Below are 144,179 nucleotides of genomic sequence, written 5' to 3' on the forward strand. Positions count from 1 at the left end.
ATTCATCTTTATGTCGATAATTTAAAATGGATACAAATATTTTAGAGAGGTGTGTGAAGTGTGTTATTTATGTAATAACTTTTAAAATAACCATAAATTTATAAAAAAAAAAAAAAATCTCAAAATAATTGTACACTCCTCTTTATGAATATTTTAAAATGGAGACAAAAATAGTGAAAATCATTTTTCAGCGGTGTTTACCGCTTTATTTACCGACGCAGAAAATGAATGCAATATTGTGAAGAAAGAGACAGCATTGGGTGACGTGGATGATTAAGAAAGGTCCCTCACATCACGCATTGATTTTTCCTCCTCACTCTTCTTACAACAACAACAACAACAACAACTCTCTCTCTCATTCAACAAATTCTCTCTTCAAGATTCAATCAATCCATGGATTGTAATTGCTCACACTTCCAGCCCCCTCCATCCTCTTCTTCCAACCCCTACAACCTCCTCCTCCAATCCCTCTCCCTAATTCCAATCAACCATTACCTCCTCGCCACCGCCTTCGCTCTCACATACTTCCTCTACAATTTCCTCGAAATCCATTTCCTCCAAGATCTCCTCACCGGATTCTCCGGCTCCACCGTCCACTTCACCTACAACTCCTCATCCGTTATCTACGATGCCGTCGTTTCTAAGTGCCGGATTCTTCACGGCAGATACTCCGTCACGCCTTGGCTTTCTAGTCCTCATCTTCAAACTGTTTTTCTTAACTTCTTCGGAAATCCTCCTACTTTTAAATACAAAAGGTCACAACAAAATCCTTAATTCTTTCATTTATTATCATCTAATTATCTGCTTTCATTAATCTAACTTTTTGTTTATATTATTATTTAATTTCAGACAATTGTTTAATACTCCTGATGGTGGAACTATTGCTCTGGACTGGGTTATAAACTCTCATGGTATATACATATCCTTCACTTTTCGTACTCTAGTTTTACACTGTCGGCATATCATTTAACCAAAAGTCCACAGTTTTGTTTTTAATGATCTCAATATGAATTTAATTAGTATACTATGTCAATGTACAATTATTTTACTTACATATTCAATGATGTGTTGTTGCATTGATGTGACAACACATTATTGAATTATGTGTAAAATAATTGTATACCGATAGAGCATACTAATTAAACTCTTATCATAATTGACTGACAGTGTAAAATCTTTAGATTATCAATTTGTTTTTCACAAATGCTTAGTTATTTCTTGATGTGGCAATAGTTATTATTTTCAAATTATAAGATTTTGTGGTTGACCTTTGGGAATTTTGTGTTTTATCAAGATGCAGAGAGTGCCGTCGCTAAAGACGAATCTAATCCTGTTGTTGTAGTGATTCCTGGTTTAACAAGTGATTCCTTTTCTCCTGTAAGTTGTTGTTTATGAATCATGATTTTGTTTATGTTTGCGCTTAAATGTTAAGGAGTGAAATGATAACGAAGTCAGAGGTTAAATCCTCACTCCAAGCACAATATAATTCTAACAATATGAGCATTGACTGTTAAAAACAAATTTTAGTTTTATATCTGGCTATTTTTTCTGTTAATCAAGGCGAGGGGAAATGGGAAAATCATATACTTATATACTTGAGGTTTCATAATTGATTACTTGAGGGCAGGGGTTGTGATCTCTGGTCGTGGTATCTTTTTCTTTTATAGAATCAGTTGGAACTACCCTATCCTAGGCTTGTGCTATACTATTGATATTATTGTCTTTAACATAAAAGTAAGTTGAACAATACATTTGAGGTTAAAAAACAATTATGGAGGTGGACTGGGCTATTGGATCAGCCCATACCCCAATCGCCGTCTAGAACTAATGGGCGAGCAAAACAGCCCATGATCCGAACCGACTATCTCCTGCCTTGATGAGCAGTGAATAACCAACTCCACACGAGGTTTAAGGAGCGGGAAACTTAAACTTCAGGAGCAAGAAAGCTTGCGGAGTTTTAGGAAAGCACCTTAATTCATTCACTTCCTACCCCCCAAATATTTCACATAGGGCCTGGGAATTGGAACACTACCAACTAGGTCTGACCCCCAGTTCTTAGCAAGAACAGGAAGTAATAGCTCAAAATCCTAGCTTCAAGGTAGAATCAATTGAGGCAAGAACAATTCTGCTTGAGTACACTCAAACATATCAAAATAAATTTCAGACTTCTAAAATCACTTCATCACTCCCAAAAATTGAATCTGTACAGCAATCATACACCAAATCTACTGTAGGTGATTTTTATGCTATTTTGTACGATTCAATGGTAATTTCATCTAACCGTATATAATAATATTAATAATGTTTGCTTCTTTGCAATACATGTTAAAGGCACCTTAGTGGAGAAATCAGCCTCTTGTAAATGCAAACTAGCAAAGCTTCCTATTATAGAACTGCAGTTCATTTCTTCCATGAAACCCATCATAGTTTTCATTATATATTACATTATGCTTTGCATATTGAGAAAATGCATATTGAATATCACACGTCACACATTAAAGTCCTCCTTGAAACTCTGGCATGACAAATAAGCTTCCACTTGCCAGTGTTATGGCCTAAGGCTTGGAATTACAAAACATATATCCACTTGAAACTCACGCATTGTTGTTTTATTTATTCATTCTTTTTTAGCATCATATGTGCTAGATGTATGCTTATACCCTTATAAAATGTTAATTAATTTTAATTATTCATCTCCTTTTGCCATTTAGGATATTCATTTATATTTTAGCGGCGTCTTACAGTTTACTTTTTTTTTCCCTCTGTTTCTTCCTTCCCCTTGGTAGTATCTCAAACATCTTGCATATCATACAGCAAAGCGTGGATGGAAAGTTGTTGTCAGTAATCACCGAGGACTTGGAGGCGTTTCAATCACGGTTAGTTTATCTGCTACCTGAGATTTTATAGATTAACAAGTTTGACATGTTTCAAGACATAACTTGAATAGCGTTGTCCCATATAAAGAATCATCAGCATCTTTGTTGTACCTGCCAAAGTCATCCAAATCAATCTGAAATTTGGATGACTTTGAACCAATCAATCTTAAGATTGGTTTTATATCTTCCATAGATTAGGTGAAATTTTAAGATTGGTTTTATATCTTCCATAGATTTTAAGCTTGGTATCCTACCTATCAGTTCACAATCTTAAAATTTAGGTTACTTTAACTAGAACATCGAAATGGCAGCAGCAAAGTGCCCCCCCCTCTTTTTTTTTTTTTTTGCATTTTGTTAGAATGTTGGGATTAGTGTGCATATCAATACTGTAAATATTGCGTGGTGTAACATTTTTATTTTTTACCTATAGTAATGTTGTAATTTCTTATTAAAATTGTCAGTCAGATTGTTTCTACAATGCTGGGTGGACTGTGGATGCCCGCACAGTGGTTAATTATGTTCACAAAGCGAATCCCAGGGCGCCTTTGTTTCTCATTGGAACTAGTATTGGAGCTAATGTTCTGGTAAATTCATAGCTCAAGTCTTGTGCAGTGCTTACATCAAACGTCTTAACTTTCATGTAATTAATTAATAAACTAATTTAATTTCTAAATTCAAATTATCTAAACCTAAAAATTTCATTATAACCATGTACATCTTCAAGTTCTACGTGTACCTAGGACTTGGCTTTCTCACATTGACCTTTATTTTTTCCTGAGCTATGCTCTCTCCTGGCTGGAGCTTGATCAAAATTCCTTGCTTTTGCCGTTCTGGTTTTGGATAATGTTGTCAGAACTGTTCTTGCTCATGATATTGGTGTTTCCTACTTGTTCATGTATTTGTGTATTGTATTATCATATTATATTTAGTTGTTTGACATCTCTCCCTTCACCACATTGACCTGTATTTCTCCTTGCTTCAACTATTTTGTTTTATTCTTTATAATGCCTATCCAGAGAACCAAAAATTATACTGGTTTTTAAGATGGATCTCACATTGATTTAAACTTTATTTACAGATAATGATACTAAACGACCCCCCTGCCCTGATCCCCTTGAAAAAAAAAATGGATAAGATAGGGAAGATATCCCTGCTAGTTCCTAACCACATTTTTTCGATAAATTCTGACTAATATGTTGGTGCTTATTTTGATTGTTTTTAACTTATGTCATAACATTTGGTACATACACCATCTTCTTTTCAAACTACAGCAAAACTAGAAATTCGACGAATGTTAAACTTGTTATCTTATAAACAAAGAGCTTGTTTTTGGCACTGCACTGTTTCATTTGAAAGATCATTTGCAGATAAAATATCTTGGTGAGGATGGTGAGAATATTCCTGTAGCTGGAGCTGTAGCTGTCTGCAGTCCTTGGGACCTTTTGGTTAGTATTTTGATTTTAAAGTTCATTTTTTGCATTTCAGTTGGCATTGATCAATCATCAAATACCTATGAAAATCGTGACTATCCATCTTTCATCTGAATTTGGACTGTTCATTTGTTTGTGGAACCAGTTGATAAAAATTGTAAGGATTAATTCAAAATTATTTCATTCTTCAAAGAACAAATTAATTAAGCATGCATCCAATAAGCTATTCTATGTAGTTTAATTAAGCACTTATTCATAAATTTTTGAGGAGTTTATTGAAAAAAATGAAAAAGAGCTTATAGACATGTCGGACGTTATTTTTTCTAATTGTATCCGAAGACTTATATAAGTGTTTATGTAGTGATTTATAGGAGAAGTCTAAACAAGCTCTTCCAAGCATCCCATAAATCTTCAATTAAATAGTCCTCAATCCAACAATTCTATACATGACTTCTTTGTTACATGTTTTAAAAATAATCATAACTTATGCCATTTCCATTTTCCCATAGAGAAGTTTATCGGTTTTCTTTGTTTATAGCTCTAAGTTATACTCGATGTACAAGTTATGTATTTATCTATCAGTCTAAGATTTTCAACTTTAGCAATGGGGTGGATAAATTGCAAATTAGTTCTTAAGCAGGGAGAGTGGGTTAGGGAGTAAAGTCAGGTGTTTCTGGAAAAGTTGAAGACATGTTGGTTTGAATAGTATAAACATAATGGGAAGTATTTTGAAGATTAGAGTTTGGGATACAAGATATGTGTTTCTGGTTCAAAATTGTTTTATACAATATATTGATATGATTGATGCAGTTCAATTGAATTTCACTGCCATTAACCATAACTAAACGTTTGAATTGTTTTGCATTTTGGCTGTTATTGTACCTTAACCTGACGTTATGTTACCTTTATAACGTTTTAACGTTTGCAGATAGGGGACAGGTTTATAACCCGTAAGCGTGTGCAGAAATTTTATGATAAAGCACTAGCATTTGGACTTCAAGGTTATGCAAAATTGTATGTCTGTCTGTATCTTACCATTTGAGTTTAAATTTGTTTATGATAAGTTATCGGATTTTCTTCTATAAAATTCTTCATTTGCAGACAGACATGCAAAAACTAAGAAGTTTATGTGTAGTTCATAATCGCATTTGCTTTGACATATTTTTTCCAATATTCATTGCATGCAGACACCAGCCTCACTTTTCTCGCCTTGCTAATTGGGAAGGGATAGAAAAGGTGACCTTACTCTATAATTTCATATTTGTTATGAGAAATGCTAGGAGCACTCACTTTCTAGCACTCTCTCCAACACTCACTTTTTTATTGAGTGAAATTCATGTGGGTCTCACGATTTTATGTGGGATCCATTTCGAAAATCTGGTACCCACATGGATTCCACCCAATAAAAGAGTGTGTGTTAGAGTGTTAAAAAGAAAATGTCAATAGCACTCCTTATTTATTATTACCATGTTGTTAAAAGCGCGATCTAGATCGTGAGATCATAAGATCTCATGCGTTTCTCTCTCTCCACCGTCCGAGCTGTACGAAAATCATTGTAGAGGCTGGAGCAGTGAGCGCGCAGAGGAAGATCATTAATTCGTGGGAGCGGCACTATCTCTCGTTCTGGTTTCACACCTTTTCCCGGTTTCGTACTGTTGACCCGGCTGAACCGCTTACGACCATGAATAACTCACGTTACAACCTGGTTTCACACTGGTTTCACACGTTTTTGACTCAGAAGTTGATCCATTTTTTCAGCGCATAAAGAGATACACTAAACTTACACTGTTTTTTGGGACTCGGTGGTTTTTATTTTAATAAGGGGGTCGGTGGTTTTAATTGAGAAATTACTTCCACTCTTGTGAGCTTCTCGTTCCGTATTCCGTAGTGGGAATTAAAAAATTTATCCACTAAAAAAAGTTTTCTATACTTTGTTTAGGTCAATGTCAAACTTTCATCTTTATGATTAAATCAATAAAAAAAATTGTTATTTTTTGGATATTATGTTAAGGTTATTTTTCTGTTATTTCTACAATTTTGTTTTATTTTATGGGATCTTACGATCCGTGTTACGATCCTATGATTTACGCTCTTTCTATGCCCAAACGATCTTCGGTGGGATCCCGAGTTTGACAACCATATTATTACTATTGTCAGGGTAATGACGAAACCGATGATTATTGTACCATTGTATGACTCTGACCTGTCCCTTTTTATTCTGTTATCTACTGAACTTTTTTGTTGATTTACTTTCTAATCGAAAAACAAAGCTATGTTTTTATTGTGGTTTCAAGGGAATTTGTATTAGTGCTTGAATTGTTTGAATTGCTAGAGGGGAGCCCTCTCAGCAATCAATTCTATGAAGATACACTATTCAACATTCAAATACCTAAATCTCTTCAAATTAGGGATTGATATATATCTCCTAAGCCAGTCAAAAATCCGTTCCTTTTCACGGGATATTAATTCAGCAATAGTCAGAAATTATATCTACAATATGAACATTAGTAAATAAGGAAGATGCATGAAGGGTGTAATTGACCTAGGACTAGCTGAGGTTGTTTGTTTGAATTCCTTTTTCCTCTTGTCTCTGTTATTTTATAATGGTCATGATTTACTGTTACTAGTCAAGGACACCATGCAAGTGATTAAATTATGCACGTTGCTTTTAGAGGCCAATTAGTTGATGCTCATTTATTTGTATGGATATGACTTTTTCCTTAACCCAAAGAACTACATTGGTCTAATATGTACCACATTCTTAAATGGTATTTGCCCCATATTATTGATTGGCTTAAGTTTTTAGATTTTAGTCCATTCTGAGTGCATATATATTATTATGTTTTGCAGTCACTTTCAATTCGAGATTTTGATAACCATGCCACCCGCATTGTTGGGAAATATGAGGTACATATGCAGCACATAGAATTTATAATTTTCTATTTTCTTGCCCTTTCTCATTTTCTAGTTCCTTATGTTGATTATAAAAAGTAATCTTGTTTCTTTAGACTGTTGATACATACTATAGACGCAATAGCAGCTCTATTTATGTGCAATCTGTATCGATTCCTCTTCTCTGTATTAGTGCTCTGGATGATCCGGTATGTACCAGGGAAGCCATTCCCTGGGATGAATGCAGGTATGTTGCTTTATTTTATTTTATTTTATTTTTTCCATAATTCTGATTAATTTGTATTCTTTTGCATTACTTCACCAGCTTTTTATTTACTCTTCTTATAGGGCAAATAAAAATGTCGTGTTGGCCACTTTAAAGCATGGAGGACATCTGGCCTTCTTTGAAGGAATAACTGCTTCTAGCCTGTGGTAACTTGACTCATTTTGTACATCTGACTCTTCCATTTTGTCGCATCTTCCATCTCATGCTTTTATCTGTCTACAATTATTGCAATATTCTTTCATTATCCTTTCCGGGGGTGGGGGTTGGGGTTATTCATAAAAAGATCCTGATGTCTTTGATATCATTTCTTGATTGGTTCATGTTGAAATATGATTTCCGTGATATCACCGAAATTCCAATTAATAAGTAACTAATATATAAATATTGAGGAACAACTTTCTTCCCTCTTGCAGGTGGGTAAGAGCTGCTAATGAATTCCTTGATGTACTGCTCTCTAGCAATTGTATGCATGTTCAGAAGAAGGTAAGCTATGTGCTATTGTATTTACATTTTTTGCTTATTGACCATTGTATATTCATCTTCTGGTTTATGCTAATCTGTAATGTAAATACTATATACACTTGGGCATGGCATAAAATGTTATTGAAGATTTGCTGTAGGCTATCTTATCTTTATCTGAGTACCAAGCAGAACCATTTCTATTGGCTGAAACTGTTGTTTATCTGTTAATGGCACTGCAGATCTCTGCACCAAACAAACTCTTGGACTCGGCAATCGACCAGGGTCCTTACGTCAATGTTTCCGAGGATGGAATGGTGGCTGCATTGAACAATGGGCCAACAGTAGACAATGTGAACCAAATAGATGCAAGACAGGATAAACATCATGATGGTCATGACCGGGTCCCAGAAGGAAGTAAAAGAGATGAGCTTGTGACTAACACTAACAAAGAGAGTGTTGATTCCTCCTCTTGTATTGCACAAACGACTAGTGCCCATAATCCAGTGCCTCTTGATGTAGTAACACCTTTCAAAAGATACCTAGGACAGTTATCTCGACAAAATCGATGGTCCATCTGGTTGCTGGCTTATATTGCTATCACCACAAGTTGGCCATTGGTTGGTTCAGCCCTTCATCTTGTGTTTGGAAAAAGGCTTAGGAATATCTTACCCCGAGGTTTAGTTAGAAGATAATATTGTATTGCATTATATCATTGTTGGATTTTATCTGTAGATGTAGATGTATAACAATAATAATAACAATAATAAAAATGATGTCAAAAAAAAAATAATAATAATAAAAATGATAATATTATACGTGCTATTATTTCCTTAGCTTGCTTACATGATAATTCTTCATTTCTTAGCTTATGGTGAAATCAGTTAGGACTTTCAGTGGTCTACTGTTTTTCCTTAAACAGGTTTACCCTGTTCCCATCCTGGTTTTCAACAACAAAACGCCTGTGTATAATAATTTGATTATTCCATTAAGCTTTCTGTATATAAAATATGCATCAGACATGCCCTATACTATAGTGTAGATGTGGAAGATACGAAATGGCAGCTCTCCATACCAGAATATACTACAAGACTTAACAACCGATGTTGTGTATGATGTGATTGCATCGCATGTTATACTACAATTGATTAATTTTTCTTTATACCTGACATTGTTCATCCTTATTTAAAAAAATTCTTTAAAGACAAGATAATTTTCCTTCTATATGAAAATTAAGAGTATTTGTCACTGCAACACAAAAGGTTGAGCAAGCTACACAAACCAAGCCTACACACGTTTTACTTGTACTGAGATAATACTCCTAGGAGATGAGGTTGGTAAATATATATCAACCCCATGCAGCATGGAACTGAAATGAAAAAAGAGCTTTGGTGACAAGAACTTGTAAATATATCAACAACTTTGAACTGATAGCTAAGAGAAGCAATACTTTGTTCATTTTTTGTTGTACCCGAGTTTAAATCCAAAATTCTTCCTTTGTCTGTGTGAATATTTCGGTTGATATTTTCCACCCAGTCAACTTAACAAAATATCAATAGTTATGAAATAGACGTGATACATTTTGGTGTATAGTTAAATTAGGACAATGGGATGGGGTCCTCGTATTCTCCTATACTTTGAACAATCTAGTGATTGTTTCAACTTCCAACTAAACAGTTTGTACTATAGTTGCTATTGTTTTTCTCTTCCATGTGTGCTTGTAACTGTGTGTGTTGGAATCTTCTATAAATAAAACAATTATACTAGCTAGTAGCTAGGAATTAAGTAATAATTGTCACAAAAGTTTCATTGCATAATGAAAAAAAATTATGAGTTGGATTTGTATACTTTGAATTACATTCCGGGACAAAAGTTTTTGGTATAGGTAATGACGTATTTCTTAGAAGGAACATCAAAGACAAATAAAACATCCAAGTAATGATAATGAAATGTTATGAAGGAATAGAAGTTTCTAAAATCAGAAGAGGACGATCAAGATTAATATTAAAAAAACTTCATAAGCTAGATTAATATATGACATTGTTTTCTCAGTCTCTGTCGCTTGTCGATGGTTTATTCGTCCATACACCATGTCTTATATCGTTAGTTATTTAATAATTTCTTATTGCAATGGATGAAACTTAATTTGTCAATCCGTCTATATCTTTGACTGCAGATGTAAATCACATTTTTAAGTGGAATATACCTTTGTTAAATCTCGGACAAAATTATCTGAAGGGCATATTTTATATGCACATAAATCGGAATGGGATCTTCGGACGTATGTGTAAAATACCTTCTAAAGTTTTGCACTTATATAGTTAATTTGATGATTATTTAGAAAAATAAAAAACAAGAAAGTCTCTTGAGGTCAAATTTTATGTGTATCACTATATAGTAATTTGATGACTATTTAGAAAAATTAAAAAAGATAAATTAAAAAATAAACTCATTTAGTGTGTTTTTGCCTTTTTAGTATCATAGTAATAATGTAAGAATCACCATGACCCACCATAGTTTTGCAGAGGCTATAAAATGTAGCTTTTAAAAATCACAAGTGATTCTAACATACCTACATTGTGATAGTAAACATATATTTATATAGTGTTTGGTTCCACGTCAAACTTCGGTGATGGACGCGTATTTATAAGTGTTTGATGTGATTTACTCAATAAAATTTGTGTTTGGGTATTTGAGAAATCAATTTTGATGAGTAAAATTAATCTTACATGAAGCTACAAATCAATATTTTTAAGCATATTTAAATAAATATGAATCCTATTTTTTATGTTGAATAAGTGAAGTGTCTTAAAATAAATAAATATTGACATAAATATGAAACATATATTCATGATGAATAAAAAAATATGAATATATATGATCATTAACGCCAATTGAAAACATTTGAAAGGCCATTATATGACAATTTTTTTTAAAGAATTAAAAGCAAAATTGATGTATTTATATGGATTAAAATTTGTTGAAACAAAATAGATTTTGCACAATGTCTCTAAAGTTTTGATGATAACAAAAGAGTAAATAGGCAATTACCCTTCTGAAATTGTAAGTTTCGTCAATTATCTCCCTGAAATTAACAAAACATCAATTACCCTCTGAAATACACAACGTTAATCAATTTACCCCCTCCGTCAAATTTTTCTGTTAGTTAATATGACGTTTTGCAAATACCCCCCCTGAAGTTTTGCACTTATGTGTAAAATGCCCCCTGAAGTTTTGCACTTATGTGCAAATGGCCCCCGAACTTAAAAATTTATATATTTTTTTCTTATCCTTGACTCAAAAGATGTTAAAGACAAACAATTAATGATGACCCAGCTAGCAGAGGTACCTTTTAGATCTAAGTTGGCTTTCTTCTTTGATACCACATAATCCTTGAGATATTTGGATGATTTTACTATGTTCCTTTTGGCCTGTATTTTACAAGAGTTCATCATCTTCAGCTTGCAGTCCTTGGTCGTCTGTCTCAGGTCCTTGATCCATAAAAATAATGCAGAATTAATAACTTCATATTACTTTAGCAAAATGCATGTTTAGTTCAATTTTTAAGATAGAATAATTTTATTCAAACTTATCTTAAGAAACTGCAAGAATTAATTATTCATGAGGAATGAGTGTCTCTATTTAAATAAGTCATAAGTTATGGAGAATTGAACAAACAAATGGCATAACAAAAACAAAATAAAATAACAGGCCCCATTAAGAATGAAAGAGCCATGTAAAGTATATTAAAGTTAACCCTTAATTGTTTGTCTTTAATATCTTTTGAATCAAGGATAAGAAAAAATTATATAAATTTTTAAGTTCGAGAAGCATTTTGCACATAAGTGCAAAACTTCAGGGGGGTATTTGCAAAACTTCATGTTGATTAACATAAAATTTTGACGGAGGGGGTAAATTGATTAACATTGTGCAATTTCAAGGGGGTAATTGACGAAACTGACAATTTCGGGGGGGGGGTAATTGCATATTTAATCGATAACAAAATATTGAAGAACAATTGGGTATGATAATATATGTTTAAGTGTGCAGACCATGGATTAAAACTTATCAAGTTTTGAGCATATATAAGAGCATCTGAAGCACAAGAGAAGTTACAAACTTTATAGAAGATCTAAAGAAAGGTAGGCTAGAAGTCAACATTGTGATCAGAAGTGAAGAACTCATCCAAAAACTACTGGAGGTCGGACTCTGGATCATCAGACTCAGTCACCCATACTCTGAAGACTTAGGAGCCACAACAACTTTGTCTTCTTTTGAAAAAGGGTCACTTTCATGATCTGACCAAGTACATTTTGTCTTCTTATGAATCACGTGCTAAGTTAAATTCAAGGGCAAAAGGAATGAAAAAGATAATTCCATTTGCAGCAAAGGAATTTCAAATGTGCCTTCAACGACGTTAACCAAATCAAAGAACATTTCAACGTCTATGATCAAGCTTCTCAATAACTCAAACCTATGAGTTGACACCTCTCCAACGTCTCTCATTTCCTTTCCTATATAAGGAGCTGAAGACTTAAAGAATAAATAAGACTCTGCAGTTTTTACAAGTGCCCTTACTCTATCAAATTCAAAAGCGCATAAACACTTAATAATGAGCAGTGCTAAATAAAGCGAGAGCTTTTATCCCGAACTAACTGCGAATACTAAATTAGCCAATTATATATTGTATTTTAGCGGAAAACATGGCGCAAGTTGATATATAATTGTGGCACCTAATTCCTTGCTGCCTTCGGGATCAATTCACGAGCAATTTTTCGGGATACATATCATTTCCGCTTAATAATTTTTTACCATGTTTATATCTTAGAAATTCTAAAGTCTTAAAGAGTGTTACTATATTTTTATAATTGTTTATACATCTGATTGTATATAAAGTGTAAAACCAAACAATCTTTTATTTGATCAAGTTAGATTGTAAGAACTCTCTTTCAGTTGTGATTGAGCATTAGAAGTCTTTTACTTGCGTGTTTGAGCATTTGAAAGTGATCTATTGCATGTGTGCTTGAGCTGTTGTAATCAAAATAATTCTTATTGTTAATTTGTAATTGTTTAAATTATTATTAATTTTTTTTTTATTAGGGGCCATTTTTTATTGGAACGGCCCTGATCTTTAGTAATTATAGTTGAAATTCCTTGGAAGTACAAGAGGACTAGACTACTCTCAGTTTTTTGGAAATATTGATATAAACACTCTCTCTCTTTGTGTTTGAACTAATCTGTTGCATTCAAAACCTAGATTGGACTCTGAAACCATTAAAACTTTGATCAGCAAAACACTTGATGAAAGTTATAAAAAAAACTAATATAGTTCAACCCCTTCTTGTATTTTTCTCACCTTCAAAATTTTATTTAACTAAAACTAATATGTACCGCTAACTCCATTCTCCAAGATAATGAGTATTGAGAGTAACTTATCCTCCACTGAGAGCATCTTCTTCCTTAATGATAATACATACAAAGTCATGATTGCTACTTAGAGAGTGTGTCAAAGATGCCAAGAGTTGGAGTGCAAGAATCGTAATATCCGGAAGATCCCCTAAACTTGTTACATTACTGTTCATAATTACATCCACTATTATGCAAATTTATAATATTTTGAAAGAAGACAACAGCTGTAGAAGCAAATAGTTTGCATCTTAGGATGCAGACAACTAACATATGGATGCTGGTGTCTCAAATTAAATAAAGTTATTCCCAATACTCAATGAACTACAAAGCATGATTTCCCGGATCATGTCATATGAATGTGAGGGCCACACCATTACTGTTTTCTGTAAAATGCTACTCACTGCATTTTTTTAAGATAATTCTTACGTTGACATCAATATTAATGTGCAATATTGTATTTGTATACTGTTTTTTTTGTTAGGGTTTGAACCACAAACCTTACATATATTATACATTGTCTCTACTAACTGAGTTAAGCTCAAGTAATAATATCATGAAGACAACGCGTGATATGAATCCATTGATCTACACACAATTTGATACATATTCCCGAACTATCATGGTTTACTTAGGATTGCTAAACTAAACTATAGAAACATGATCTAATATTCTTTATGATATCTTATTATCTTAGGTATTTTAGTTTTTTAATGTGCTGAGTGTTTTTATTTTTTGGGAGGGTGAAATATAGAAAACAGTAGTTTTGATGAGTGATAACTTACTCCACTGCCCTTTCTTTCTTTTCTTTCTTTCCCCATCCATCAGTTTTCAGAACCGACCACACCACCTCTCTTCAATTCAACCCCCACCACTCCTTTCCATTCCCTTTTGTTCCTTTTCATCATCTTTACACGCAAACAAAGCTGTGGAGGAGAGTAAAAAAAAGTGTAAGAAAATATAAATAGAAAAGTTAAAATTAGTGCTCTTAAAAACATGTTTTGGAGACTAAAAAGTTGAATGATAATTGATAGAGAGATTATGAGTTGTACAGTCCTTCTAATGCTAATAATTGTTAATATTAGCCGTTCATTTTCTTTTTGGAACATAAGCATATAGTGAAATCAAAAAAGAAAAAAATATTACTGAATCATATAGTAGTTGGTACATCATGCAAAATACAAGGATTGGAGTGTGACAAAGATACTCTAACAAGATTATGAGCAACCATATTTATTTGTTTTTTAATATACGATAATACATAGTCATTTCTAGAAAGTAAAAAACTTTTACAATATGATACAAGATCACCAAATTCGTTAGTAAGAGTGGTGGAAGTGTTGAGTGCATTAGTTACAATTACTGACATTTTGCATTCCATGCATAATGGCCAACTTAATAGCTTCCAGTAAAATTAAATCTCAGTTGAATTAACAAATATCAAAATTGTTAGTTGGATTCCTTAGTGTTTCATATTCAAACTTAGAAACTCTCATTTATATCTATTAAGTCTTCCATTGTATTTACCATTTCATCAAGAAAGAAAAGGAAGAGTTTGTTTTAGAGAAAAGAGAACACTGAAAAACCCTCACGTGGGGTCGTCTGACACATCCAAAATTTTCCACCATAACCAGCCTGAATGAGAGATTGATGAAGTACTTGTCCTTGCTCGGTATATTTGTTTGTTGTTTCTAACACACACACACCCTATCTCGTCTCTTTAGTATACTTCATGTTTTATCTATATATAAATACACGTACTTGTCTTTTATTTTTATTTTTTATTTTTATTATAATTTATTTTGTCACGCCACAGTGAAACTGAAAAGAAAAGAAAATATAAGAAGGTTTTTGGGGTTTGTTTTTGTTTTGTTTTGTCTTTGACATGGGGGTGGCAGTGAGGCCTCACGTGGGTATATCTGACACCAAGGCATGTTTTTCTACCTTACCCTCTTTTCCTTCTTTCCTTCCTCGTTTTACCTTTCCATTCATCAAGTTCAGACAAACACATTTCTTGCATTTCGGTTTTGCTATTTTCTTTATTTTTATTTTCTTATGGATATGCACGAGGGGGTTTATATTTATCATCATTATATACTTTTTGCTTAAAAATGGTTTACTCTTTTTTTTTTTCTTCATAAATTTTCTCTACTAAAAATAATTTTGGTTAGGGCATGATGACATTAAATATTGGTATATCTTGTAATTAAGATACAAACTTTTGTTTACTAAATTGTATAGTCTAGTCTATTTTATTAGACCTAATCTAAAATGATTATTAAAGCTTATTTCCATTGGTTCTACACTAGATGCTCTTTCTTCTTTGGATATATAACATTTTTTTGGACAAATCGGATAACATATATCGAACAAAATGCCATATGTCAGTCTCAAATTGCATTTATGCTATATTTGGAGCATATTAATGGCAAGTTATGTGTCTTCCATTAACAAGACAATCAAGAATTAAGAACCTTTCCATGTTTGATGTGACCTTTAGAGGATCCAGCGCTGCTACCAATGACTATTTCAAACATCAATACCAACTCCTATGATGAACTCACTCACTCTTTAATACGGGAAATGATTTTCTTTCTTTTGCAAAATGATTGATAGGCACAAACTTAAATTATTACACGTAGATTCTTCACGTAACCATCGATTAGTTAACTGTTCTTTTTTCTTTTGCAGCAGAACGATCATATCATGGTTAAAAACAATGTAATCACATTTCTTTAACTAAGATTAAACCTATTTATGAGTTGGATTGGAGGGAGTATAATTTTTTCTATATCTGTAAATTTGTTAAAGAAATTTAAAATAATAAATTTATATTAAAACTTGTGTATTTTATCTTAAATATATAACTTTTTTTTAATAGGCCAAGAGTAAAATAACATCAAATATAACTTTTTATTACATAATTGTTGTTTTTTTAATAAAAATTGTTAGTTTTAGTTGTTCTAACATATAAAATTTTGCACACATTAAACAAATCCTTTATTTATATATATATATATATATATATATATATATATATATATATATATATATATATATATATATATCATCAATGTGCAAAAGTTTTATAAATACATCAAATAATATATTATCACATCATATGTTATTTGAACAATCATTTATGGAACAATTTATAAGACAATCAAAAATATACAAAAAAGTAGATATTAAAACAAGGAAAATGCTAACCGATGTCCCTGGGACACTGGTTAAGGATATGAAAAAGGAAATTATATAATAGTTAATGTTTTGAAATTATGTAATTAATTTATAATAAAGTCAAAAATAGTTTCCTTTTATAGTAATAATTCTCTTTTATGGTATGCTTAACCAGTGTGCTTCGGGGGCATCGGTTAGCAGGACCCTTAAAACAATAGAAAAAAAAAAGTAAAAACATGGGAGAAAATTGTCGTAAAAAAGTATACAAACATCATTTGTCCAATTTAATAAGTAAAACGTGCATGACTTGTTCTTAAGTATAAAACTTTTGTACACCAAACGTTGTATATAAACTTAACTAATTATATATTATTAGTGTGAAGATTGTTTATCTCTTTTTCTTGAATATGGATACTCATAACTAAACTTAAGTTTTTAAATTTGAAATATTGGACGACATTATATTATTTAGTTATTGTTGTTATTTTATTTTAATTATTATATTTTAATTTTAAATTTGAATTACGATTAGTTTAAATATGATCAATTAATTATAGTTGTAAATAGCTGCACAAAATTAATTGTAATTAAATTAATCCATTTAATTAAAATTTATGCACGATCAGGTAAAAAAAAGTATAAAAAATAATAATGTAAACAAAAGATTTTAAATAAATGGTAAAATTAGAAGAAAAAACTATACAAAAATTTAATAAACCTTTATGTAGTTTTTTTTTTTTGAGGGAACCTTTTATGTAGTTATAGATTGATAACCAACTTGAATCTCAAATAGTATAGTGGCCGAACTCACACACCTTAAGTCTAGATAAATGAAAAATTTGTGGTTCGAAATTCAGTTCCTGCATGTTTTATCCTTGCAATTAGCACCTAAGATGTATTTACAAGATAGTAAAAAATGAATTTTATGATAATAATATTAATAAAAAATGGAAAACAAAAATAAATATTTTATTAAATTTATTAAAAAAAGAAGGGTCTACCGTTAAAACGGGTCTGTATTAGACAACCTTTTTTATTTATAATAAAATTTATTTTCTTATGAAAAATAATATGAGCACACTCTTAGACTATTTTTCAGATGTCCATATTATACGCACTTATCAAATAAGGAGAAATGTTAAATATGCAATAAAAGTTTTTTTTTACAAAACATATGCAATAAAAGTTAATTTCATTTATTTATTTTTGTAAAGATTTATCACATCAAATCAACATTGGATGAAGTACTGTGCAAATTAATGATGAACATGAGACATCCTAGTGTTGTCAATGGATTCACTGTATGGTGCAAAATATAGGGATAGCCAAAGAAAGGTTAAATATATATTTCCTACTTTGATAGAAGTTCCTTTCCTTCACAATGGCATATGCTTTTAAATTTATTAATTGAAGTGAACCCGTTTCTTTCATTCAGTCATGGTTCATGTTTTTACTACCAAAATGAGAAAAATCAAAGTTAAAGAATCACTTATAGATTAGTGATGCTGCACTTTAATTTAATAAAATTAAAGAAAAAAGTATATATATCACATATATATACGGGTAAAGTTGGGTGGCTTTTTGTTAGCATCCATTTGTCTTGGTATATTATATGACGAGAAAGTGTCAAAAAGTTTCCTTTGCAGAGGATCCCTATGTACTTAAGGAATATATGATAAGAAAGCCAAAATCCTTGTAAATCTCTCTAAGTTGTGCCAATTAGAATCATGTTGACAAGAATAAAAGATCCGAATTTCTTTGTTGTTTCCATCAAAGGCAATATAAGCAAATATTAAAACCTAACAAGTATACTTTAAATGCATATGTCGTTGACTAGTGTGTTTTTATTCAAAAATATGATCCACATATGCAAAATGTATTGACATCATGAAGGTATATAGCCATAGCATATATATAGCTAGCATATACATAGAGATTATTTCTTCTCTTAATTATAATATATTGGTCACACATATGGAAATCTAGGTATAGAATAGATATAGCCAAATGATCAAAGGCAAGGAATGTGTATAGTGAAGAAAAGGAATAGTATATATTGATGAAGATATATACTAACTTGTTATTATTAATTAAAAGGGCAATGAAAAAAGTGTATATATAAAGAGAATTGTTGAAGGACGGTACGTTTGATTCCCTAATGACACCGCTGTCTCTTGTCCAATTCATATGGCATCTTCCAAGCCATCTCAACTACCAAAGGAGTAAAAACCTCTTTAATAAACATTTTTCATTTCAAAAAGCATTCTAATTCCAATACATATAATAATAATGAAAAGATCTATGTGTTTTCCTCACTCAAGACACTGATTGTAATAAAGAATATAAAGATGCCCTTCTTTCTTAATCTCTCCGTCTTATTGCAAAGTATATATAGTATATGCATATATTTATTTTTTTGGTCAAGGGTATAAGGTATAGTATGGACATATTACTATATGTGTTCCATAATAATTGTCATATTCGTAAATAAATTAATGTAGTTTTAATTGATTTTTCTACAATTATACTATTATTCACATAATATATATTATTTTTCACTTTGCAATTATATTAATAAAAATAAATTGGTTAATAAAATAATTTTAAAATAAAATCTTCATTCTCGTTATTTTATTTATCATTTTTTCTTAATGTAATAAAAATTAAAGGTTTTGTTAACACGGACACCCGATAACATTTTTCATAAATTAATATAATAGAAAAAACTAAAAAAACAATTGATCCTTCTTTCTTTGGTCTCTTCCTCCTATATATAGCCATGTTATGACATGAGGGAATTTTTGTGAACTTCTCCCTCATAAAAGTCCACAACCATATCACCTTTTTTCGTCATAGATTTTGTCTATCTCTTTCTCTATTTCACACACACACACACAAAAACAAAGATTATATTATATTTCTCTCCTTTTTTCAGATATGGAAGCTGATTCAGAAGAAGATGAGCTTCTGAATCTTAGCCTTTCAGTTAATAGAGAAAGAAAAAAGAAGGGAAAAATCATCATAAGTAGAGAAAATAACAACATGATGAGTACTAATAGAAACTCCTATGAAGGCTATGAAGGAAAAATCTTTCATCTTCTTCAAATGAGAGAACAAATGCTAAGAAAAAGTACTCTCAACATTGAAGATTCAAATGGTCTTCCATTAATTCACTTACTTCTCACAACAGCAACTTCTGTTGATGAAAACAACTTGGATTCATCTCTTGAAAACCTAACAGATCTTTACCAAACAGTTTCACTCACCGGTGATTCGGTTCAACGTGTCGTCGCGTATTTCACCGATGGTTTAACTGCAAAACTCCTCACAAAAAAATCACCATTCTATGAAATGTTGATGGAAGAACCAACAATCGACGAAGAGTTTCTCGCATTCACAGATCTCTACAGAGTTTCACCCTATTTCCAATTTGCTCATTTCACTGCAAATCAAGCTATCTTGGAAGCCTTTGAAAAAGAAGAAGAGAAAAATAACCGTTCTATTCATGTTATTGATTTTGATGCTTCATATGGTTTTCAATGGCCTTCACTGATTCAATCACTTTCAGAAAAAGCAACAAGTGGCAACAGAATCTCTTTCAGATTAACTGGTTTCGGTAAGAATTTAAAAGAGCTTCAAGAAACTGAATCTAGGTTAGTTAGTTTCTCAAAAGGTTTTGGTAACATTGTTTTTGAGTTTCAAGGTTTGTTAAGAGGATCAAGAGTAATTAATTTGAGGAAGAAAAAAAATGAAACTGTGGCTGTTAATTTAGTTTCCTATTTAAACAAAATGAGTTGTTTGTTGAAAATAACTGACACATTGGGATTTGTTCATTCTCTTAACCCTTCCATTGTTGTGATTGTTGAACAAGAAGGTAGTAAAAATCCTAGTAGAACCTTCTTATCAAGATTCACAGACACATTGCATTATTTTGCAGCTATGTTTGATTCACTTGATGATTGTTTACCACTTGAGAGTATTGAGAGGTTAAGAATTGAGAAGAAGGTTTTTGGTAAAGAGATTAAAAGCATGCTTAATAACTATGATGATGTGGAAGGTGGTGTTGATTGTGCAAAATATGAAAAGATGGAAACATGGAAAAGTAGAATGGAGAATAATGGATTTGTTGGTATGAAAATGAGTTCAAAATGTTTGATACAAGCAAAATTGTTGCTTAAGATGAGAACACATTATTGTCCACTTCAATTTGAAGAAGAAGGTGGTGGTGGTTTCAGGGTTTCAGAAAGAGATGATGGAAGGGCTATCTCTTTAGGATGGCAAAATAGGTTTTTGCTTACTGTGTCAGCATGGCAATCACTTTGATGATTTGATAGATCTTTAATAATCTTATGTCTCCTAACTATTTTCATCATTTTGGTAATAATCTACACTCAAAATGATGATTCATTACACTTTAGCTACCTAATATTTTTCTTCTTTATTTTCTTTCTCTAGCTATGATCTTTTTCTATATATAAGACATATTATGTCTTGAATTATTAAGAGTTTAATTTTCCGTAGTTTGTAGGTTGTTCAAGTAAATATATGAAGCATATATGTATGTATCTTTCTTAAGGAATTAAATGTCCTTTTTTCTTGTTCATTGTATTAGCATCATGAACCCTAATATCCCTTTTTCTGTTTTGGGTGCAAGTGGAAAAACCCTAGTTGAAGTGATGAACATATCTTTTATGAAACTCAGGTATAATTGAGTAAGATGCGGTTTCTTGTTATCCTAAAATGTCATTTTATGTATAGATAAAGTTATTTTAAAAGGTCCCTTTCAACGAATTATTATTTTTGAAAGATACCGATGACTTCATGAATCATCTTATAATCTATTAATATAATTAAAAATAGTTCTCTTTTTTATACATGGAAAAAATATCTTTCCTACTAGAACTGTTTTTATCCTTAACGAAGAATGTTATAGCAAAAATTGTTATTGTGATAAGCAGGCCAAGACAAAGATTTATGAATAAAAGAAACGATTTTTTTCTATCATTAAAGAAAACGAGAATTTGCTATTTTTTTTTAAAGGAAAAACGTTTAAAATAAAATATTCTTACTATGAAGATTCGAGCAATATTCACTTTTTTTAAAGAACATAATAAATATTGATGTGACAATTTATGATTAATTGACAAAAATGAAATTTTTATATTAACAATATATTTAAAAAAAATTGGTCAAATAGTCTATTCTTTAGACTCACACCAAAATTGTTAAGGAGTTGGAAATTCCAGGTTAGAACTTCAACATTTGGATGTCAATGTCCATTAAACTACTAGTTAATTTTTTTTTTTTTAAACAATGATAACTAGAAATTACATGTACACTGTTGCGATTATTTTAAAAAAATAGTAATTTTTTTTGAAAATTTAGTTTTAAATATAAAAGGAATTTTACACATTCTTCTTCTTATCATTATATTACATACGTTGTTATTGTTGTTTTATGCTGATACATATGCACCAACGTTTATATGTTGAGTTATGATCAAATGGAATATTGTCTAGTTATGAAGAGTAATTTCACACTGTCAATACATTATAATTAAATTTAAATTAGGTAAAGTTTAAATTACTAGAACAGAAGATAAATCACCGGCAATGTATGGAGTATATTCTAAGGATTTAAAATTATACACTGTTGATGTAATTTGACTCTAATAATCATACAATATATTTTTCTATATTGTTAAATGTATTCCTTAAGAAAAACTGTAATTTGTTAAATTCCTTAAAAAAACTGTATTTTTACTGATAAAAATATATTACCCTCATCAGATAATCAATGTAAATTTATTTTATACTAACTGATTTTCCAATCAAACTCATATTTTCCTTTTTCAAAAAAATAAAATAAATCAAACATATTTTAATGTTTTTCTTTTTTTGGGTGATATTTTAATGTTTTTGCTAATCAGCTGTAATTGGGTTTAACTACCCAATGGGAGTTTCAGAGTATCCTCATGGCTTAGTCCTTTTGAATCCACTATGAGATCAAGTGTCTATTTAGCTCGGCGTTTGTCAAACAGAGTTTGATGGAAATCACGGTAAAAAACCATGTTAACGTAAAAGTTAGTATTTGGAGCTTCTGAAAATCACGGTAAAAACATACCCGAAAACATGCAAACGTGCTTTTGTGTGGTGCAAACAGGAAACCAAACACATATTTGTTAATACTTGAGTCAACAATGGGACATGGGCATATGTTTATTTTATTGGCGTTGGGCTACCTTTGAAATGAATGGACTCCAAATATCGAAGTTGAGTTTGTTTATTGTGAGAAAGTCGTGATACCGATTCTCCCATCACCGCGTTGGTAACTCATATTTTAATGTAACATAATACATATACAGATATTAACTTTCTTCAATACTAGGGTTTTTTTCCTCTGAAAACCAAAGAGTTAAAAAAAAAAAAAAAAAAAAAAAAAAAAACTATTTCATAATATTTTGAAAGTAGTAATTAGAGGAATGGTCAACTAAGTTGGTTATCAATTGATTTATCTTGGATTTTACGAAGATTTGAGTTTGAATTCTACATATTTAATGTGAGATTGCTGGATAATATATAAGTCCATTTGTCTGCGCATTTCAATTTGAGTCTCCCCCATTCTAAAGAGCTCTTGAACCCAACTCGTTTCTTAATTTTTTTTATAAAATAAATAATTAGAGGAAGATAACCAATTGCCCTTCATTAAGAAATAAAAGGCTTTGCAAGAGTTCTCATTTATCAAGATTTTTTTTTGTTTTTGTGTGTTGATAATAGTTATTCCTTATGCTTGAGGCAAAATAGTTTGAAACTAACCCATTAACTCTAGAATTTTCATTCAGGTCAGATGATGATTATCACTTGTGAAATTGTTGCCAACTTGGCTTGCTCAAGTTTAGAAAGGAAATTAATGGATCAGATTTTATAATTTTTAGATCACACTCACATAGTTTTGATATAATTTCATATAAAATAAAATTGTTTTACCACCCAAACACACCATAGGGACACGAAATGCCTTCAGGAAGTTCCTATGCCTAGCTATGATTCTCTCTTATCCCTGTATATATATGTAGCCCGTATGCTATTTGGGTATATATAGTTATTTATTATATTATAGTTATAATAATTAATATATTACTACAATATATATGTATACTATATTCTGAATGTTATCATGGTTGTTATAAGTTGTAAGACATAATTGGTAATTGTCTAGTGTTAATTGGTGCAAAAGAGAATTAGAAATGCTCAGAATCTGTCATAGGTTTTAGCAGCAAAGACAATGTTGTCAACACTTGATTTTATATTATTGAAATTTGAGCTATAAGTATGTACAATGTAGTAGTAGCTAGCTAAGACAATATCAGAAAGTTGCATTTAATATAGCCTTGTAGATCACAATTTGCTATCTCTTTGGGGTATCGTGATCCTGATGAGAAACTGGTATCATGATCATCTAGCTTCTCTATGTTAATATTGCAGTGCAGGGGAATCTCTTTGTACAAGGGAAAAAGAAAAATAAAAAGAACAAACAAGACTTTAGCCATTTGAGGAAAATAAATACCTAATTATTGCGTTAAAATTAATTTTCATTCATGTGATGAAGGAAGGACAAAGTTGAATGATGAGTGATGGCCTCGTCGAATCGTCAAAAGAGTGAATGATATATCTGCTGCAACACGCATATATATTTAACTTGTGAAATACATTTCCAGTTCAGGGGATTGGAAATTTGTGTCATAATAACTGTGACATGTCAACTACCGAATCATCCTCTACTCTTTTGTCATTACTACCACTTTAGTTATATACGAATCATTCATACATATATCAAGGGTTGTCTTTGTTAATGTATGTATGTATGTATGGGATATAGGGCTAAGAAGGACACCGTATATAATTAATTAGAGCAATCATACATGTACAAAGTATATATATTCTCATGCATTAATATTTATTCTAACATCTTATGCCTAACATAACAAGTGTCAGATCATAACACAAAGTTTAACATACGGATACAATGCATAAACAAGTTCACTTAAGAAGAAGAAAAGCTACAAACTTTGGCTTAAATAGTGTAAAAGATTAATCCATCAAGTATGATACTCAAAAGCGAAATTAGTAGTTTTTGTCTTTTACCACAAAAAAGATAGGAGTTTAATTTTCTCTAACAACCATTGTAACTTTGCTTCCTTGTGATTGAAAATCCGATTATTGCTTTCTTTTCAAATCACTTAGACACACGAGAACCAAATTAAGAGAAACAAAGACCGGATAGATTTTGTCGATCCAGCCAATTGACCAAACTGAGTAAAATGATCAGATCAATATAAAGGTCCACAAAAGAAATACCCACTCAATTCCAAACAAGTTGTCAAATATTTTCAAAGAAAGTACAGCTCAAAAAAAAGATGATATGTCCTTTCGTCAAAACCACAACCGCTCATACAAGCCTGAACATCATGCTTAAGAGCTCCACGTCAAAATAAATCGACCTTAGTTAGGATCCGATTGCGGTGGAGACGCCAAACAAATAAAAGACTTTATTTTATGGATCACACTCAAATGTCAAATTCAAGGATTTGAAACATAAAAATGAACATGTATAATATCAAATCTAATGTTATATATTTTTTCTATGAGATTCGTATATGACATACAGGGAGCCAAACACATACTCATATGTATGCATGATTATGATGCCACCATATTATAAATTAAGAAATTTGTATGCATCAAATGGAAGAAAAAAACTACAAAATCATGCTTTGCTTCCTAAATTTTAATTAAGCTCAATAAATCTCTATTTATCCTAAGGTTATAGAATTTGAACGTATGCAAATCAAGGAAGCAATTTTTTACTTATTAAAAAAAAAAAAAAAACTATTATAGGATAACAAGTACCATAGGCAAAGACAAAATAGAGAAGAAGAGAAACAAAATACAATAATGGAAAAACAGCAAGAAAAAGAGCCAAAAACAACAATATATAAAAAGAACAAAAACCAGAAAACTAACAAACCTAGATTAAAATCCACCCCAACAAGATTAAGGAAACCACTCAGAAAACTATCTCAACAGGTAAATGTAGGGTTCAGAAACCCAGTCAAAAGAGAACTTTATTCGATTAACCAATTGCTTCCTCTAGATATTGTATTGAAAACCCGATACTTAAATTTGTTTTAGATGAGTTCTAGGAATATATTTTTTTCAACACTCATTATTTAATTAGATAAAATCAATATAGGTCTTACATTTTAGAAATAAGTCATACATAAAGTGATGAGACCTATATAAAAGAAATGATGTTAGAAAAAGAATATTCATCTAATACGAGACTAATGTTTCACCGATTTTAACATATAGTTTAACTAAATCATATTTCTATAAATTAATTTTATACTTACAATTACATCTAATACGAGTCTAATGTTTGATTAAGCCATTCCACTTTCATAAATTTATTTTGAATTTGATTTGATTGTTTCAAGTAGGCATCTTAGGTTGTAGCCACCATACTCTATGATGGCTGATAAATGGTGTGGCCTAACAACATTTTCTGAACTATATATATCAGCGGTTGTTCAACTTAGCCTTGGACATGGATATATGTTATGGTTTCTAGAATGGAGGGATCACATTGGACTTGGAATTGGAGGACAAACTTCTTTGTTTGGTAAATAACCTATTATACTTTTTAATATGGCTTATAGTTTTTTTTTAAACAATATATATGGCTTATAGTTGTGTGGTGCTTGTGGAATGCAAGAAATAAAATCATATTCAAAGGCAAACTCTCCCAGACCTTGAAAAAATTGTTTCACAGGTTTTAACTTAGGGTTGGTTTATAAATAGGATGGGGGAAATTTGGGTGTGCAATTTTATGATTAGTGGTATAATTCCATTGGTATAATTCCACTTTTATTTAATATATTGTGCGTACTAAGAAGAAGAAGAAAATACTATAGGTAGGAGTCAAAGTTATATATATAATTGAATACCTGAATGATTTAATTGTGGAAGTTAGTTAGGATGAAAATAATTGTTTGTCAACAATAGAGATTGATTCCTCTAAAACAAACAATAGAGATTGATACTAGTGGAATAAATAAATTTGTCTTTCAATTTTTGTGGTTGATAGTGACAAGGGAGGAATATACTCATGAAGGAACTTGTTGAAAACAAAAACTATATTATCAACTTTTAACAAAATCGTATTACAAAATTATTTGTTTTAAAAAAGTAAAATTGGGACCTTAGAACGTTAAACAAATTTAATTTTCAAGACATTAGTTTGTTTGTTATTATTGTGTATTTTTATTAAATAAATATTTGTTTTTTAATTTAAAATCTCAACCGTTAGATATTTTTTTGGCACATGTCTTGCATCCAAATCCTAAATGGAGCATATCCGAACTCGAGGGATCGTGTATTTGAATTTACTGGCTAAGTAAAAATCCAACTTTGATTTTTAATTAATTGTTAGGTGCAGGGAAGGTGCTCTTTTTCCATCGTATTATTTTCCAAGGGCTTTGGTTAAATTTCCCTCTCTTTGGTGGAATTTGTGTCAAGATGGACTTATTAGACATATGTACCATTTGGAAGATTTGAGAAGTTAGATATCAAAGTGACCCGTTCAAAAATAAAAAATAAAGTTTAAAATAAAAATAAAAACATTTATTTTTTAAGAGAATTCCATCACTTTCAACCATGATGTTTTTGGCAATATTTTCAAAAGAAAGAAACATGTTGAAAATAGACTCAAGAGCGTTCAAAACTATTTGGAAAGAGTTGATTCTTATCGACATACCCTCCTTGAAAAAGAATTGCAACAAGAATACAACCACATCCTCTTTCAAGATGAAATGCTTTGGTATCAAAAATCAAGGGAGCAATGGGTTAAATTTGGTGACAAAAATACCTCTTTCTTTCATGCCCAAACTATCATCAGAAGAAAGAGAAATAGAATCCATAGGCTTCAACTTCCAAATGGCATATGGACCTCTGATAGCTCTATCCTCCAAGAAGAAGCTCAAAAATACTTCAAAAATTTCTTTTGTGGTCATCAACATTCCCCCACCAACACTTTCCATAAAGGCGCACCAGCCACCATTGATGACATACAAAAACTTTCCCTCACCAAAAATGATGTGTTTACCGCCCTTAACTCCATGAAACCCTACAAAGCACCCGACCCTGATGGCTTCCATTGCATCTTCTTCAAACAATATTGGCACATAGTTGGAGATGATGTTTTTCACATGGTCCACTCAGCCTTCCAAATAGGTCATTTTGATCTGGAGATTTCAAGCACTCTCATTGCACTCATTCCTAAAATTGATTCACCCAACACTTACAAAGATTTTAGGCCCATCAGTCTCTGCAACATAATCTATAAGATTATTACAAAAGTTCTTGTGCACTGTCTCAGACCTATTCTCAATAATCTTATTGGCCCTTACCAAAGCAGTTTTCTGCCTAGTAGGGGAACTTCTGATAACTCAATTGTTTTGCAGGAAATAGTTCATTTTATGAGAAGATCTAAAAAGAAGAAGGGATATGTAGCCTTCAAACTTGACCTGAAGAAAGCTTTTAATAATGTCAAATGGGATTTTCTAAATTCTTGCCTCATTGATTTTGGATTCTCGAACATCACCATGAAGCTTATCATGCATTGTGTCACATCATCCTCCTTCTCTATTTTATGGATCGGTAATAAATTGCCCACTTTTAAGCCTTCTCATGGTCTTAGACAAGGTGATCCGCTCTCTCCTTACCTATTCATTTTATCATGGAAAATCTCTCTATTGCTATTAACAACGTCGTGATTCAAGGAAATTGGGATCCTATTCATATCACCAATGAAGGGCCTCAAATATCCCACCTTCTTCTTGCAGATGATGTTCTTCTTTTCACTAAGGCAAAAAAATCTCAATTTCGTTTCATCACTGACTTATTTGATAGATTCAGCATTACCTCGGGGTTGAAGATTAATATTTCAAAGTCTAGAGCTTTTTATTCTTCAGGTACACCTCAAGAAAAAATTACCAACCCACCTCTATTTCTGGCATCCGCAGCACAACTTCCCTTGGCAAGTATCTGGGATTTCCCATGCTTAAAGGTCTTCATCATTGAAAAAATGCAAACTAGGCTGGCAACTTGGAAGAACTGACTCCTCAACAGAACAGGTAGACTGGCTCTAGCTACATCTGTCTTGTCCTCCATCCCCTCCTACTACATGCAGATTAACTGGCTCCCGCAAAACATTTGTGATTCTATTGATCAAACAACCCGGAACTTTATTTGGCATGGTCCTAGTAACAAGGGTGTTCATTTGGTAAGTTGGAAGAAAATTACTAGCCCAAAACGTTTCGGTGGCTTGGGTATTAGAACAGCCCGAAATGTTAATACTTGCCTCCTTGGAAAGTTAGTTTGGGACATGGTTCAGTCTACAAATAAATTATGGGTGAACCTTCTCTCTACTAAATATACAGCAGGTTCTAACATCCTTCAAGCAAATGCCACCAACAGCAGCTCTCCCTCTTGGGCATCTATCATTCGTGCCAAAGAAATTCTCAAAAATGGGTATTCTTGGCGCGCCGGCTCGGGTTCCTCCTCCTTTTGGTTCAGCAATTGGTGCCCTCAAGGTTTTCTTGGTTCTTTGGTTCCTATTATTGATATCCATGACATTCACCTCACCGTCTAAGACGTGATAACTTTCAATGGCGAACACACTCAGGCTCTTTACACTACCCTCCCTTAACCTGTTGCTGACACCGTAAATAGTTTTCACACTAATTTCAATGTTAATGTTGATGATGTTTTTATCTGAAGTCACAACAAAAATGGTGTTTACTCCACTAGAAGTGGTTATTCTTGGCTTCTCTCCCTCATGTAACCAGCTAATAATATTATTTTGAATTACTATTGGTCTTAGATTTAGAAGTTACAGGTTCCGGAAAAATACAATTTCTTTATTTGGCTAGCCTGTCATGATGCGGTCCCAACTCTTTCCTTGCTCCATCATCGTCACATTGCCGTTTTTGCTACTTGTGGAAGATGCGGGGAAGAGGAGGAATCTTTCATGCATTGTGTACGTGACTGCAGAATTTTTGCTCCCATTTGGCAGAAGTTTGGATTTTCTGATACAGAGTTCTACACTTCCATCTTCCATTTGAACGCCAGAGGCTGTCGTGCTATCATCTTCCTTGCTTGTCTTTGGTGGATTTGGAGGCACCATAATCAAATGTGCTTTAGCAACGATTCTTGGTCCATCATTCAGTTATGTAACAGCATTCAAAATTCAGCTGTTATAATTCAAAAGAGCTATCAGCCTGGTGCCAGCTGTTCTAATTCTTACAGGTTGGTTCGATGGAACAGCAGCAACTGCAGCTGCTACATCCTCAACGTAGATGGAAGCTGATTAGGCACTCATATCCGAGTCAGGTTTGGCGGTTTAATCCGTAATAACGCAGGTTTCTTCCTCTCGGGTTTTTCCGGTTTCCTCCAAGACTCAACGTGCATTCTTCTCGCTGAGCTCACAGCCATTCCCAAAGGTTTACGTCTAGCTTTGGATATGGGTTTGGATGAATTAGTCTGTTATCCGGACTCTCTGCTGTCCGTTAATCTCATATCATAGGAGGTTTCGAAGTTCCACGCATTACGCGGTGTTAGTGCAAGATATAAAGGATATATTAGCCACACGTAACTACACTGTCCAACACACCCTCAGAGAAGGGAATCATTGCGCCGATTTTATGGCCAAGCTAGAAGCTACGTCCAACATTAAGTTCTATGCACATTCGTCTCCTCCTCATGATCTTATCGACATGTTACGGAACGATGCAATGGGAGTTTATTTCCCAAGAGCTTGAACCTTTCTGTTTTCCTCCTGTTTTCCTTTTTTTTTTTTGTTTTTTTAGCTTTGTAACAAAAAAATAATAATCATATTGTAACAAAAAAAAAAAACAATAATCACATTTCCTAACTTAAATAAAATTCAAAAACTTACCCATAAATTAAAAAAAACAATAATCACATTTCCTAAGTTAATAATGAATAACGAATACATAAATTGAAAAACGTTTATTAAAGAAATAGCCGTTACTCAACGTTGCATTTTCATTTTTCCAAACCTTAGAAAATACAAAATTCTCTTTTTCACTCTCTCACTCTTTTCTTCAGCTTCTTCTTCCTCCAATGGCTTCAATCGTCGTTTCAGACGATAACCCTAATCAACAACAACAATCCCTAATCCCAGTATTAACTGTTTTCAAGAACAATTCAATCCTCAAGAACATCATCATCCTCAACAATAACAACAACAATAACAAATACAACGATGATCAAATCCTCCTCGTTGGTCGACACCCAAATTGTAACATTGTCCTCTTTCACCCTAGCATCAGCCGTTTCCATCTTCAGATTCGATTCAATCCTTCTTCCCGCTCTATTTCTCTTCTCGATTTATCTTCTGGTATTTCTGAAAAACCCCTTTTCTCTTTTTTCTTTTTTGAATATTCTTTCTTTTTCATTTGTTATTCTTTTTTGGAATCTTGATGGTTTTTTATTGTATGTGGAACAGTGCATGGAACATGGGTGTGTGGTAGAAAGCTTGAACATGGTGTGAGCGTTGATTTGAAGGAAGGTGATACCTTTCAGCTTGGGAGTTCAAGTAGGGTTTATCTTCTTCAATTTGTATCTCAATTCGATGATGTGGATGCATTAAAGGTACCATTTTTATTTCAATTTTATATTGTTTTGTCACATTTTACACTGTTCTTGCTTTTAATTTCATCAATTCATTTTTTTTATTGTTCATATTTACTCTCTTATTTCAGTTGTTTCAATTGGAATTTGTTACTTGCTTAGGGTGATGATTATTTTCATTTGTGTTTCTTTTAATTGCTCAATTTTCCTCTTTTTTCAATTCTGGGTTTAATTGGAATTGTGATAGTTAGGGTGATAATTTTTTTCATTAGTGTTTCTTATAATTGTCCATTTTTATTCAATTATGGGTTTAACTAGAATTTTGTGAGTTACATAGAATGATGAAATTTTCAGAATTATAAATAGTTTAGTTTTTAAGGTATTGTTGTTTACAAGTTTGAGGAGGAAAGTGGTTTGGTTATTTATTCAGTGATTGTGTTTGTTTCATAAACAATGTTTGATGTTATCATTGGTTTTTGTTTTTCTCTCTTTTGGCTTTGGCCTACAGAACATTGGTTCTTTAGGTTGTGATGATAAAAGGAAGGACCAGTCTAATGATGAAACATTTGAAGATGAAAATGATTCTTTTGGAACTGAGACATCATGTTGTAATGGTGAAAATAAACTCTGTGGATGTCACTTCTGTTTGCTATCACCACCTTACACACAATCAGTTGACGAAACTGATAACATACAGATGGGTGAAGCTTGTCCCGAAGTGGAGATGCCGGGAGAGACTAACTTGTTTTGCACATTGAGGGAATGTTTTCAACAAAACATATGTATTCCAGTTGCGGAAGCAGTCCAAGGCTCCAAATTGCACCAACAATCTTCTGCGGAAAAGCAGTTGATTGATCCTGAATCATCTTTTGGGGAAAAAGGCGACGGTGCTGTGGATGAGGTGCCTAAAGAATCTGAATTTGAAGGCACATTCGAATATATTGTAACTACTGGAGGAAGAGTCTTTAATTCTGAGGACATGCCTTGTTCTGAATCTCATCAAACCAATACTAATGAGGAAGTATCTGTGGATTCACTCTCTGATGGAGAAAAACAAGGTAGTTGCGGTGAAGAGTATGAGTCAGAGTTGCAGAATCTGAATGCTAATTCTTGTCACAAGCAACAGTATTCACCGGATGAAATAGTTGAAGATATTGGAAAGCAATGCATTGAAAATATGGATCCTGCATCTTCTGAAGAAAATGGTGTAGCTGCATTAAGTGTAACACCAAAAGAACACAAATTAGAATTCTTCTCTGAAGAAAATGATATGATTGACGATGTTTTATCTAGTGTGGCAAGATTTTTCAATTCTGAAAACACATCTTCACTAGTTAAAGAAACAATTCATCATGTAACCAATTTTCAACAAATCAATACTGTTGAAGAAGTTGCTGCTGTTGATTCGTTATCGGATGAAGAAAAGGAAAATAAATGTGACGTGGAGTTCAAGGCATACCTCAATATCAAACCTTGTGATGAAGAAGGTAACTCACTGGTTGAAACAGTTGAAGAAACTGTGAAATCCTTTCAGACAGAGTCAGTTAATCCTTTATCCGTAAACACATATTCACTAGTTGAAGATTCAATTCCTGTAACCAATTTTCAACTAATCAATATTGTTGACGAAGTTGCTACTGTTGATTCGTTATCGGATGAAGAAAAGGAAAATGAATGTGATGAGGAGTTCAAGGCATACCTCTATGTCAAACCTTGTGATGAAGGTAGCTCACTGGATGAAACAGTTGAAGAAACTGTGAAATCCTTCCAGACAGAGTCACTTAATCCTTCATCCGGAAACACATCTTCACTAGTTGAAGAAGCGATTCCTGTAACCAATTTTCAACTAATCAATATTGTTGAAGAAGTTGCTACTGTCGATTCGTTATCAAATGAAGAAAAGGAAAATGAATGTGATGAGGAGTTCAAGGCATACCTCTATGTCAAACCTTGTGATGAAGAAGGTAACTCACTAGATGAAACAGTTGAAGAAACTGTGAAATCCTTTCAGACAGAGTCACTTAATCCTTCAGTGACTCAGGAAACTGATTTAGAGATTACAGAGAAGAAAGAGAATCAAACCCTGCAATCTCTCGTTGCTGTGGCTGGATGCTTTGATGTGAAATTCCATGAAAACTGTGTAGAAGAATCAGTAGAGGGAAGCTTAACCCTTGGTAGTGATATTTTGTCAAGAAGAGATAAGGCTGCGAGTGCACCTCAGGATCGAACTCGGAAGAGCAGATTATTGAACACACCTGATGTTGACACTAAATTTGTAATGAGTAATTTGAAGGATATCAATATCATAAATAAACCAATGCCACAGAATATTTTCTCTGACTTGGATGAAGAAGAAATGTTCACTCCAAATAAGGAAAACTCAAGCCCCACAAATACCTTTCACTCGCAGTTTATGAGAAAGAAAGGTGTGCTAGAAGAAAGTAAAAGTTCCAAGTCACAAAGGGCACATAATTTGAAGGCTAGTTTTAGTTCCATCATCTATTCAGCTGAAAGATGTACAAGTGCAATTTCAAACAAAGAGAACCAGACTCCGAAGTCACAAAGGGCGCATAATTTGAAGGCTAGTTTTAGTCCCATCATCTATTCAGCTGAAAGAAGTACAAGTGCAATTTCAAACAAAGAGAACCTGACTCCAAGAGAAGCACGTGAATGGAAGTCACAAAGATCACATAACTTGAGGGCTAGTTTTAGTCCCATCATCTATTCAGCTGAAAGAAGTGCAAGTGCAATTTCAAACAAAGAGAACCTGACTCCAAAAGAAGCACTAGAATGGATGTCAGGTAGAAATCCTCTTGAGTGTCGCAATACTATGGAATTAAGAAAGAAGAGAGTGGAACGGATGCCCTTACAATCACTAATCAGTTCTGGAGGCAATCACAATTCGAATTCTAGTCCTTTTTCTTCTAGTCCTTTTTCAGCTGCAAAATCCATTCTTGGTGTCACTGTCAGATCCAGCAATTGTGGACATATTTCAGACAAGCATGCCCAGCCATCTGTAAGATATCACAAATAATATCATTCTGATTGTGAATGGATCGATAGTTTAGTTTTTTATATATGCTTATTGCTTACATTCAGTTTTGTTTGCAGCGTATTAGTGCAGAACGAAAGAGGAGCTGGGACTTGGTTGTAGACACTTCTTCTCTTCTGAATAAGGAGTCAAGAAAGGCTTTGCAGCTTCTACAAGGTCTCAAGAGGACTCGTTTAATCATTCCACAATCAGGTACTAATAATGAGTATCATATTCATATGCATTGATTCATGCACTTGTTTGAAATGTTTATGCTTTTGAAATTGGTTCTCAATGACACTCTGTTTTGTCAGTCATAAGAGAATTGGGAAGCATGAAGCAACAAATTGGAATTTTTAGAAGGATTTCAGAGGCTGCTTTGGCCTTGGAATGGATTGAAGAATGCATAGGGAAGACAAAGTGGTGGATTCATATCCAAAGCTCAATGGAGGATGAATTCAGGCTAATTGCTCCAACACCTCCTACTCAGTTTAATGAAGATGTCCTTGATTGTGCCCTTCAATATAGAAGAAAAGATAATGTTGGACAAATTGTCCTTCTTAGTGATGACGTCAACTTGAAAATCAAATCCATGGCAAAGGTATTTCATTACCCTCTCATGGGAAAGAATTATCTGCAACCTCTCAATCCATGGCAAACCTCGGCATTTGGATTAATCTAGCGGTCAAATAAAATGCAGTCGGCCGCTAGATTAATCCAACTGCCAAAGCTGGGAAGAAGGGTTGCAAAGAATCAAGTTGGTTTTTCATCTTTTAACAACAATGCTTTCTTACTTTTTTTAAAAAACTGCTGCAGGGGTTGCTATCTGAGACAGTGCAGCAATTTCGTCAGAGTTTAGTGAACCCTTTCTCTGAGAGGTTTATGTGGGCCAACAGCTCTCCTCGAGGACTGACTTGGTCTTGCCGAGATGATGTGGTTTTAAGGGAGAAATATTGCTGTTTGCCATCAAAGGCTGGTTTGAAGCTGCTTGCTACTTAAAAAATTATGTACTAGCATGTTTAATCTCTTAAACCAATTAGTCTTAGTTTTCATTTTTTTCGAGCTACTACTCTTGAACTCCTTTCAAGTTTTAACCTCCCTGCATCCAATGTTTTTTATTTTCATTTTATGTTCAATGAAAATGATGCCTTACATTAGCACATTCAATAAGATGAATGGCAGATGCCTATTTTTGTATTAGAAAATGGTGCTTTAAATGGTTATTGCTAAGTTGTAAAAATCCTAAATTGCTAGGATATTGGTTAATATTAATCTGGTTGAGCCGGTCTGACTCGAGTTATTCTAAATGTTTCCTTAAGTAGTACAACTCATTAATCACTTAAATGAAAAACAAAAAAAAAAAAACATGAAGTGTGCTAATTGATTTAAGAAATATGAAACTAAATACAAAAACTATAATTATGAGCATAAATTTCATAATCACATGTTTTTGTACCAAAAAAAAAAAATTCATAATCACATGTTTTCTTTTGATGATTTTGTACATTTCGGTATTTTCAAGAATTCGAAACACGGGAATAATCACATGTTTTCTATTTATAATTTTGTACGCTTCAATGCTTTCAAGAGTTCGATTAGGTTACATAACTTCGCATGTATGGATGTGGATTATCTATGCCTCCACCTCTCTACTCACTCTCCATCCCTTTTGTGTTGTTTTGTGGTGCAAGAACAAATACATTTAGGAACAATTACCTCTCTACTCGCTCTCCATCCCTTTCATTTTAGATTTTGTAAGAACTGAGTTTATTCCCGACTCCTTCACTTGTGTTTGTTAGTATCGATGAATATTGTCATTTTGTTTATCGACAAAAAATAAATACATTTATGTTAAAAATAAAAATGGTAGACCAGCTTTGATTAGTGAGTTAACATTTTATTGTAATTTTCTGACAAAAAAAAAATGTTATTGTAATTCCTTCAAAAATGAATATAAAATTATGAACGGCTGTTTAGTGTGAGAATATGGGTTTGACGAGAAATGAGACGAACCGCTTGCCAACATGGGGTAGTGTTGTAATTTTAAAAATATTTGGAGGACAAAACTGCAACCTCAAACAATGTAAGGTAATTTTTGTACATGTTCGTTGTTTTTCGTTGAAAAGATATCGTAAATTAATAGTTAAATGAGTTATTTTTTGTAGGAATAAATTATTTTCTATCACCTATAATTAATAACTAAATCTTATTTACCAAAAACGTCAACGCAATAAAATTTGATTTTTCTGAATTCTTATTACTCATAATAGAGAATTTTGAATATTTTTTACAATAAAATGTAAAATAATTAGTATGATTTTTATAAAAAAATGAAATGATGTTTTTTTTTCTTCATATAAAATGATATTTTCTAAAATATATATGTCAACAAACGCCTATTTTCTTCATAAAAATTATAGTTAATTTATAAAAATTGTAAACGAGAGTACCGGTACACCGTAATTTACGGGTCTCCAAATAAATAAGGAAAATAATATAGGTAAAATTATGTTTTTAATGAAGGTATATAGCAAAAGTGGCACTACAAAATTGATCTAAGATAGAGGATGACAATCCCTCTTTCTCTTTTCATTATTTCTTAACTTCATTCATCTTTTTCCTCTTAACTTTTTTATTTATTTATGTAGACATGATGGAAAGAAATGATCCATTTTGATTGCTTTTGTAAAGCCTTTTTATGAGTTAGTGGTCATGCCATTTAAAAAAGGCTTCATCATATCATACATGAATAACAACACTGAATGATTGAGCTAAGACAGTGCTATTGAAATATTTAGAATTGACAAGGAAAAAGTGTGTCATATTCCATCCACGTATGCAAACTCAAACAGGACCATCTGCAATTATATTTGTTCAATACATATAGAGCACTTTGTTTTTTACACTGAAGATCCTCCAAATCTGCATTCAATGGTATGTGGGTGCACATAACCATCGTTTGTATAAATAATAATGAAAGCTTCAATAGAGAATTAACATTAATATTTTTCTATGTTAAGAAATGGCGAATACACAAAATACTTGGTTTGGCTTTACAAAACTAACAGAAACAAAAAGTTTATTCATTAACAATGTACTAAAGAAAACATAGATAGTTTGTAGATTAACCCCAACATAAACTGTTACAGATTGTCAGAACATGATTCACCACCAGCTTTAGGAGCATAGTTAAACGAACCCGACATGAGAAAAGAGAAAGAGCCTTCTGAATCTTCAAATGGAGGTTGGGGAAATTCATTAAACCCACCAAAGTTACAGCCTTCAAAGTTCAAAGATGAGAAATAATTGATAGGATCATCAATATTACCTTTCACATCCATAATGCCATCAACTCCATTTTCACTTGAAGGATTTGATCCAAAACAGAAGTTCGTGCTTCCTACCATAGCACTGTTTTCTCTGGTATCACATCGATCAGGTGGCTCGGCAGATACTTTGTTGTCTTCCAAAGGAATAGCCGGTGTATGGCCTTGGAAAAGAGCAATGTGTCCGAAAAGCTTGTCTTTCCTTGAAAATGTTGTGCCACATGAACAGAGCCATTTATCCTTGCCACAATGTTTCTCATGAGTTTTCAGATCTGCCATGACTGAAAACTTCTTCGTGTGGCATCTGCTGCAAGTGTAACTCTTATCACAGTGTGTTCTTTTGTAGTGGTTTTTGACACATAAAATAGTCTTCAGAGGCTGAAATTTCTTGTGATCCTTGTTACGCTTGCAGCCACCATAGGGACACGAATACCTCTTGATAAGCTTCGGTTCGGACCCAGTTTCTTTGTGTGGTTTTGCAAGGGCTGCTGGAGTTTTGTATTCATCACCATGGCCTCGCATGTGCATTCGAAGATTTGCATCCCTCTTGAAGCCCTTGCCACAGATTGTACAGAAATGTGTGTGAGGTGCAAGGATTTCTTCTTTTTCTAGTTGTAAAATCTCATATGAACCAGGAGCAAGATTCTCTCCCTCTTCCATATCTTCTTCGTCTTTATGTTCATGTTCTTCCACAGTATTGTTTTGCCCCATTTCACAATTATTAGGTACATTGTTCTGAATAGACTGATCGAAAAATGTATTAGCACTATTATTTTGTGGCTGAATACCACAACTTGTGCCTGTTCCAAAAGGAAGGCTAATCCCGTGAAGCTGGCTAAGCTGTCCAAGCAATGGACTTGTGTTTGTAACGGTGTTCCTAGCAGAAGGGAGAAGACTCCCTGCAGTAGAGATCAACTGAACAATAATTGATGTTAAATCAGCTGTGATGAGTTGTTGTTCTTGAGTCACAAGTTCACAAGGTTGTTCAAAAGGTTGACACTTCTTAGTATCAATCAAATGCACTAGATCCTGGAGCTGATGAACCTTTTCTTCCAAAAACGAAAGCTTATTCAACATAACACTAGAATCCCAATCTTGAAGTTTACTTGTTTCCTGATCAGTGATCTTAATATCAATGTTAGATTCACCCGGAATCACAGACGGAGTTCGAGATGGTTGGTTGATTTCTTTGAAAGGTGTTTCAATTCCCACCCTATAAAAAGGGGAAGGATCTGAGGACAAATTCGTTTGTAATCCATTCCGAGTAGGGGCCAAGGAAGAAGAGGACCTTGCCCAGTTGTTAGCACACAAGCTTCCAGTTGGATTCATTTGAAACTTGTATCCAAGGAATCAATATCCTATCAATCAAAGGTACCTGCATAAAGAACATTCAACATACATCCAATATCTTAAAGATCCAACTACATACAACCAGTAAAAGAATCAAAATCAATATAATGAAGAGGAAAAATATACATATGATCCAAACTTGAAGAAATATATCATTCAAGTTCAACATAGGTGTGTATCCGAATCCAAATACAAATATCACATACCATAAGTTTGACAATTAGTATGGAATTATGGAAATCAAAATCTCTAACAAATCAATAAAATTTGTATAGCAACATCTACATGGCCAATTAGCCAGTAAAAGCTACTATCAAGACCAAGCTATTAATCACTTCAGAGATCTCCAGATCCAAAATCAAACTTGTCCCATTTCAACAAACACTTAAATATTCTTACAACAATAAATAAAAATAAAAAACCTCTTAACTCTTCATTTTTATATGAAGCTGGATATTGAACTGCTCAATTTGCAGATAATCAATCACCAAATCTCTTACAGTAAAAACTAACAGTTGCATGAATAAGCCTGAATTCAAACATGCCAGCAACTAAACAACAAGATGCAATAAAAAGGTTCAATTTTGAGAAATCCCCATTAACAGATTCAATAAATAATTTCAAGTATGAATATAAAATAATAAAAACGTTGAAAATAAAAGTAAAAGATGCAATTTTGAACAAACCCTAGAACATGAAGTATCAACAAAGATCCATAAATTAAAATAAAAAGTAGAAGAAGAAAAAACTTACAGTGACAAAGTTGAAAGCTGAAAGGAAGGTCTAACAATCTGAATAATCAATCATACTAAGAGAAAAAGAAAGGAAAATAAAAAAATGAAAATAAAAAATTATGAGATGAGAAAGAAAACATAGGAGGAGAAGGGGAGGGTTATATAAGGAATGGAAAGTGAAGTAGAAGAAGGAACAGTTAACTCATGTAATGTAATGTAATGTTGAGGTGAACACAACACAACCATAGTTGGTCAAACCATATACTCTAAACTACCGTCCATTTGTTGGGTCAATGTTTTTGGGGTCCACTTTGGTGGGAACGTTTCTTATCATCTTGTTTTTCTATCCATTAGTCTTAGCCGTTGGATTGGTTGGGAGATGATCTTGAGTAGAAAAAAGAAGACAAATGAAGGACAATTTAATTATACTGTGTTTGATTTGTGAAACTGTTCCTCGGATAAGATAAATTTGAGGATATGATAAAAACTGAAATTCTTATCTTTTATTAAATCATAACACAACTTTTTATCTCACATACAAATTGTTTAAAATATCAAAATAGTTTTTTGTACATAAAAATTATATAAGACTAAAAAAATTATTCAATACATATTTTCCATCTTCTTGTATTGTATTATTCTCTCTTGTGATGTTTTATTCAATACTTATTGTTTAGCCTATCAAACACACCTTAAATATTGAATAATCGTTCTTTCAAATGATATCTTAATGAAAGTTCATTGAACATTTAAGTTGAATTATTTGGTTAGTCCAAGTTTGATTATTATTGTTATATTAGTGATGAAGCTATCAAAGGGTCTACAAAAGTTATTATATATAAATCGTGCTCATATTTAGGAGTAAAAAATTATTTTAACAAGATTAATCGTATTTAATTAAGCAAATTTTTTTGGTCTAGCATCTGTAGTTATTATATTATTATAGTTGCTTTGAAAGTTGATGTTTTTTTTTTTAACAATTGAACGTTGATGCTTTGATCGGTAAAATGTGACTTATGCAGCTGCAATTGAAATTGAAAAAATAATAATAACATTTAAAAATACCTTGATGCGTCACCACTACATCCTTTTTTAAATTAGTAGGAGTTAAACTTGGTATTTGACTGTTTTCAATGTTTTATAGACATTGTGCATCAACCATTTGTGTTTGATTTGGTGGTGTTACGGCTATATTTATGATCATAGATTGTTTTTTAAAACCTTATATACGTAAGTTATCACAGAAGTTAATTTATGGGTGAATGGAAATTTACTCATTAATAATGATATGAGCTCAAGTTCATCTGAAGATATCTCATTGGATCAGAAAATATAAATGTAATCATGTAAACTGAGGGGTTAATAAGTTTCTCCGATGATAAGAGACTAAAGAGTTTATATATATTTTCTCTTTTAAAGTGTATACATCCATGCGCACATGGCGTATTCACCAAACATTTTCTATAAAAGTACATACTCAAAATGAATGAAGATGTTCTTTAGTTCCATGCAATTTGACTATTTTCTCTAGTTTCAAATATTATAAAAATATTCAACATTTAATGGTCTCAAATATAAATATAAGAATATATTTTATTTGGTATAAAATATAATATCTTAATTAATATTATGTTACATATGTATTATATATCAACAAAATATTCTTTAATTACTTAAGATTTAATTTTCGAATAACATTATGTTCGAACATCAACCAATTTTGAAAGAAAAAAGAAACGATAATCATGAGTAGAAATAAATGATGTTATATAACTAAATTCGACCAATTATACATGTAAATGTCTTCGATTATAAAGTAGATGTAGTTCCGTTTATTTTTCGTGAAAGATTCAAGTCTAACTCGCTTCTTATGAATCATACTCAACACATATTTTATTGCTAAACAAGTTTCCATGAAAAAGATGTTGGATAATGCAATTATATGTTCCATTTCACAAAGAAAGATAAACTAGTTTATACATGGTAGCCTTTTTTTTTCTGTATGAAGTCTACATGTCATATATGCTAGTCTCAATTAGAGTGAAGTTTTTTTAAAATATTTTAAATCAGAGACACTATAGGATAATGATTCGAAACATGCAATTTTGACTTTGCTTTGAAAGGAAGTGAGGAGCTTCCAAGGAAACTACGTTCCCTACAAATATGGGTCTGATGCTCCTTTTCATGTGCATAGCTTTTTATTCCATACCTTCTTTTCCCCTTCCTACGATGAACCAAGAGACTTCCAAAACAAATAACATGGTTATGCTTTCTTTTTAGAATCACTTATTATGAGTATAATACAAGCTTTTCAACAACACTTCATAAATGAGAATCACCTCTATTTTTTCAACAACATGGTTATTACTGTTACCTTGTTTTTTAAATATCTATCATCCATTTTAAATTGAGTTTTGCAAAAAAAAATAACGATAAAAAAAAGATGAGGATGGGTAAAATAATGTTTTTTTTGAGTTTTTAGGGCTTCAATCCAACTGATCGAGGTAATACTATTATAGACGTGTCAGACATTAATTAAGAATTATATTAAGATTCGGACATTAATTTGTCGTATCGTGGAAATCTAGCATCTTTCGCTAGACCTAACCCTTGATTGTGTACAATATTTAAATTAAATTTCCGCTACAACCTCTTTTTTTTTTTTGTGAAGAATTATTTTTCTGCCTCTTACTTATTATAAGTGTCTCGTAGAATATTTATTTTTCTGTCTTAAAATTATTTACCGCTTTAAAATATCAAGACATCATTTATTTTTATTTTGAACAATTACATAATTAGTAGAAAAACTAATATAAATCGTGAAAATACATTACGTATATGTAGGGGTGTACGTGAGTCGGTTTGGGTTGGGTTTGGTCAAACCCAAAACCTAAACCATATAAAGTATTTCGATTTGAGTGAGGTAAAATAACCACTCGTCATATCATTGTACCGGTTTAGGTAAACCTACTAATTTTTTGGTTGGGTTGGATTGGGTAGTGGGTTACCCAAATTATTTTTCTGTTTTTCTTTTTTAATATTAAATGATGAGTCCTCGTAATTTTTCTTAAAAATTAATCTACTTTTTTACTTAAAAAAAATCAAGTAACTTATTTTCCCCATTTAAAATAATAAATGATAATATCAAATAATAAACTTCATCATTAATTACTTGCAACAAACTAAAATTGGATGACGTAAAATTGCATTAACTTCAATATAATAAAAAACTGCAACATCCTAATTTATAACTCTATCATGTTTTGATTTTCAATATATAAGGTGTACTACGTCAGTTTTGGAAATAGGACTTGTTTTATGACCAAAACCTTTGGTATTTACCTTTGGCGTATGAAAATGAAAAAAAAAATGTTGACATTATTGGATATATGAGTTTTTTGATTCTGATCATGGTTTTACCCGACGGCCATTTATTTTTATGAGTTTTTTATTTTTAAAAACCTTACACACTCAATTACCCGACCCAACCCATTTTGTTGGGTTTTTTAAGTGACCTGGTTTTATGGGTTGAGCAAGACATGTACACCCCCTTACGTAAATGTGTTGTTTTTGCAAAGAAAGAGACCAATTTAGCTCCCAATTCTAATGGAATACTACATGGTTGGTCTATTATTTGAGCAGCCAATCAAAGCAATTGAAGTTAGTGTCGTGAAGTAGCCTCCATCGATATTTATCATTTTCCCGTTTATCATTTTTATGATAAATGTATTAATATTATCTTAAAATTACTCTTAATATGAGTAGGAGGGAGTATTAACTATATTTACTTTATCAATCAATTATTATTAAAACTGTATAATCAACTATAAGGGTGTTTGCAACGAGGTATAAATTGATTTTGAGATAAAAACTGATCTGTTAAAATAAATTAAATCAAACACGGTTCAATTTCAATTTAAGTTTTAATAAAGTAAATGAACCAAGATTTTGAACAAGAAGGCAAAAAATAAGAATATATAAGCACAAATCTAAGTCATTCATGATTTAAACACATATCTGTTACAGCAGTCACCATTTTGTCTCATTAAAATAGTACTTGATGGCTTAGAAAACTTAATTTGACTTTTGTAAAAAAATTAATTTGACTTGTTCATGGTCGTGTTAATTTCTTTTTAATTTATTTGTTGATCCATCTACTGTTTTGATGACAAATGGAAGGAATAATTTTGAACAGATTGGACCACTATAGCTAACCGTGTGAGACCCTCACCTTCCCTCTTTCTCTAAATATTTCACTTCAACAACTTGGATCCGAATCTTTCTTTAAATACAAGTTTAATCTGCTAATTGAAATTAGATCATAATTATATAATGTCAAAAATAGACTGATAGGAAATTAGGAACGGCTAAAGAAGGAGTAGTTGGATATATAAATGCATTGGACTTTTGTACATTTATAAGACTAGAAATAACATTTGGAACTTATTTATTGAATCCATTGTTTCAATTATTATAGGAAGTTGACCCTTTCAGAAATATTGTTTTTGTTTTCTTCAAAGCGTGCTAAAGTGTGTTTAATCTACATTTTAGTATAAACAATAAGATTACTTACTCAATAAACAATAATAAACTGTGGCATACGCGTGTATAGACCTAGAAAGCCAGTCCAATTTCATTTCTTATATTATTGTGATAGAAACTTAGGAGAGGAATATAGGATAGAAAAGGTTTGGAACTTGAAACAACTTAAAGATGAAATATTTGTCAAAATAGAAGTTAAAAATGAAGTGAAAACTTTTTTTTTTTTTTTTTTACGAAGTTTATTCTATGTTAAAGTTATTTACTTGTCTTACAGAAATGATATATTTTTTTGTCTGTAAAAAGTTTAGTTGAATTGAACTTTAAAAATTCACTAAGTTTATAATAAGCTTCAAGATTCAGCGAACGTTATTATATGTATTTACTTGCAAATTATCAAATTAAAAAGTCTTCACATAAAAAGTTTGACAATAATTTATATGGTGTTGTTAAATATATGGTGTTGTTAAATATAAGATTAATTATGGTTAGTGATTGATTAACTAGTATAACAATATATCACAACTCATCACTAATTCATTTAATTAATATAAATAACAATTTTTTTTTGTTATTAATCACAATCTTCAATTGTATGTTTGAGCTAAATCATGGTTAACAAATATTATGTATATTTGAACATCATTTACATGTTTAATGAGAAGATTTAGTGGCAATTTTGGTATCTCAATCCAATGGTTAAGTTTGAATCGAGGGGAGAAATCAACTATTAAACTGTTACTAATATTTCCTCTCGTCATTTGAACTATGTTATTCATTTAAATTATATTCGAATTTTATCAAAAATATAATTATATGATTTCTTTTTTATAATAATATTTTTTGTCTGTTGCAGTTAATTGATGACAACCAAGGTGTGTCATTAGTTTGTTGTCGTCACACATTCTTTTCTATTTTTTAAAAAAGAAAATGTATATATTAGGGTGGGAAAAGAATATGAAGGCACATAAATTCATTACTGTAAGAAATTGTGAGACCCTCTTGATTGTTAAAAGTTAAATAGATTCACTAAATTATATGATTTCCTCTAATAAAAAAAGAAAGAGTTACGTGATTTTCATATAAGTTTGATAAGATTCATATAAATTTAATTACAGTTTTTAAAGTTTAAACCCTTTAAAAAAAAAAAGTGTGTTTGAAGACTCTTTCTAGCATTTATGTCCTAGCAAAATATCAGTTTTTAGCACTAGTCTATTTTGGTGGATAAAATTGAACTAAAAGATCAAACATTTGCAAAATGTATGTATAAACTTTTTTCTCATTCTTTATCTTTTGTTTGGAGCAAGTATAACCACATTCCACTTAGGACAAAGTGGGACCCGAGATTGAGAACATTAAATCAATGATTTCTAAAAAGATGATTTAAGCAGTGACGAAATGGCAAGTTGGTGAAAGAATCACTTTACCAACGGATGAAAATGACCATTTATAAAAGAAATGAAATCAAGGAACTTTCACGTGTGAATTTGCATGCATCACACAATGGCATGCTCATGTAACCCAGCTCTTTTAGAATTGAACTTTTTCTTTGGATAAAATTTTAGAATTGACCATTGATTCATTGAACCTTCTTTCTACTATTCTCGACAATACTTAGCCTCAAGTACAAAGCCATTGGCATTAAGTATTTGCATGAGTTTATACCTTGTTATCAACAACATTGTAAACAAATTTAGACTAAAAATTTATCTCAACTACACCAATAGTGCCAAAATCAATCCCTTAATTACACCAAGTTATTCAAAACCGCGTGTTTAATTCAAGTCGGCCATATTAGTAGTGTGAGCTTATAGAATTACAATAATTTCTTCTATCTATATGTTAGATTTTGGGTTTTCCCAAAATTATAATTTCTTCAAGTCTGCACGTGCATACCCATATGATTTTTGTAAAGTAACCTGACTAATTTATTTTATTATTACTCTCTTTGAAATCAGGTGGCATTTAGCATGGGAATGGATAGTTGTTTCCCACCATGGGAAAGTAAATTTTATCCATTTGATCAAATAAAGAATATTTTCTTATCATACTCCTTCAACACCAGATTAATTTTACACTATTTTTTATTCCCTCTCTTTCATGTCCCCACTACCAACATCAATCCCACTTCATGTGTTCTTCAAAAGAATCTTCATCTTCACCAATTTTTTCTTCTAAAAACCACAAGTAGAAAATTTTTAGATCTGGAAAATCACGGGAACAACAATTACCACAACCTTTCTTAAATAAACATATTACATCAACATGAAGTCACCCATATTTCCACTCACACCATCATTCTGCTATATAGAAAATTGCAATTGGAGGAAAATCTTTAAATTTTCAGGAAGCAAATTGTAAAATAGGTGTCAATTATTTCTAAGATTTAAAGCGAAAGTTATTATTGTCGAGATTTTTTTTCTTTGTATTCATCCAGCAGAATTATGAATTAAAATAAGAAAACAAGAAGGCAGAATTCCCATGGAAATGCCAAAGCTTGATTACTAGAATATAATTATGTGTTTTCCTGTTGGGATGATGAAGCTTGGTTACTGTAAAATGATGAAACATAGTACCGATTTTATTTTTATTTTTTTATTTTTATTTTTTTGCTTTTGGGGTATGTGAACAAGATGAATATGATTGCAGAAACAATCTAGTGTGGGCGGTCTATCATAAAAGATATGCTCATCATATGATCCGATGGTTAAAAAATAATTTCCCATGATGGGAAACAACTTCTCATTCCCATGCTAAACCCCACCTTGAAATCAATTACTATGAGCGAGAACTCTTAAATTAAGCATATTACTCGCTATTATAAAATTATACCCTCAATTATTTATTACTCTCTCAATTATTTGATTTATCTTTTTTATACCATTAATAAAGGATAATTTTGTAAAATTACTTATAATCTCTGTTTTTCCTACAACATTATTTACACTTCTTAATTTATATGAAATGATCAAAACGTCATATAATTTAAAAGAGAGGAGTAGTAAAGATAGTTGATCACATTTAAGTTATGCTATATCCCCAAAAACAAAAACAAAACAAAAAAATAGCAGTAGTCTATTGTCTTGTCGAGTTTGTCAAACATGTGCAATATTGTACATGTTAAAGCAACTAAAAGTAGTAACTATTTTTTGAAAACAACAATCATTTATTAAAAAAGTTCTAATATAAACTTATAATTTTAAACTTCTTAACATGTGTAAATTTGTACATGATTGAAAAAAATTTGTCTAAATTATCTTTCATGTAAATTGAATCATTAGAAATATAAAAATTTAAATTACATGAGAGGTACTTTAGAGGTATAGTATCATTAAATATGAGAGAAGCATTAACTTTTCCTTGTAATTTCATTCAGAAAGCTATAGTTTATACTTGAGCACAACTTATGCTTAAGTTTATCTTAGAATTTATGGTTAGCCTTAACACAACCTCATAACCGATTTGTGAAGTGGGGATTGTCCTCACTTATAAACACTTATTTTAATCATCTCTCAATTGATATGAGACTCTTTAAGACTCTTTAACTTCCTTTATTTTAATAATTTACATGGAATTTGATTTCTCAACTAGAAATCAATTACATACACCTTCTTATCGCTATTATAAATAAAAATCAACGTTTTAGGTTCATTCAATAAATTGTGTATGTAGTCTATAATATAGACCATGTATATCATTTATTAAATGAATCTAAAAAATGAATTCTTGCTTATAATTATGATCGGATGGAGTATATTTCTTTTTCCACCTTACTGATTTCTCCCGCGTCCTTTGATATTTTTAATTATATAATCTAAAAAGCGTAAAATGGACGTTTAGAAACCCTTCAAAAACTCTCCTTTTTAAAATTTTAGAATCCGAAAAAAGTATGAGAAGGTTGGAGGGTGTGAAAATAATAAACTCATTGTTTTTTGTTTTCGGTTGTACAGGAAAATTCTTGAGTGCTTCCTAATTGTGTTGTTTGAACCAACATCATATATGGCCTATCTAATTTCTCTTACAATATATTAAGACATGGAATTGCCATACAAAATTATTTAATTTACACTTGTATTTCACGTCACATTATCATTTTGAACAATTGAAAGCCTCTACTTCTCGCAGCCATTGCACTACTCCAATATTATATAGCTTTGATTAACCAATTGAATGATCAGCAGCACGTAAGCTTTAAAGTTTAATGTGACTGGTATTCAAGACTTGATCTAAATTTTGTCTACTGAACAATCTTTCAATCACTTTGTCTTTACACCTTTGAGCACATTTTAAGGTACTGCATTGGCTTCTCTTGATTCCAAAATTCGGAGCACTTTTGAGGGCACATGGTCATATCTCAAGAGAATTATTTTTTCCATCCTATTGCCTTCTCGCGCGCCCTGTAAAATTTTTAAAAATGCTCCTTTGTAGTCCGGATTGCATTAGCACCATGAAAAAAAATGTCTAAATGATGAAATTTTGGATTTTGAGGGCAGAGTCCCGTAAGAAGTCTCTTCTAAGGGAATCTTGATCATAAAAACACAAGGATGAAAGTTAGGAAGATTAATATTGTTCTTAAAATGACTATCAATGTTACAAACATGTTCAGAATTGGTGCTGGTGTTGTCCAGATTACGTAATCCGGATTGCATCAGCACCATGAAAAAAAAAGGGTGTAAATGATGGAATTTTGGATTTTGAGGGCGGAGTCCCGTAAGAAGTCTCTTCTAAGGAAGTCTTGATCATAAAAACACAAGGATGAAAGCTATGAAGATTAATATTATCCTTAAAATGACTATCAATGTTACAAACATGTTCAGAATTGGTGATGGTGCTGTCCGGATTACGTAATCCGGATTGCATCAGCACCATGAAAAAAAGAGTGTTTAGGGGGTTTTCGGATTATGTAATCCGAAAAAATCATGTAACGCGCCATATTTTTTTAGATTTCCGGATTACAAAATCCGGAAAAATCCGTAACTCATTTTTTCACCCTTTAACAAAGGAAAACACTGTTCCAGATTATAAAATCCAGAAACTTCAAGAGCATTTCTAGAAAAAATAGGACGCGTGAGAAAAGGTATAGAGTGGAAAAAGTAAATCTCCTACCTCAATGCCATTACACATGACACATTGTAACAAATTTTTACACTTTTCTACAAAACAAATGACATCAATTTACTTGTGGCAAATCAAGAAGTAGAACTGCAAATATGGTCTTTTGATTTATCTTTTAAAAAATATTTTAAGTTGTTTTAAACTAGAAAACTCAGAAAGATAATTCATATTTAAAAGGATAAGATTTAAGTGCATTTCTTTAAATGTTTTTTGCGTGGCTTTTTACTTAAAATTCACTTTTTTTTGCTTATAACAAACTTCAAGATGAATTTGAGAAATCATTGGTTGTTGCGGTATTTTATGTTAAAAACCGCGCACCTAAGAAAATGCACATATGTTTTATCCTATTTAAAAAACAACTTTCAAAATCAAATTTATATAATGGGTTTTAAAAGGAGTAAATTACACTTCCCTCTCCTCAAAGATGTTTGAATTACACTCCCCTCTCCTTTTATGTTAAAATATACATTCCCCTCCCCTCTTAATCAAAACATATTAGAAAATATTTCACTCCTCTCCCTTGAGAGAAGCTTGAATTACATTCCCCTCCCATCTTAAGTTAAAATCTACGCATTAGTCCCTCAATATTTTTTTTTTATTTCTAATAATCTAGCAAAAAAAATAATATAACACACTTCAAAGAAAAATAACATTGCGGTTCATTTTAATATAATTAAATTTTGATTACATATCTTTCTCTATTTTCTTTCACAATTTCATTAACATATAGTTTTAAACCTTATTATAAAATATGAAACAACCCAAAATAAAATTAAAATATTTGAAAAATTACTAAAGTCGATTAAGTATGGTTATTTAAAAGTGAATTTTATACTCTAAATTATAAAATTGATAACAAAATATTTTAATTGTCATTGACATTTAGATTATAAAGAAACGAATTTATATTTTTTAAATGGTGATTCAAAATTAATATATATTATAAAAATATTTATTAATGTTAAAATAGATTAAAGTGTAGTTCATATTTAATTATTAAGGGAGGGGATTGTAATTCAAGCATCTTATAAGAGAGATGAATATAAATTTTACTTTTCAAGGGAGGGAAGTCTATATTTTAACATAAAAGGGGAGGGGAGTGTAATTCAAGCATCTTTAATGGGAGGGGAGTGTAATTTACTCTTTTAAAAACTAAAAAATCAAAACACATTCAAACATGTTCTAACTGTGGTTGTTTTGTGATAACTAATAAGGATTTTAAGAAGCTTTTGGTATAATAAATGTTATTGTTTAGTTTACTGTATTGTTCGAGAAGTTTTATTTGCTATTAATTTTTAGATTATTATATGATATGCTTGTATTTACTTTTAGAATGAAGACACATTTTGACCCTTCAATGCGTATTTGGATTGCCGGGGTTTTAATTGTATGTATATTTTGGCCTCATTACTAAGGGGTTGAGTTTGTTTGGTTGAATAGGTGTTCCGTATATTTGCGGCACCGTTTTGTTTGTATTTTCAGTTTTTCCGTGAGTGTGTATATGCTTCTTGCATTAACTCGACGAGAATAATATTTGCCGTTTCAAAAAAATATATATATATCTAGAGTGAAGACTAATTTTGACCCTTCATAATTTTCGTGCTGATCAATTTAATTCCCAATAAAACTTAAAGTAGTCCCTGACTTTTTTATGCAGAAACAGATTAATCCCTGACTTTTTTAATCCATGACTCAATTGACCCGCACGAAAATTGTGAATGACCAAAATGAGTTGCTCTCTCTATCTATAATACTTTATGCATGTTGATGTTATTTACTTTTACACTCAAAATGAGTTGCTCTCTTTATGTGAGCTGAAGTCGATGCTGAGTATCCAAAATTTAAACCAATATAACTCTTCACTTGAGAATTTTCGACAAAAAAAAAGGGGCTACCAATACTCACTATAACTTCCTTTCTCCAGTGCTTTGAGCAACAATTATAACCATGTTTTACCAAGGACAAAGTGAGGGTACATATCCAGAACATGAACATCAATAATTTTTCCAAAAAATGAGTTAAGCAATGGATATATAAATGGCAAGTTCGTGAAAGAAAAAAAAAAGAATTTTACAATGCATGAAAACGGCCAGTTATATAAAAGAAAACAATTAATTCATCACGGCTTTTGTAACCCATTTTAGAATTGAACACTGAATCGGCCGTCTTTCTACCGTTCCCAGCCATATTTTACCTCAACTATGCCATTAGCATTAAGTAATTGACATGAGTTGATAAGAGTTCATACCTTGTTATCATCATGCTACCAAAATAAGAAGAAAAAAAGTTCTACCTTGAATAAATCACTAGAGCCAAACAAAATTCTTTCAAACATAACCAAGATATTGATTGAAACCTGTGTATTTTCAAGTATGCCATATTTATAGTGTGAGTTGTAGAATGGCAATCATTTCTTCTCCCTATATCTGACAGTAACACCTTGCGTCATTCCAACAAGTTCCTTCAAAGAATCTCTCCTGGGCCGTGCAATCTTGTTGTTAGGATCAAATAGAAGCACTTCTTCAAATGCCTTCAGTGCAGACGGATATTCTTTTTTACTTTCATATGCATCACCAAGATTGTTCCATGCTGTGACATAGCCTGGTTGAATCTTCACAGCTGTCTCAAATTGAGCAATTCCTTTTTCAAGCTTCCCGTCACGAACATAACTGACACCAAGAGCGTTGTAAACCTATATAGATTGATTTCAGGCGATCATTTTCAAAGTAGTTGTCAACAAGTGATATCAGAACCAACCAATAATGGTAGAATTATACAACTATTAGTATTTGAACGGTTGCAAAGGGAGATATCTTTTTTGTGTAAATTATCTAATTCATTGTCAATGTTTAAATATTTATTTAGTTCCTGCAAATACTGTAAAATTTTGGTTTTAGTTTTTGTAATTATTATTATTATTTTTTATTTCTGCAGTATCAGAAACATCTCTTTTTTGTCCCTGACGTCAGCATCTGTTACAAACACGCTGACATGACAAACTGATGTCCATTTGGCACCTGTGGTGGGTTATATTTTGGTGACGTGTCACGGTTTCTCCTATTTCCAATCCAAAGTAAATTCCAAATTAAGCATATACAACTTATTTTACTAGAAATCAACCAAGTCATCTAACCTGTGCAAGATCCTGACTTTCTCCATCCCATTTATCAATTGCTTGAAGCAAAAACTTGGTAGCAGCTGGGTAAAATTTCCTCCGCAGCATCACTGCACCGAGTTCAAACAGCTCAGTCGCACTTGCATCACCGCTTCTGACTTGCTCCTGAAATAATGGAAGAAAATGAGAAAGGAAAGACAATAATAAAACAGCTAATTCCAAGTGGCTTGTGTATATATCATGGTACTAAACCAGATAAAAACAGAACCATACAATAAACATGTACAATTTGGACCCAGATCGCCTACAGGTATAACTCCATGCAGTAAACGATCTCGGCCGATAATCCGAGATCCGACATCTCAGATTACACAAAAACAAAATTAGCTTTAAACGATCTCAGTATTTCATTTGAGATTAGACGATTGAGATCAGTATTTGTGCCACGCAGTTATTGCACCAAATCCAAATCCATTAAATTTAGGGTCTAATCTCCTTCTTACTTGCAACTCTTTAGCAGAAAGGTCAAGCTCTCTGCGGACAAGAACTTGGCGAATCACGTAGTAAGTCCCAGCCCCGAGCAAACCCAACAGCAGTAGCAAGTATATTAGTTGGATTCCTAGGTCAAACAACTCCCCGACCTGATACATCTCATTTATCTTCACTGAGTCACTTGCATATGAAACATCAGGAGAAATAACTGACATAGTTTGTGCAAACAAGAATGCTGAAACCCATTTGGATGACTTTCTCCAATCTTGAAGATTTTCCACTGAGAAGTCATTCACTGAGAATCCAGAAAGAGAATATTAAAAAAGGCAATGACTCAAGTGTGATTATTGTAACTCAAAAACAATTCTGAATATTTGGCACATTCATCAATATGCATGTACATCTCAACATGTCTTTACCATAATTTTATCGAAAGTAAATGCATTTTACATCATTTAGATTATGTTTATTCTAAATTGATTATATTGCTCATTCTTCTCAGGTCTCAATGCGGAAGAGTTTATTATTGACTCCAGGAAGGATGCATCAAAGCATCTACACAATACCTCACTCATGATCTTAATATTATTTTCGTTAATGATATAGTATGTCATCCTAATCAATTAAGATAATAATAAATTTTACTCTTTTACCTGCGCATAGTCTATATCCACTTATGTGATTAACCTAGGAACTTAGGGAAAAGTTAAATGCACAAGATTGGCATGATAATTTAACCAGTAGTTCATCCCTACAAACCTCATGATCACTTTTCTTTATGTTTTCTTAATTTTGGCATAACAATCAATAGTATATATAGCATTTCTTGATCAATATATGACACAATGTTTCAGAGGTTTATCAAAATGAAACCAACAGCATGCAGGAAAACTTGATATCAGCAAAATCATAGACGTTTTACCCTTACAACATTTTCCATTTTTCTATAAAATACATGACATTAATTCACTCATGGTATGCAAAAAATATTATGGATAAGAAAAGTGAAAGAGCAAGAACAGGGAATTACACTCGGATTGTTTTGTGAAAATGGTTATAAGGGGTTCCATTGGCATTGCCCTTTGAAACATCTGTCTTCGTCAATGATAGAAGGAACAGCAAAGTAAAATTAGTAGCCAGAAATCAAGGTTGTGAACATAAAGCATGAACTAAGAATACTTGATGTTCAAGACAAAACTAATATTGGTATTATGAATGAAGTTCATGGTTGGAATCACGGTGACCGTCACTCCAAACATGCCTTAGTAAAAGCAAGTCATTGAGTTAATTTTGTTAGGTAAATAGAAGATACATGAATGATATTATTAAGTGGAAAAAATGCTTAATTTTGGTGTAAAAGACATGAAATCAAAACAACCTGGAGTAGAATCCTACTCTTGACTGAATCAAGGTTGTCTCCATGTGAAGTGGATCCTATTTGCTGAATTCCCAAGGCTTTAATCTTTCTGTAAACAGTGTTCCAAGTTACTAACCAACAATTAACCATGCATCATAGTGAGCAACAAAAAAGTCTAACAATATGTAACACGCTAGAAATTCAAAATTCCTTTTTCCTAAACATTCCAACACAAATCACTACTGAATTGAAAACAACCCACATACACATGTAACTTGAAAAGAAAAATGAACTTAAAAACAGATGACACAGTTACACAATTTAGTAAACAACATTATTAATGAGTTAACAAGATAAAAAAAAATGAAGCAGCACCCCATGAAAACATGATGCTAAAGTTTTAATCTTTTATTAAAAAGGTATAAAAAAAACTGAGAGAGAGAGAGAGAGAGGAGATTGAATTACTTGAATGAGCATGGTGATGAAGTGGTGAGTTTAGAAGAGGGAAGAGGTTGAAAAGTGGATTTGGATGGGAAGATAGAGGAAAGAGAAGGAGAAGAGTAAGGGAAATGAGTGAAGGTGGAAGTGGAACCACTCATCTTCAATTTCATCTTCGGTTCCTAATTTAGACAGGAACAGGAAAAAGAACAGGGGGTGGGTTATCCGGCAAGGTGCGTTTGTGTTTGTTTTTGTGTCTGTGTCAGTTCCTTCCGATGGGGATGACGTGTACCAGTGATGATAAAACGGTTGAATGGTGAATCCATAAGTCTTATGGATAGATTGATTGATTACTCTATTAATCAACGGTTTGTTTGGATAATGGCTGCTAACTTTCTTGAGAGGCATAATTAAAAATAGTTTAAACATGATTTTGTTTTTGAAAATATATCATTATTTATTTGAGTCCTTCTAAAAATAATTATCTTTAGTAGTTGAAATATGTGTGATTATTAATTACATTTTTCATATGTTTGACTATGTTTTCAAGAGAATATTTTTATTTATGGTTTCCTTAAACACTTGTTAGCAAGACTTATATTAGAATTATCATCTTAATATATTTCAATTTGTTTTTTGATTGAAATTTAGAATATTTAATTTAATACCTATTAAAAGACTAAAATGAATTTTTACAATAAACCATTTTAATATGAATAAACTTTGCGGTAACTAAAATAAAATAATAAATATTACTCCCTCGTCCTTACATGTAAGCATCATTTTTCTCTAATAAAAGAGTGCTTACATATAGGGACGGATGAAGTATAAATTAAAAAAGATATATTAATAAGGACTAAGAACCCGTTTGTTATATTTTTTTCACAAAAAAATTATTTTTTTTAAAATAATCACTTTTAAGAGTTTTGCATCTGTTTGTTACAGCTTTTTAAAAAAATCATAATCTAAAAATAATCTAAAGACAACTTCAAATGAGAAACTGTTAAGAGCAGCTTCTTAAAAAATAGATTTTTTTTAGAGGAGAGAGAAAATATGTTTTAAAAGATTAAACTAATTTTGTAACAAAAAATCCCTTTTATATAATTGTATCCAAACAAATTAAATTATTTGTTGAAAAAAAGTGATTTTTATCGTGGTAAACAAACGAAAAATAGATTCTGATTTTTCATAAAATCTCTAAAATATAATCTCTAAATTATTTTATGTGAAAATCACTTTTATTTTAATCCGTGACAAACGGACCCTAAAAGTACTATAAAATTATTTTTACAGGGGCTAAATTGAAAAATTATATATTTGAAGGAACCAAAAATCTAGTCAAATTTATTTTCTAAAAAGATTAAAAAAGCTTCCTCCATCCCATTATTGACCATTTCAAAAAAAAAAAAAATTATAAATTACCTTTATAAAATATGTTTTTTCTTTTCATAAATGAATCTAGAACTACCAACAAATATAAGACTTTGAAGCTCATTAGGAGGAGACTCTGAAACTACTACATTTCAAGAATTCAAAGACAGACTTTGCTAGCCAATGAGCACATTTGTTGCCTTCACGCCTAATGTGAATAACTTGATTATGCCAATCTCGCTGAAGGATCTCTTGAATACGCTGAACCAGAGAATAAAAGGTTTCATTAATCTTACAATTGTTAGTAACCCATATTAATAAGCACCTTTGAGTCACTCTCAACAATCAAGTGAGACAAACCCTCTCTCTAAGCCATATCAAACCCTAGATAAATACCCCCCATCTTAGCATACATAGCATCACAAACTTCAATTTTGCGGCTAAAATCCTTGATCCACCCGCCAACAGATTGCTGGAGAAGTCTGCCACAATCTGCAAGTCCGCCACAATTAAGTTTAACCCAACCGCCCAACGGCCTTTTCCAACTAATATACACAATTTCCTTATGATGAGGATTTTTATGCAAATGATCTAGAGATACTTCTTCAACGACCCTAATGAAATTTTGGATGACATGAGTTGGATTATCTGGTCTTAGGATTATAGGGAAGAAAAATATATTTAACCTCAAAAAGAATATTATAGTATGATTTTTTGTCCTCGTGAGCATAACTCAGTTTGCAGGGACATGTATTGTTATATGCAGGGGTCGAAGTTCGAACCCTAAACATCCCACTTATTCATTTTAAAAAAGATGATTTTTTTTTTTAGAGTAGCTTAGCGGCTAGAATTCATTTTTGAGTTCTAGCCAAAGTAGTTAGGAAGAAGAAATGAAAAATGAAACCAACCAAAGTAGTACACCAAACAACACAGCAACAGTGTTGTAAGTGTCGTTAGATTCAGTGATTCAAGTAGTTGAAATCTCCGTCCACTTTCGATGAACACGAGGATACATCTTTTCTATTTCACTTAACAAACAACAAACATTCACTTCACAATACATACATTCCTCGTTTTCTTCAATTCCCCATTTTTCAACAATGTCTCACCTTCTTCAAACATCCTTCCTCTCTTCCTCCACCGTCGTCCGCCGCACACCCACCTCCCTGTACCGCACCACAAACCGCATCATTGTCCGCGCCAAGATCCGTGAAATCTTCATGCCAGCACTCAGTTCCACAATGACCGAGGGCAAAATCGTCTCATGGATCAAATCCGAAGGCGACAAACTCTCCAAAGGCGACAGTGTTGTCGTCGTTGAATCCGATAAAGCTGACATGGATGTCGAAACTTTCTACGACGGTATTCTCGCAGCTATTGTTGTTGAAGAAGGTGATGTCGCCGCCGTTGGATCTCCCATCGCATTTCTCGCTGAAACTGAAGAGGAAATTGAACTAGCTAAGGCCAAAGCTCTTTCATCTTCTTCATCATCCTCTACTTCTCCTTCTCCTGCACCCTCACCTGCGCCCGCACCCACACCTGCACCCGTAGAATCTCAACCGAAGAAGGTTGTTACAGCGGCGGTTGTTTCCAAACATCCGGCGTCGGAGGGAGGGAAGAGAGTGGTGGCATCACCCTATGCGAAGAAATTGGCTAAGGAGTTGAAGGTGGAGTTGGGACAAATTATTGGGACTGGACCTTCAGGGAGGGTTGTGGCGAAAGATGTCGAGGCATTTGCAGCTATAGGGAGTGTTGCAGCGACGGCCACGGAGCCCGTAAATACTGCGGTTTCTGGTGTTGAATTGGGGACTGTGGTACCGTTTACGACAATGCAGAATGCTGTGAGTAGGAATATGGTGGAGAGTTTGGGGGTCCCTGCTTTTAGAGTTGGATATACTATTACCACTGATGCACTTGATGCTCTCTACAAGAAGGTGAATTTTTTGTTATCAATTTCATTATAATATACTCATAATGATTACATTTGATGCTAGCTAGATGACAATCACACTGGTCTTTGGACATTATATATCAAATTACATAATTCACCACTTATTGGGATTTTTGATAAATGGATAATTTACTAAGATCTTTATAGAACTTTAATGATTAGGGGGAAAATTGTTGGAAAAGAAACTATCAGCAAATTTCAGGACACTAGACACAACACTGACACGTTGACACTTATAATAATTTGAGAAAATGAAATAATTTAATGTAACCACATGTGTCATTGTCGTGTTGGTGTCGGACACCGACTCATGTCGGACACGAGACACAAATTTAATATGAAGTGTAAATGCTACATAGATATTAGATGCTAGCCATGTATGATTGATTGCATGTTCTTCATGAAGTTGTTGTTGCAACATGCTGCTGGCAGTTTATAATAGTTTGATGTCTAAGTTTTTCAAATTATTCTGTGAATACCTTAAACTTGTACACTCATGTTCAAACTGTTTTATATATGTTTATTGATTTTGTTTTATTTTATAAAATATCAGATCAAGTCAAAGGGAGTTACTATGACAGCATTACTTGCTAAGGCTACAGCACTCGCGCTGGCTAAACACCCTGTTATAAACTCTAGTTGTAGGGATGGTAATAGCTTTACATACAATAGCAGCATCAACATTGCAGTCGCTGTGGCTATAGATGGTGGTCTTATTACACCGGTGCTTCAGGATGCTGATAAGGTGTTTGATACTCTATTTTGAGCTGCTTATAATCTAACGTAAAATTGGGCTCAATTGTTGAAAAGGTTTGTTTGATGTATATTCTAGGTTGATGTTTATTCATTGTCTAGAAAGTGGAAGGAGTTGGTTGATAAGGCCAGAGCTAAGCAGCTGCAGCCTCATGAATACACCACAGGTACAGTAATTGGGATTTATTTTATATCTTTGAACTTTCCAATTTATCATAGAATCCTTAAATTTGTGGGTAGGGACTAGGGCGATTAATAATTAACTTAATTTAACGTAGTTCGAGTCTTATACTATATGCATAGAATGTATCTTTGTCCAAAAAATTAAAAAATGGCCTGGAGTTTTCAAACATAAATGACAGCGGTTGAGTTCATGATGTGTGTATTGAATTGGTTAAATCCAGTCTACAAAACCCACATGGTTTTATTTTCTTGGGCTCGATTCTCCTACAATGGTGAAGTTAATGACTGACAAAAATTGATAAAATCCTTGATGAAAAGTTTGGCTAACTCTGCACATATGCCATGTTTTAAGTTGAACCGTTAGTTTTATCTGTTAGATATGGAAATGGAATGTGGTAATAAACGAATGAAATGTAATTTGTGAGGCTTCTGGAGTGGACTAATGTTGATATTTGCAGATCTTCTTCTTTTTATAATTGCAGATCTTCTTCTTTTTATAAATAAATGTCTAAATTGTTGAAGTCAAGCTTTGACAATCAACATGTTATTTTAGAAGAACAAAGTTATATAAGCTAAAGGAAATCCGAGTTAAAATCGGTGCTTCCCTGACAAAACTGAAGATTGCATTTGAGTCGTAGTCAAATTTTAATTTGAGTGCTAAGCTATTATATGAGGGGTGGTGATTATGACGACAGAAAATTTGTATACATCAACTTTCTAGAGGTCCTGATGATGTTCCTTAGCTGTATTTTTTGAGGTTTACAATTTGAAGAGTGGTTTAAGTTAAGGTTGGAAGAATAAATCTGGGTTTGAAAGAATTAGCATGAGAGCTTATGTGGTTAGATCATGCCTTAGACTAGATTTGTTAATTTTGCGAGAATAGGGTTTACAAAGCATGAAATTAATGATTTGAAAAGTTCACTGAAGAGATAACTTGAAGTCGGGTGTGGCTGTGGTCATAACATTCAACAGTAATGTCTTGTGGTCAGTTACAAATTGGAGAGAATTACAAAAAACACCTGACAATTTCATAAACAATAAAAATCATGACCAACATCTTATCTTATCCCACTTTAGTTAGGCTAGCTACACGTGTCGACTCCATGGAAGACCAAAGTTTCAGTAAAATCATTTAACTTAAGGTCTTTTTAAAAGCTTTTCCTATTTCCCCCCTCTATTACCTTTTTTAGTTTGGAAAAAACTTATTGTTGCGAGAGTTACACAAGAAACACAAGAATTCTACATGGCTGCCTGTATTACACATAATAACCACTCACTCTTCTGTGTATGGTCAGCCAGAACTTGATTGGTTAAATATTTAATTTAAGGATTCTTCTCTTTCTTGTATAAATCCTTTGTAACAAATAGCGGTACTCTTTTAGTTTTTGCATCTTAATGTTTCCACCGAAGTTTATGGTGCTATTGTTTCCCCTTTTTTTAGACTAAATTATTCCTAGTACAGTTCTACCTCGTATATTCTCTTTATTTGTTTCTGCCATGGTAATCTCTAGAATAAACAAGTTAAACATTATGCTTTCTACCAAAAGAACAAGCTATATAATGTTTTTACAGTTGAATTTTGACATTCAATTGGGCTAATTCAAAGACTCTTTTCTTCTGATATTTGCCCCTGCTTCACTGATTTCTGTTGTTTCTCTAGGTACTTTCACTCTTTCCAACCTGGGAATGTTTGGCGTTGATCGCTTTGATGCTATTCTGCCTCCTGGAACCGTGAGTTATCTTATTTGTGATCTAATCGAAAGTGACGGCGTACGTGAATTTGATTGTTTGTGGGTTTATTTTTGTAGGGGGCAATTATGGCAGTTGGAACATCACAGCCAACTGTTGTGGCTACTAAGGACGGTCGCATTGGCATGAAGAATCAAATGCAGGTATGAGTGTTCAGACATTTATATATGTTGGAGTATGACTTATTTATTTTTGGTTAAAGAATCGTAAATCGATATCCAGACTTCTGTTCTTTTATAACTGAAGGAATGCAAATTTGCAGGTCAATGTTACAGCAGATCACCGTGTAATCTACGGTTCTGATCTAGCTCTGTTCTTGCAAACTCTGTCTCAGATTATTGAGGACCCTAAAGATCTTACTTTCTAGTCTCATTTTTCTATATCCTTATGCTGCATAAAAAGAGTTTATGATTCCTCTATTCGTGGATTACGGATTATTGATCGTCGAGAAGCACAATCTGAAAAGCCAAATTACTATTCACTCAGGATTGTGCAAAGAACAGGAGCAGAGTTTTGAATAGGAAAGCTGAGCTGTAGTTTCTTAAATGAGATTGAGTCAAATATGTCATTTTTCATTAATACCATCTAATTATAAATTTGTTCTTTTGGTTGCCCGTTGTCGTCCAATAATGTCCATTATTTATGTGAGAGCATGAAACTTATTTTAGAATCCTGTCTAGAAAATTGAAACATGGGAGATTGAACAATGATTACGTTCTGTTAAGTGTGATTGTTGTGACATTTTGTATCAATGGCAATGGCAATGACTAATAAAAAAGCTGGTTCCACCAAAGTTAGGGATACACAAAGCCTCATTTCCAATATTGAACTTTTTTGAGTACAAAAATCTACACTGTCTTGGTTATTTGGACAAAAATTTCACCCGGATACTTGTACAAAAAAAGAAGATCAACATGCTCCCAAAGCTACATTTTCATCCAGTAATTTATAACATTGTGTGTTATGTTTTCAACATTAAGAATAACTTAGTTTCATAAATCATTATAAACACTAGATTTTGAATTCAACAGATGAATTAAAAAGTTCTTGTTGTGTAGATCAACTCTACAAATTTTTATTTCAAAACTATTTGATACTTCATCTAATAACTTTAATTGAAACGTATAATAAACTTTTTTAAAATAATGTAAACGGTGACTATTTGATTACATAGCTACAATTGTTGAATCTTTATAAAAAAATGTGTGGAGGGAAGAGAGTGGTGATATTGCCATAAGCAAAGAAATTGGCTAAGGAGTTGAAGGTGGAAATTGTTGGGACTGGACCTTCAGGGAGGATTGTGGCTAAAGATGTTGAGGTGGTTGCAGTTACAGGGAGTGTTGTGGCGGTGGTGCCGGAGCCGGTGAAGACTGCGGTTTCTGGTGTTGAATTGGGGGCTGTGGTGCTGTTTAGGACAATGCAGAATGCTGCGAGTTATGGTGGCTCCTACTTTTTCCAAACTTATATTATGAAGCAAAAAAGGGTGCAATGTGATGATAAAATAGCATAAGCAGTTATCATTATAAGCTCGTGTATAAGCTAAATTGGTTTTGTATAAGTTGTAAGCTGTTTTCATAAGCTATCTTGAAGAGCTTATTAAAATAAGCTGAAAACAGGTTAGAAACAGGTCATAAGCTGTTTTTTCAAAAGTACTTTCCTTTTAGTTGTACTTTGAGCTCTCATGCCAAATCAAGCAAGTTGCCAAGTTTCATCGATCAACGGCCTCAAGGCCTTCAAATAATGCATGCCCATTTACATTTTCTGAACCTTTGTCTCCAATGAAATCAGTGAGATAGAATTGTGCTAGTTGGGAGTGAGATAGAGTGATTTTAATGGGATAAGTTCCAACCCAACCAAGTAAAAACTTTTGGAATGATTGCTGCAGGCATTGACATCAGAATTGCCTTGATTTGATATTTGTATATAGAAACTGTGAACTGCCCAAGTTCATTTTGTTTAAATTACATGAGCTAAGCAAGTTTTGTGAGATTCAGCTTAATAAAAAAAACAACTAAAATCCTATTATTTTGTTTTGGTTATGCTGTATTATTGTTCTATCTTTTTCATAGGTAACTTTTCTTCAAATAAAATGTTTGCTATATGAACTAAATATCTAAGATAGCAAACTGATTCACTTTACACACGTGCCATACTGTGACGTGAATAGCAAGAAAAGCTTAATTTATTAAGCACCATAGAAGGATTGAACAAAATTCTTCCTATTGAGAGTATGATTTTATCTGGCATTCAGCAACATTCTTAGCACAGTCTTCATCTTTGGTCTTTCATCAGGGGATGTGCTTACACAAACAAGAGCAATCTCCAGAATTTCAAGCATTTGGTTTCTAACAGACTCTGATGTTTTGCTGACATTCAAATCAAGAATGTAATCTTGATTTCTTGAATTACGCAAAACCCACTTTACCAATTCAGCTCCCTTAGTCACTGAGGGTTTTCCGGTCAGCAATTCCAGTAGAATCACCCCAAAGCTATACACATTCTCTTTCATGGTGCACACATACTCTGCTGAATCAACAAACAAAATAATTAAGATCTTCAAACACTAATGTGCTTTATTTTTAGCTTAGTTTGTGTTTGTAAAGCAAATATAAGCAATTTCCAGTACACATACAAACTTAGTAATTTTATTAGGCCCTATATGGATAAACAATATAAGTATACGGTAATAGCATAACCAACAATCATATATGTGTTCATGTATAAGTTATTTCTAGAAGAAAATATAAAATAAAGTCGAACTGGTTTCATATAAGCTATAAGTTGGAGAGCTTATGGAAATAAGATGAAAATAATTTATGGACATGAATTAAGTTGTTTCCATAAGTTCTTTTCAACAGTCACACAAATGCTTATGAATTTCGACTAACTGGAAAGAAAGTACAAGAGTTTTTGACCTGGAGAAATGTAGCCATCAGAACCAGCAACCGCACAAAGACTCCCAGTACTCTTTGAAAGATCAATCACCTTGTAGTGTTCAATATCACCAATTAGAGGCTCGTCAAGCGATTTCAGCATAATACTTTTACTTGATAGATCAAGGAGAAGTATTGGACCAGAGGCAAAACCATGCAGAAAATCTAGGCCTTGAGCCACACCAACAGCTATACTATATCTGCTAGCCCAATCTAAAGTGTTTTTCATGCCTCCATGAAGCACATCGAAGAGTGAGCCATTCGAGAGAAACTCATATAATATATAAACATTGTTAGCGGACACAATATAAGCTAGTGGAATCATCACATTTGAATTGTCCAACTTTGCCAATGCATCTAGCTCTTTCCCAAATTTATCAAGACTACTCACTGGAAATACCTTGTCACACCAGTTCAGCTTCTTGGCGAAGTAGATTGAACCAGATGGCATAACAGCCTTATAGTAAGTTGAAAACTTGTTTTTTAGAGTTACGTTTGACGTTTTGGCAACAACTTCCATGACCTTGGAGAAATCAATGTTTGATCTGTGGATTCCATTTGGTGTTAACAAATTACTCTGGATGACCTGAGGAAAGTCAAGATTTTCATTTTCACTTGACTGTGCTTGTTGATCATTGACCCTGCAACAGTGTAGTGACATCGATACAACCAGAAGGGTGACCATGCCAACCACAAAAATAGCAGCAGCAATTGCAATAAGAACAGCGGCAACAACAGATTTCCCCTTCTTTCCTGCTCTTGGAAAATTGTCGGGTGAGACATTACTACTGTTTCTGACATTGTTTCCTCCTATATCAACTTTAACGTATGAACCAAATGCTGGAAGAACACCTGATAGATGATTGTTTGAAAGTTGCAACTGTGTCAATGCAACCATTTTAGTTAGAGACGGAGGAATCTCACCGGAGAAGCTGTTATTTGAGAGGTCCAAAATTTCTAGGTTAACCAAATCAGCAAAACTACTAGGAATAGCTCCACTAAACTGATTGCTGCTGAGATTCAATGCAATCTGTAGATTCAAAGGCATTTTTGGAATATCCCCACTTAACTTATTTTCTCCAAGTTGGACTTCCATAAGTTTTCCCAAGTTTCCAATGGACGACAGTATAGACCCGTTGAGATTGTTCCCTTGCAAGTCAAGAAGTACAAGGCTGTTTGACATCTCAGATGGAATTGGTCCATGCAGAGAATTCAGGCTCAAATTCAGGGTAGACAACTGTTGCAGTTGTGAAATTTGAATTGGAATAGTACCATTAAGCTTGTTCATTTGAAGTTTAAGGACTTGAAGATTGCTAAGATTACCAAGTTCTGGTGGCAATGCACCAGTCAATTGGTTATCAGCCAAATTCAACAAGGCCAATTTCTTACAAGAACTTAATCCAGGAGGTATTAAACCTGTCAAATTATTTTTTTCCAGCTCCATATATGTCAAACCATGTCCGGCTTCACCGCAAGTACCTGAAGGAACCTCTCCGGTCAAGAAGTTTTCCCCCAATCTCAACCTGACTAAACTAGGAGAAATATTTCTAGGTACAGGCCCTTTTAACATGTTATTGGACAAATCTACTAGCACTATCTGTGATGGAGATAAAAGGCCTTCTGGAATTGACCCGGACAAATCATTATAACTAAGATCCAAATAACTGAGGAATTTTGTAATTCCAAGAGGAATAGCACCAGTAAAACTATTTAGATTAGCTGCAAATCTTACTAGTGTTGTGATACTCATGAGTGACATTGGGATATTGCCACCAAGATTATTAGAGGAAAGACTCAATGTTTCCAATTTGGACAGATTTCCAATATCTAAAGGAATAGACCCTGAAAGTATATTTGACTTAAAATCAATCATAGTCAAATTTTTGTAGCTCAAAATTTGATCAGGGATTGTTCCTTGAAAACTATTGTTTGAAAGCACAAGCTCCTCCAAAACCATGGAGCTTCCAAGTTTAGTAGGAATTTTTCCAATGAAGTTATTGTAACTGAGATTCAAAATCTTGAGACTAACCATTCCATCTAACTGCATACTAATGTTTCCGCTCAAATTATTGAAAGACATGTCAAGTGTTTCCAATTCAGGAAAACCATGAAAAGAAGGCAAAAAACCACTTAACACATTTCCACTGAAATTTAAAAGCTTTAAACTCTCAATTTTTCCACATGCAGAAATAAACCCATCTGGGATAGAGCTCAGTTGGTTCTTAGAAGTATAGATAGCAAATAAAGAAGAAAAGTATTAGGAGTGTTCATCACTTCACACTTGCACAGACAACATAAAAAGCTGGCTGTGTCTTAAATCTTAATTGTTGAACTTGACATGGACTTGGACTGAGTCTGACTGAACACGCCACTAATCACTCGTTTGCAACCATTTTCTAACTCAACTTGGAAAACACGTATCAACATTAACTTTCCATGCCATGAAGTATGAGAAGAACAAGAGTGAACATGTGAAGCATGTAAAAACACATTAATAAGATTCAATTTATTGTCCTAACTAGGGTCGTTCATATAAAAATTGGAGGTCTGACTCTTAAAGTAAATTGTTAAAGAGTACCACATCGGACAAAATATTGTCAAATTTTTTCTGAAGTGAGAATCAAAATATCTTAAATCATTGCTCCCAAGTCCAGTATCCACGTAGAATCACTAAAGCAATTAAAAACAAATAAATGAGCTTGAAGAGACATTAAAAGAAATACCTTGAGCATTAGATGAAATATGAATTTGATTAATTGAGTGTTCACCCTTTAAGATGGAGGTTGCTTGTAGCAACATATGTGGTTGAATACTGAGTTTATTTAAAAGATCCATCAATTGCTTAGTGACCTCCTGATAACAACGGAGCCTGCAAAGTGCAAACTGTTCAACAACTTCAGATTTGTTACCATCAATTTCTTCAATAACAGCATTGGCACTAGGCCTACCATTGCGCTTGAAACCAACTGAAACACAGCATTTTGTTTAGATTAAGAGGTGTGATATTGATGTTAGGTTTGTGTCTGAAAAACATTTTTGTATCACAATTAGTATAATAACCATATTTAGAGATACTCGACCTCATTTTCTTATATTGAACCTTTTTAGTTGAAAATCCTACATAGTCTGAGTTATTTGTTCAGAAATTTTATAGGATACATGTACAAAAAAACTTGGTCAATTTTATACTCCCAAGCTGCATTTTCGTCCAGCAAATTATTAGGTATTCATTTTTATTGAAATTTAAGATGATGATGATGATTTGTTTTACCTATCTTATGAATTATGATGATATTTGTATATATGAATTGCGAACTGCCCAAGCTCGTTTTATTTAAATTAAATGAGCTAAGAGTGTTTGGTTCGATGCAATTATACAACTTAATAAAGAACAACTAAAATCATGTTACTTTGATTTGGTTGTGCTGTATCTATATTTAAAAAAAATAAAAACTGTCTTGAAATTGAAAAGGTAAGTCAGATCCTAAACAAAATGTATACTATCTTTATATTTACAACAAAATTTTAAAAGTATTAATTATACATATGACCATATGAGCTAAATATCGTGACTAGCAAACTAGTTCGCTTTTACATGACTGCAATACCGTGATTAGCAAGAAAAGCATAATTTATACAGCACCATAGACGGATTGTGCAAAATTCGTCCTATTTGATGTCTTACATCTTCTTTGTATAAATTCAATACACCACGCAAAACAAAATCTATGTAGATCCAATTTAGCCCTCGAGAGTGTGATTTTATCTGGCATTCAGCAACATCCGTAGCACAGTCTTCATCTTTGGTCTTGTATCAGAGGATGAGCTTACACAAACAAGAGCAATCTCCAGAATTGCAAGCATTTGGTTTCTAACAGCCTGTGATGTTCTACTAACGTTCAAATCAAGAATGATATCATGATTTCTTGAATTACGTAAAACCCACTTCACCAATTCAGTTCCCTCAGTTACTGCAGGTCTGCCTGTTAGCAACTCTAGTAGAATGACACCAAAGCTATACACATTCCCTGCCATCGTTACTCTCATTGTGTATGCATATTCTGCCAAATCAACAAACAAAAATAATTTAGATCTTTGAACGATTCCAGGACCTATGCCTACTTAACAGCTTCACTAGGGACATGTTAGGATAAACGTTTTAATTAAGCACTTATAGAATAAACACTTATCATGTACGTGTTTATGTACAAACTATTTCTATCCCAAAAGATAAACTATCAGACTGTTTTCATATAAGCTTTGAGCCATTTTCATAAGCTAACATGGAGAGCTTATGAAAATAGGCTGAAAATAGATTATGAACATGTCATAAGCTGTTTCCATAAGTTCTTCTAAATAATCTTACAAATGCTTATGGATTTAGACTAATAAGAAGGAAAGTGAAATAGTTTCTGACCTGGAGGAATGTAACCAACAGAACCAGCAACTGCAGAAAAACTCCCAGTACTCTTTGAAGGATCGATCAACTTGTAGTGTTCAATATCACCAACCAGAGGCTCCTTGAGTGATTTCAGCATAATACTTTTACTTGATAAATCAAGGAGAAGTATTGGACCAGAGGAAAATCCATGCAGGAAAGACATACCTTGAGCCACACCAACAGCTATACTATATCTGCTCGCCCAATCTAAAGAGTTTTCCATGCTTCCATGAAGTATATCAAAGAGAGAGCCATTCGATAGAAACTCGTATAATGTATAAGCATTGTTAGTGGACACAATATAGCCTAGAGGAATCATCACATTTGAATTGTTCAACTTTGCCAATGCATCTAGCTCTTTCCCAAATTTATCAAGACTACTCACTGGAAATACCTTGTCACACCAGTTCAGCTTCTTGGCGAAGTAGATTGAACCAGATGGCATGACAGCCTTATAGTAAGTTGAAAACTTGGTTTTCAGAGTAACGTTTGACGTTTCGGCAACAGCTTCCATGGCCTTAGACAAATCAATGTTTGATCTGTGGATTCCATTTGGTGTTAACAAATTACTCTGAAGGACCTGAGGAAGGTCAAGATTTTCACCTTCACTTGACTGTACTCGTTCATCGTTAACCTTGCAATAGTGTCGTGAGATCAATACAACCAGCAGGGTGACCATGCCAACCAGAAAAATAGCAGCAGCAATTGCAATAAGAACAGCGGCAACAACAGATTTCCCTTTCTCTTTTGTTCTTGGACAATTGTCGGGTGAGACATTACTACTGTTTCTGACATTGTTTCCTCCTATATCAACTTTAACGTATGAACCAAATGCTGGAAGAACACCTGATAGATGATTGTTTGAAAGTTGCAACTGTGTCAATGCAACCATTTTAGTTAGAGACGGAGGAATCTCACCGGAGAAGCTGTTATTTGAGAGGTCCAAAATTTCTAGGTTAACCAAATCAGCAAAACTACTAGGAATAGCTCCACTAAACTGATTGCTGCTGAGATTCAATGCAATCTGTAGATTCAAAGGCATTTTTGGAATATCCCCACTTAACTTATTTTCTCCAAGTTGGACTTCCATAAGTTTTCCCAAGTTTCCAATGGACGACGGTATAGACCCGTTGAGATTGTTCCCTTGCAAGTCAAGAAGTACAAGGCTGTTTGACATCTCAGATGGAATTGGTCCATGCAGAGAATTCAGGCTCAAATTCAGGGTAGACAACTGTTGCAGTTGTGAAATTTGAATTGGAATAGTACCATTAAGCTTGTTCATTTGAAGTTTAAGGACTTGAAGATTGCTAAGATTACCAAGTTCTGGTGGCAATGCACCAGTCAATTGGTTATCAGCCAAATTCAACAAGGCCAATTTCTTACAAGAACTTAATCCAGGAGGTATTAAACCTGTCAAATTATTTTTTTCCAGCTCCATATATGTCAAACCATGTCCGGCTTCACCGCAAGTACCTGAAGGAACCTCTCCTGTCAAGAAGTTTTCCCCCAATCTCAACCTGACTAAACTAGGAGAAATATTTCTAGGTACAGGCCCTTTTAACATGTTATTGGACAAATCTACTAGCACTATCTGTGATGGAGATAAAAGGCCTTCTGGAATTGACCCGGACAAATCATTATAACTAAGATCCAAATAACTGAGGAATTTTGTAATTCCAAGAGGAATAGCACCAGTAAAACTATTTAGATTAGCTGCAAATCTTACTAGTGTTGTGATATTCACGAGTGACATTGGAATTTTGCCACCAAGACTATTAGAGGAAAGACTCAAAGTCTTCAATCTGGAAAGATTTCCAATATCTAAAGGAATAGACCCTGAAAGGTTATTTGACTTAAAATCAATCATAGTCAAATTTTTGTAGCTCAAAATTTGATCAGGGATTGTTCCTTGAAAACTATTGTTTGAAAGCACAAGCTCCTCCAAAACCATGGAGCTTCCAAGTTTAGTAGGAATTTTTCCAATGAAGTTATTGTAACTGAGATCCAAACTCTTGAGACTAACCATTCCATCTAACTGCATACTAATGTTTCCGCTCAAATTATTGAAAGACATGTCAAGTGTTTCCAATTCAGGAAAACCATGAAAAGGAGGCAAAAAACCACTTAACACATTTCCACTGAAATTTAAAAGCTTTAAACTCTCAATTTTTCCACATGCAGAAATAAACCCATCTGGGATAGAGCTCAGTTGGTTCTTAGAAACATCAATCATAATGACAGATGAATTGGTAAGATCACAAGTGACACCTTTCCATGTACATGGATTGGATTGTATGGTGATATTCCAACCAGGGATGCTAAGAAGATTGGAGAGAGTGGTCATGGTGTTTGTTTGGTTTTGAGACAGCAAAGACAAAACCATAGGACAGAACAAAAACAAGAGTAGTAAAGTGGTTGTGTATTCATACCTGAGCATGTTCATGTTCTTGTTTTTATTATGTTTCTAACTGTGTGTGTCTGCTTTGTAAAGAGTGATTAGCTTCTACTACTATAATAATATGAATATCATGTAGTATATTTTTTTGTGTTGTTCAGTTCAGGTGGAAGAGAATAATAATATAGGAGAGGAAAGAACAAGTGAACTCAAGTAAAGAGAATAAAAAAGGTAGAAATGAAATGAGAGTATATGTTGGAGTTTGGTATTGTTTATCTGTTGGGTTAGTGGAAGGAAATTTGGTGGAAATAAGGGAAAGAAGAAAAAAAGTAGTATTGGGAGTGTTTATCACTGCACAGACAACAACAAAAAGATGGAGATGGTAGTGTCTTAATTTTCTTAGAGTACTAAATAAATAACGAGTTGGAATTGACTTGCACATAGACTTTGACTCTGACTAAACACAGTGTATGAATGAATATGACAATAGTAAGGTGAACATGTAAAAACGACTGCTTCTAACTTATTTTCCATAAATGAGATAAATCTTACACCAAGTACATGCTTGTTCTCCATGGAGGTCACTTGTCATTTGGAAGTACAAGTTTGTTTTTACTATTCAATAAAAAATTTAACATTAATTGTAATTGTTACATATGGTTAGATGTTCCGCTCACATTAGCTACGACTTGAATCCTAAACTAAAATTCTGTAATTTATAGGTTACGTGTCAATTTTATTGGAAATCCTCGTTGAAGATTTTTTCAAACCTTGCATGGGGTATATCTCCTTTAATTTAAATTTTATTACACAAAAAATTGATATTGATTGCAAAGGTAGTACCAAAAGAGAAAATATTGATTGCAAAGGAAGAGTGGTAATTTCCAATGGGGTGAAATGTGGGTCACACACAAATACTATTGTTCAACTTCAAAGACGCGTTAAGGAAGAAAATGACTTGGAAAGAGACGTTGGTTGGTGTTTTTAAGCCCAGTCTTTACTCTGCATTGTCTTAGTCTACCCTAAATTATTGCTGTTGAATCAGTCCATTGACTAGAGAAGTCAATCATTATTAATAGTATTCAATAGAATAGTTTCACTAATTTGGATCATTTTAGCCTCATGTACTAACTTTTGTTTAAGGCACGAAAAAAGAATGAGAAACTAAAACAAGGCAAAGGGTTTGGTTAACCAAAATTGTTAATGAGTATAAAGGGTATTGAACAAGAAATTAATAAAAAAATATACTTGTAAATATAGTCCACCCCTTGATCTCATTATAAGTTGTTTAAGATTTTGCCAAGTAAATTATGTGGTTAGTATTTATGTATGAAAAAAAGAGTTACAAGTTTACGACAATTGATAGGATAGAGATTAATAATGGCATTGTAACCAAAAAAATTAATAATGTTATGAATAGAATAGAAGGAAGAAAAAAAACCTGGTATGACTTCACACTTAAAATCACACCAAAAAATTTAGATTGTATAACTAATATCAAAGTAAACTTAAACAACAACAACAATAACAAATCTATATCTAATATAGGAACCAAGTATAAAGCACAAAACCACGCAAAAAGATAAAGAGATAAGAGAAACCAATACATCAAAAAATATTTACCCAGTTCAGCCCAATAGTGATCTACTCTTGAGAAAGATTGATCTCTCCAATCAACGATCATTAAGTTTTTTACAAGAGTTACAAGAAATTAGATTCAACAAGTTCTCTAAGAACAAGAGACTAAATGATTTCACCCACCCAAAGTGTATAGAAATGTTTCCCAACCGAAGAGAACTCTCACCAAAGACCCTCATCCCAAAAGTTACATCCTTTAGTTTCCTAACTTTCTCTCTCTTGAAGCCTCCGCTCAAAACATGAAGAATGAAGTCTTATATAGAGTCCAGATCCTAAGTTATCGTGCCACGATTTCTTATTAGTACACAATAGAGAACTAACGTTATCCTCAAATCGTGCAACGGTGTCTCCCCTTCGTGCCACGATATTTCCAGTGGCAACCTCCAAACTCAAGAACCAAAAATGTGCCACGAACGTCAAATCACATGTCACAATTTTCCTCAAACTTCAACATCAATTTTGGGACAAATTTCAACAAAACTAATCCTTCGTTAATATTATAAAAAAGGGTTAATTAAGTAAATGGTCCATATAAATATTCAGAATTTTGTTTTTAGTCCCTACAAAATAAAATTAGTCCCTGTGATATTTTTCTTTAGCATTTTAGGGACTGAAAATGCTGACATAAAATTTTTACAGGGACTAAAAATGTTGATGGAAATTTTTACAGGTGCTGATGAAATTTTATGCAAGGACTAAAAAATGCAATTTTATTTTGTAGGGACTAAAAATGAAATTCTGAATATTTATAGGATTATTTACTTAATTAATCCTAAAAAAATTATATAAAACAACTTGTAATACGGACGAAAGAGTATTGAATATGATCAATTATCAAATAATATTACATTTTATAAATTTCAATGTATTTTAAAATTTATTGATTTAATAACCGGTGTGCTTAAGAAATTCTTTAACACAACCTAAATATAAAGATGACAGTGCAATAACATCAATTTTAGTGAGTATATTGCTAAATTATATATAAAAAAATCTTAAATCACCAATGATTTTAATTGAAGTGGGTAATCATAAAACATTATCCACTCATTACTCAAAAACCTTAAATAATCTTTTTTTTTTCTTTCCTTTCTTCAAATATAGAGTTGGCAAACCATAACCTAAAAGTTTAACTCAGATAAGGACGGTGCATAATATATGTAAAGTTCAGGGTCAGAACCTCGAACACAAAAAAAAAAAAAAAACACAGCCCAAATGCAACAAGCATGAAATCCAAAATGTTCCTATAGGAATCACGATGCAATTGAAATGCCATAAAAAATAATGAGAGTTGATTGGGGTATATTTTAATATTTCTTATTTCAAGTTCTCCAAATATTCTACAGAGTTAAATAAGTGTTCAAGAATTTCAGCTTCATTACCCTCTAGACAAGAAAAGAATAATTATTTCAAGGATTCAGACCATATAAACAAAAGAGTGAATGCAGTCCCATAAATCGTGCCCTCCAACACTGTTCGTTAAACACGTTAGAAAGAGATGTCAAATGTTCTCCATTTCACTATAGCAAATAACACAAGTGAAACAAATAATATATTGGTCATTATTTTTCTCATCATACGAGTTTCTCATGCATCTTATTCAAATTTTAAAATCCAAAATATTTTAACGTATTTTAAAGATTTTTATGTTGTTTATATTATATATTCCAAACAAAATAGAGCGCGTAAAAAATCGATAGGGTGAAAAAAAAAGGAATCTAATATCTTATGTTGTAGTAGGATCCTTGAGGGTATTTGCAAGCCCTCTAAAAAAGACCTTATTCTCAATGGTATCTTCAATTTCTAAATTAACAATAATTACTTGTTCATTCAAATTATCGATATCAATTAATTTATTCATGAACACATTATAACTTGTGTTCTGGACCGACTAGAAAGACAATTCCATTATGACACGTGGACTAAACATACATCGGAGTAATGCGCATCGCCTGAAGGAGCACACCAATACCGATACGCCTTACCCCATTAGAGCACACCTTCGTGCATCAGATACCGTACACGTGTTCTCTAACCGCATCCTAGTCACACGCCGCATCTCGTAGAGGCAGTTATTCTCACACATTCTTATATAAGGGTGAGTTAACTTCACCCAATGTATGATTCACTTTTCCCCCACTTTTTACACACTCTTTCTAGTTTCAATACTGACTTGAGCGTTCGAGTGCTAACGTTTCTGCAGACACCTTTCATCCCACCGCAAAGACTCATCGCCACCGTACCAGAACACTTTCCACTATCATTGCCTCCATCAGTTCCTCACCGATCAACTTGTTAAAAAATTTAACAGGTTATCATAATTACTGAATAAAGTTAATTTTTTTTCGAATAAATACCAGTGTTAAATTTTTTAATATGACATTGTATCAAAATTAAATTATTTTCCTTTTGATACACAAATTAAGTTATTTTCTTAACAAACTAATTTGCTAATAAATTTTAGGCTTAATTGCAATTTTGGTCTCCATATTTTCATTATTTTGCAGAATTGGTCCCCCTATTTTAAAATTCGACAGGTTTGGTCCCTTCATCATATTTTTAAACTATAAAAATGTGATGTCAAGATGGAAAACAATCAACATCAATGAAATTGTAACAAATTTTTTTTAAAAACTTCATTTAAAACATATCATATCACAATATTTTAGACAATATTTCATATAGGGACTAAAATTGTCGAATTTTAAAATAAGGGGATCAATTTAGCAAAACGAAGAAAATTGGGAGACAAGAACTGCAATTAAACCTAAATTTTATTCTCAATTATTGCTAACATTAACAATGGAGTTCAGAAAAATCTCTTTCCATTTAACTCCAAATAATCAAAAGGTTATATAAGAGTGATACATAAACATGTTTTTTTTTTTTAGTTACATACATAATCATGTTTATGCATGTGTGTTCTTTTGGAAAATTGGTAAACATATAATGTGTTCGTCTCATAGGAGGCGATGTATCATCTAATATGAACTATTGGAAAATCGATCCAATTTGTGGACTAACCAGCCCATATATGTCGACAAATTTGTGAAAAAGACAGTCAAGGAAGGAAAATATCATACACACGCCACACTAGTGTTTTCATTTTTCAAATCCACAATGTGATAAGAAGATAGTATGTGAAGCAATAAAAACTAGATTAAAAAAACAATCAAGAATTTGATAAGTCATATAGCTTTGTGGTTAAACCGAATAAAAAGAGAGCCAAAAATATTGGGGAACTTGTAGAAACTAATTTCTTGTAACTTTTTATATATGTTTTTGTAAGAAAGTCATTCATAGTGAATTATAGAGATTTATTTTCTCCAGACGAAGGCCGTTGTTCTATCGATTGAGTAACCAAATCTTGATGTGTTTATTTTTCTACTCTTTTATCTTCGTTGTTGTTTTGCTTGTGGTTTTATTTTACAGTTCGCTTCTAGATTCAATCTAGATATGTTATTGTTGATGCTTGAGACTACTTTGGATATGAGTGACATTCAACACTTGTTCCATACATCAAAGTTTATTGATGTGATTTGAGTCAATATACACAACTATATTGGGGAGATTAGAGTATCCCATGACCATTTAGGTTCTATAAATGGTCATTTAGAGTCTTAGCTGGATTGGAGCCGCCTCCCATAAAGGTTCTATAAATGTAATATAAAAGTTGATTTTTTTTCATAAAAGGAGAAAGTCTAGATTTTGAGATGTTTATTCGAGATCATTGTGACAATTTTATCTAATCGTGAATTGTTTGGGGATCCATATTGTTTATCCACTCTTGAAGTGAAGCTAAACATGTAACCCAAGGACGGATGAAGGAAGAGCTTAAAACTCTCCAACGGATGAAGTAGTTGGGCTTTCAAAATGTTATCTTTGAGCTGGATAGCCAACTAGACATAAACTATATTCAAGAGTTTACTCATGATCTAAATTGTTTTTTTCTTTTTTTGTGAAACAAATACCCTTTGTGGGCAATTGCAGAGATTAATCTCTCGAATCAGGTAAGACTGTAACGAGTGTCAAAACTCTTCCTCAAGAGATTTAACATTGTTGCATTCTCATGACTAAATTATTTTGAATAGTGAATTCATCTAGTTTTGTTAGGATATTAAAAAATCATGTATGCTTCACTTAGGTAATTGGAGAAATAGAAGTAGAAGTATACTTCAAAATCATGTATGCTTTTTTCGAAATGTGGGGAGTGGGAAAAGTTATTTTGGGCCTTTTTATGCTGCAATATTTGGGCCCAGGTTGTGTTACTGTTGCTACCAATGTTCAGCCTTCCTTTATGTTTAATGAATGAGAATTGCTTTTCTAACATGTGTTTTTTCTTAAAAACATATTGAAAATACGTAATTATCTCCGACGGTAGTTAACTACTGCTGCAATTATTCCTTAAATGCAGTACAGACCCACACCCCTATACCTCCTATTCATCCATCACCTTCCATCACCATACTTCAAAAAACTCCCAAAAATATTTTTTCCCCAAATCTTGGTTTCTAATCATTGGAGAAGGATTGCTAGAAGGTTTCTACACATATTTGGCGTCAACAAACAAGTAATGCATCTTTTAACACGTTTAAATTTGATCATTTCTCTGTTAGTTTTTTAGTTTTCTGACATGCAGTGTAGCGGTAGTTAACTACCGCTGGGGTTAGAATCCAGTTGTATTGGTAGTTAATGAATCATGATAAATTATGTAATGTTATTGTTTATGACTTGATGGTTGTTGTTGTATTGGTTTTATTTCATCTGGAATTTTCGTTTTGAATTACATGTCATAGCAGGCCGAAAATGGTTTGGTTTTGCAATGCAGATTGCATTGTCTGCTGTTATTGATAATAGCGGTAGTTAACGCAACCGATCTTTTCTAATGGTAGTTAACTACCGCCGAAGTTAAATGCATCATTTCAATGTGTTTTTAAAAAGAATTGAACGTGAGAAAAACAATTTTCTTAACGAATTGCTTCTTAGGTCAGTCATGCAAACAAAATGTTCTAATTTGGTTGAACATGGTTAAAGGCTGATTTGCTGTCATAGCCATAAATATTGAGAGTAAAAATGAAGCCAAAACCCCTTTTACTAATAACTAAAACTTTGATAATTTAATTGCAACGCTTACTTGGTCTAGTTTGTCCCTACATTAACTTCCTAATTTTGGTCCCTAAAACTATAGGACATCATTCTATATAGCTTTTTTATTTTTCGGTGAAAGTATATTAGGTTGTTTATTAACCCAAGATCACCATTAAATTGAATTAATAGTACCACAAGGGACCATGTGTAGCCCCAATACACCATTGATCTAACATAAACCTATATAAATTGTATAAACTGTTTGGGACTAATTTGTAGTGCAACAGCCCCTACATGACTCAATTAGTCAACACTATTTGGAAAATAACTTGCATGGAAATTAATTGCCCCTATGAACCCGGCACAATTAGCAACTGTTAGCTGCCTTTTGAAGGTATATGTTACTATCATTACATCACATATTAAACACCTGGAGTTATCTTTCACCACCCTTCAATCAACAACATAGGAGTTATATTTTATTTCGGTTACATCGGTAAAATCAAATCCTTGAGTATATGAATTTTTTTAAGCATAAATATTTTTATCTGTTTGGTTTTATCTATCAAAAACAATCTCGGTTGAAACACTATCAGACATTAAATATAAATATATCTTTCGCTCAGAATTAGCATTTGATCGCCATGATGATGGAGCCTAGCTAAAGACCCTTTAATAGATTATATATTTTCAATTTTTATAAAATTATTTTATTTATTTTTAGTCTCTGCACATTTTTCAATCACTACAAATTACAATATTGTATGCTATGGTCTATCTTCATAGACTAAAAACGTATACTTTGTAATTTATAGGATGCTGAAAAGTGAACAAAATTTGAGATAATTATAGGAAATAAAAATAAATATATTTAATGTATTTTTTAGAAAGAAAAAAAAAATACTTCACTTTAGTTTCTTTTTTATGATGTCAATAGTTACTTACTATTATTTTCATAACAATCACAAGAAAGACCAAAAGAGAGAGCAAAAACCTCACAGAAAGTGCATGTAGCCTAATGCAGCAGTTGAACTAAAACCTTTCCCAAAAGAACAAGAAACTGTTCCAATTGAACCCTTCAAACCTACCACAAACTCACACATCATATTCCAATCTAATTAATAAATAATTGACAAACTCTTGATTAATTTTCCTGCAGGAAATGGGAACTGAAGACTTCAGCTTCCCAAAAATTAATGACACTTATTCATATATCATTGATTCACCTCCTCTTTGGAATTCATCATCAACATCTTCTTCTAATAACTCCTACCAACAACTCCTAAGAGATCAAAAAGATTGCTATGAAGAAAATTTGGTCTTAAAGGGTCAAAGGAATAGCTTTTCATCTATACAAAATGGAAAGAAAACAAGAAAAGAATTAGAAGATGAAGAGGTTCCAATGGATTTATTGTGGGAGGTTTTCAATGAGGATGTGGTTGAGTATAGATCCTTAACAATTGATAATACCAACAATGCTCTTATTCAAACCAAGAACAAGCCTAGTATGTTGGTGATGTTGAAGGTTTTAAAGAAACTTTTTTCCATCAACAATTCTCATGGTAAACCAAGAAGAAGAATACTCTAATTCTATCATTATGTTGGTGATCATGCTATTGGCTTTTGGGTAAGAGTGCTTATTCATGTTTTCTTTTATTTTATAAGAAGAAAATTGTCTTGTTAATTATATATAATTAGTAGTATAGAATTGTTTTTATTCTATGAGGAGCTTATATGTAAAAGTAAATTAAAATTATAGAGAAACTTTCTTTGATTCATGCAAGTTCAATATATATGTACCTTTGTTTTGTGAGACAGACACACTTTTGTTTTGTTCTTAAATATTTTGGCATTGCCAATTGATGAGTGATGCCATAATTCAATTGATTATGCATATCTGTGCAGTGGTTTCTTGTATTTGGTATTGTTTTTCTTTGATTAAGAATAATTTCTTTTGCTAATAATAATTGATTATTAGTTCCTATAGGCTTGGGATAAGTAATAATTATAAATGTTGAAATTGTTTTTGTCAAAGTCCTTAGAAAAGATGGTTCAACTTGTTTGTTGGGTAGCTGGGATGGACTCTGTTTTAAATATGAAAAATTCAACCTAAAAAATGCAAGTAACTATCTCCAAAGTAACCACTACTGTTGTGGCTTCTTCATATTGTTCGAATGTAGGTTTTTTTCTTCTTCTTGAGCTTAAACTATCTATCTCTCTCTTTTTTGTCAAATAGTCTAGCGGCCGGACAAATTCACCATAAATAACTTATCTCTTTATTATACTAATTAAATAAGTTACAAAAACAAAACATATACAAAATTCATTGAAATAGAGAGTACATCTATTTATAATATATGTTTTGTTAAGAACTATGACTTTTGTGTATACATACCACAATTTCCTTGCCTTTTGATTGGAGTTAATGCACCTTTATCCCTCCAATCCATGGTTGGAGGAATAGAGGTGGCATTGTGATACTTGAAAGTATACACCACATCGGGGAGAAATATGAATCTGACAAAATAATGCAGTAGTTTTAGAAAAAACAGTGGCGACAAAATTCATCAATGTGATATCCATGTCAGTCATAATCACCTATGATATGTTATCTGCAGACTTCACAAGATCAAGCATAATTTGAATAACCCATGTGAAGTTCTCTTCTTTTTCTGGTGTCAGAAAAATAAAACTATGTCTTCTCCTTTGAGTTTACCCCAACTATCTCAGACGATGGCTTTCTGTACACGCTTGCTTTATATGTGTAGTTCATGATCAAAACAGACGGAAATATGTTAAATAACTTCACATATACATGATGAGCCCAAAATATATCATGAATTGTAGTAGACTCACATTTGCTTTTACACTTCTGAACATATTTATGATCATCCCAACATTTGAACAAGTGTTTCATCTATGACTTTTCAACTCTAATAGACTTCTTGACGTGCATTATACCCTTGCAAACCCCAAAACTAACAATAGGTTTCACATCAACAAAAGTTTTAATTAAAGGTTTCCCATCAACGAAAGCTTCAACAATATTTGGTTTCAATTCGACGGAAGCTTCAACAATAAATGATTTCAATTCGAAGAAAGACTCAACAATATTTGATTTTGACTCAACAAAATTATCAACTGTATTTTCGACCATAATTATTAATACACAACAAAACATTGCACACGAAAAAATATTAAAAATTAATTCAATCAATAAATGCATCACAAAAGAAAAAACGAAAAAAAAAACTCAAAAACTGAGTAGGAACGATTGTTAATTGTCGTTCTTGGAGCGGTTTTTAACTGTTATTTGCATGACCGGCTTTTTATTGTCATTACGTGGTCATGCTAGAAACCGCTGAAAATGACAATAAAAAATGCAATAATGTAAACGTGTTAAAAATTAACTTTTTTGGTTTTGGAAGGAATAGGATAGGAAAGTGGTTACCCGTGAATGAATAATGTAGGACCGGTGAGCCATGCCTGATATATCAGCATGGGCGGAGCTACATGTCATTGAGGGTGTTCAGGTGAACTTTTACAAAGGTGTCATTTAACATGGAAAAGGTGAATCCTTTCCCATCATGGGAAAGGCTGATTTTGACTTACAAGTGGCATTAACCAAGTTGCATGTAACTTTGTTTGGTATTTTGGTTTAGACAAACAAACTTTAATGAGATATTAAACTAAACTTTGAATTACACCTCCTATTTGAAAAAACACTACTATCTACACCACCAAAATTCTCTACTACAATAATATATTTATCTTGAAATTTTTTTATTTATTTCAAAGTATTTTTTCTTTTTAAAATGATTAATGTGATATATGAATTTGTTGATATTTTTTTAATTGAACTTATTTAACTTTTTTTTTAAACAAATAAACGATATTCATTTAAATTGAACTTATTTAACTTGACTGCCACTAGCGCACTTGTATGTCTGTTTTATATATAGAAATGGAATAAATAATTTTTATTTTATTTTCATTGAAAAGAATTTTTTTGTCTGCTGAAAACATATTATTTATTCAAAATGGTATACATATATGAAACGGAAAAAAATAATGATAAAATGGTTCTATAGAAAGAGCCAGTTGTTTTTCAACAAAACAAAATTATCGAAAATAGGAGAGAGTTCGTCGTTTAAAAAAAAAATAGAAAGTAGTGCAACCAAATGTAGCGTTGTTACTTTTCTACTCAATAACTAAACTTGTTTTTTTTTTAAATGGGAAATTATTTTATTTTATAAAAAAATGATAAACATAGTAAAATAATATTAAAGGTTAAAATTGGACGAAAATGTAAGAAGCTATAAACTACTTAAAATAACATCTCAAGACAAGCCATAAGCTCATCAGGGAAGCTTGTTACCAAACACAGCCTTAATGTTTTGGTTATATGCTATTTTGAAGAAACAGATTTATAAACTATTTTAATAAACTATAAGCTAGTTTATAGACATTACCAAACACAACCTTAGGCTTTGCTTGCGAATTTGGAGGGGTTCCAATAAAATGTTTTGGCATGGGCTTGATAATTTTTAGTTTATTCACATAGGCCCATTAAATAAAATAACATTAACCTATATAATGTGGGTTCCAATTTTTGTAGAATTTTTAAAACCAAAAAGTTAACAAAAGATTATAGGTAACCCATCTCAACCATTGAATATATTTATTAATATATCTATGGTCAAAACAACACCTTTTTCATGGTGGAAAATGATTCAACTTTCCCATCTTAAATGGCACTCTTTTGTCATCATGGGAAATGTGATATTTACCATCAGATTAAATAGATGCACCGATTTTTATTATGGACTATCTACATCATATTTTTTTACCTTTATCTTCAAGCTTAGTATCATGACCGTCATCTTTTGTGAATAATCAGAACTGTTCACCACTTGCTTCTGTTGCAGCTTTTGATTTCGATGGAACTTTGTGGAATTACTAAATTGATTCAAATTGAGGAACTTTTGAGATAAGGAAAATAAAGAAAGAAAGAAAAAAAAGGGTCCATGAAGAAGAAGCATATTATGTTTGCAATTAATTGATGGTGTTGTATAGTTTTTATCTAAAAAGATGTTATAATGAAGCATATGTTTGCAATATAGTCATGGACGTGTAACAAATCTGTTGAAATTAAGTTTCTACTATAGATCTAGATTTTGGAATGCATACATTTCTTTTTTCTTCTTCCTTATTTTCACGTTCCCTTTCTCAAATTATTACTTGAATTCACAAAAAATATTCCAATCATATCAAAAACCCATTTCCATTTGGTTGTAGATTTGTGGCTCTTGTGACTCTCCATCGATTGAAAGAAGATTAAAGTGATTGGTGTTGGTGGTGGGTCTCTTATGGAAGTGCACCTATTTAATTTAATGGTAAATATCACCTTTCCTATGGTGGAAAAGGATTCACCTTTCCCATATGAAATACCATCTAAAACTATTTCATGTAATTTTTCTTTAGATAAGTGTTGTTTTATTTTCTTTGATATTTAAGTTAGATAAATATTATCTACCACTAAGACAAAGTGATGGTCATGTAATATCAATATTGCATGATTATTCAATTATTTTTAGCATATATATATAATTTTTGAAGATTAGATTGTGTAGTCAAATATGAAATGAAAGATAGATAATTGTCTTGTGACTTATATCGAGAGAGATATTTATTCAACAACTTTAATAATGGAACATAAAATTTTTAATAATGAATTTATTATTCAATGATTGCAAAATATAAAATATAAAACCACAAAGAAGACAATTATAAAGTATATATGTAATTTTTAAATACGTTGCAATTTGCTATTTATATATATATATATATATATATATATATATTATTAATTAAAGTTCAAAAAATTTGAACCCCTGACTCAGGTTTCTGGCAACGCCACTGTTAATATCAGCAGGTCTGAAAAAAGAATTAACTGTCGCTGGTGAGCAAACGACAATTAAATATGTTCGCTGTTGAACGGTAGTTAATTTCCATTGATAGTAAAATAATCAATTTAGAGTGTCTGGGAGCAAAACATGGAAGAAGGATATCTTCATTGAAAATATTACTTTTCTTTTATTAATGAAATTTAGATTTAGATTAGAGAATGCACAAACAATTATACAATGTATAAGATAATCATATCCCCGTTAAAGTTTTTTCTTAAAATTTACGTATAACTTATTAAACTATAAAACTTCATACTTAATTCAAGTCGCAATCATTGGTTTTGAAATAGCTTTTTCTGTCCAGGCATGCATTTAAAATGGAGGGTAAACCCTTTTTCCATCTGAAAATTTATTGTTTGATAAATATTTCAGTTCGAAATTAAATTATGAAAAGTTTCAGCGTTAATTGAAAAAAAACGGGAGTGTATAAAGTGGCTCCTAGCCTCCACCTTACTTACTCAATTGGTAAACCATTTTGGCATCTGAAAGTTTGTTTTTTGATAAATATTTTAATACGTCGAGAATGTAGTTAAGGAAACTGTTATTCGAACCAAAAGAAGGAAACCGGTAAAAATGAGAGAGACATAATATAGTTTAAGAGTAGTTTATTGAATGACACGCTCCTAAGACCATCCATAATGGAACATCTCATTTTAAGTGTTTAACTAATTCTATTGTAAACATAGTTTACAAAGTTTTTGATCATCAAATTTATTTATTTTTTACTACATTAATCATCAAATTTAACTAATAAATCAAACGAGTCCATTGATTGTCGTTCATAATTGTTTGAAAATGTAGTATGATAGTTATTGATTTTTTTGTGTGGTGAATTTTGAATACTATAAAGGAGTATTATTTGCCATCCAGGATGGCCCTAGGCATTGGTCGGGGGTGCATCGGCCTAGGGTCCATGCCCGTAAGGGGGTCCAAATTTTTTAGAACGGTGACATATATAGCAATAATTGGTTCGAAGGGGGTATATGTAGCAATAAGCGTAAAAAGGGCCCAAATATTTACTAGACATCAGTCCATCAGCCATTTCATCTTTTTTTTTAAACCCAGCAACATTTCATTTTAATACCCCCAACACAACACTTTCATTTTCACCCCCACCTTTCGTCAGGCAAAACGGAAAGCTTAGAAGTAAATCTCATAAGCAACACATAAAATGTAAAATATCTACTCCTTTTCAGAGACCAATTTTTATTTTATTTTATTTTGAGGATTCTTTTTTGTGTTTCAGATTGAAACTAATCCGAATTTGTATTTAGACTTCGTCATATAATATGACTTTCATCATGAAAGTTTCATGTATGGGACATCAAATTTGGTCTTGTGTGATTTTTGATAAGTAACATATCATATTCTATTGACAAATGGTAAAATGTTTTCATGTTACTGACTATGAGGGAAGTGTATTTTATACTATTATGAAATATGAATTTATGGTGACGAATGATAATGAGCTCTTTGAGAAATTTTACAGATAGTAAATCAATTGAATTATCAAATTAGATAATGAAACTTATATAAAGTTGGCATGTCTTATCGTTTTACTTAATTTTGTTGAGTTTGGTTCGGCTCGCCCAATTATTATTCTTTGTTTTGTTATTCTTTTTTATTAATAATATATATGACAAGATGCATTTGACACACGATGTTTTGAAGTGTCGGCATAGTTGTGATTTTAAAATATCATATTGTAGTTACCGCCATGATTAATGCATATCTCATTCATCGAATTTATCTAATAAATAAAACTAGTTCATTGATTGTCATTCATAATTATTTGAAAATATAGTATGATGGTAGTTAGTGATCTTTTTTTTTTGGTGAATTTTGAACAGTACAAAGGAGTATTATTTGTTGTATTATTTGTCATTGCTCTTTGCATGCACTAATCGCTTTTGAGTTTTGACCTAATTATGATCCACTGCAGTCAACTTTTTCACACAGTCACGCATTTATTACATCAGAAAAAAAAATTATTTATAATTCTGTTCTCAAATCAAGATCATCCTATCATGATCGGACGGCCGACTGCAGTCAATCACAGTCCGTTTTGACCATGTAATAGTAAGTTTCTCTCGTTAAGAAAAGGTAATAGTGAATTATCTTTTTTTAGAGGTATCTTTCTTTTTTTTTTTTTTTCTTTTTTTGAGCAAGAATTTTCTTATATTATTCAACTATCAATTTTGTTCCTAAAAATAAACTATCAATTTTTGTTATTTATTATATTGTATTTTAACAAGTCTTTCTCGATGGTCACCCACTCACCAGGCCCCGGGATCAGTAGAAAGTTGCAGATTAAATGCCGGCCAAATATTACTGTGTCTCATGTACACCTAAAATCAATTTTGCTCATCGAAAAATTATTAATTATATTATTGCTTCTCTTAATTAATTACTCAATTCTACTTGTGCCAAATCGAGCAGCAATTTACACAATTCTCCCAAGATAAGAAGGAATTTCGGTACAGTTAGTCAGTATCCATGGGACAAATAAAAAATGAATTTTGAAAGTAAAAAATAGGGCAAGTGTAGTAAAAAAAAAATAGGGCAAGTGTAGTACGACCATGTGCTGGAAAAACCTTTTGTCAACTTTACACATTATGACACATAATGGAGGGGAGGAACCCACTGGTTCCTGAAAACATGCAAATTAAAAATGAAAGGAAATAACCAAGTTGATAATATGGTGGCAATTCATTCGGTTTGCTTGTATTTAATCGGTATATATAGAAATAAGGTGGTTCAATTGTTTAATTAATTAAGTAATGCAAATGGAAATAGTTCTAACGGCTAAGTGATCACTACTTCTAATTGATCAAAGTCAACAAAACTGAATATCATAAAAATATCATCAATTATGCTCAAGGATCGTGGGCACATGGTATGCAGAAATAGAAATCCCAATAAAAAAAGGAAATAGAAATAGTGTAGCTCTGTCTCCTCTATGCTCTCCAATGGGTGTGGAGTCTTGGTTATATGGAGTTGAATTTTCAAAGCAAGTTGATAATATATATGTGGAGTTTGAGTCCTCATGAACTTAGTTCAGTTGGTAGGACAATGCATAATATATGTAAGGTTTGGAGTTCAAACCCCGACCACCACCAAGAAAAATATATTAAGTTGATTTCTAGCACCTTTTCTTTTATTATCTTGCCACCGTTATTGTTTATGGCATAAGTGAGGAGTATGTAATGGTTCTACTCAATTGGAATGGAAATGCAAACAATATTCTATATTTGATTGATTCGTCCAAAGAAGCATTGCAACTTGGTAATTACAATCTTTGTCGATAGAGAACAATAGGTACATAAGAAAAAGAAGAATAGAATAGATAGACTAGGGATTGAGAGAGAAAGAGAAGTTACATCACACATATTTCATGCTTTATTTCCTTAGCCTTCTCTTATTTACAAGAGTCCATATTCTTATTTTGACTTAATTACATAAATGGTCCTTCAACTTATTTGTTGTTTTCAATTTGGTCCCTTAACTCTAAAATTTTCTGTTTTGGTCCCTCGTGTATCCCGAAAAAATTTAAAGTTAAGGGACCAAATCAAAAACAACAAATAAGTTGAGGGACGATTTATATAATTAAGCCTCTTATTTTCTATATTGCCTATCTCTTTTGACTCTTTACAGAGTATAGTTGAGATATTATCATGAGGGTGTTGTATATTTTATTTTTTTAATTTAATATTCTATCCCGTGAAATTGCATGAAGGAATGTAGCTATTTTGTATTCGTGAAAGTTGGTCGAATAATATTTTGCACTATAGAGCAGCTCTCGTATTTAATGTGAGATATATGTTGCATTTGAAAATTTGTGGATATGTAAATTAATTTACCCAACGTTCAATAAAAATTAGTCATATGAATAAATTTACAAGTGTGGTACGTATGAACTGATTTTTTAGTCTACTTGCAAATTGCAAATTAAGTCATATGACCAATTTTCATTTAATATTTGGTAAATTACTCATAATTTTTAAAATGTAACTTAGAAAAACCATATTAAAAAGAATAAGTACTTTAAAACTTTCCTTTAAAAAACTAGTATTTTGAAACTTATGTAACCTATTAAAAAATAGTTGGATTTTGGAAGCATTACCTACAATAATTTTGTAATATATTTTTTTGATTCGAAATCTTCGATTTTCACTTGTGGTAAGAAGCTCTGGTAATCCAAATTCAACAAAGATATAATTAAAGTATGACTTAGTCTTGTTTACTTATCAAAGTATCAATCTCCAATTCTCATAAATAATTATTATTTAACAAAAGTTCGTTAACTATTTGAAGTCAATCAATTGGTTAGATTTAAAAATATATTTTGTTTCAATATAACTAATTCACGTAAAATTTGTAGTGATTTTTTTATAAGGAATGTTTGGCTCATATTAAACATTTAATTTTTGCTAATTTAATAGGAGTTACTACTCCGCGTATAGTTAAGATGTACTTTCTTTTTCCTAGACTTCGGCTCTCTCATTTAAAAATAAAGAATATACTAGTAAGTTTTTTTTTAAAGAACAGAGAGTATAAATTAGTATGTTGAAGTGGGTGAACAATTAAATAATAAATGATTAAAAGTCAAAAGATTTATATACAACAAAGCAGAAAATAGCAATAAAGCGCCAGTTAGGAATATCCGATCCCCAAAGCAATCAAATTCAATCTACGGTATTTTGTCGTTTAGGAAATTTGATTTGAATTTATTAGTACTCCCTTCGTTTTAAAATGAATGTCGTTTTAGTCAATTGTACATATATTAAGGAATGAAATAAAATAGTCAAATGTCATAGCAATTTTACCAAATTATCTTAATCAACTATTGGGTTGTTAAATAATACTTCGGAAGTAGTGTAACATAGTATTAATTGAAGAGTACAATTGAAAATAAAATGTTATTATTGCATTGAAAAGTGAAAGTGATATTCATATTGAAACAATTTTTTTTTTGCTAAAACGACACTCATTTTAAAACGGAGGGAGTTTTACTTTTGAAACTTATTAGGTACTGTTGAAACTTGTGTTGGGGATCTACTGCAATAAATTGATCAAGAAGATGATGAAGATGACTATGATGAAGCGTGCACATGAATTCCAATGATTGTTGTATATCTTGATTGTTGGGAAGATGCTGTTGCACTTGAAACCTGAAAAGTTTAATGATTATGCATGTAAAACTCAAAGCGCATGAGGTTGCCACACTAACATTTAGGTTCGATTTGCCCCCACCAATAACTGTATATTGGATGCAATAGGAGTGACCGGCGAATCCCCTTCAGAATACTATGAGTTCCTTGACGTGTATTGCACAACCACACCAAACATATCTCCTAACAATTTTTTACAGATTTATGGTTCCAGCAATTCACTCATGCATTAGAGAATTGATGGATAATTTAGAGTAAGAGAATGAGGGAGAATTATGTTGTTAATGTAACAAAATTCAGTCCAAAATTGTGTGTTGTAGTGTGTCCAACTAATGCCCAAATGCCAAGCATTTATAGTGCATTATAGGACTCTTCACATGAGAGAAAGCACTCATTTGACTTGAATCAATGCTATGATTCATTAAGCACCCCTTTGCCAAAGGTTATGATCATATACACTTGAATCAATGTTATGGTTCATTAGCACCCTTTTGCCAAATGTTATAACCATATACACTTGAATCAATATCATGGTTCATTATCAATCAATAAATAATAATGTTCCAATGTATATGAATGATTCTCATGAAGAGTTACAACTCTTGGTTCTAAAGTGATTCCATTATTTTGGAAATCACCAACATGTACTACTATTTAATTTTTTGGTACTATTTAGTTTTATGATATGATGCCATTTACATAAAATTAATTTATGAATTAGAAAGTCTATACAAACTTATTACTTTTTTCCCCTTTTCTTAGACGAAGAAAAAAGCTAACACCCAAGCAAATCCCGTTGCCCCCTGTTTTAGAATGTGTATGGTCATATTCACTTTTATCTTAACAAAATCCAGCACACCATTAGTTTGAATGGTAAGCTAAACTTTACTTACATTTATAATTTATAAATGGCAGTACCAAATTCAAAACAATCCTCACAATTACTATCGATCAATATCACTAATTGCTTGCGATAAATATATGCTCTTTTGGTCTTAAATACTCCCTCCGTTCCCGAGATTGTAAGGAAAAAAAAAAAAAACTTATTTTCTTTGTCTCAAATTATAAACAAAAAAGATAAATTTTTATCATATTTAATTATGTTGTTTTAAAAATTTATCTTTTTCAAAAGAAAATTAAATGCAAAGTACATTCAATTTGCTCTCTCTTTCATTTTCAAAGATAACATAAGAAACTATGTTACAAACTACTATATTTTAGTTTTCTTAATAAATGAGTTTTTTTTTTTTTTTTGCTTATAATATAGGACGAAGGAAGTATAGTAATAGATAATTTTGTCAGCGTAAATTAAATACATCAATTTATGTGGAATACATTGCCTCTTATATTATATTAAGACTAGAGGTTGAGAGATATGTGATGCCAAATAGTTAGGACATCTTATTAATCCAAAACCTTAAGATATTTGATCTAGTATATACATTGTTTAACATTAACAACTAACATTTTTCATTAAAAAAAAAAAACATTCATATTATTATTTAGCCTTTGTTTGGTTAAAGAGAAATAGGTGAGAGAGAAATTGAGAAGAGAGAAATACAAGAGAGATGGTCTATTTCTCTTGTTTGGATATGAGAGAAGTTGTGAAGAGAGAGACAAAATTCTTGGGACCCACTGTTTTTTTCAATCTCATCAACCCAGCGAAGAAAGGGAGAAGAAATGGCTCTTTTCAGTCAATTTACTTTAGGGTATGTTTGGTTTGGAAGAGAAGTTGTGAAGAGAGAAATAGGTAAGAGAGAGTGTGGGAAGAGAGAAATAGATGAGAAATAGAGTAGATTTGATGTATTGTTTGGTTTAAGAGAAAGATAAGAGAAAAAGAAGAGAGAGAAGTGTGCTTGCTTTTTATAATGGCAAAAATACCCTTAAATGAAAAGCTCAATATTTTTTTTATTTTGAATTTGATTTCTTTATGAAACTTATTCATTTCTTCAGCATTGCTTTGATTCAACCCAACAAAAATCACGTTTTGAGCAACAAAACTACCACTAAGAAATCTGGAAAAACATCACCATCATCATGCAATCGAAATGCCAAAACAGAGTCTACAAAGTAATAAGTTTCAAACTTTCACCAACTTTAAAAAAAGGTCATAAAAATATTTATTCTTACTAATCAACAAATTATATAAAAGAAAAGGAAGTTTGGGAGGTGGAGAGTCAATGGGAAAAGAGGAATGTTTTATATAAAAATCATGGAAATAGTACAAGTGTGAAAAATGGAAAAAGAGATGGGGGGGCATTAAAGTAAATTGACTGAAAAGAGCCATTTCTTCTCCCTTTCTTCGCTGGGTTGATGAGATTGAAAAAACAGTGGGTCCCACGAATTTTGTCTCTCTCTTCACAACTTCTCTCATATCCAAACAAGAGAAATAGATCATCTCTCTTGTATTTCTCTCTTCTCAATTTCTCTCTCACCTATTTCTCTTTAACCAAACAAAGGCTTAATGCCCCCCATCTCTTTTTCCATTTTTCACACTTGTACTATTTCCATGATTTTTATATAAAACATTCCTCTTTTCCCATTGACTCTCCACCTCCCAAACTTCCTTTTCTTTTATATAATTTGTTGATTAGTAAGAATAAATATTTTTATGACCTTTTTTTAAAGTTGGTGAAAGTTTGAAACTTATTACTTTGTAGACTTTGTTTTGGCATTTCGATTGCATGATGATGGTGATGTTTTTCCAGATTTCTTAGTGGTAGTTTTGTTGCTCAAAACGTGATTTTTGTTGGGTTGAATCAAAGCAATGCTGAAGAAATGAATAAGTTTCATAAAGAAATCAAATTCAAAATAAAAAAAATATTGAGCTTTTCATTTAAGGGTATTTTTGCCATTATAAAAAGCAAGCACACTTCTCTCTCTTCTTTTTCTCTTAAACCAAACAATACATCAAATTTACTCTATTTCTCTCTTCCCACACTCTCTCTTACCTATTTCTCTCTTCACAACTTCTCTTTGTTGAAATTGGGGGTCTAACTCATCCTTACAAAACCGGCTTGTAAGGTGAGGATTGCCTCCTCTTTATAAACTCTTCTCAAGAGTCTTGTCTATCCGATGTGGGACTTGGGTTTTCCCAATACACCCCCTCACGCCCAGCACTCTTTGGACTTGGTGCGTGAATAGGTTTAGGCGGCCCTTGAATTCGACAAGCTCTGATACCATGTTGAAATTGAGGGTCTAACTCATCCTTACAAAACCGGCTTGTAAGGTGAGGATTGCTTCCTCTTTATAAACTCTTCTCAAGAGTCTTGTCTATCCGATGTGGGACTTGGGTTTTCCCAATACTCTTCCAAACCAAACATACCCTTAATGTGAGAGTTCTTTCTCACGCTTGACAATATAACAATCCCTCTAAGTCAACTTATACATGTTGGAAGCCCCCGCAGTGAAAAAAAAATCCATCAACATACACTTGGATGGTCGTTGGTTCATTTATATATAAATCTCTTCACTTATACGTTAGCTTATATTTTCATCAAATATAAAATTTATCACCGACACTTTACACTCCAATAAGATATACATGCCTTTCTTAAAACATCAAAGGATATTGCCCTTCAAGTATTCTCCATTGCTCATGATCTTAAATATTTGCTTCGAAATAGTCAAATTAAATCTTTTATTCTTATGATCATTTTGCTTCTTTGACTACTTTTATCTCCCACAGAATCATATGTGCACAAAGGAAAAAATCTCTTTGATCACAATGATTTCAACGCAATATTTAAGCACACTCGCATATTAGAAAATAGGTAAAAAAAAAAAAAAAAAAATTAAATAATCAATATTTTAAAAATAATTAAATGATATGTAATTCCAGGAGAACGTGATTAGTTTTATTCAAAATCATATTCTTTATAGATTTGGAATTCTCGAAACCATCACTACAAATCAAAGTTCAGTCTTTATTGGTCGAAAGATGGTTGATTTTGCCAACCAAATAGGTTTTAAGTTACTAACTTAGACACCATATTATGCTCAACCAAATGGTCAAATCGAAGCTGCCAATAAAATTGTCATTAATTTGATTAAGAAGCATGTTCATCATAGACAAAAAAAATTGGCATAAAACTTTAGGTCGAATCATTTGGGCTTGTCGAACATCTCCAAAAGAGTCAACAAACTCTACACCATTTCGATTAGCTTTTGGGCATGATTCAGTTTTACTAGTGGAAATTTATGTACAATCAGCCGAAGTACAAAGACAAATGGAAATTTCAACATATTAGTATTGGAATATGATGTTGGATGAGATGGTTGATGTAGATGAAGAAAGACCGATGGCTTTGGAAGTGCTTTTGAGGCAAAAAGAACGTGTTGCAAAAACCTATAATAAAAAGGTAAAATCAAAATTAGAGCACGAGTTTGTGCTTAGCACGGATTTGTTGCTAGTTTCTTATATTATTCAACTATCAATTTTTGTTCCTAAAAAAAACGACCAATTTTTGTTATTTATTATACTGTATTAACAGGTATTTTTCTATGGTCACTCTCCAAGCCCAGTGGATCAGTAGGAAGTTGCAGATTAAATGCCGGCCAAATATTACCGTGTCTCATGCAGACCTAAAATCAATTTTGGTCGTCAAAAAATTATTAATAATAAATATATTATTGTTTCTATTAATTAATTCTACTTGTCCCATAAGTGTATAACTCAGTTGTTAACTACAAGAGACAATATTTGCAGGGGTTGGAGTTCGAACCCCGAATTCTCCACTTTTAAAGTATGTGATCTAGCCACTAGGCTATTGAACAAAAAAAAAAAGTGAAGTTAAAAAGGAAAAAAAAAACCTTAGAGACTAGACATGGATAATGTTGCCCTCGACAAACAATTAAATGAGCTACACTGTGTTTAACTTGAATTGTAAGCTTGAACCACCACCTTAGGGCAAGTGATTGTACGTGCCATAATAAACAAACCACGTTTATCCATTTAAAGTGTAGTAGAACCATGTTGCTGGAAAAACCTTGTTTCAACATGCAAATTAAATAATTAAAGGAAATAACCAAGTAGAGCCTTTAGCTAGCATATGGTGGCAACTCATTTGGTTTGCTGGTATCTGTATATCTGGTGTTCCATAAATTAGATGTTGAAGAATTAATGAAGTAATGCAAGTGGAGATAGTTCTAACTGATAAGTGATCACTACTCCTAATCGAAATTATGTACAAGGATCGTGCACACAAAGTATGTGGAAATAGAAATCCCAATAAAAAGAAGGAAATAGAAATAGGTAGGAAAAAGAATTAAATAATAAATATTTTTAAATAATTAAATTATATGTATTTTTGTATGTCTATGTTGAAAAATTATGCTCAAATCATTGTGACCATACAAGGATTTTCCATAGGAATGAATTATAATTATGAGTTCAAGCTAGCTACTATTCATGTTTGAGTCGTCACTTGACCATTATACAAAAGAAAAACTAAAATCAGGGTGCCCTTTCACATAAATCAAAACAATGAATTTTTTTTTTATTTAAAAAATATATCATGAGTAGGTGAATCCTCCTAGCACAAAGTCTTAGATTGGATGGAGGTACATCTTTTTATTTTTGCCTATAAATAGAGCACAATATTGTTACCAAAATAATCAAGCAACCAAACAAAACAACAAAAGAAAGAAAGAAAAAATCATTAGTTCTAATCAAAAAATGGGAAATTCCTACATTACCAAGGAGGATAACCAAATTAGTGCTACCTCAGAACAAACTGAGGACAGTGCATGTCTTTCAGCAATGGTACTTACCACTAATCTTGTTTATCCAGCAGTGTTAAATGCTGCTATTGAACTCAATTTATTTGAGATCATAGCTAAGGCAACACCATCTGGTGCTTTCATGTCACCATCAGAAATTGCTTCTAAAATGCCTGCATCAACACAACACTCGGACTTGCCTAATAGGTTAGACCGAATGTTGCGTTTGCTGGCTAGTTATTCTGTTCTTACTTCCACTACTCGAACCATCGAGGATGGTGGCGCCGAGAGAGTTTACGGACTCTCGATGGTCGGAAAATACCTTGTCCCTGATGAAAGTAGAGGATACTTGGCTTCATTTACCACATTTCTATGTTATCCTGCATTGTTACAAGTTTGGTAAGTTACCTATTTCTCATACATATATAAAATCTAGGGATAGAGACCGTGTTTGGATACATAGTTTAATTAAATATTCACCTATTAAACATATGGAGGATAAGTTATATATGTAGCTATATATATATAAAAAAAGTTTATATAAATATTGTCAAAGAAAGTGATAGTTTAAGCTAATTGTAGCAATATAATTAGGTATTTAATCTTACTTTTGTTCCAATTATGGTCTAAGCTTTAGTTTCTATCCAGGATGAATTTTAAGGAAGCAGTGGTGGATGAAGACATTGATTTGTTCAAGAACGTTCATGGAGTGACAAAGTATGAATTCATGGGAAAGGATAAAAAAATGAACCAAATTTTTAACAAGTCAATGGTTGATGTTTGTGCAACAGAAATGAAAAGAATGCTTGAAATATACACTGGATTTGAGGGAATATCAACATTGGTTGATGTTGGAGGTGGAAGTGGACGAAATCTTGAATTGATAATATCCAAATACCCATTAATAAAGGGAATTAACTTTGATCTGCCCCAAGTTATTGAAAATGCACCACCACTTTTAGGTATAACATGGTATATAATAATGTTTCTTCACATATATCATTATCAACATGTCATCTTATACTAAAGCTTTACATTGCATGAATATTATAACTAACAAAGTATATATACTACCAACTTTTGTTAAGGGATTGAGCATGTTGGAGGAGATATGTTTGCAAGTGTTCCACAGGGTGATGCCATGATACTGAAGGTAAGAATATTAATATTAATTAATTAGATCTAACTGATTAATTAATTACTTGAGACTTTATAGATTTTTTTTTTTTACATAATTGTAGGCTGTATGCCATAATTGGTCGGATGAAAAATGCATAGAATTTTTAAGCAATTGTCACAAAGCTCTATCACCAAATGGAAAAGTGATTATTGTGGAGTTCATATTGCCAGAAGAACCAAACACAACTGAAGAATCTAAGCTTGTTTCAACTCTTGACAATCTCATGTTTATCACAGTTGGTGGAAGGGAAAGAACTGAGAAACAGTACGAGAAATTGAGCAAACTCTCTGGATTTTCCAAATTTCAAGTTGCTTGCCGTGCTTTCAACAGTTTGGGAGTGATGGAATTTTATAAATGAAGTAATTACAACAATAACTTTGTATTTTAAGATAAAGAATAAAGGCCTTTCTGTTAGGTCATGTTGTTTTACAATGTAGTTTCTTGTTATAATTCCTGCTTTGATGTTATGTAATGTTTATGCAATTTAAGAAAAGTTGTTTTTTTTTTGTGTTGTAAAAGTTTAAGTATGTGTTTGGTACACAGTTTGCATTTAAGAATCACGTTGAAACACATTTTTCAATGCAAATTTTAAAGCAAAAGTTGAACTCTACATATTGCAGCTTCTATACAAACGGCGTTTTCTTCAATTCCACCGCTACAACAAACACAGCTTAAGTTTGGTTTAATTTATGATTTTGGAAAGAATTTTATATGAGAAATACTATATGTCATGAAATAATGTTAGTGCGGAAGTCACTTGTCTAGTGAGAATGTTTCCCATTTATAAATTTATTTTCAAATCATATCTGATTTAATGTTAAGCTCTTGAGAAAATATATTGTGGACAATGTAGGTGTTTTGCTGGCCAATATATATGGTACGGTTCATTTTTTCAAAGAACAAGCTACTTTTGCCTACCAAATGCAAGAAAGGTGGTGGTTTTTTTCAAAAGGTTTTGCTTGTTTTGGAATAATGCATTAATTGACAATTGATGCGGTCAAAAACAACATACACTGACAATTGATTCAAAGATATTGTGAGAATATTACAAGATATGTAGAGCCACAAAAATTTCCTGAGCAGGACGATTAGAAAGTGCAAGCTGTGAAAAAAAATACTTTCATAAATTGCAGTGATTATTTTTTTAATGGCTGTTTTGCAGGGAGTCGATTGATCCATGGTTCAACAATGTGGTTGAAGTACCCTTAGTAGGTTTGTGGAAATAAACTTAACTTACATATAATTATTATTATTAAAAAAATAAAATTGATCAGGTTTAAAAATATTGTAAACAATAGTTTTAGCTAAAAAAACACAATACTTTGATTATTTGACTAGTATTTGATTAGTGATGCAATGAGTAAAAAATCAAAAGTTATATAAAAAGGAATACAACAGAAACAAAAAAGCAGACCAAAATATATAAAACTACAGTGCTGTGTCTTTTGTTTATTTGACTAATATTTGATTAGTGATGCAATGGATTAAGATCATACTTTATATACCACCCGCACATAGTTAAATAACTTCTCCAGCAAAACGAAAAGGTTAATTAGGTCACGCGCCCACACCTTGAAAATCATGCATGCATGGATACCAAATTCAAAAAAAACAACAGGAAAAGTCTATTTTTATTTAGGGAAGTCGTTTAAAAGGTCTCCTTCATCTAATAAGTCTATCTATTTAAATAATTATAAAAGTAAAAACTCAAAGTAGTCCCTGAGACATTCGTACCAGGGAAAAAATTAGTCTCTCCGCTGTAATGAATCTATGACTAGTTTAGCTCCGACGTGAAAATATCAAAGACTAATTTGAATTTTATTTTTCTTATTGAGTAAATTGGATAGCGGAAAAATTGTGAAAAAGCAAATTGGATCTTCACTTTAAATATAAATAATGATAATAATCGTAGTTTAAATTTTATTATTTTACTATTATCATTATATTATATTTTATAACAATATCATGTTGATCTGGATGAAACTAGATTATGATCTCTTAAACAAGATCTCGAGTTTGAGTGTTGAAGGAAAAAATGTGATTAGAAAGAAAGACCCCCTAAAGATAGTCAACCATGTTCTCCCTTAACCATCGACAAAGTTAATAAATCCTTATAATAAGATCACATGTTTATTGACTTTTTTAATAATTTAAACATATTAACTGAAGAAAGAAAAAAAAACTTTATCCTATGTTAGGTTGTCTACCATAAATCAAACGGTTTTATAGTGTTCTATCAAAAACTATATTTTTATTCAACTCATTAATCTTTAGATCTTTGTTGATAGTTTCTTTTATAGTTTTTCTATGTCATTATCTATCCTAAAAGGTGTTATTTGAACAATCATTTGTGTGACAACTTTTAGAACAACCATAAATTTACAAAGAAAAATAAATATTTACACGAAAATCAAATCAATAAAGAAAGTAAGTAAAAACATAATGTGAGTATGAGAAAGAAAATTCTCACAAAAGTTGTCACAAAATGGTTGAACAAATGTCATTTCTCTATCCCTAATGATGACTCTCCTGCATCTAATTTACTCTTCTTAGTCCTTACTGCATAATCCACATCTCAAACTTCATTAACATATAAACCTACATGAACTTTAAGTTTAAATATTTATGACATTTAAATTTTATTATTAAATGACATTTTAATTTTATTATTAAATATGTTATCTTATCAGGGCAAACTTTTAGACATTAAAATGAGATTTTAGACATTAAAAAAGATGATGGGAAAGGTTAATCCTTTCCCACCATGGGAATGTTAGATTCAATGATTAAATTAAGTGAAGAACATATTCTTAACATGTTCTCTTAACACTAGATTTTTCTTCACACTATCTTCCAACAATTTAAAAATTTTGAAAATTAATTTTCAGAAATTAAAATAATCGATAAAAATTCAGATAATTTTTTTTTAAAATTCTGTAATTCATTTATTGAATGTTAGAATTTTTTTTTTTGAAAAAATGAAAAAAATAAATTCCAGAATTTTATTTCAAAATCCTTATTTTCCCGAATTTTATTTTCTTAGAAAAATAAAAAACTTTAATTTCAAAATATTATTTTTAGGATTTTTATTTTATTTTTCAGAATATCTTATTTTATTATGAAATTAAAAAAATATATTCTTTTTAGAAAAATAAAAACTTATCTTAGATTCCAAAATTTTATTTTTATTGAAATAATTTTTTTTTTCAAAAAAGAAGAATTCTAACATTCAATAAATGAATTACAGAATTTAAAAAAAAAAATTATCTGAATTTTTTTATATTTTTTTAATTTCTGAAAATTAATTTTCAGAATTTTTAAATTGTTGGAAGATAGTGTGAAGAAAAATCTAGTGTTGAGAGAACATGTTAAGAATATGTTCTTCACTTAATCTAATCATTGAATACAACTTTCCCATGGTGGGAAAGAATTAACCTTTCCCATGTGAACACACACCAAAAAAGATCACCATCATCATATAAACAAATCAGAGTCAGGTATGTGCAACCCATCCGTCCATGCAAGCAAAATGTAATATTTAAGTAATAAAATCAATGGGATAAGAATCATGAGTCAGATTTCTAACATGAGTGTGAATGACCTATCAAAATTTTCTACATACAAACAATCCCAATTTTGAATTAAGAAATGAAATATGAGCAGGAGCTGTAATCGTGGAAGTGACCGCTAGGGGTTCATACGATGCTTTGCTTGTCTCCCAAGGCATAAATGAATTCTGTCACAAATTGATGAATACAAGAGATATGAATCATTGATAAAACATAACCACAAATTATGCTTCCATGGATGACAGCATCATAGTGGATTGTAGTTTGAGATGCATTTCAATTCTTCAAGAAACCCCTGTGTTGAATGAATCATCAAGTCGGCCGAACCGTGAAACGAACTCTATAGCATATGGTCAGCATAGATCACAAGTTGAACAGATATGGAAGAGAATGGCCATGTACATTATATCAAGCCTACTATAGTGATAAGAAGAATGTTAATAAAAACTCTCATTATTCAATTGCTTTTTTACGTGTATTCCTCTTCTCGTCCATTCTATGATGGAACAACTTAGCCATGTGTCTCCTTTCACAATCCTGCACGTCAAAAGACAAGAAAAACCGTGAATTTGACATAACTGGTACTTTTAAAAAATAAAAAATAAAAACAAAGTATACACAAGTTGGGTCACGGGGGCTCGTCATGACTAAAGAAAAGCCTCAAGACTAAGAGTACTAGAGTATGCAGCATACATGTTATCCACCAACAAGGTATTTGGTCCTCACATCGGCAGGGGATTCGAACTCAGGTCCTTGTGGGAGCTGAGTTGAATCCTTACCAACTAGACAACCGACGTTGGCACATAACTAGTACTTTTATCCCCACCCCTACAATCCTACAGTATAATCTATCGTAGGGGAAAACAACTATCTATATGAAGCTATGTTAAATTTCTTCACCTTGAACATATTAAGATGAAAAGGTTTATCAGGATTCATCCTTCTCAGCTTTTGATATGTATATGCAAAACTCAGCTGATCACGAGGAGTAAATCGTTCAACTTCATTGAACCAGAGACAATTGAACAAATTTGACATAGGGGTGTGTGCCCTAATAATAAAAGAGCCTTCTGGTACATCTGTCAAAAGAAAAAATATGCATATATTAAGGAGTAAGCGATAGTAGATTTATTAGTCAACAAGTTAGGAGAATTGACACAAGATATCGTTAAAAGAACATACTGCTTGGAAGAAGCTTGTTTAGATCTGATGCATTAAATTTTTGGAGTCCATCAGCCCGATAAAATGCAAATTGTTGATCTATAACTGTATGATTATACTTGTTCAATTTCTTGTTTTGTGCTACCTCTTCCCAAACACAATGCCGATCATAGTGATTGGATATTGCAAATTCATAACCCTTTCGCCACAAGAAGTACTCCAAGATGAGTAAAGGATCAAGCTGCAGCCTTAATTTGCTATCCAACCAAATTGAATACCTGGAACAAATTTCAATGAAATGCATGAGTATAAAAACTGGTAGAGAAAAAAATGACAACCAGTGCTTTAAAGCTCCCTCCATAGTGGTGGATTCGGGGAAGAGTCTAAAGAAAATTATATACAAAACAAAGAACAATTAACCAAACAAGTAATGACTTATAAAGAAGAAAATTAATAATGAACCAAACACCAAAAAGGAGTTTATAGGTCTATTGTACATCCTCTTGCTGCAATGAGAGCTTGAATGTTCCAAAACCCAAAAAAATAAGGAAAAGCAGAAAGATTCATTTTCCCTGTCAATATAGGCTAGAAAGGTTGGGGGAATGTGAATACACAAGACTGACTTTGATAAGCTGTCAATTTAACCATGTGGTCATCTAAAAAGGGCAAATAGCAGATGATTGATACTGAATTAGGCTACAAAAAATATGCTTTTCAAGGAGGATAAAATGAAAATATTAAAATAATAAAAATCTCTATTTTTAAAAGTGCCAAAAGTTTTGTTAACTACACTGATTAAATAACAAAGTTTTATTTCTACTATGAAACACTAACAGGAAACTGCCTTTTACCATTTTGACCACATAGAAAATAAATGATATGAAAGGATTACTTAATAAGTTGCAAGATCCTATATTTCAGGTACATATACCGCAAAACAATATTATTAAAACACCCCAAACTTATAAGACTGGCTGAGGCATTATTTGCAACTATATACCAAGAAGACGTGCAACTTTCATAAACACGCCCCAAACTTATATGAAGACATTTGGAATAAGTCACAGACCTATGAAGTATTGTCACAGACACCAGACACGACACTGACACCAACATGAAGATAACATGTAGATACCAGTAATAATTTAAGAAAATAGAAGTGAATATATGTAATCATAAGCGATAATAATCATATCTGTCTTAGTATGTAATGCCACTAAGCAGTAACCATGATTAAAACATCACCCAAATTAATAATTGTCAAATTCGAAGGTACAATACATATATCCAATCAGATTTACACTCACCTTGCAGAGGGAAAAAGTCGATGGGCCAATAACTTTGGTATTTTGCCCACTCGCCGCATATCATCATAAGGTAGATTCTTCACTACCACTAACTTCCAAAAGCCAATGAAACCCATTCTATCTGGTGGATGGCCCTCAGAAGTAAGTGTCCGCACTGTAATCTCATCGGTAAACATAACAAAGCAGACATTCTTTCTTGACAAACGACTGATCTGAAATCAAAATGACCAACAACAATGTAACAAAACATGCCATATAACAAAGCAGCCATATGATAATGAAATTCTTGAGTAGATTTTAAGACCTATTTGGATTTTAAGACTCATTTGAGCTCTCTACTGGCATAAGCACTTGTGAGACTGTTTGAGAGAGCTTATGAAAACAGCTTATCCACTTTTCCTTTTTCAGCTTATTTCGAACAGCTCTCTAAGATAATTTATGAAAACTGTTAATAACTTATATGAAAATAATTTTACTTTATTTTATCTATGAACAGCTCTCTCAGATAACTTATGGAAACTGTTTATAGCTTATGTGAAAATAATTTGACTCTATTTTATCTATTGTTATAGAAATAGCCTATACATAAGCCATTATATGATAAGCGCTTATGCTATAGGCGTTTACCTAAGTTGTTTATCAGGATAATTCAATGCAACACAAGGTAAATAGCTCAGTCTTTTTTTCTTACATGGAAATCAGGATACACTATTTTATTGGAAAAACATCACACCATGCGAGTCTTAAATTAAAAACTTCTCTCCCAGCACACAAGCTGAAATGAAAGATTAACCATTACCGTCTTGGTGGCCGGGGTCCTTAGGCGATCAGAATTTCCAAATATGCATGAAATCACAGCAATGTGGCATCTACTAATGTAACTTTCATCATCTTCTGACATGTCAAAACCAGTGCTGGGTGAACCTTCAGGGCCTTTAACAAAACCACATTTTATGTTTTGATCACGTGCCAAAAATGAATTTTCTCTCTCTTCTAAGCTCTGATGGCCGGCAAATCTTGGCGTCCATTGTTCTACTCCCAGTGGCTTCTCTTCTGTCTCCACATATTGTAAGTTAAATCTTGCAAATTTTCGACTTTCTAGTGGTTCTACAAGTTGAGATGTTGAGTTCAACACCTTCATCTCACACGAACCTGTAACATAGGTGACAGGCAAGCAGGTTTAGGAGCTTTTATTTTTCCTTTTTTAATATATATATTCTTTGGATAAAAGTGGTAATAGAGGAAATATTACAAATAGCAAAAGTTGCAGCAGATATGAAATATAAGTGAAACTTATTTTCCGTGCAGGTTCCTATAAACTGACCATATTTAGATGATCATCTCCTGACTGGCAGACCAGAAAAGAAAGAAGTTCAATAAATTTCTTAAAACGCATAAAATTAGAACATTCTCTGAAACTTGCAACTTTTCCACAGATTATGATGAGAACCCGAAATGCAGAAACAGAAATTATTTAATGAAATAGGTAAAACAGTAGAAAATAGAATGTGTTTAATTGATGAAGAAAGGAAATTTGTACAAGGGAGTGAATCTCAATCTACCCCAGAGATGGAGAAATATCTCTCTGCCTAACCATAATGGTTCACTCAATATTCTTCCAAAATCCCTACAATTCACTCACCTCACTGTATATATTACTAATTACTAAAGCATAACAAACCTCCCAACTAAGCAGCCTACCCTACTCCTTATTTACCATATATCCTTACCACATTCTTTATTACTTGATACCCCCTCTTTCCTTATGACCCCTACTGCTTGGGTCTCTATTGGATTATTAGCCTAAATATTCAGTTCCAGTATTCAAGTCAGACAAAGGAAGTCATCAAGTAACTGTCAGTGATCAGAATCACTGCATTTTTAGACCACTGGTACATTGAAATTTAATACATCATAAGGTGGAGGATAGACAAATGGCATGATAAAAATTGACCCGGTATTCTCTGTAGCACACCAAATGGCATGATAAAGCAGGTAAGCAAAAACAACAGCTTCATTGTTCTATATTTCTATTCAGTTTTCCTAGTAAAGTTATTATAAACAAAGCATATGAACGGATTGGTGGAAGAACAATACAAATTCATTTAAAGATGTCAAGTAGGAATGGAATAAAATAAATAAGCATTGAGCAGAATAATTCAAAACAACAAAAATCTACCCATTTATATATATATATATATATATATATATATATATATATATATATATATATATATATATATATAAATAAATAAAAAGAAGGAAAAATCAGGATGAAATCCAAGAGGGACCATACAACAAAGAAGCAATGAGTCCGACTTCTTGAATGTGCACATTTCCGTTTTTCAATCAAAATGGTTAAACAATTACTTCGACATCATTCGATAGAAAAACTGAAGGTTGTTTCTTGCAAGTGTAAGTCATTAGATGGCTGAAGGAACCAAATTAATGAGCTATACATTGACTGAAACAGAGGTTACAAAGTATTCATGGGGTTGGAGATAAATCATTTCCAATGGAAAAGCCCAATGTTCGGCTGGAATTTGTAAATGCAAGTGATACTTAAGTGGTTAGGTTCAGTATTAGCAATGTTCCCTTCAGAAAACAAAGCCAGGGTTGAATGTAAAGGGTCAACAAAATCCCCAACAGGCCGCATAAAGTCCTGAAGTTTAACTTGTAAAACTAGGAGATATTGAAAAACAAAGTAAAGAAAGAATAGGAAAAACATACGGTTACCAATTTATTAAATTAAAAGTAAAAACCATGAGAACACAAAAAAATGAAATGAAACAAGAATGAGAAGCAACAAATGCATCATTTCAAGGATACCACAACCTATATTCCTATTCGAGTAATGAAAATAGCCAGAATATTCCACCTCACTCCAACAATAGAATTACCTTGAATTTGCAAATTTGCCTAAGATTTCTATCTTCTATTCAAGAACTGGCCCCAAAAAAAAATAAACTAAGAACAGAACAAAGCTATATTTGTAGTCCCTATGTATCAATAAGATGGATGTAGTATAAGTCATTACCAATTCTAGTCTTAGTGAATCATTAATAGCAGTAAAGAGGTAACAAATAATCACGACCAAATACAAATGCAGATAACTCTCTAAAGGTGGCTAATACAACAAGAGATGTATAGAGATTAGAATAAGCTTCACCTGAGTATTTGCGACGCTTGCCTTTCCTCTTTGTTTCAGGACGTGATTTTCTGTTGGTTCGTTCATTTGCAATATCTGAAAGTCTAGAATTTGTTTTTCCACCAGGAGAATTTTTTTTGTTAAGGGAAGATTCCCCATCAATATCCTCCTCAGGAGTAACATCATCATTAGTTCCCATATCAGAAGAATCATGAGATTCATTCTGAACTTCACTGTCCAAACTTAGTGCATTAGAATGTTTCCCTCCCATATTTCCACTATCAGCAGAGTCTTCCGTTTGAGGATCGTGAGAATCGAAAAAGTCATCATACTCATCATCAATGTCGACTGCCGCATTCTTCTTTTCCATATCAGCATCATGCGGTAATTTCTCACCATCTCCAGCGGAGTGTCTCACATTTTTCAAAGAAGCCTCGTATTCTGCTTCATACCTTTTCAATTCATGACGCCCCGCCTCATTATACAAGCCAACACCTTTTCGCCTTAAACCCGTGTGAGAACCATCCTGGGAAAACTTAATACTGTGATTCATCTTTACACGATTAGCATCGTCAGCATTTGCATCTCCAAGATCCTTACTTATCTGATCCTTCATATCCTCATCATAACCACCATCCCTTCTCCTATCATCCTTATCCCAATACCTCGAATCTCGGCCACGTCCCCCAGAATCATGTCCAAAATCAAGAACTTTCTTCTCTATCCGTGGTACATTTGTAAGAAAATCAGAATCACCCTTTATATCATCAGTATCATCACCCTTGTTACTTAATTCTGCAACCACAGATTAACAATCTTAAAACCACATAAACAAAATCACTTTGAAACAATAAAATGAACAATGATAATTAAGCAAACATTCTATTAAATTCACAAATAACTAAACCCCAATTCAACCAATTGCAAAACCCCTAAACCAAAACATCAACAACAACAACCAATCTTTATCCCACTAAGTGGGATTGGCTACATGGATCAAATTATGTCATAATGTTCTATCATGAACCATATTTCGGTCCAACTCATTAATCTCTAAATCTTTCTTAATAGTTATTTCTAGGTCTCCCTCTGCCTCTAGTGATTTTACTATCCACCATCTGATCTACTCTCTTTACTACATAATCTATAGGTCTTCTCTCTACATGCCAAATCAACTTATTCCACCGTCTTTTCAACTATAGGTTTACCCCAACTCTCTTCCTAATATTGTCATTTCTAATCCTAACCCAAATAACAAAACCCCAATTCAAGGAAAATCACATATTCAAACACCATTTTCCAACTCAACAACTTCCCCTAGAACCAAATCAATAAACCACACTGAAATTCAACCAAAATCCACAATGCTGATTCCAACAACTCCAAAAAAAGTAAACACACTATGAATAAAAAAAAACACTAACCAGAACTCAAAACTTCACCTTCTCTAGAAATGTAAGAAAACACCATGAAAGTAACAACAAGTACGATGAAGAGAAAAACCAAGATTGCAATCACTGAAAACCGCACTCCTCTATCGGATCGTGCCGATCGCCGGAGCCGCGGCTGCTTAATCCCAACACCACCGCGAATCCCAATAGCAACATGATCACTGGAGCCATTGGTGCTATGCAGATCCAGAGACCCTACTCTCACCCCAAGCCTCTCCGTTCCCGATTGCCTCTGCTGAGCCATACCATACCACACACGACACTGTTTCTCTCTCTACACTGTTTATCTCTAGAGTTTCTCTCTCTAAAAAATAAACACAACCCACGTGGTTATTTTGCTCAAAGATTCAGAATTTGAGTTTTTTGGTTGAAGGGTTAGTGAAGATTTTTGGTGGGTTGTTGAAGAAGAGTGTGAAGCAAGCGAAAACAGAAGACGGTGGTTGAAGAAGGAAAAGAAAAAAAAAAATGAGTGTGCGGGTATTTGTCTGTGAAGGAAAAAAAAAGGTTTTTTATTCAGCTTCACAAATCTCAATTTTCAATCAAATCCAAAAAAATAAAGTATATGAAAATGGAAATGTAATTATTGAGCAAGTAAAGTAATGAGTGAGAAATAGGTTGCCGGCGACGGTGTGCCGCCGGTGATATAGGCGGAGGATTGATTATTTTTACTCACGGGAGTGAGAGGTGCATTAATGGGGTGGGGTATCAATCTTAAGTGTGAGATTTTTAAAGATCGGTCAGAATTTTAGTAGCTATAGTAAGATGACTCGGACACAACTGCAATGATTTTGAACTCAGATCATGTGTTAGTTTAACAGTATCGACTTTATTTTTTTATTTTATTTGAAAGAGCAATATCGACTTTGTTATTAGTTTATATACTTGTATTAACTCTGAGCTGAACAAACAATTATCGGCCTATAAACATATAGGCGCGTTGTTGGTCACTTATTATGAACAATTAATTAATTTGAAAGTTGATAAATTTGACATTTTTTTAACCGACAACTTTTAATAATTGATTGTTAGATTAATATTTTTTTTTGTCTGAGCTTGAATTCGGTATCTCCAATTTTAAATTAGTTGAGTTACTCGAGCTGAATATTGTTTGAATTTTATACATTTTGTTGTTTGTTTTTGAAGTAATTTGTATGAGTGAGGGAGAGAATGATTAACCAATAACAATTTGATTATTTTGATAACTGCTAGTTGTATTTGGATATGTTTGTTTGGTTGTGTAGTCATAAAGAGAAAATCATGTGATTTGATCTAGTTTTGGAAGATTTCATATGATTAGGTTTTAGTTAAAGAGATCATTTTTTAGTTTATGGAAAGAGATTTGATTTAGTTAACTAAATACACGGATGAGAGATTATGTAAAAAGCGACAAAATTCACAATTAATGTAACGCGCCTGAGGAAAACAACACCCTTTTCCCATTGGTAGGCACATTTTGCGAGCAATAATTTAAGGAAAATTGCTAGCCTCGAGTATTGCCAGCATTTGTCACAAAATAAAAGTGTGTTGCCAGCCAATAAATTATTCATTCCCCTAAAAAATATTTACAAGAAAAAAGAAATATGATTATCATAATACTACTACTCTTTTTGTTTTAAAATAGCTAAAATGTACTTTTTCCCGCTTAATTTTTAAACACTTGCAATTTTAGTCCTTTAAGTATAAAAATTATAATTTTGGCCTCCTAAAATTTAGTCTCTTTACACCTTTGATCCTTTTGGTCAATTTTGACCAAGTCAACGCATGTGTGGCATGCCACGTGTGTAAATAATGAATTAAAAAAAATAAAAAATGTCTCATAATCATTTTGTAAATTAAAAAAAATTAAAAAAGATATTAAAAAATAAATAAATAAATAAATCCCAAAACAATACGTGGCATTTTTCTGATTTTAATATCTTTTATAATTTCTGATTTAATATCTTTTTATTGGTATATTAAAAAAAAACACGTGTGATATATGGGATACTTATTCGGTAAGTTTTTAAAAGCAGTAATTATTAAAACTTTTTTTTTTTGCAACAATATTCAACCTTTTCATATAAGTCAAGTTTTTAAATTCTGTAAAATTAATACATGAAAATTTAAAAATTGGCTGAAATGTACACAATTTTGATTATGTACTAGAAAAAACACGTAAGCAGTAATTGTTAAACCTTTTCATATAAGTCAGGTTTTTAAAAGCTGTAAAATTATACCGTGCAAAATAAATAAATGTTTCCTGAAATGTACACAATTTTGATTAAGGCAGAAAATAGTTTACAAAGAAAACGAAAAACTTACCTAAAATTAAAAATTAAAAATTAATATCTTTTCTGCTTTTTTTAATTTTTAATATCTTTTTTAAATTTTTTAATTTATAAAATGATTATGATGCATTTTTTATTTTTTTTTAATTCAATATTTACACACGTGGCATGCCACATATGCGTTGACTTGGTCAAAATCGACCAAAAGGATTAAAGATGCAAAGGTGCTAAATCTTAGGTGGTCAAAATTGTAATTTTTGTACTTAGGGGATCAAAATTGTAAGTTTTTGAAAGTTAAGAGAGAAAAGTGCACTTTAACCTTTAAAATAATAGTTGTTTAAAGTTTATTAGATTTTATAAAAAAATGTATATGCATTTTATATGTAAGGGTCGGGATTCGAACTTTAGATAATTCACTTCTCCACAACTAGTCACTATGCTACTTGACAAAAAAAAATAATTATGTATGGTTTTTAAAAAAAATGATTAGTTAGTTGCATTGATTTTTAAACTGACGATTATTTTGAAACAAAAAAATGCTATAGAGTCATTTAAAAAAATGTTAAAGTGACAATTATTTTGAAACGGAATGGTAAGTATGATGTGAGTTTTCTATATTAAAAGATCATTTTTTTTATTTACCTTGATTTTTCTTTTTACTTCTCTCTAGCACGCCTTGTGCGAGGCAAATAAAGATATTTGGTTATTGGAATTCCATTTTTACTTCTTAAAAAAAAGATCACTTTTTTATATCGAAACAAAATTCAAATTTTACGAGTTTGTTTGGTTACACGGTCAGCTTATTGTTCCAAGAATAATGTTAGCAATATTTATTTTAACCAATGTATTAAAAACCAGATCAAAAACGAATTGACAGGATCTCTAGGTTAGGGGTGTTTATGGTGTGGTTATGATCGATTTTGAAACAAAAACTCGTCTTGTGAAATTTGGTTGTTTGGTCGGGAGGGGCAGGGACTTTTCTTTTGTTTGCATTGAGTTGGTTTTGTGGTGTTTCTAATTGGTGTAGTTGTTTTTCTTTTTGGTGATTTGGGTTCTCTTTATTGTTGAACCTTTTATGAAGTAAATTTGTTCTATTTCTCTTATATATGATTTTTTCTACGATTTTAAAAAATCTAAAGAAAAAACGAAATGCGGTTTGATTCAATTTTGAATGACGAATTTAAAAAAATTGGGCTAATTTGATCCCAATTAACGCGATTTAGTTTGGATCAATTTTTAGAAGTCCAAATTAAAAAAAAATTGTTTTTATTAATAGGCTTAAATATGATAAACGTCCCTGTAATTTTTGACAGTTTTGATTTTCGTCCCTGTAAAAAAAAATTGTTTGAAAAAGGTCTCTGGCCCCACTTCAAGTCTGACTTGGCATGTTATTCGCCACGTGGCAGTCCACATAATTAAAAAATTAAAAATAAAAATAAAATTCTGAAAATTATTTTTTTAAATTTAAAAAAACTGAAAATACTTTTCCGAAAAAAAAACTTTGAAAATTTAAAGTTTTGAAAACTTAATTTTTTTGAAATAAAAACTGTTAAAATTAAAAATTTTGAAAATTAAATTTTCGAAAAATAGATTTTTTTCGAAAACAATGACAATTATATTTTGAATATTTTCGAAAATAATTTATAATTTAAAAAAAAATTCTAATTTCTTGTTCTTTTACGAAAATTTTAATTTAAAAAAATTCAGAAATTTCAGAATATATAATATTAAAAAAAATAATTTTATTTTAAAAATTATACAAAAAAATAAATCAGAAAATTATTTTAATATTTTAAAATTTATTTTCTGATTTTTTAAATTATTTTTTGAAATTTATTTTCATATTTTTTAATTTTAAAAACAATTTTCAGAATTTTATTTTTTTAAAAAAAATTAATATTATGTGGCACGCCACGTGGAAAAAATTTCATATTATGTGGCACGCCGCGTGACCAAAAGCATGCCAAATCAGCTGAATAGTGGGGCTAGAGACCTTTTTCAAACAAATTTTTTTCTTACAAAGATGTATTTCAAAGTTTTTTTGTTGCAGAGACGAAAATCAAAACTGATCCAAATTACAGGGACGATTATCATATTTAAGCCTTATTAATATTATAAAGACACGACACGATAAAAAGTTTGATGCAATGTCTGACTCATAATATATTAAAGATTAGATCAAATGCATCTAAATGTCATTTAAGTTTTTCGTTTTTCCTAAAGTGATCCTTTAAATTTTAAAAGTCCCAAACAAGTAATAAAAAATTGCATACCAATAATTAAATAAATAAAATTAAAAAATAAATTTTGCTTATATTTAAAGACGGAGGAAGTGCTTATAAAAAAAAGACGGAGGAAGTAAGTGACATCTTTATTATATATATTTGCACTATTTTTTTTTTAAGTACACGTGGCACTTGCAAATGCAATTATTCATTTAATTCTTTTATGACAACATATCTCTCTCATCAAAGAATATTTCTTCTTTTTTTTTTTGATTAAAAACGTAAATGGTGACTAAAAAATGAATGGTTTAATGGTGTGTAAATGCTATTAATTAACTTTCATTGCATATTTTAATTTGTTTCATAGTTAAATCTGAAAAAATGAACATATTTTTTTATCTTCTTCTTTTCCATATGTTCCTTCCAAGTTTTAACACCATTCTTTTTTTCTCTTCAGGTTGTTAGGGAGCATATTTTAAATCACGATCATATTTTCAATCATAAAGATATGATATAGTAAAAATCAATTAGATGAAAATCATAGTCTCAAGTGTAACAAGGTAAGTGGATTCAAATATTTTATTTTCTTAGATTATTGACAGTGTCAACGTGTTAGTATTGGTTTGAAACCCGTATTTGTGTAAATATTCATAGATGCGATCTGATCGTTCTTGCATTAGTGTTTGTGTACAGAAAGTTTTAACCACTATTTAATAGAGATTTGTTTATAATTTTCTATAAATATTACTTCAACCATAACCATTCCTCGCATCATTTCATTATTTCAACATTCAGTTATAGAATTCAAAATTATTTCAAAACAATCATGTTTGTTCATTTATAATTTCAATCCATTTTTTTATAAAAAAATATTTGTATTATTTTTCTTCATAGTGCTTATAAATAGTGTCTCATCTTTATTCTCTAAATATCACATATTTGTTTCTGGTTCTTGACTACTCAGTTTGCAATTTATTTAAACCCATTATTTTATTTTTTTAATCCTCTTTCTATCTCTATATTTTTATAGTCTTTTTGCCAAAAAAATTGATCAACTTTTCTTCTTTAGCAACAGTTGAAATATATTGCTCTTCGACCAATTGTTCTTTGATTTTGACTGGATTTTATTAATTTGTTATTTTTCCAGTTATGTGGATTCAATCAAAGATGAAGTGCAAGGCTGCAATAACTGAAGTTTGACTGCATGGATTTGTAGAGTTCCTCTCAACAATAGAAAAGGATTTGTAGAGTTCAATATTTTACAAAACTAATAAAAGTTGTAAAAAAAATTTACATTGAGTTGTATATTTTAATCAATCTTTATATTTTTAGAGTTGTCTATATTAAAAATTTGATTAAAGTGTCTTATATTATATGAATTTTAAGTAGTTTTATCTGCATTGAGATTGTAAAAATGCAAGCAGTAATATTGATATTATATTGTTGCGAGTAATAACACTAATGACGAGTTATGATTGTTTGAATATAAATCAATCTTTATTATAAACATTTGTCTTCCTTTAAATCAAGAGTACATGTGACATCTTCACATTCTTCATCTCATTTAATGTTTTTTTTGTCATCCAATCAAATTGAATCATGACTCATTTCTCGAGATGCATAATCACGACTTCTAACTCTAAATGAATGTTCCGGTTAATGTAATTAATGGCTTCCTTTTGCAACTAATTACTAACATTTATCATTACAAAATCATTAATTTATTTTTTAATGATATTACAATTAATGATGTTCTTTTTTTATCAATTCAATATATTAAAGATATCACTTTTCAAATATCTTTCATTTGTAAATAATATTTAAATACGAAAACTATCTTGAATATTATTTACATAATCAACCTTAGAGTCGTAAACCTAGCCAAATAAACAATTATGGACAAATAAAAAACTAAAGGATATAAACCTAGCCAAATAAACAATTATGGACATAAACCGAATTCAAAGAAAGAGGCAACAAAATCTTTTCCATTAATTTCAGTGATTTTCTTTGTCCCAATTATCTTTATTGTCACCTTAAATTTCATTTAAAGATATTATGACATTTAATCAAATTAACTTTTAACGCGCAAAAATGTATGAGAATGGACATGAAATGAAATTAATTTGCCATGAAAATTTATATGTATGCAATAATGTCTTAAACTTTGTTGACATTTTTCAACTCAGTATAGAAGTTTCTTATACGTAACATTATCATAACTAATTATAGCTTACATATTTTTTGTTTTACATCATGAGAATTGATATAAAATTTGAGCTGTATTTTTTCATGTGATTTGAAAAATTTATGTGCGAAAATTAAGGTTTTTTCTCCCTATAAAATAAAAAAAAAATTAAAAAATATTGATAGCATTTAAACTAGGCACAAGATATGCAAATAAGAGATAAAAAAACAAATATATAGCATGTACCAACATTTTTTTTTTGAAGGATAACATGTACCAACATAGCAGCTATAATTTAATATGGTAGCAAAAATTAGTAGAATCGATGTCTATGTTCCACATAAGAAATATCATTCAAAGTAAGACTTTTTTGTTTTTCTCTATAAGAAATGATTTGGTGGTGTATAAAAAGCATTGATTAAGTTCATATTATTTCTTTCCATGAAAAAGTTCATATTATTTGTAGAAGCAAGAAAAAAAAAACAAGGGTGATCAGAAGGGTGAAAGAAAAAAGTTTTTTTATTTATATATAAGGAATGATTAACTTAATGGTACATAAAAAACATTATTTAAGTTCATATTATTTATGAAAAAAAAAACATTTGTGATGAGAAAAAATTAAATTACTCATACTTTTTTTTATCTACTCATCAACTTAATACTTTTTTCTTTCATTTTCACATGATGTAATTTTTTTATAAAATATATTATTAATTATTTTTGCAGCAAATTTTGAATCCATACGTTAATGTAGTGATTTTCTTGAATTTTTTCTATAGATATTGATTCTAATTTCACTATTCTTCACACAATTCTGATATTGAATCAAATAATTCAAAAGTCTTTTCCATTTTATTGTATTTTTGAGTTTTCAACAATACTCACTATTTGTAGAAAAAAAAAAAAAAAAAACTTACTACTTTCATTTTTTCAGTGGGCCCAAAACCATTAATTTTAGAGTTTGTTTTTTATGTTTCAAACTGTAAGAGCATCCCTAATGTAGACCCCCAATTTTTAGTTTTTAAACGGGTCTCATATGTACATATCATTCATTTATAATTTTTTACTAAAAATACATAATAAGTACTCCAATGGAGATCCTATAACAAAAAGTCTAAATGGTTCCCAACAATAACTCTTCATCATTTACATTTCAATACTAACATATTATTTTAATAAAAAGTATTGTCGGATCCAATTAAGAATTGGGGGTCTTAAGTGAGACTCTCGGTATTAGAAGATCCTCAAATTTTTTTCCCATGGGATACCTATTAGTTGCCGGATCGTAAATGGTGAGGACCTCATCGTTGGCGATGCTCTAAGCATCTATTCTTACTAGACATCTATTGTCATTGTGTATTCGTTAGTACACATGTTTAACTTCATTTTCAGTTATTGAAGTGTCAAACAAACACATAATAAGAAATAGTACGAAAAACATTGGGAAGAAGAATATAATAAATAGTACGAAAAATATTGGGAGGAAGAGATAAATAGAGAGAGAAAATTAAATGAAGTGTTGAATGAGTATCTGAAAATAATTGGTGTTCAAATATAAGAGTTGTTAATGATACTCCCTCCCTTTTTTTAATATAAACAAATTTTGACTTCAGGTTCATTCAATTAATGATGTATGTGGTCTATAATATAAACCACATACATAATTGATTGAATGAATCTAAAAGATAAAATTTGCTTATATTAAAAAACGGAGGGAGTATAATTTAATTCATTAAATCAAGATAAAATGAAAGGTGTGAATCTTAGGTGGGTTGGTAGTGGTTTCAAAGAGGGATGTTTTTTTATTTCTTTTATGAGTAGAGAAAAAGTAAATTAGAAAAAGAAATAAGATGAAAAAGGGATTTGAACATAGAGAAATAATAAGGGAAACTAATAACATGATGTTAGTTTTATGGGTTTGTTGAAGGAGTTGGAGATTAGTCTGTAACTATACTACCAAAATATTACACTTATTAAAAAAATTCATAAATATTGTCTTGATAAAAAAAAATTGCAAGTAAATGAAATCAAAAATATAAAATTTAAGATAAAAAAAAAGTTAAACAAATAACATCAAAAAAATAACAAAAATAAATAATTATAATGGAGCTTACATTGAGTTGTATCATCGTATTAGACTATATGAGAAACCACACAAGTGAAATTAATATTACATCTTCTTTCAAAATATCTAGGCACGTATATATGAGTCATCTCACATATATGTTATTCAACATCTACTATTCCATCAATTCTAGAACTTTAACTCATACTTGACATATTAACATCTATCCCCCGAGTGTGCGGCTCTCTATGTCCGTAATTATATGACATAGTCAAATAAGGTCAAGCGGAGGCACAATGGATAAAAAAAAAAAAAGTAGGTTGGTGGTGATTTAATGAAGAGATATTTATGTTCATTTCTTTCATGAGAAAAGAGAAAGAAAATTAGAAAATGAAATATGATGCAAAAGAAATTTGAGATTGAGATAAATGACACCGGTAAAAAAAAAGTGTGGTTTGTCCTTGAGGTCATAAAGAATAAAGTGAGTCAAAATGAGTTGGAGATTCTTGAGTAATTAACTTCCCAAAAATTAGACTTAATAAAAAAAACACAATAACATTTAAGAAATTCTAATAATTAGGCACATATTCTGTTAATTCAGCATAATACATTAGAGTTTTTCTATGGTTAAATCTCACCAAAGACACAAAGTGAAAGAAATTCAAAATAATGGGGATTAATAAAAAAAATTGCATAAAAATGAAAAACAAAAAATTTAAATTTAATATAAAATTAAACATATACTCTTACATTGGTCATCTCATTTATATGTGTCTCAACATCTACTGTTGTATTTAATGTGGAACTTTAAATCACAATTGACATTTTAACATATCTTCCTTAAGTGTGAGATTGTCTGCGTCTCTGATCTGGTAACATGACCAAATAAGGTCAGAAGGAGGCATAACATGGTTAAACAGGTGGATTGATGGTGATTTCATTGAGAGAGGTTTATAATTCTAACTTTTACGAAAAGAGAGAAATGAAATTAGAAAAAGAAAGAATATGAAAAAGTAATTTGAAAATCAGAGAAATGATAGGAAAAAAATAATGAGTGTTTCATCCGTGGAAGTATTGAAAATAGATCCAGTTATTGGTAATTTTATGGTTTAGTTGCAGGAGTTTGAGATTTACGAGTGATTATTCTACCCAAAAATAAATAAACTCAGAAAATGTCACATAATTTTAAAATATCACTTTATCAGCTCAGCAAAACACATGCATTTTTTTCATCGTTAGATCTCACAAAAAGCGGAAGTGAATGTATTTTAAATAATAGTGAATGACTTCCAATAACATATATTTAATATAAAAAAAAATTAAGCAAACAAAATCCAAAAACTAACAAAAAAATTCATCACGATGACCTGAGTTCTTAGAGTGCCTACAATGAGTGTAATGATCACATTTGACCAAGAGAAACCCCACACGTGAAATTCACACCACATCTAAACTCGAAACCTTAAGATTTTGTGTATATTAGTCTTCTCACATATATGTTGCTCAATATCTACTCTTTCATATAATGGAGAAGTTGAAATCAAACATGACACATTAATGTCTTTCCCTCAAGTGTGAGATTATTTGTATTTGTGATATGATGAGATGATCAAATAAGCATAAAGACACAACAAGGTAAAAAAAAAAATATGGTTGGTGGCTGTTTCATAGAGGGGTGTCTTTTTTTAATAGAAAAGGGAAAGTAAATTAGAAAAATAAATAAGATGAAAAAAGCACGAGATAAATGACTTGCTGGTAATTTTATGAATTTGTCGAAGGAGTTGGAAATTATTGGGTAATTATGCTACCATAATAAGCATGTATTTTATTAACATAGCAGAACATGTCTACACTTTTTCATTGTCAAATCGCACCAAAGACCAGAAGTGAAAGAATTTAATACAATAGTGGTTGAATGAAAAATTGCTTGAAAGTGAATGACATCCCAAAACCAAAATTTAAGATAAAAAATTAAACAAATGACACCAAAAGCTAACAAAAAAAATCATCATAATGTTGAGAATTTCGTGGGAACTATTATCATAACATTAGGTTAAAAGCAAGCACACAAGTAAGATTGACATCACAACTTCACCCAAAATCTTAAGACATTAGATATACGAGTCATTTCACTTATATGTTTCTCAACATCTACTATTGCATTCAATGTGTAATTTTAACTCACACTTGACACATTAACATCTCTCTGTTAAGTACGAGACTCTCCGTGTCTGCGATCCACACCACGAACCACTTTTGCTCCCAAAAAATGTTGAAACGGATATGATATCACCATTGGGACTTATGGGGATCCAACACTTGTGTGAATTGACACAATGTAGAAAAAGCAATCACACAAGTGAAAATAATGTTACATCTTCATCCAAAATTTTAAGACTTAAGTATATGATTTATTTTTCACTTATATGTTCTTCAACCTCCAATATTTTATCCAACGTTGAAATTTAATTGACACTTGATGCATCACAATATTCTCTATATTGAGGATAACGAAATTCTAACCCGTGCTTGGCACGAATGTCCATACTAGTTTCATTTAAGTTGATACCCCAAACTGCATACCAATAATTATTAGAGCATATTGACTATGCAATTTAAAATAGTTCTCCACGATCATCCAATGGAAACCCACCATCTTGCCAAAAAAAACAATATTTTATATAATTGTTTTTTCAAAATAACGACCACACACTCTATTCTTAATGGACGTATGTGTAAAACTAGTTTACATGCATAAGGCTTTTACGATAAATATTATTAAAATGGAGAAGAAAAACTATCCATAGCGTTCCACCAAACAATAATACTACTCTATTTTATCTTTTTTATTTTCAAAACTTTTTTTTTTTAAGAAACAAAAATGGAATATATTACTAAAAACACTGTAATTGTTGAAGCACAAGACGTGCCAAAACAATCACATAAAGATTACAACCCTGTCAAAATTACATCAAGGATAGTCAATGCCCATACATAGAAGCGGGCTCGACCACCAACTATGTGTACCAAAAATAAAGACTATGTTGCTAACTTTCAACCACCACAAGGTATTTGATTTTACTTTATCTAACAATAGTGGTATAGAACTTTGACGATTCTGAAATAACCTATCATTCCATTCTTTCCATAAAACCGAGACACATTGAAACCAAATCAAATGAAATAATGATCGACGCGATTTCAAACCACCTGCATATTCAATAAATTGCACAAAGTGATATGAGATAGTATGAGAATCGACCCCTTCGACACCAAGCCAAGCCCGCACCAAAGGCCACAATGCACCAAAAATTGGACAAGACAAAAATAAATGATTCACATCTTCAACCTGCCTGCATCCCGTTACACAAAACCGATTTTCCACAGCTATAATCCCACGTTCCACCAATTTTGATTTAGTAGGTAAACGATCCCTCAACAATCGCCAAGCAAGGATAGAAACTTTTAAAGGAACCTGTTTATGCCAAATTAACTCCATATTTTGATGAACATGAAGTTGTTCCTGTGATGTCAACAAGTCATATACACCACGAACAGTATAACCAGAAATCTGATCCGGCAACCACATCCACCTGTCTGTTTCTGTTTCCTGCAAAGTGACTGTCAGTAATAAATCCCTACACTCTACTAGCAATTCCTCCTCCCATACCCATAAACGACGACGTCACTACCACGCCCCCCCATCACCCTCCACCCCCAACAAAAACATGTTCCTCACTGAAATAACTTTAGTGACAGCTAAATCATAAAGCCGCCTAAAACGCACACAACGGAACACTACCACACCAACAATCTCGCCAAAAATCAGCATCAGCTCCATCCCCCACCCTCCTCCTAACACAACTTGTAAACCAGCCCTCCCCACCATCACCTATCCCATCTCTAATCCTCACAATCTCCCTCCACCACGGTTAATATCCAATTTAATAATCGATTAATTTAAAAAATCAATTTTATCGTCTACTAATGGAGACTTAATTGAAGTCAGAACAAAATCATCTATAAACTAATATAAAAAGAAGTATACTCAGGCCTTTCACCCCTGAATCAACACTAATGTAATTTTTATTTTCTTCATGTGTGTCAAATCAAATTTTTCTATGTTGCCACTTTTATATCTTACTTCCTACAAGATTTACTTGTCTTATCCAAGCAACCTCTCAAACTTAAATACCTAAAGGTTAAGACATTTAGACCATTTCCTATTATAAGTAGTGTTAGTATAACACTTGTTTTTAACATTTTTTTAATATTAGTTTCTTTATTGATTTAAATCAAAAAAAAAAAAAATAACAAACTTACGGAAAGTGGTGGTACATACGTAGATGTGAGCCTTAAAAAGAGTGTTGGAAAGATATTGGTGTTAGCATCCCTCATCCTATTATTTCAAGTTATTTTGATAGTAATATTCTTTTTGCAAAGATTTTAATGTATTTTATTTAACAAAAAATATTATCTAAGAATTTCTCAACCACCAAAAACAGTGATTTTCTTGATTATGGTATCGTGCAAGTGAATGGTATATGGAGTGTCTCAACTTCGCATCGCCTTCACCTTCTCGCCGCTCTGGTTTAGTTAGCTTTAACCTTTTCAATCTTATTCATTCATTCATTCCATGTCTCTTTATTTCTTCCCAAAAACATTAACTTTCTTTTCTACATGGGAAATTCTTGTTCTGTTTTTTACTTTAAAAAATCTCAACATAACATGACCAATTTGTTTTTTTGTTTTTGTTTGTGTGAGACTCTCTTAGAGTGTTGACTTTTTTTTTGGTTTTATCAGTATGGTGTATGTAGGAAAGGTTGTTTTTCTATTTCTTCATTTTTTTTTTTCATTTCAATTTCTAGTCTATAAATGTCTGTGTAGCACCGAGCCACCGACACTTTAAATTGAAGGCATGATACTGAGCATCGACATATGTGGTTATATTTAATCCCTTCCACCTTTTCAAATTATTATCAGTATCAACGTGTAGTTTCGTGCTTGTTGTCTGTGTTGGTGGTTCATAGCTAAATGAATGTAATTTATTGCTGTTTTGTCACAATTTGTTTTTTATGTGTTATTTTTTTTTGCTAATGCAGGTATGGTTGGTAAACAGTTGAATTCCCCTCTGCTCGCTACTGATTCTGCAGCACAGTTCTTGTGTTGTAAGGTAAGTGTGCATCTTAGTATTTATTTTCTATGGGTTGTGGTGGCTTTGTATGTGTATGTATGTAGGAAATGGTTTGTCTGTATTGATTAGTGAACTATTCATGTTTAGATTTATCTCTATGGTCTTGTTTAGGAAGGTGTAATGGGACAAAATGAATTGAAGGTTACTGTATTATTGAATTGTGGTGAAAATTTACTCCCAATGTATGAATATATGGAGAGGAGAGGAGAGAGCTTTTAGAATAAGGGAAGAGGAGAATTTCTTTACACAAATCATCCATATTAAGGATTCGCAATCCTCACTCTATTAACACTAATCGTCTCACAAGATCTTTCAGCCTTGAGTTGGTTAGCCGTTGCCGCATTCCTCTCCCTGATTCCTGGATCCTCGGCCTCCCCATCTATTCTTCTAGAATGCTTTGTTGGCTATCTTCTCTTTGTCATAGCTGGCAGCTTCCTTACAATACCTTCCTCCTTAAAATCGACCTTGTCCTCAAAGTTGAAGTTAGGATACTGATGTAGGATATTGACATAGTTCTCACAGGTAACTTCAGTTTCCCCCAAGTGTTCCCACTGAACAAGATCTTGCTGTCCTTGAATGATCTCACGGGTCTGTAAAACTGCTACTGGCTGTGTAATAGGACCTAATTCACTGGTTGTCATAGGAAGAGGTATGTAAGGCTCATTACACTGTCTTTAAACAGTTTCAGCTGGGATACGCGAAAAAACTGGGTGTATTCTTTCCTCTGCAAGATGTTGGAGCTTGTATTCTACCATCCCAATCTTGGCAATAATTGGAAATGGTTGCAATTTAACTAATACCCTATCACCAACCTGCAGTTGTACATCCTGTCTTTGAGTCCTCATGACCTGTTGGGTGCGGGTTAAGTTATGTCTGACCCGATTCAATAAAACATCTCTGTCTTGTTAAGTTAAAGGTTGGAACCGTTTTTAGAACATGTGTTAATCAGTGAAAAATGTTTAATTGTAAATCTTTAAAAGGCTTCTCTTTTTCTGTCAGCAGTAAATAGTAATAATGCAAATAGTAATGATGTAGGCGAATGGTTGAAAAAAAACTTGAATTTGGTTATTCTGTGTTGGCTCACTAAGTGGAAACTGGTGAGTAACGATATGCTAGTTGATGGCCAATGCTTTTTGCTGATATAGATGTAGTAGTATGGTATTCTTTTCATTGCTCACAATCCATTAAGCTGGTTGAATGGTCAGCGTTATAGTGTTCTTGGATAGCTATTTTTCAAAGAATGCTTAGTAGATTAATCGTTTATCTTTCTTTGGAGTTAGGACCTCAGCGTTGTCAATCGCAGATCGCAAAAAATAGCAGTTTGTTTGAGTTCTGCTATGCAACAGTGCTATAGCAATGCTATAGCCGCCATTTGACAACATTTTGTACTAAATAGTGCATCGGGGAACAATAGCGATTTGTTCAAATTCTGCCATGCTATAGCATTGTAGCCACTATCTAACTACACTGATCAATCTCCATTCTGATTCGTTTTACGGTGGCTATAATATGGAGAGTGGGTGCTCTCTTGTACTTGATGTTTTTAACAGCTCCTCCTCCTATGAGGCATTTTCAACAGCAAGCATTCCAAATTAATCATGGAGATTTCGCATTGAGAGTATTGCTCCACTGACATATTTAACTTACCATAGACTGGAATTTAAAGTCCCAATGTCTTTTAGGACTTTGTATTTAAAGGATATCTTCATGGTTTCATACTTTAGTTGGTCAAATTTCAGTCTGAAATTAAAAGACTATGTTTACCATACATATTAGGCTATTAGCTGTCTCAAACCTTGAAAAGAATCCAGTTTTTGTTCTGGAGGTTGACTTTTATGCTGAAAATACTATAGTATAGAAAAATGCTCAATGTTTCTTGATACATTTTATATTCTTCAATATACCTAGATATAGGTTACATTTTATCTCCAGCTGATATCCATCAAAGAACTCAATATCTAAGATTTTTGAATTCTGCTATGGAATACTACTCTGTTCAAATAAAGATAAATATCAGTTTAAAAATGTTATTTGTTTATGTTTCATGCACACCATCAATATTAAACCTATGCATACAGATCCAAAGGCCAGAGTTGGAAATTGGAACATTCAACAAGATGTAAAAGAATTCACTGGTAGGACTGTAGGAGGATAATAATGGTCACCAGAGTCTAAAAATTGTGTACGATCGTGCAGGCTGATCTTGCTGGTGCCTCTTCCAGTATTCCATCGTCAAATATCAGATTTTTGCCAAGTCTTGCAAAAGCAAAATGGACCTCAAATCATTCTACCAACCATTGGATATTGCGTTCTACGACACAGATAGAGAATGTAATCACAAATGATGAAGATCGGAGTATGTGGGAAGCATGTAGACAAGCTCTTTCTGCATTTAACTTCGACGATGAAGAAAAGGACAAGATTCTTGGAAAAGCATTTGGCCTTGTTCATTCTCCTTATTGGGGAGAAGATCGTGAGAAGGAAGTTCCCAAATTTGAGTCCGTAAATGGAACATTAGATTATCTAAGGAGTTTAAATCTTTCTGATGATGATTTGTCCAAGTTGCTTAAAAAATTTCCAGAAGTTCTTGGATGTAATTTAGAAGAAGAGTTGAAAGCTAATATAAAGATCCTGAAGGAGCAGTGGAGTATTGAAGGAAAATCTCTTAGGAACCTTCTCCTTCGAAATCCGAAAGTTTTGGGTTATAATATTGATTGTAAGGGAGATTGTATGGCACAATGCACTAGATGCTGGGTTCGATTCTAGTTGATCGGATGTAATGTATGTTTTTGTATTATAGTTGCCTGCAGCATAATATCATTGTTCATTTATTCACACTCCCCACCTTAAATAAAAGACAGAATTGCATGTGAAGAAAGGTTCTCACATTTTGGATGCCAAGTTGCAAGAAATAATTCATTCTCAAGTTAACGCGGTCGGCTTCGTAAGCATGCATATGGTTTCTAGATATTGATATGAATTGCTGAAGTTACTTGGACAATGGAATGGAGATACTCATAGTAAGGTTTATAATTTTACAAATCATGTTTTTTTGCCAGAAAGAAAGTTTTATTACTCATGTCTCATGATATGTTTTACAGATATTATTTGTTCCTAAGTTGATACAAATTACAATAAGATCTATGAAGTGAATCTCACTTCCCTCAACCCATTGATGGTGTCAAACAGGATTTTTTATTTTGATTCCAGCTTCCATGTGTCTCTGATATTATCAGGTTGTAGCATAGATAAAATTTGATATGTTATCTGGGTTCCAGCTTTCAAAGTGATTTATTTTTACTTGATATGGTGAAATAAGACATCTTAACAGATGATAAAAAACATTGGTTAATGTATATCAACACATTCATGATTGTCTGTATATGAAGATATACCACAACAACTGAACCGTGTACCAGATATTTTCAACAAATTACTGATTCACGGATCTTAGATGGAAAACACTTTACATGCCTTATATACCAAACATTTCCCTAGCAGTATACGCAACTTATTAAAAATAAAAAACTATAGGTTGTACGCAACTCTATATTTATTTAACTTGCGAAAGTTTTTGGATGCATATTGCATGTCATTGTCAACACAAACAAGGTCCTTCCCTCTTTTAGCAGCAAAGTTTCTTAATGTCAAAAGCCTACTTATTTTAAGCATGGTAGCTAGTAGCTAGAATATGTCATGTAAAGTAGGTTATGTCAATTCTTTAATTGTACTTTTCTTAATGTTGTGCATGCCTATTAGAAACTAGCTTGGACTTTCATTTTTGTCTCCTAATATTCATTTTTGTCTCCTTAACCCAAATTGTCACATGCCGGGTTAAGACTTGGTTATTGTTGTTGACACCACCTTAATCCAAATTAACATGCCTTACAAAGTGCAACGTATATAAAAGTTTTCTAACCTCGATTGGTGAAAGCAACCATGAAAGGCTAATTCTATGGCGCATTTGTAAAATAGTGTTGCACATTCGCACATATGTTTGCTATTATTGAATCGGTAAGTCATATTCTTACTTGATGCAATGGTGGGATTTATTAATCTAATAGTGAAAACAAAATTGTGCATGACACAACATTAACTTCATTTATGCACCATATATGGTTGACAAAATAGATGGATTAGATGAATGTGAATTTGAATGATAATGAATGAATCACTATCATTAACAATTCGCTAATATTTCTTTTAAAAAATTCACTACAATCCGTTAAACATAAAATCTATATAATCCATTTATTAAAATATATTATTTTATTTTTTTGACAAATTTTTATTTTAAAAAATATTTCTAAAACAAATTTTGTTTTGGTGAATTCAACCCAAATAGGTTATTGAATGTTGCTTAATATATGCACATCAATTTTGCTCCCAATCGGATACTTTTATGTGTAAAATCCGATTGAATCGTAGCTTCAGCCTTTTTTTACTGAGCCCAATGCATATTATTTTACCATCCCAAAACAGATTTTTTTAATACATCTTATTTTTTAAGTACCACATAGATTAAAGATAAAATTTGTTTAGAGTTTATAAAAAGATACATTCCTCACCTTATCAAATCGGGTCACCTGTATAAAATCCTAATATGATATCTAATCCTATCTATTTGGATTGTCTACCATTGATATATCCACATACCAGAACCATTAATGATGGACGTGAAATTTTATTGGAAAAATCAAGTCCCATTATTTATATAACATGATGTATCTAAATGGTTATATTCAATTGGATTGTTGTGTGAGACTCTTTTAGCATACATATTTTTTTTTGTTTGAACTGAATATCCTTTGAACATAACTGTAGAGATTATTTCTCAAGTTAGATAAGACTGCAATGAGTGACAAACCTCTCTCTTAAAAGATATAACACAATTGCATTCACATGATTGGATTCGAAATTATAACTTTTAATTAAGCTAGAATAGATCACTTACCATTCTATCTTTAGGTAAAGAATACCACTCAAATTCCATCTAAAACTTGCACTATAGGCTATATGTGAGATTCTACGTGCGTGAGATATTCCTTCCTGTGGGCATATTAACGTTTTGCTCCGTTCATGGCTAGCAAATGTCGTTAGTTCTCTTTCCACATGTAATTCATTGAATCTCTCTAATTCGTTTCACAATATTTCTTGTTCGCTTTGTTAATTTATTCAAAATGATGAATGTTAAGCCCCAACAAGTATTGAAAGGTTATTTAAGTACTAACAAAATACTAATGATTACTACATCCGTCCCTAATTATAGAATCCTTTAGAGAAAATAACGGAAATTAAGATAGTGGATATTTATATTAAATATGTTTGTAATTAGTATTGTTTTTACAATTTTATCCTTTAAGAGAGAGATGATTTATGTTTTCAACATGTTATTTATTGTTGATTGAAGAAAAAAATGTATAATTAATAGGGATATGTATGTAAAGAAATAATTAATGTAGTTGGAAATAGCAAAGGGATAAAAAGGGACAATTTTTTTCTTTAAAAGGGTCTTATAATTAAGGACGAAGGTAGTACTATTTATCATTTATTATCACATCAGAATTGTAAACAGGTCCAATTATCACATCAGAATTGTAAACAGGTCCAATATCAGTATTCCATAAACAACATAATAACTAATTTTCTAAAAAAAAAGAACATAATTACTAATAGCACATAAGTGAACTTCCCTCAAAAAAACACATAAGTTAATTATAGACTAATTTTTATTTTAACTATAATTTTAGTTATTTTTTATTAGTGTTAATAAAAGAGGATCGGTGTCCCTCGTATAAATTCTAACCACTAAACTACTTGATAAAAAAAGAAAGAAAAGAGGATCAGTGGTAAACTGCTCTCAAGGAGTATACCTTAAACTTAGATGACTTAACAAACATTACATTGTGTATGTGCAACTCAACCCATACTCCTTCAATATTGTTGCGGCAGAAAACGTGGTTAAGAGGAGAGATTCCTCAAAAAATGGTTCACAAAATTCTCAAACACATATTGGTAATTTAAACCAGTGGGTATTTCGCACCACAACATAGGTAAAAATTACTTCATCCGTTCTAAAATCACTTCTTTTTGCAAAGAAATTTGTGTCAAAATAGTTGATCTTTTTGAATTTTCAATACAAACATTAAGTACTTTTTTTTTTTTGAATTGCACCCTCTAACTAATATTAGTTTTCTCACTTTCAATTTAACATATTTTTTTTGCATTTATGATAATAATAAATACATCAATAAATAATAAGCATAATTTGTTGCGGAGAAACTTTTAGCAACGTTCTTAACATGGTCACAAAAAATTGTTTAAAAACTTAAGAGTTTAATCATAATTAAATAAAGGTTAAATGCATCTAAATGTCCTTTAAGTTTTTAGTTTTTTCCAAAGTCGTCCTTTAAGTTTTAAAAGTCTCAAACAAGTCCTTTTAGTTTTTGAATCGTTTCAAACAAGTCATTTTAGAGTATGATGGTGATGATTCAGATGATAGCAACAAAGAGCATTATCCACCATTTGCCATGCATAAAAAGATGACTAATTTTAAGTGGGTGTTAGGAGCCAGATTTGGTACCAAAGATGAGTTCAAGGAAGCAATTATCAACTCTGCTATCTACAGTAGGATTTGTTTGAAACGATTCAAAAACTAAAAGGACTTGTTTGAGACTTTTGAAACTTAAAGGACGACTTTGAGAAAAATGAAAAACTTAAAGGACTTTTAGATGCATTTGACCTTAAATAAATTTGAATTTAGAATGAACTAAAAACTGAGTGTAAATTTTTTTATAAGGACTAAACAATAAGGGAAATGTTAACGAGTGCCCTCGGCGCACTCGTTAAACACTTTAAATAGTAAGTTTTTAATGAAAAGTTGTGTATTAAATGCATTGGAAATTATAATAGTTGACTTTTTAAAAATATATAATTACTAAATTTAGGATGCTTAAAGAGTGCCTCGGAATCACTCGTTAACAAAACCATAAAGTTAAATAAGAATTAAACTTAAAATATCCCAATTTATTTGGACCAAAAACAGTTGGGAGGAATGGGGTAAATCTTTGACAACTTACCCAAACTCTTATAATTGCACAATGACAAAATTGAAATGCATTGATGTGTCAGAATTTAATGTCATTTTGCATTCATAGATATCGTGGCTATAAGTGACATTGCATGGTGGACATTCCATTTAAGATTTTTTTTTTTTGATACAATTTAAGATTAAGATTAAAATTTAAATATGGAGAAATGAGGTATACGGAGTTTGAACCCAACCTCTAAATATATTATGTAATATTTCTATCAACTGATTTAAACTCACGAGTACGAATAATTTACACTTTAACATCATATATATGATGTTAAATATTTGTAACGATAATATAGATATATCATGGAGTGTAATAGATAAGTAGATAGAGGAGCACCACTAATACATCTATCTTTCCTATGGTTATTATAATTTATTTTAATGCTATATCTTCAACATCCCATCAAATGAAGGAAATTGAGTGGAAAATGTGAATATTTTTCATCAATTTGACCTTAATAGAAATTCATTAATCTCCCAGGAAAAAAGAGAGTGATTAGTTTACGTGAACTTAACTTAGTTGGTAAGAATAATGCATTGAAATATGAAGGGGTTGAAGTTCGAACTCCAAATGCTTCATCGGTAAAAAAAAAATCTAGAATTTTTTTTCTTATAAAAAAACCGATGAAACTATAGTCATTAGAAGTATAGAAAACAATTAAATTGTGAACGAGTACATGAAGTTTGATTGAGTATCTGGTCATAATATAATCATTCATGTCATATTTTTATATAATTTATTTTAAAGTAAATTCAAATTGTAAATAAATTATGCCAGAAGGTAAATAAAAGCTACTTAATTAAAATAGAATTCTACAACAGGGAGATAACCTAAAGAATACGTTTCTGTCCTATGACAATGGTAAACTAAAGTTTAGGTAATCACTTTGGTCATTTTCATTCACTCACGGCTAGAAAACTTTCAAAATCCACATCCATCCATAATAAATGAATAGGGGAAGTTTGTTGAACTATGATGATCACTTTCTTCCTGATACATACAGCTGAGCTGGTACATTATAACAACCAATATTTTTCCTTATAAATAGCCACACTCATAGCTTCTAACTTCACACACACTCTTTGTCTTAAAACTTGTTCAATCTAATTTCTTCTCGTAACAATGGTCTTCACCAAAAATACACTAATCTTGGTACTTCTCTGCTTCATCTTGATACAAGAGGTACAAGTAGAAATGGTTCTTTTATGTGTATATATATACTTTATTTATTTTACTATATGTTCTTTCTCTTCATTGCCTAAATATAAATATTGAGTCACCTTCTACTAACTCATGTTGCTACTTTTTTTTTCTTCTCCTTTTTGATGAAATTTTTCAGTTGGAGATCTATAGTGGAAATCAACACATTGTTGCTGCACAAATAGGTAAGAGAGATAAATAATTAAAAGGGATATTTTATTATTTCTTTACAAAATGGAAAAGCAGGAAATTCGATAAGATGAAAGTATATAGTGAATAATTTATTATTAAAAACTTAAGGCATTTTTAAATCACACATATATAATATTGCAAGGTCTTTCTTGTAAACCATGTAAAATTAATACTAAAATTTAAATAGAATAGAAACCAACATCAACCTCCTCCTTATTACATTTTTTGCAATTGTGTACATTGCATATTTTGTGGTTACAGGAGTAGAGGAAACATTACACTGCTTTAGTGGAATATGTGTTGCTTGGTAGATCAGGTCCTTGTGCCGGCTTTTGTGTAGCAAGGGGTTACCCTAGAGGTGGAACTTGTTTAGCAGAGACACAATTGTTGTTGCATTCAAGACGATTGAAATATCTGTTATCTAATTATACTTTCTTAGTATGATTGTACAAGTATATCAACACAATAGCCTTTAAGGTTTTCATAAAAATAAGTTGAAAAACCAATATTGCAATTTCAATTTAAAAAAAAAAAATATCGTTATGTATGTATGTGTGTGTATGTACACACTTAATCTTATTGATGGGATATAAATTATATTTGGAAGGATAAAGTAATTCAGAATCTAGTGTTTATAGTTGCTGAGTAACTAATTCTTCAAACATATTAGAGGTTTAAATTAAATTAAAAATAAAGGGTTTTAAAAGGAAGATGAAAAATAACTAAATTCTAAAAATTCATTATGTTGTATATTTATCTATTAAAAATATTATCATGATACTCATTTAGATGAATTGAATTCTTAACTATCCAAATATATATAAATTAAGTATTCATATTAAACATAGAATACTTAATAAAAAAGGGTAACTATCTTGATTAAATTTTTTTTTTAATAAATTATAATATTAATTAAATATAAAAGATGTGTCCCTTGTCTACAAGCTAAGCAAATAAAAAAAAAGACTAAAAATAAAAGAATCAATGGTAGATTTCAAAATTTCAATCACCAAAATTGAACTTATTGCAACACAAGAATGAAAATGATACTTTGACAATTTTAAGTTTATACATATGTAATATGTGAGTTTGGATGATAATATTAATTTTCAGTTGAATATATTTTCTGTTCCTGCAAATTGTTAATTTTTGTTAGATTATTATCTTTTACTTTGTATGTTGCAGATTGCAATGGTAAGTGTGGTTATAGGTGCAGCAAAGCGTCAAGACAAAAGATATGCATGAGGGCATGCACAAGTTGTTGTAGAAAATGCAACTGCGTCCCACCAGGCACATCTGGGAACAGTGATATGTGTCCTTGCTATGCATCCCTCAAAACACATGGAGGAAAACTCAAATGCCCATAAATAAATATAATCACTAACTAGCTATTTATATTTCATATATAATTTCATGAATGTATTGGAAGCTAGCTATACACGCTGTATGCAAAAATTAGGCTGAACAATGTGGTAATAAGGTTAGAAAATAAGGTATTTAAAGGAGCACATAGAGCTGAGAGGGCCTTTAATAATTAGCAAGCTAGTTACAAAGGATGGTGAATTGTTGAAATTAATATGATTTGGGTTTGTAATATATTTATGCTTTTATGAAGGCAATGATTTGGGTTTGTAATATATTTATGCTTTCATTGGATTGGATCAGGACGCAACCACACAAGTTATGTTGGACACTTTTTTCACTCAAAATCTTAAGGCATTGAATTTATGAGTTATCTATTTATATGTTGTTCAACCCTATCTCTTTCATCTAATGCGGGACTTTAACTCACACATGATATATCACCACATTTTTCCCTCAAGTGTGAGACTCTCCATGTCTATAATCCATTACCAGAAATCTCGCCCAATCCACCATCAAGTCGAATCAGAGCTCTGATACCATATTGGGCCATAAGGGGGGTTTACTATGTTGATCAACACATTTCACTAGAACAACTATACAAGTGAGTTGGTCACCACATCTTCACCAAAAACCTTAAAACATTGAATTTATGAGTCATATCACTTATATCTTGTTTAAGCTTAACTTTTTCATCCAATGTGGGACTTTAACTTACATTTGTAAAAATTAGGGTTAATACCTCTTTTCGTCTCTATAATATGAGCGAATTCCGGTTTTGGTCCCTGTAAAAAAAAAAGTTTAGATTCTGTCCCTACAATATAAGATTCTTCCACTACTGGTCCCTCACTTAACCTTGTCAGCAGAATCTGTTGACGTGTCATGCTGACTGGAGACATATTTAATTTTTTAGTTTTTTTTTAAATGGAATCATATGCCACATCTTCTATGTAGGGATCAAGGCATCTTCTATGAAGGCAATGATATGTTTTCCAAATTATATAGTGGAAGAATGTTATATTGTAGGGACAGAATCTAAACTTTTTTTTTTACAGGGACCAAAACTGAAATTCGATCATATTACAGGAACGAAAAGAGGTATTAACCCCAAAAATTATATACCATCTCATGACATCTGACTATCCAAGCCTGGAATACACCAACGAATCTAGAGAGGTTGTGGTGAAAAAACCTCAAACTAATTCTTCATATTTATAATAACTCTTTAGCTCTTTTGTTCTCATTGCTCAATGTGAGACTTGAATGAATATCCACTTGGGCACAACTTATCCTCCCTTCATCCAAATTCTCACATATCTTCACTTTGTTGTCGGCTTCATCTTCAAAGAGTTAAAGAACATTCTCGTGACAAAACACATTTGAAAAATAGGCATTATTCAAATTTTCTATCTTCTCATTCATGTTTCATAAATGCTCCATGAATTTTGGGCTTATGCATTTCCATATGGAGAAGTTCATCCTAAACAAAGGAATGTCTAACTTCAAAGTAGACATACCATTATCTAAGAAAAAACACAAATAAGATGATAACTAACCTCTTCTGAAATGAATGACGCAATATAGCTTTCTATTCCTCCAAGAACGTTTGCTCTAATGTTAGTCTTGGAAAATCCACCAAAGAAAAACTCCAAAAGTGAAAACACAACCATAATAAAAGTCAAAATAAAAAACTCGCAATATCAATTGTTGTTTGCCACTTTATACCTACATCCACAAACTCAAAAAAGTATTTATCACTCAAACTTCAATTTTTTACAAGAGAAAATTACAAACCCTCTCATATAATCTTTGCACGGTTAAAATTGCAAACTCTCTAAACTCTCACACAACTGCAATACAATTAGAGCAAAATTGCAAATTACTCAATTACAATTTTTTCACGGAAAAATTGGAAACCTCTCATGGTACATATCTACCCGAGCCCCTTATACACCCTAGAGACCAGAGATGTTGTGATGAAAAAACTCAAACTAATTATCTATATTTAGAATAGTATAACTTTCTATTTGTCTTTCTTCTCACTATCCGATGTGGAATTTGGGTGAATACTCAATTTGACACATGGCTCTCATTACACCATTGAGTTGTAGTTGCTACAAATGCGTGCACACATATTTCTGAAAAAAGATTAATTAAGTTTATATATATGCCTTTTTATTTAAATTTTATTGACTTACTAGCCTTTTTTTTATTAATAGGTCAATTGTTATATTTAAAATTAGGATTAATAGGCTTTTACCCCCTGCCATTTGGGGGTCTTTTGGTTTACCCCCTATGAAAAAAAACTTGGAGATTCCCCTATGTAAAATAAAGATTCTTTGGTTTACACCCCCACAACCAACAGTCAGCATCTGACTGGATAAATTAGATGACATGGCGTGCTGACATGATATTTTTTTATTATTTTATTTTTTAAAATTTCCACGTGGCATAATTTTAGAAAATAAAAAAAAAAGAAAAATAATAAAAATACAAAAAATCTTTTTTATAAACCCAAAAAATCTTTTTATTTTGAAAAAAATCTGAACTTTTTTTAATTTCAATTTTTTTTTCTATTTTTTGTTTTTCTAAAACCCCCAGATTATTTAAAAACATTCAGATTTTTTTCTATTTTTTATTTTGATAATTAAATTTCAGAACTTTAAAATATCTTCTTAATTTAAAATAAAATCCGAATTATTTTTTTAATTTTTTCAAATTTCGAAAAAAACCCCAGATTTTTTAAAAACATTCAGATTTTTTTAATTTCGATTTTTTCTCTACTTTTAAATATCTGGGAGTTTTTTTTCCAAATTTAAAAAATTAGAAATAAAATTCTGATTTTTTTTAAGTGAAAAATATATTTAAAAGTTCTGAAATTTAATTAAAAAAATATGAATTTTTTAAAAATATCTTGGGGTTTTTTTCGAAATTTAAAAAATAAAAAAAAATTCGGATTTTATTTTAAATTAAAAAGATATTTAAAAGTTCTGAAATTTAATTATCAAAATAAAAAATAGAAAAAAATAGAAATTAAAAAAATTTCAGATTTTTTTTCAAAATAAAAAGATTTTTTGTATTTTTATTATTTTTCATTTTTTGTATTTTTAAAAATTATGCCACGTGGGAATTTTAAAAAATAAAATAATAAAAAAATATCATGTCAGCACGCCATGTCATCTAATTTATCCAATCAGATGCTGACTGTTGACTGTGGGGGTGTAAACCAAAGAACCTTTATTTTACAGGAGGGAATCTCCTAGTTTTTTTTTTCATAGGGGGGTAAACCAAAAGACCCCCAAATGACAGGGGGATAAAAGCCTATTAACCCTTAAAATTATTAGTACAAATTAGCTTTTTAGACAAGTTAGTAGGCCATGTCGGAATTTTAAAAAGGTCAGGTCAGACTTAAAATAAAGTCTTTGACATGCTAATAGGTCAGACTTATGCTTTAATTTTTTCAACTAGGTCTGACTTATTTAAGCAAAGTCTGATTCGCCTCGCACTATTCCCACCCCTATGTGTTGTTAGTAAACAAACCAATTAAAATTTTAACGACTCATTCTCCGTGACCTTATCTCTTTTTATTTTTATTTTTATAAAGGCTAAAAAACAATAAAAGGCATGAGAGGGCCTGAACCCTATACAAAGAGAGAACGTACAAGAGAAAGCAAACCAAAACTACTCCTAAGATGCAAATAAACATCTAGCATCTAGTTTAAGCTGTGCTTAAAATCAAAAGAAACCTAAATTGCTATACAAGGAAAAGCAGCCATGTTCACCAACAAACTAGCACTACAACATAGAAATACCAAAAATCAAAACAATCAAAAATATCCCACTGAGAAAGAATTGTCAACCATCAAAACAATTACAAATATTTGGGATTGCTTTTGATGACACCCTTTTTAGAACGAGTTTGTATTTGTTCACTAAATGTGTGTTGAACCCCTGTATCATTTAGCTTATTGGCATGTTTCTTCTTATTAATATTCTTCTTCTTCTTCCTTCTTGATATAAAAGGAGTGAATAAACTTCCCTCCGTAATGTCTCTATCAAGGTTCTGCTCTTGCTCATCGCTCATATCCTTATCCTCATGATAAGCATGATCAGAATCCAATTCATCAGCCTATAACTTGCGCAGAAGTTTTTCACTTTTCTTGCAAGCTTCAGAAGTATTTTTAGAGTTGGCAGGTTGAGATATCCTGCCTTTGTCAGGTCCAAAATTCTCATCATAAGTGGTAATGGGAGTGATAATAGTGGCATTGAGGTATCCGCTTTGTAGAGGAACAAAAATGTCATTGAGGGGCAGCTGCTTAGCATTGCTGCACAGCTCAGGAGGTGATGTAACTGATATGTGGAGCTTATCAGCGTGTAGCATAACATGTTTGGAAGCTCTCCCTTTTTCAGGCTCCAACCCCGCATCAGAAGTGATAACAGGCATGAGGATGGATGTTCCAAAAGTGTCATTCTCATATAAGGCAATTTGTGCATTAAAAGAAGGATCCCTAGCAGATTGAGCTGACACAACATCAACACTAAGGAAAAATTGCCTCCCAGTTTTGTTGTGCTGTTTAGAGAGTGTAGTATCTTTTGTTTTCAAGATAACAGGCTCATAGGTATCATTTTCCACATTAACAGAAACCTTAGAGTGTGCATCTTGGTCCAAACGATCTATCTCTTTAGATACCTTTTCAACAATTTCCGCACTTTCTAACAAAGTGACAGAGGAAGCGTGATTAGGATCTTTGTCAGCTAACCTCACCTCCCCTAAAGGAAGTTCACAATCTTCATGTAACAAGTCAAAAAATTTGTGGAGAGGTAGTGTTGAAGGGTCAATACCCTTTTGGATTGCTACAATCTCAGCCACATCCACATTATCCCCTTCCTTGGATGGCCCCTCCTGATCAGAAAAATTCAAATCAGACACATCAGTGGTCTTATACAATTCATCGAAAGTGTCAAAAACCTTGGTAGATTCACAGACAACTTGCTTTTGAGTGTGTTTAAGGCCTTGTTGCATAGTGTTTTGAGTGTCAGTCCGCTTGTGCACAGTTTGAGAGGTGTTGTTGTTCAGCGCCATTACAGGTGTTTTGCCATTCCTAGCAATTCTGACATGGTTCCTGTTATGTTGAGAATGCTTAGAAGCAAATGTGACCCCCATAGGTTGGTTTCTATAACTCTGACTCTTATTGTGTTGAAGAGTTTCATTCAAATTTACCGAGGAAAGGTTCCTGTTATGCTTAGGAGCCATATGTGCCAGGTTATGAATACCGTTCAAACCCTCTTTCGGATGCAAAGAACTCAATTTCAGACAATTATGAATGTCATGGCCCATCATCTTACAATGAGTACAAAATGATGGCTGTTTTTCATATTGGACCATAACAGATAAAGCGTGTCCCTATCGTTCCACAATGACATTTTCGAAGAATTGTTCCGACAAGTCAACATCCACCAAAACTCGAGCGAAGAGGCCAAAGCGCCTATTCAAAGTAGCATCGTCAATTATCAAAGGTGTGCCTAAATTGGATGCAATTTCAAAAAGGGTCGTTTTGCGCCAATACTCTTGAGGTAGGTGCATGAGCCGCACCCAAATCTGTGCATGTGTCTGAGTTTGAACTTGAGTGGTGACTTCACTTGTCCAACAATAGAACCGCATCAAACCGGGTTTCAAGTTCACGGCTCCCATAGCCCAAACCTTACGCATCTCCTCCACTGAGCTGAAATGAAGCTAAAGAAACCCCCTTCTCAGTGGAGTAATTTCCCAATTATGAATGAGAGGCCACAAATTAGATAGTTTCTTCTTCAGAGCCAAAATAGTTAGCGGAGAGTCTCCCTTGCGTAAAATCAAGCGACTGTGTAGATTAGTCCTACAATCCGAAATCCCCACTTCATATTCAGTTTGTGTAATTTTAACCCTAACAGTTTTCCTCGTCACAATCCTCGGAGGAAGCGGAGTGAGATGAATGTTGTTTGATCTTGACAACGCCTGAGCAAATGATTTGCCGGCATTTGGTGGCTTAGCCAAAACCACTGAGGAGTCCAGAGCAGCCAAGAATGGCCAAGGGCAAGCCATGGAGTAAACACGAACTCAAGAGTGTCGAAGAAAATCACCAGCACGATCCCTGAAAGAAAGAACCTGCAAACAGAAAAGCCAACAACAGAGAGCTCTACCAACAATAAGCTTCACCAGATACTGGGAAAATAAATCCCAGTAAAAGATAACCTGCAGACAGAGCCAGCAACAGAGAACTCTACCAACGAAAATCTTCACCGGATTCTGAGAAAATAAATCTCAGTTCACTGGAAAAGGACCAGAAACAGATATCGAAAAAAAATGTCCAAAGTTGTGGCGATACACCTAGATCAATCCAACACAAACCTGCCCCAAAGAAACCCAAGGTCGCCAAAGATGAATGACACAACCAGAAAAGCTTCACCGAGGAGAGTAACAACTTCGCCGGAGCACCTGTAACGCCCCGGATTTTGGTCCAAGACATTACGCCTAAATCATTTTCCTTTTCTGAAAAACACTACTATTTATTTATTTCATCAATAATATATTCTAGCAAAATCTATACAAAATTCTTCAACATAATGTAATTAAAACTCTTAAACTAATATCCTTCAAAATTTCTACTCAAGTTACAATTCAATCAAAAACCCAATTTCGTCCCCTGTACGCACTTCAAGCAAAAACTTCAAAGCATAGATCATCTCTTCTTTGGTACCTAAAATGTTAGTGCAAGGGTCAATTTCCTTATCCAAATTGGTTCATACTCAAAGCACAAGAACAATGCCACAAAATAGATAGTATCAAAACTTCTCAATCAAAAAGAAATAAGAAAAATACATTTAAGTCTTTAAGGTAAAGTTCATACACATTTCTTTTGTATATATAACAGTTTAATCACTTATCAACACACAGATGAATAACAGACCCAATGCAATGCAATGATGTGTAAAATGCATGCTCTTAGATACTACATGATCCGGATATATCCCGCCACACAGGCACCACACAGAAATATAATTGCAATTCCCGCCACTAAGGCATCCACAGAGAATATAATTGCAATTCCCGCCACTAAGGCACCACACAGATGCATATGCCATGCATGATCATGAAAATGCAAACTAAAACCCGCCACTAAGGCACCACACAAAATATAATTATAACCCACCACTTAGGCAATCACACAGAAAATAATACCACATCATACACACGACAAAAGAAATCTTTCATGAAAACTTATTTCTCTTCCTATTATTTATGTTCGATAATAATCTCAGTTCGATAACAATCTCAAATTTTACGTGCAACATCCATGAGCATATACCCACACATAAAAGAGCATCAAACTTCATATAACAAGTCATAGACACACATATTTCATGAATAATAAGCAAGCACCAATGTTATAGTCCATCAAGCTTAGCTGCACAAGCATTCAAAATAGGAAAGCACAATATCACCAAATATAGCTATGTGACTAACTAGCTGCCAAATCCTACGAAAGTATCTCCCAAGTATGAATAGAATAGCCGTAAATGATAATTAATAAGACTGTGGTATATTTTCTCTAAACAATGATTAGCCACACATATACTTAAATTTAGACTTCTATTAATCCTTTTAAGAAAGATTTTAAGTACCGTATCATAATCATAATATCATTATTTCTAAAATTTATATCATTTTCATAAACTCACATTTCCATTATTTTTCCTTTTTCTAATTTATCAGAAATCTAACATCTCTTTCCCTACATCACAAGAACATATCAAGCATAATAATATAAAACAAACCAGTTCACATCACATCCACATACACAACTTTCATATAAAACATAACTAAAAATAATTTTTACCATAACAATACATTTTAATTGTTTTTCTTTTTAGAAGACAAGCATTGCTACCATTACTTAATGACACAGTCCTAGCACTTAGTATGGACGTATGGGGAAAAAGCCCTTACCTCGAGAGCTTTTCTTCCTAGTCAAACGACTACAAGGTCCTCTAATTTTGCAGGTTCAAAGCATGCACGATTTCTCTCGCTCTAGACTCCGTTGAAAACGAATAACCACATGTTGGGCAAAGTTGTCTAAAATTTAACTCGATTGAACGGTGAATGAATGCTCGGTCACAATTCCACAAAAACATGTTAAGGGGAAACGAAAGTAAGATCCACGAAACAATAATTTCATGATTAGAGATTGGAGAATAAAATTAAACTAGAAAGTAGGACATGGAGTACCTTAGGACATACACGAATTTTGTGAGGAATAAACTCTAGGAATTGATTGATGAGCTTGGAAAATATTTGTATACAACATGTGAACCAATGGAATGATGAAGATGTATGCTCGAAGACTATGAGAAATAATAAGAGAACATTGTGATAAGGGATATGATGGTTTTTGTGAGGTCATATGGATAGGAGGGAGTTGGTTTTCTTGATTTGGATAATTGTATTGATGTAAGAGAGTGATTTTAATGTGTAACTGACCAAACTAATGAATTCAAGGAACTAGAATACCTTGATGCTCCTAATATACTCCCTGTTCTACGTGTGAGGAAGGAACTATGCATGGTACCAGCTTCAATTTGAGCAATGACAATGGCAATATATTCAAACTAATTATTGATGGAAGGACATCATTGTCTTCTAAAAGAACGTAAAAGCAATTGTAATCTATGAAGACTCTATGATAAGAGTGTTGTTACAGTAGGCTGGGTATTAGAACTAGTAACCGTCAAACCTTCACTCCCTATATTGGTCTAATCCCTTTTCACGTGCAAATGGATTGGTTTCACATTACTATTATTTCTCTCAAGTAATGCCACTACACCCAAGTAATTAGGAGATATTTTGAAGCATTTTGATTAGGCAACCAAGAAACGTGTGGTATGGCCATATCAAAATAGAAAATCAATTAATAAAATAATTAATATAATCCAAATTATTAACTATAAAATAGATTACAAATAAAAATAAAACAATAAATGACTTGAATAAAAATAAATTATGTAAGGAATGATAGCCTATTTTTTTTCAAACCAAATTGATTAATAAAAAATGAAATAGATGAAATCAGATTCAATTAATAAACCAAAGTAAAGAATGTCAAGATTTTGTAAGGTTTCTCGCACATAATATAGATTGTTGAACAATTAAGTGGCAAGCCAAGAAAATTATTTATAAAAAATACATATATAAAATATCGGGATGTTACAGCACTCAATCTCGAAAATCAACTAGAACACGTGGAACAACCCAGTCAAAAACAACCAGAGAATCTTCACCAGAAAGGAGCAGAATTCGATGAAGAGAGCCACACCGGAGCAAAATCAACTAGAATCCAGATCAAAAATCAGAGCTAGGACCGAACCACCAGCAGCCAACGACCACGAACCGGACCCAGCTCACCGGAGAAGAACTCAGTTCGCGAGGGTCGAAACAGAGATCTCAAACCAAACAACTAAAATATGACGGAATCAACAAAGCAAAGGGTGAAATTCATGGGAAGAAAGCTTAAACAAAAGAAAGGGAAGGAAAAACCATGAAAAGAGACGCAAATCAAGCTCACAAAATCGTCGCCGGAAGTTCGCCGGAAATCGCCCAGTTCACCGAGAATCGCCTCTCATTATTTCTCTCCCCCATCTATGACCTTATCTCAGTTGGTGGAAACGTTATATAATATACGAAGATGTTGTGATTCAAACTCGGACACTCCACTTATTCACTGTTAAGAGTCTCACATCGGATAGAACATGGTCTGACAATGTATTTATAAGTGGGGCAATTCTCACCTCACAAGCCGGTTTTGGGGGGTTGTGTTATGTCCAACCACGATTTCTAAGATTCACATGTGGATTTTTAACTGTTAAACTATTTTACTTAAAAAAAAAATTAACTAACCAAAATTACTTCAAGGTTACTAGTATAAACATATAGTAGTATTGCATTTAACAAAATATTAATGCAGGGCAGGATCCCTCACAATGTTGTGAGTGCACTGCTTGTGACCTTGTGTAAGTGGAACTCGATCCAGACTCCTAAAATAACCTCTCAAATTTTAGCATTGTGGATGAAAAAAAAATGGCTAAGAGGAGTGATTCCACTAAAACCGGCTAAAAAAATTTCATGCGACCAAAACTTGAATTTTGCTCATAATCATAATATATGGGTTAATCAAAATGGTGATATAGCTTCACTGATTCACATGCTACCCATTTGAGTGAGCTACGACCATGTTTAGATTCACATGCCCTTTTAACGTGATGGTAGGTTACCTTACAAGAAGAAACATGACGGTGGTTTATTAAATTATTTTTTCATTTTGGTAAAACACAATCCTTTTTTTCTTATTTAATACTAGCCATATAGTAGTAGGTAGTTATATACTGGAAAGACCGTTTTGTGAAAATTCATGTGGAAACTCTTCGCAACATATAGCTAATAGAACTTACTCAAACTCTTGCGTAGTGACAAAATTGAATTGCGAATTGATGTGTCAGAGTTTAATGTCATTTTGCATTAATAGGTATCGTGACTATAAGTTATTACCTTGCATGGTAGGCACTCCATTTATGATTAAAAGTTTATTATTATTATTATTATTATTATTATACGGACACTTCATATCAGTTTGTCTACTCTTTTTATTAAGCTAAGATGTGTAAATTATTAACAATCTTTTTTAACATAATTTTTCATTAAAATTTGTTAGATTTTGATTAAAATTATCAATGAAGAAGTTTGTGCCATTTAAACTGCTATCATTTTCAATAGGGTAAAATACACTTATCTCCTTTGAACTCTTTACATATGTCACTCACACGGGCGAATGCTTGTACAAGAGAGGGTAGCCATAGCTACCCCAAAAAATAAATTTTATTGAGTTAGTAGGTATATTTTTATATTTAGCTATCCCTAATAATATATATTTGGTTACCCTAAGTTTGATTTTAGATGTAATAATTTTTTTATGACTTTGGTTACTTTCGGGTGGCTACCTCATAAAATTATTGCTAGCCTCGCTGCTGATAAGTGACATCCGCTCTATTTTTTAACTTGACAAAGACCTCCCCTGCCGTCAACAACAATGTCGCTTCCGTTAAAAAAAAATTAGAAACATTGATAATTTCCATCTTTCCTCACTCTAATTATCTTTTCCTTTTCTTCTGGAACACAATGAATCCAAATTTTATGCTTGCCTTTTCAACTCCCTCCAAAGAAAACACCCATACCTATCTTCCATTATGGAAGAATCGCACTTCTCATGATTTTTGTTCTCTATAGATGTGTGTGTGTGTGTGTTTTTTATTGTGTTATTTTACGGTCCTTTACCAACGCAACGTAAGATGTTGGCTGCCAATCTGCCATCCACTCGATTTTTTTAAGCAATTACGTTGCAAGTTATTCTGATAAAAAAAAATGGGCTTTTGTTCACAATTGGTTCGATGAAACTAGAAACCAAATTTTTTTTTAACAAACTAAAATGAGATATATATTATGAACAATGACGATTTACCGTACACAAGATATGCAAAAGGTATACAGCAGTAAGGTAAACAGAAACCAAATTAACGGCATGGCATTGATTTTATGAGTGTCTTCACATGGAAATAAGATTATGCAGCTTTTTTATGTGGATTATTCAACAATTGAAAGTAGTTTTAACTATTGATTTGAAATTAAAAAAACAATCAAGATTTGAAAGCTTACAAAAATGGCAGGAATATTCAATGTTTTTGGTGGAGGAAGATTGTCATCTTCAATAGAAAAGTACTGGTTTTAATTTCGAACAGATTGCTAACGGTGTTAGAGTGAAAAGGGGTGTGTTATCAATTTTAAGAGACTTTAAGGGAGGTTAGAGTCCATTATAAAAACTAGAGGGGATGTTTGCGTCATTAGAAAATACTTTAAGGGAGATAAGTGTAATTTCCCCTTTTCAATAATATCAACAATAGATCATTATTATTGAAAAATTTATTTAGGGGTATAATCAGAATATAATAAAAATTTAGCCCAAAATCCTTAAAAAAAAAGTTTATACCCAAAATCTCTCTTCCGTTTATATATTGTTATAGATAATATTATTCCTTTTACAGCCGACCCTATTTTTCAGTGAGAAAAACTTCAACTTATCTCTAACTTCTCTTTCTCTTTCATTCATCGAGGAGGGGTGAGTTGTGTCATTTTTGACTTAAAATCACCCCTATGTATCTTTTTTCCTCTTTCTTTTGATTTAAATAAGTGATTTTCATTTATATCAAAAGAATTCTTTTGTGTTTTTTTCGTGATTTTGTCGTCTGAGTGATGTGCTGTGTTGTTCATCGTCTTTTGCGACGTTATTTGAGTTCGTGTCTAATTGCAGTGTTTGTTTGATTCATATTGAAATATCTATTTCAATCAATCGCATATTCAATCAATGATTTGAAAGTCAACGTTGCAGATCCAGAAGCATGCGTATTTTGGTGATCTAGATTTTATCATATTATTTGCAGGTATTTTGGTGATCTAGATTTTAACATATCATTTGTAGGTATTTTGCAGTCCATACACTATTAACATGTGTGCTGTAAGTTTGTGAGTTTGTTCGTAGATTCACACTCTACGTACGTTTTTAGGCAATGTTGCATCTGATGTATTCTATATGAATATGTTTGTTTTTGTCAATAATAATTATAGTGATAATATTCCTTTTACAGTGAGTTTTTATAGATAATATTGTTTCTATTATTGGGAGATAATTCCTATTTTAATGATATAGACTTTTTTTTTATGGGTTAATGGTGTTTTACCCCCCTGTAATATAGGTCATTTTTGGTTTCCCCTCTGTAAATTTTTTTTTTGTTTTATTTACCCCCTGTAAATTTTTTTTTTTTGAAATACCCCCCTAATAGGTCATAAAAAAACGAAAATATTTTGCAAAAAAAATAATAAAGTCGTTTTTTTATGACCTATTAGGAGGGTATTCCAAAAAAAAATATATTTTACAGGGGGTAAATCAAAAAAAATATTTTACAGAGGGGAAAACAAAAAATGACCTATATTACAGGAGGGTAAAACACCATTAACCCTTTTTTTATTATCTTCTAAAAAAAAAGTATATTTCCAAGTTCGAACCGGTGAGAGGAATATTGAGTGTATTTTTTTTATTACTTTTCATCTTTTTTAGAAATCGTATCCACCTAGGGGGTGTATCCTTATCTTCAAAAACATGTAAATTCCTAGCAAACCAATTTTTGTTGTTGTAGGATATTATGTGTTTTTGTTATAATTTTTTTAACAAATAAATTTTTAAGGAAAACTTCAAATAAAAAATTCGTTTGAATAGTTTATTTTGAAATACCATTTTAAGTATTTCATCATTTGGTTATAATTTTTTTTTATATAAAATTTTGAAAAAATCTCTAAAAAAAGCTATTTCAAATAGTTTATCATAAAAATCATTTTTGAAAGATGTCATTTTAAAAAAATATGTGATTTTTACTGTGTAAAATCTCAAACAATGAATATTTAAGTTAGTGAATATCAAAATCTCTTTTTTAACTTATATCAAATGAGTTTGAAATACCTTTTACTATTTTTGAGTAAATTTGAAAAAAAAAAAAATCCATTTTTCAAAATACAAAGGAAAAATCTAAAACAAACAGGCCTTAAGGCAGCTAGATAAATGAGATTCTCCTTGTCAACAGTGTTAATCATATGCTCTAACCAGTCTTTAAAACACCACTATTTTTGAACTATGATTCATGATACATACAGATGGTACATTATAACAACCACTATTTTTCCTTATAAATAGCCACACTAATCTTTTGGTTCTTCTCTGCTTCATCCTTGTCCAAGAGGTACAATTATAAATTGTTCTGAATTTATTATCACGTGTATCATATATATTATGTATATCCATTTTTAGGCTAACTTCTTTTATATATACTTTATTTATTTTACTGTATTTTATTTCTCTTCATTGCCTAAATATAAATATTGAGTCACCTATACTAACTCATGTTGCTGCTTCCTTTGTAATGGAATATTTCAGTTGGAGATCTATAGTGGAGATCAACACATGGTTGCTGCACAGGGTAAAGCATAATTTTATTATTTCGACTTTACAAAATGGAAAAGCAGTAAACTCAATAAGATGAAAGTATATAGTGATAATTTATTATTAAATCACATATATTGCAAGGTGTTTCTTCTAAAGCATGTAAAATTAAAATTAAAATAGAATAGAAACCCACATCAACCTCCTCCTTTTTACCTTTTTTTTTTTGCAATTGTGTCCGCAGCAAAATCTTGCTTTTTGAATATATGTGCAGGCGTTAGATCCACTTCGCTTAAAATGCTAAAAGCGCATTAAAATTCGTTTTCAAGGCTGCACATATTCATTTATTGTTTTCAATATACATACTTCTGCACATATTAAATAATATATCTCGTATT

The 144,179-nt window shown here is 31.9% G+C and overlaps 11 protein-coding genes across 19 annotated transcripts; 7 read left to right on the top strand and 4 right to left on the bottom strand.

Annotated features, from left to right (window-relative positions):
- The first annotated feature begins 317 nt into the window (after nucleotides 1-317).
- On the top strand, nucleotides 318-8,761 carry LOC25484954 (embryogenesis-associated protein EMB8). 2 transcript variants are annotated; one of them, XM_013614049.3, is made up of 13 exons: nucleotides 318-755; nucleotides 850-911; nucleotides 1,295-1,377; nucleotides 2,787-2,876; nucleotides 3,338-3,460; nucleotides 4,244-4,321; nucleotides 5,235-5,320; nucleotides 5,494-5,542; nucleotides 7,157-7,213; nucleotides 7,315-7,445; nucleotides 7,547-7,630; nucleotides 7,898-7,967; nucleotides 8,186-8,761. In XM_013614049.3, exons 1-13 carry the CDS (start codon nucleotides 394-396, stop codon nucleotides 8,636-8,638), a joined length of 1,728 nt encoding a protein of 575 aa, XP_013469503.1. In that variant the 5' UTR covers nucleotides 318-393; the 3' UTR covers nucleotides 8,639-8,761. The 2 variants fall into 2 exon arrangements, with proteins under 2 accessions (XP_013469503.1, XP_013469502.1); XM_013614048.3 differs by lacking the exons at nucleotides 5,235-5,320; nucleotides 5,494-5,542.
- Nucleotides 8,762-19,350: 10,589 nt separating this feature from the next.
- LOC11419428 (GRAS family protein RAM1) lies at nucleotides 19,351-21,203 on the top strand. The gene has a single exon (XM_003591945.3). The coding sequence runs from the start codon at nucleotides 19,467-19,469 to the stop codon at nucleotides 20,850-20,852; it is 1,386 nt and encodes a 461-aa protein (XP_003591993.1). The 5' UTR covers nucleotides 19,351-19,466; the 3' UTR covers nucleotides 20,853-21,203.
- A 9,443-nt stretch (nucleotides 21,204-30,646) lies between these two features.
- On the top strand, nucleotides 30,647-35,497 carry LOC11416319 (FHA domain-containing protein PS1). 2 transcript variants are annotated; one of them, XM_039829889.1, is made up of 7 exons: nucleotides 30,647-31,010; nucleotides 31,119-31,264; nucleotides 31,752-32,967; nucleotides 33,205-34,259; nucleotides 34,355-34,487; nucleotides 34,589-34,875; nucleotides 35,091-35,497. In XM_039829889.1, exons 1-7 carry the CDS (start codon nucleotides 30,734-30,736, stop codon nucleotides 35,271-35,273), a joined length of 3,297 nt encoding a protein of 1,098 aa, XP_039685823.1. In that variant the 5' UTR covers nucleotides 30,647-30,733; the 3' UTR covers nucleotides 35,274-35,497. The 2 variants fall into 2 exon arrangements, with proteins under 2 accessions (XP_039685823.1, XP_003591991.3); XM_003591943.4 differs by having other exon boundaries at nucleotides 31,752-34,259.
- A 1,689-nt stretch (nucleotides 35,498-37,186) lies between these two features.
- LOC112422541 (protein SENSITIVE TO PROTON RHIZOTOXICITY 1) lies at nucleotides 37,187-39,907 on the bottom strand. The gene is made up of 2 exons (XM_024785636.2): nucleotides 39,704-39,907; nucleotides 37,187-38,975 (listed from the first exon to the last, which is right to left on the bottom strand). Exon 2 carries the CDS (start codon nucleotides 38,927-38,929, stop codon nucleotides 37,418-37,420), a length of 1,512 nt encoding a protein of 503 aa, XP_024641404.1. The 5' UTR covers nucleotides 38,930-38,975; nucleotides 39,704-39,907; the 3' UTR covers nucleotides 37,187-37,417.
- An 11,507-nt stretch (nucleotides 39,908-51,414) lies between these two features.
- On the bottom strand, nucleotides 51,415-55,068 carry LOC25484956 (tetratricopeptide repeat domain-containing protein PYG7, chloroplastic). Of its 2 annotated transcripts, none has more exons than XM_013614051.3 (6): nucleotides 54,768-55,068; nucleotides 54,324-54,411; nucleotides 53,976-54,036; nucleotides 52,957-53,240; nucleotides 52,472-52,618; nucleotides 51,415-52,030 (listed from the first exon to the last, which is right to left on the bottom strand). In XM_013614051.3, exons 1-6 carry the CDS (start codon nucleotides 54,911-54,913, stop codon nucleotides 51,746-51,748), a joined length of 1,011 nt encoding a protein of 336 aa, XP_013469505.1. In that variant the 5' UTR covers nucleotides 54,914-55,068; the 3' UTR covers nucleotides 51,415-51,745. The 2 variants fall into 2 exon arrangements, with proteins under 2 accessions (XP_013469505.1, XP_039685824.1); XM_039829890.1 differs by having other exon boundaries at nucleotides 54,324-54,433; nucleotides 54,768-54,909.
- Nucleotides 55,069-56,998: 1,930 nt separating this feature from the next.
- LOC25484957 (dihydrolipoyllysine-residue acetyltransferase component 5 of pyruvate dehydrogenase complex, chloroplastic) lies at nucleotides 56,999-61,550 on the top strand. Its single transcript, XM_013614052.3, has 6 exons — nucleotides 56,999-58,045; nucleotides 58,616-58,807; nucleotides 58,895-58,982; nucleotides 60,659-60,729; nucleotides 60,807-60,890; nucleotides 61,010-61,550. The coding sequence occupies exons 1-6, from the start codon at nucleotides 57,212-57,214 to the stop codon at nucleotides 61,112-61,114; spliced, it is 1,374 nt and encodes a 457-aa protein (XP_013469506.1). The 5' UTR covers nucleotides 56,999-57,211; the 3' UTR covers nucleotides 61,115-61,550.
- Nucleotides 61,551-62,807: 1,257 nt separating this feature from the next.
- On the bottom strand, nucleotides 62,808-70,885 carry LOC25484960 (probable leucine-rich repeat receptor-like protein kinase At2g33170). 2 transcript variants are annotated; one of them, XM_024785660.2, is made up of 3 exons: nucleotides 70,315-70,885; nucleotides 63,663-65,879; nucleotides 62,808-63,270 (listed from the first exon to the last, which is right to left on the bottom strand). In XM_024785660.2, exons 1-3 carry the CDS (start codon nucleotides 70,562-70,564, stop codon nucleotides 62,984-62,986), a joined length of 2,754 nt encoding a protein of 917 aa, XP_024641428.2. In that variant the 5' UTR covers nucleotides 70,565-70,885; the 3' UTR covers nucleotides 62,808-62,983. The 2 variants fall into 2 exon arrangements, with proteins under 2 accessions (XP_024641428.2, XP_013469509.1); XM_013614055.3 differs by lacking the exons at nucleotides 62,808-63,270; nucleotides 63,663-65,879 and adding an exon at nucleotides 67,158-67,741 and having other exon boundaries at nucleotides 68,098-70,885.
- Nucleotides 70,886-93,990: 23,105 nt separating this feature from the next.
- On the top strand, nucleotides 93,991-95,893 carry LOC25484963 (isoliquiritigenin 2'-O-methyltransferase). The gene is made up of 4 exons (XM_013614058.3): nucleotides 93,991-94,502; nucleotides 94,752-95,065; nucleotides 95,192-95,256; nucleotides 95,345-95,893. Exons 1-4 carry the CDS (start codon nucleotides 94,060-94,062, stop codon nucleotides 95,639-95,641), a joined length of 1,119 nt encoding a protein of 372 aa, XP_013469512.1. The 5' UTR covers nucleotides 93,991-94,059; the 3' UTR covers nucleotides 95,642-95,893.
- Nucleotides 95,894-98,740: 2,847 nt separating this feature from the next.
- Nucleotides 98,741-106,739, bottom strand: LOC25484964 (uncharacterized). 2 transcript variants are annotated; one of them, XM_013614059.3, is made up of 7 exons: nucleotides 105,911-106,739; nucleotides 104,490-105,263; nucleotides 102,120-102,472; nucleotides 101,321-101,532; nucleotides 100,035-100,291; nucleotides 99,753-99,931; nucleotides 98,741-99,389 (listed from the first exon to the last, which is right to left on the bottom strand). In XM_013614059.3, the coding sequence occupies exons 1-7, from the start codon at nucleotides 106,161-106,163 to the stop codon at nucleotides 99,306-99,308; spliced, it is 2,112 nt and encodes a 703-aa protein (XP_013469513.1). In that variant the 5' UTR covers nucleotides 106,164-106,739; the 3' UTR covers nucleotides 98,741-99,305. The 2 variants fall into 2 exon arrangements, with proteins under 2 accessions (XP_013469513.1, XP_013469514.1); XM_013614060.3 differs by having other exon boundaries at nucleotides 105,893-106,739.
- Nucleotides 106,740-119,074: 12,335 nt separating this feature from the next.
- Nucleotides 119,075-123,067, top strand: LOC25484965 (uncharacterized). Of its 4 annotated transcripts, none has more exons than XM_024785688.2 (3): nucleotides 119,075-119,254; nucleotides 119,767-119,837; nucleotides 122,055-123,067. In XM_024785688.2, exons 1-3 carry the CDS (start codon nucleotides 119,209-119,211, stop codon nucleotides 122,622-122,624), a joined length of 687 nt encoding a protein of 228 aa, XP_024641456.1. In that variant the 5' UTR covers nucleotides 119,075-119,208; the 3' UTR covers nucleotides 122,625-123,067. The 4 variants fall into 4 exon arrangements, with proteins under 4 accessions (XP_024641456.1, XP_039685825.1, XP_024641457.1 ...); XM_039829891.1 differs by having other exon boundaries at nucleotides 119,098-119,259; XM_024785689.2 differs by lacking the exon at nucleotides 119,075-119,254 and adding an exon at nucleotides 119,512-119,607.
- A 4,933-nt stretch (nucleotides 123,068-128,000) lies between these two features.
- Nucleotides 128,001-130,078, top strand: LOC25484967 (gibberellin-regulated protein 2). Its single transcript, XM_013614063.3, has 3 exons — nucleotides 128,001-128,140; nucleotides 128,298-128,343; nucleotides 129,536-130,078. Exons 1-3 carry the CDS (start codon nucleotides 128,081-128,083, stop codon nucleotides 129,715-129,717), a joined length of 288 nt encoding a protein of 95 aa, XP_013469517.1. The 5' UTR covers nucleotides 128,001-128,080; the 3' UTR covers nucleotides 129,718-130,078.
- The last annotated feature ends 14,101 nt before the right edge of the window (nucleotides 130,079-144,179 follow it).

The sequence above is a fragment of the Medicago truncatula genome, chromosome 1, assembly GCF_003473485.1.
Source record: "Medicago truncatula cultivar Jemalong A17 chromosome 1, MtrunA17r5.0-ANR, whole genome shotgun sequence".
Taxonomy (NCBI): Eukaryota; Viridiplantae; Streptophyta; class Magnoliopsida; order Fabales; family Fabaceae; genus Medicago; species Medicago truncatula.

Bases quoted from the DNA above. Each gene is read 5' to 3' on its own strand.
- LOC25484954 (XM_013614049.3), top strand. From the start codon at position 394: ATGGATTGTAATTGCTCACACTTCCAGCCCCCTCCATCCTCTTCTTCC. The intron at 756-849 runs GTCACAACAAAA...ATTTAATTTCAG, and splicing joins CCTACTTTTAAATACAAAAG to ACAATTGTTTAATACTCCTG. The intron at 4,322-5,234 runs GTTAGTATTTTG...TAACGTTTGCAG, and splicing joins GCAGTCCTTGGGACCTTTTG to ATAGGGGACAGGTTTATAAC.
- LOC11419428 (XM_003591945.3), top strand. From the start codon at position 19,467: ATGGAAGCTGATTCAGAAGAAGATGAGCTTCTGAATCTTAGCCTTTCA.
- LOC11416319 (XM_003591943.4), top strand. From the start codon at position 30,734: ATGGCTTCAATCGTCGTTTCAGACGATAACCCTAATCAACAACAACAA. The intron at 31,011-31,118 runs GTATTTCTGAAA...TATGTGGAACAG, and splicing joins TCTTCTCGATTTATCTTCTG to TGCATGGAACATGGGTGTGT. The intron at 34,260-34,354 runs GTAAGATATCAC...TTTTGTTTGCAG, and splicing joins ACAAGCATGCCCAGCCATCT to CGTATTAGTGCAGAACGAAA.
- LOC112422541 (XM_024785636.2), bottom strand. From the start codon at position 38,929: ATGAATCCAACTGGAAGCTTGTGTGCTAACAACTGGGCAAGGTCCTCT.
- LOC25484956 (XM_013614051.3), bottom strand. From the start codon at position 54,913: ATGAAATTGAAGATGAGTGGTTCCACTTCCACCTTCACTCATTTCCCT. The intron at 54,037-54,323 runs GTTGTTTTGATT...TGACGAAGACAG, and splicing joins AGAGTAGGATTCTACTCCAG to ATGTTTCAAAGGGCAATGCC. The intron at 52,619-52,956 runs GTAAGAAGGAGA...CCATTATTTCAG, and splicing joins TTTCTGCTAAAGAGTTGCAA to GAGCAAGTCAGAAGCGGTGA.
- LOC25484957 (XM_013614052.3), top strand. From the start codon at position 57,212: ATGTCTCACCTTCTTCAAACATCCTTCCTCTCTTCCTCCACCGTCGTC. The intron at 58,808-58,894 runs GTGTTTGATACT...TGTATATTCTAG, and splicing joins TGCTTCAGGATGCTGATAAG to GTTGATGTTTATTCATTGTC. The intron at 60,891-61,009 runs GTATGAGTGTTC...GCAAATTTGCAG, and splicing joins GCATGAAGAATCAAATGCAG to GTCAATGTTACAGCAGATCA.
- LOC25484960 (XM_013614055.3), bottom strand. From the start codon at position 70,564: ATGAACATGCTCAGGTATGAATACACAACCACTTTACTACTCTTGTTT. The intron at 67,742-68,097 runs GTCAGAAACTAT...TTGATTTGGCAG, and splicing joins TGTTGGTTACATTCCTCCAG to AATATGCATACACAATGAGA.
- LOC25484963 (XM_013614058.3), top strand. From the start codon at position 94,060: ATGGGAAATTCCTACATTACCAAGGAGGATAACCAAATTAGTGCTACC. The intron at 95,066-95,191 runs GTATAACATGGT...ACTTTTGTTAAG, and splicing joins AAATGCACCACCACTTTTAG to GGATTGAGCATGTTGGAGGA. The intron at 95,257-95,344 runs GTAAGAATATTA...ACATAATTGTAG, and splicing joins GTGATGCCATGATACTGAAG to GCTGTATGCCATAATTGGTC.
- LOC25484964 (XM_013614060.3), bottom strand. From the start codon at position 106,163: ATGGCTCAGCAGAGGCAATCGGGAACGGAGAGGCTTGGGGTGAGAGTA. The intron at 100,292-101,320 runs GTGAGTGTAAAT...AATTTGTTCCAG, and splicing joins CGACTTTTTCCCTCTGCAAG to GTATTCAATTTGGTTGGATA. The intron at 99,932-100,034 runs GTATGTTCTTTT...TTCTTTTGACAG, and splicing joins AAACAAGCTTCTTCCAAGCA to ATGTACCAGAAGGCTCTTTT.
- LOC25484965 (XM_039829891.1), top strand. From the start codon at position 119,202: ATGGTATATGGAGTGTCTCAACTTCGCATCGCCTTCACCTTCTCGCCG. The intron at 119,260-119,766 runs GTTAGCTTTAAC...TTGCTAATGCAG, and splicing joins CTTCTCGCCGCTCTGGTTTA to GTATGGTTGGTAAACAGTTG. The intron at 119,838-122,054 runs GTAAGTGTGCAT...ACGATCGTGCAG, and splicing joins CACAGTTCTTGTGTTGTAAG to GCTGATCTTGCTGGTGCCTC.
- LOC25484967 (XM_013614063.3), top strand. From the start codon at position 128,081: ATGGTCTTCACCAAAAATACACTAATCTTGGTACTTCTCTGCTTCATC. The intron at 128,141-128,297 runs GTACAAGTAGAA...GAAATTTTTCAG, and splicing joins GCTTCATCTTGATACAAGAG to TTGGAGATCTATAGTGGAAA. The intron at 128,344-129,535 runs GTAAGAGAGATA...TGTATGTTGCAG, and splicing joins CATTGTTGCTGCACAAATAG to ATTGCAATGGTAAGTGTGGT.